Source organism: Lethenteron reissneri, chromosome 17 (assembly GCF_015708825.2).
Source record: "Lethenteron reissneri isolate LAM-NWPU_2019-01 chromosome 17, ASM1570882v1, whole genome shotgun sequence".
Classification (NCBI taxonomy): domain Eukaryota; kingdom Metazoa; phylum Chordata; class Hyperoartia; order Petromyzontiformes; family Petromyzontidae; genus Lethenteron; species Lethenteron reissneri.
The window spans coordinates 4,666,073-4,794,410 of record NC_083795.1 but is presented as its reverse complement, the minus strand read 5'-3'; the positions used below and the strand labels follow the sequence as shown (position 1 = coordinate 4,794,410).

Below are 128,338 nucleotides of genomic sequence, written 5' to 3'. Positions count from 1 at the left end.
AGGGGAGGGGGGTGGTGACGGCAGGAGTTGCATTCATCCCTGAAATAAATGATGAGAAACACGGAGCATCCGAGACCTAATGGGATGAACATGCCATCTCCTATCTGCACTTATCAGCGAAACATTCTTGGATAGGGGAAGAAACGCATTTTCAGACGATGTCGACGTTATTATCGTGATTTGTGTTGTTGTTCTTCTTGTTGTTGTTGTTTAACGGAGCTGATATGGGGTAGTGAAATGGTGCGCTGCTTGCGCGATGATGCGTCGCTTGGCATGTTGGTGTGTGCACACTTCATCCCCCACACCTTTGTCGCCGCGCACACATTCCCAATGTACCTCCTGCAGCACGATTTAATGCTGTACTGCAGCATTACCTCTGCTACAATTGCGAATGCTCTTGTAATGGGTTCGGTTGAGGCGCGCACTCAACTTGGAGGTGTAAAGGAGAGCCGACACAAGGTTGCAATGGGTTCTTCTTTTATTCCTTTCCTCCCATCCACAGCTGTCCCCAGCCGTCCCAATCTTGTTCCTGCCAACGACCCCCTCTTCCCGCCCATTCTCTCCCTTATATCTCGTGTCATTCAGACTCTGTCTACTCGACAGACCTGCTCTCCACCTGAAGACGGCTGCTTGCGTTGTGGCCGAAACGTCGTGAGAATTATTTTATTATGTTTTATTTTTATTATTTTATTATTTCCATTCTACGTGACTTTACCGAAAGAACCAAGAAGATGTACCCTACTAGTAATGGAAGAACTCCACGACTCCAGGAAGTGGCCCCAAAGCTTGCCATAACGTAAGAGACCGTGGTGATTTACAGCCAACGTCAGTTGAGCGTGGACAATGACACCTAAGCCGAAACATAATATATACAAATTAATGTTTAAAAAAATATATTTTTAATGTTCTATGATAGAATATAGTATCGTCATCAGTATTACATAAATATACCAAGTTTGCAGTCGATTCTACATTGGGAAGTGGGTAAAATTTCGTTACAAGATTTGAGGATACAAGAGACAGAGTGAGTTAATAGAAAGCGTGTAATAATAATAAGACAGATCTCGAAATGCAAAGGACGCCGGGGCCTGTGTGACACTTGGATGGGTGGCCACAGGCACTTCCCAGGTGTTGCCGATGTGAGACTGTGAGATGGCCATGAGATGTGCAAACGCTGTCACGCGAAACGTAACGTCAAGTCTTGGCATGTCATTCCGAAAGAGAAAAAGGTTTCAGATCCAAATTTTCATATTTAGGCCCAGTTTTCAGATTTGTCACATTCAGGCGAAAATGAGGCGAGCATCCCTCGTGCACTAGCTTAATTTATTATTTCACGCAGACATCAACGACGTTTGCAATTGGCAACTGTTTAATGTGTTCAATGCACATTGTAAATAAAATGTATTCCCTAAACCTCCAGAAATGCCGTTTATCTTTGAGTACATTGTGACAGGACCAACGCATTTGCAAAATAAATACTGTAATTGCATTTGTAGTGGCGGTACGCGCTGACAAAGGGGCGGCGTGTGTGTGAGCGCGGGGCGTGGCTACATCAAGAGTGGTGGTGTTGACACGCGCCGACAGTGATGGATCACGGGGCAGCGCGGAGTGCGTGGTTGTGCGCGCTGACACAAGGTGGGAAATAGGATCGTGGGCAGCACGCAGTGATTGGTCAACTGGGGTGGGTGCTCTCAGCGACGTCCGCATGGAGGACTATAAAGGGGGACGCGCGGGAGCACTCGGGGGGTTGATAACCAGTTGAAGATCGAAGACGGAGTTGAAGAGGTAGGGCCCTGAGAGCCCTAGTCCCGCTGTCCTTGTAAGGGCCGGGACCCTGTGCGGCTCGGAGGCGAGACTGTGGGACCCGTGGTCTGACGTCCATGTGGGACGAGACTGTGGGACCCAGAGTCGAGACGGACACCCCAGCCGGGTGGGTTCCGAGAAGCTACGGGGCGTAAGAGCCCGTGAGGGTGTAGCCAGGGGAACCCCGTGGGTTAGGCTGCAGTTAGCCACCCGTGTAATATAAGTTGGTGTTAATAAAGAGTGTGCTACCCGTAGAGTCGTCTCCCGCCAAGTTCATACACTACACATTGATGGAAAACATGACGGCACTAATTCTGATGTGCCATGGGTATGCCATTATAATTATACTCAGCAGCCTTATTACCAGCATGCATTTACACGAATGAGTGAATCATAAGTTGTGTGTAATATAAGGCAGTGTTCAATGCTTGGGACAACGAATAGTTAAAATCGTATATAAAGGTCTTGGCGTTAATGACAACAGTCATATCGTTTACATTTATAATCCAACAGCAAATGCCGTTGCATTTAATTCTGTTCTCAAAGTATTGTTTTTATTCATCAACCATTGCACTTTGTACACTATTTTGCTAAAAGCTTATGCAGATTAAGATAGAACGCCTTGAATGACCGTTTTAGCTGCATCATTCAGGTTTTTTTTTTTACTATACAGATTATATTATATATACTATGTATATTTAAATGTTAAATTACTTCCAAGCAACACTTTTTTTCAATAGAATAATCTATTTGCTAAAGTAGACTATTTAACTTGCACCTTCCTTATGCCATCATTTATTTATCCGATAAACGGATTGATTTTGAGATTCGCCTCTTCCAGAATTCACAGAAGAAAAGTGCAGCCAAGCACTCCTGGGACTTGGGTATGCTTAAGATTGACTGAATTTTATATCTGGAATTCACAGTGAGTGTAGCGATGGATGTAAAAAAAAAACATGAGGTTATAACTAAGCAGGGGACACTGACTGACTCACTAAAGCATTGATATGAGGAAATAAATAAAATGGAAAAAGACACGGGCTTCCTTTTGTAAAAACGCTATGAAAAACGAATTTTGTGTATTATTTCTTCTTGACATAAACAAGGCAATTTACTCTCCCTTTGCTTAAAGTCATGGTCCAAAGTTTCAGGTCCGAAGAGACAGACGAGTGGCTTTCAGCTAAAGGACATTGATAGAGTAGTTCAGGAGAACTTCAATCCCACCACACTCTGTCGAGAAAGCGTCGGCGGCGACCGTGATGGACGAGTCAGAGAAGCTGATGGAAGTTCCCGCTAGAACCCTTTTTGGGGAGAGACCACCAGTGTAGGCTCTGCCTTGTGTCCCACCCCAGTGAGATTATCGTTGGCGGGATAAGATTTGAACACCAGATCACAATGCCGCCGACACACGTGAAATCCTTACCAGGAGATTAATTATTTGGATTATATTTTCAACGAGCGTCTCCCTCCACCGTGCGTCATCATAACAACGTATCTCCAGATGTTCCTGAATTTCATTAAGAGCAGGCAGGCATCCGTGGAGGGTCTGTGAACAAACAATGCCGATGACCCAAAAATTCTCAACCGGAATATACAGGGGATTATTACGTGATGCGCTTGCCATTGGTTTTCTCGTGCTCACAAAAGTCGAATGGATAAAAAAAAACTATTGTACTATGGAGCAAAATGTTAACATTTAAATGACACTGAGAAAGGAACTGAATGGGAATATGTCAGTAGTTTGTATATTTATTTGAATTTTTTTATTGTATTTTCTATGGTTTATTATTGCAAATGTGTAGGTGACACAACACCATTAAAATGTAATTACCGAGAGTTCAAAACATCCTCACATTATTCGTTTTCACCATTCACAAGCACGGGACGCGCCTATAATTTCCCCTTTAAACCGCTTCTCCACCGGAGCCATGTTATGCATACACATAATGGGAAAATCATGTTTCCATGGTAAAATATGCTGTATAATTCTGTGCCTGAGAGGAATGTCACTATAATGTGGGGTAATAAAAAACATACTGTACACGTGGGAGAATGCACATGTAGGCATTGGTCACGTGCATTTTTTTAAATATGAATACATCCACGAAGAAAGATGGAGAAGCTTTACTCTTTGGTTCTTTCGGTAAAGTCACGTAGCTATAAAATAAAATGAATCCCGACGTTTCGGGCGCAACACAAGCGTCCGTCATCAGGTGGAAAAGCATTGTCTGCTGCTGAGGCAGACTGTTCTAAAAGGTTTGAAATGGGTGTAGCCCAAGGGTCATAAAGAAGTGGGCGGGGCTAGTGATGTTAATGTGAGAGATTAGCATGTTAATGTAAGAACGAACACTGCTACGCACTTGGCCACCCGTCTTCAATTCCTGACCGTGGCTACGTAAATGGTCGAATGATATCGAAACGAGATCTGGGACCCCCTCACCTTCACCAGTGCGGTGTAGTATCTCTCAACTCTCGTGACAAGCAGCGGTGTGGTGGAGGTCCTTCGTCCAGAAATCGATTGACAAAGGGCGGTCAAAGATTATAATTATTTATTCACGTAATGTGTGTATGTTGAACTTCTTTCACACCGTACGTAGCCAACCGTGCTCACAGGTGGGAAGAAACACAATTAAATATGCATTTCATTCATTTTCTGCATAGTAAGCTACTGCTACCAGTAGTTTTTTTTCCCACAGATCTAAATAAAACAATACTTTTGTAGCATTAACGGTGTTCAAAAACTGTTATATCGCTATTATGTTTGACATGAATTTAAATTATTATGCAGGTACTTACCTGTATGCAAATGAACCCATAATGTCATTTCTGCAATCCCTATCAAGTTTTTTTTTATCGTTGCATTGCCATTCGTGACTGTTTCAGGCTTCATCTGCTCGTGTTAATATTTGCTCCTTCCCATGGGTTACCGGAGTAGCACAGCTTTGTAATCAATAGCCATACTGAAATAACTTCTTCTTTTTACGTGTGACAATAAAATAATGTTTTGTTTTTTGATGGGCTTGTTGCAAGCATGCCAACAGCCCAGTGCTTCAGAGATGGGGTTGGTCAATCATCATGCGTAATATTTTAGAAATGCAGGAACATGGGAGCCTGGTCAGAGGCAGCAGAGCAAGTTGGTTGTTTATTAATGCGTGCATATTTTTTCAAGAGCTTTCCACTGCCTTTGAAGTGGAGGATATAGTGCCAAGCACAGCAATGCAATTTGTCTCCACTGACATACATCAAGGCTCGGCATATGAGGGGGTGACACGATTTTGCTTCACGAAAACAATGTGCCCATAATAGAGGGGGGGAGGGGAGGGGGTTGGGTTAGATCGCGTAAATATGAAATGTGTCGTTAAACCTGCCACCACCAATGTGAATGTTCAATGTGAATTTTCGGTAAAAAGAACAAGTAGCTATATACGTGTATTTCTATGGAAAAAAACACGTTTCATAAATAATACAATGTATACATTTTTAAAAGGATGTTTTGAGATCATCTTGTTTGTGGACTAAATTTAAAAATGATAAATCTGAAAAAAGTCCTGGGTTATCTGCTGAAATCTGGAGAAGACCTAAACGTGTGCTGTGAACGACTGATTTGAGGGGCAGGTTATGGAGGTCTTCTGTGTGGGGATTAGCCTTAGAGCACAGATCGAACGAGTTCAACAAGGACGTTTATTTTGTTCTCTGTATTGACCGACTCTTTGTACGCGTATATATATAAAGGCAAATCATATGAATATAAATATGTAAAGGACCAATGTTACCATGTTGTATTTGCAAAGTTTAAAGTTCACAGTCCATCATTCGCCACCTGCAGCCATTAAATTGCTTGAGGGCACGTCTCAGTCGGCATGGTTCCAGTGGTACAAAGGTGAAAACATCAAGTGGCCACTTATTCTCAATGTAAGTAAAATGTGAGTGCCCCAGTGGAATTACAACTGCAAATCGAAATAGGAAATTTTACAGCATGTCAGTTGCCCCCAGCAAAAATGCTGTTACACTCTGGCCTTAAACTATTATATACTTTTAGTTTTTTTCGGTAAAGTCACGTAGGTAAAAAATAAAATAAATGAAATGAAAACAACTAAATTAAATCACGACGTTTCGGAGGCAACACCAGCTTCCGTCTTCAGGTGGAACCGGAAGCTGGTGTTGCCTCCGAAACGTCGGAAGCTGGTGTTGCCTCCGAAACGTCGTGATTTAATTTAGTTGTTTTCATTTAGTTTTTTTTCTATTTTACCTACGTGACTTTACCGAAAAAACCAAAGAGTATAAATCCTTGCAGTCACGAAAGCTTCAAATCTAGAATTACTACTGCGATGTCACATCACATAGTCATAATTGCTCACCCACTGCTTATTTTACGCTACAATTAACCTAGTATTTAAATGTGGCTATATTCGTGAAAGTGTTCCATTTTCTTTAATAGATAGGTCATAAATGCAGCCATGTAGTGGCAGGTACGCCAGAGTCCTCTTGCTGCAGGTTAAAAAAAATGTTGGTACAATATGAGTCACCAGTGGTGGTTTATCCTCGTGTTCGTAAGAGGTTGAGACCTAGAGTGGAACACATGTTAGACAAAAGCAGTTCCTATTGGTACCCATTCTGCTTCGTTAGAGTTCCGCATACTTTTTTTTCTAACGTCATGATGCTGATAGCACAATTTAAATAAAATCACCATGTATATTTTAAAGCTCCACATTCATGTAAAGTCAAGCCAAGTGTATTTTTGTTTCTATACGTGACGCCTTTCTGGCACAAATCTGCCACTCAAAGCGCCATCACATTCATCCTCAACGCGAAATTAAACAAATTGTAAACAATGAGATAAAATATATTAAGAAGTATTTAGACGTTTTCGTTTACTGTTAAGTATTTTTGCACAATTGTCAACGCAGTACTATAACGGTGTTTAAAAAAGTGATAATGGAAATGTTGCATAAAAAAACGATAATCATCAACATCATCAGCCAAAATATCTCAACTAATGAATGAAGCCCTCCACAAAGCCCTCACCATCCCTCATGGCCCGGCAAGGCCCTCGCCATTCTTTGCATGAGCGAATGTCATCGCTGCATCTCCTTTGGCTGCCACTGCATGTCTCGGCTATTGGCCCTTGGTAAAATGCAGCCTTCTCACGATGTTTCCTGCCCAAACCCAATTACATTTCTGAATAGTCAATATGATGTCTCTAATTTGCATTCGTTTTTTGCTCAATGTGTTTCTATTTTTTTGTCTCCCACTAGAATTCCAAGCATGCACCTCTCCATACTTATTAACATACTTTTCAGATTGTGTTTCATGTTGTTGACAGTGTCCACGTTTCCAATATTATATATATTAATAAAAAAAACAAATAATGTTCACCAATTAAAAAAAAAGTTGCCATTTACATTTGATCTCCTCCGCGTGACATTTGAAACAATGAATACGTTTTTTTTTTATCCCATTGCCTCATTCCACCCAGCCATATAAATGGGTATTCCACAGTTAATCGATCAGCGTGTGGTTAGATGAAGTGTGAGAACTCGCATCTTTTCCTCGGCGTCCGGACCAGTGGCGGAAGAAGAGGGCACTTCATCTTCTTGGTTCTTTCGGTAAAGTCACGTAGAATGGAAATAATAAAATAATAAAACATAATAAAATAATTCTCACGACGTTTCGGGCACAACGCAAGCAGCCGTCCTCAGGGGAAGAACAGGTCTGTCGAGAAGACAGAGTCTGACATTTGCATTCAGACTCTGTCTTCTCGACAGACCTGTTCTTCACCTGAGGACGGATACTTGCGTTGTGGCCGAAACGTCGTGAGAATTATTGTATTACGTTTTATTTTTATTATTTAATTACTTCCCTTCTACGTGACTTTACCGAAAGAACCAAGAAGATGAATCCCTGCAGTCACGAAAGCTTTAAATCGACATTTAAGGGGCACTTGTCCTCTAAAGAGGATGTCTTGAGCTCACTCTAGTGGACACCCATTCCACCAACAGTGGCGTGAGCGATTAATTGCAGGCCTCTCCTTGTTTGCGTGAATTCATCAAATGTATGCGGGACTCAAGTTCAAGTTTCATTTATTAGGTGTAGCCCTACGAGCCATTCGGCTCTTGAATCGGGTGCAACCGCAACAAACAAAAAACAAAAACATGAACAAGAAAACATCTTAAAGTGAATATGTGACTAAGTGCAAACAGAAAATCCAAGAAAAGACAGCAAAATATTGCAGAAAAAACACCGTACACCAACGCTGTGTGCAAAAATCCCAGTGGGATGCAAGTCAAACGACAACTCAAATGACCGCACAGCATCGGCATACTATTTTTAGGGAGGGGTTCATATCAGCTTAACAGAATATATGGAACTAGCTTTACTACCCGGCTTCGCCCGGGTCTTGGATGCACCACGCCAGGCCGCCTTTGTCTCCCCAGTGGCGATGTTCATACGCCACACCAGTTACTCGTTTTGAGGCTGAGTCGACCTAGGGGAGGCCCAGGTCCGGTTCAAAAAAATCGTCCCCGGTGGTGGGCGTGAGTGGGAATCGAACTCGGGTCGCCGGGTTCGTAGCGTGGCGCGCTAATCACGACACTACAATGCGTTACGCTTCCGTTGTAGGATTTGTGTGAGGCGCGCCGATCCGCTGTAGGGTTTTAGTGAGGCGCGCCGATCCGTTGTAGGGTTTGTGTGAGGCGTGCCGATCTGTTGTAGGGTTTTAGTTAGGCGCGCCGATCCGTTGTAGGGTTTTAGTGAGGCGCGCCGATCCGTTGTAGGGTTTGTGTGAGGCGTGCCGATCTGTTGTAGGGTTTTAGTTAGGCGCGCCGATCCGTTGTAGGGTTTTAGTGAGGCGCGCCGATCCGTTGTAGGGTTTGTGTGAGGCGTGCCGATCCGTTGTAGGGTTTTAGTGAGGCGCGCCGATCCCCCGCGATACAATAATACTGTGTAATCGCTATAATTTTATTATTTACCGAGCCTATAATATTAATGTGACACATTGTGGTGGCGGGGGAGTGAAGAGGACGTGTAACTTTGATGAATTTACCTCAGAGTCGCGTGGTGGGTGTCGAGGCCTAGCACCGTGCAGAGCCTCCGGCCTCGCCTGATTTTCCCACCTGGTTGAGGCTTGGTACGGGTGCGGTCCCCCCCCCCCCCCCCCCGCTGCTACAATAATACTGTCTAATCGCTATAAATTAATAATCTACCGACCCTATAATAGTAATTGCACACATTGTGGTGGGGGGGGAGTGAAGAGGACGTGCAACTTTGATGAATTTACCTCAGAGTCGCGTGTTAATGCGTGCGCCTATTTTTAACGGGAATTAAAAATGGCGTCGACCCTGTGGCGAAGGCGTCGCTAGCCGTTGCCAGGGGCAACCGCCGTCCAATGAAAGCGGCGAAGGCGTCGCTACCCGTTGCCAGGGGCAACCGCCGTCCAATGAAAGTGCGTATGGTCCGGCGACACACAGACACACAGACAGACAGACAGATTCACGATTTTATATATATATAGATTACAATTAGATGTAATTCAATTCCGTTTAAACAGATTGAACAGTTTATATCAACATTTGTATCGTATATAATGAATTAACACTATATCCTCAAACGGCACATCCTGCATAAACCCCTATCAATGCATTCATATTATGCAGTCGCTTACATTTTTATTCAGTCAACATTTATCCAATGACGAATGGTGATGGCTCTCCATTGAATCGAGTTCGTCGAGGCCTCTGACAGCAAATGTTTACAATAATTTAAATTAACCTCTGTGTTGCACTGTGCTGACTGACTGCTAAAGGTGATAAACCGAACACCAAATGTGGCGTGAAAGCCGTGCTTGTTAAGGAAGGAAAATATCGGTCAATTTGCTGATTGAAAGCGAATAAATGCCAATTAGCGCTACTTTACCATTAAGCCCCTAATTCATATGCTATGTGGTCATTCGTATACATGAATGTGAATTACAATAATATCCATATGAAGGTTAACATTTTTAACCATCATATTCGTCTGTTAGTACTTTACTACGTAACATATGTGGTCCTCGCAAATTATTGTTATTTAATTATTAGACTTCCATCTTCTGTTAAATTAATAAAAAAAACAGGCTTGGATTTGCTCCTTCCAGATTTACGAATGTCATGTCGGAGAACGTCAATATGGAGCGAGCAGACATCGATGCTTTCCTTGCTGTGAAGGACAGAGCGCCTCATTTTACAATGCGCACACACTCACACTCTCACTCACTGAGGAACATTCATAATACCGGGGCCTCTTCTATTTAGAGGAGCATACAAAAAAAAACTCAACCTTTCAACCAAATGGGGGGGGGGGGGGGGGGAGTTTGTGCAATTGCATCATAAATAGATGGGACAGACACAAAGCATACTTTCAATCTGGGAATACAACTCCAGGTAAATGGTTTTATAGACGATGTTCCATCCATTCACTTTTGGATAGATATCTGCGATAATTGCACGACAATTTTCATTTTTTTGCGGCATTATTAAGTGCCCTCCTGGTGCAGATGTGATTGTTACACTGGTAATGTTGAAGAGATCATTTCCTTGCAGTTTTATTTTCATATTTGTCATTGCAATGTTATCATCTTCTTTATATATTCAATTGGTGCTGAATGCTATTCCGTATTATGCAATCGTCATCTGAATGTATTTATGAATGTTTTAATTATTAATTTATTAATGTCATGTTTTGGTTGAAAGTAGAATGTTCCTATGTTTTAGTAATGATGGCTTCATAAATGGTAGAGCAATGTAATTGTATCACAGCTTGTGGGTAACAAAGGCAGCTTGCATTGGAAACCGAACACCATCAGAGCCCGGGATGACAGTGACTTTTGGGAGCAGAAAAGGCCCCCCCTGTCTCGGCCTCTCTGTGCGCTGCGTTGCACCACTATCCGAGTAGTTAACCACGCATTCAATAAACCTTCAGAGCCAGAGTGAACATCCGACTCCAAACGTATTTAATGAATAGAGTGAGGTAAAACTGATGAATACTTGTGTAATGTGAGGATATATCCGGGTCGCTGACGGATCACAACTCGTCACGATGATTAGCTCTGCCGGTCCTGGTCCATAGCCAATGGGGGGAAGCCTAGGGGCGTGGCCCTGACGTAACGGAAAGGTGACAGCTGTTTGTAGAGGATTGGTTCTGCTGGCTTTAGCCACAGCCAATGGGGAAACGAGTCAGGGGCGTCGTCCCGGGAGCCTACGAGCGAGTCTGGAAGATTCCATAGAGGCTAACCAGGATTGGTGGAAAGGTACCACGTGACCCGGGAATTAAATAGGGGTGGAGACGAACAACACGTGGTCAGAACTGGAACGAACGGAGGGAGAGGCCAAGCGAGAGCGGTGGTCGAGGCTGCCACGTGGATGCGCGCGTCTCTCTCTCTCTCTATCCCTCTCACGCTGTCTGTCAGCAGCGTGAAGGAGTGTTGTGATGAAAGACAAATAAAGACCAGATTCCAGAAATCGCTTCCACGACCTTTATTACACTTTCAATATCGATACAATGAATGAACACAAGGGGCATCATAACATTGTCTTAGATAACATGAAACTCAACAATATGTCCTGGATGGACCAGGCACCTACATTAGCACTGAATAGCTACACAAGAGAATAAGCTACTGTGTTAAATAAGGTTACTTCGTGTAATCACCATACTGCAGCCCAAATGTACAATGCTGCACATAACACTGAACTGTGGATGAGACACTTATTTTTGCCTTGCTCTCAATAACGCATTAAAGTTACATGGGTACAAGTCTGGCTCGACGTATCCAACTACAAGTAACATTCACAATAATGCAAGTGGCAGGCTTCGTTGTTAACTAGGCCTCATCTTTATCGTAACAATTTAAAAGCATTACAGACAATTAATTCTTCTTAAAAGTCCCACAATGAACAGATGCACCTGTCTTCACTGAGACGCTATTTGTGCCTCCATTTTGTACTCTATGCAATGGCTGACACCCTGCCTCATGGCTTAGAGAATCTTAAATCGTAATTTCCTGGTCACGTGACCAAACTCAACACCATATAATCAACACCCCCATACCTGCCATGAGGCAGAACACCCCCCCCCCCCCCCGAATCCATTTCCACTACAAATACCAAGAGCGATAGGTTATTAAACGTGAAGGAAGCATTGTTTATTGGTGAAGCGGGAATATTTGAAGTCAATTTCCAGTTGACAGGTCTTCAGCATTCAAAAATGGGATTTCATGCATAACGATGCTAGCCATCCCAACACGAAATTAATAAATATGACGGAAATTGCCTCATGAATACTTTGTTCATTTACAGAAATATTGTGAGGAAGTTCCAGGAAATCTCATGAATACAGATATGATTTGATCATTAAATCAAGGCGCAATGCTTTTTTTCAATGGTTTTCTTTTTCATAACACTATGCTCCAACATTGAAATAACTTGTCTTTCCTTCAACTTGGGCCGTTGCTTCAACTGCAAGACTGGGTGATTGATCGGTGACCTCTGGAGTGTGGCTCCAGTGTACAGTGCTAACTATTACACCATAGTGGCATCACTTATTTGTGTTAATGGTAAATGTGTTTTCCTCTCTTTCTCCTTTTAGGCTGCAGTCAAATACTATCACAGTACCAATGTTTTATCATTGGTATTTTTGGCTTGCAGTAAACCTTTCATTAAGTGATTACCGCAGTGCGTATCCACAGTATATGTACGTGTACTTGCATGTGCATTGCAATCTCTACAGGGGACTTCGACCTCATGTTACAGCATTTGACATGAAGACGTATCTATACATATAGACTACTGGACATCTGTGCAAAAAAAAGCTTTACAGCTTATCGGATTCCTCCAATATAAATACAAATTCTGATGTAGTTTTATTGACTTAGCTCAAAATGACATCTAATTGTCTTCATTTAAAACTTGTACTCGATGGTACTTCTATGGAGACTGCATATATGTGTAATTACAACTGAAGATAAGAAGAGTTGTGGGACTATCGTGAATTTTTGAAGACCTGTGTGGGTCCTTGTGACTGACAGGTTCACTGATTCTGATTCGTGAATTCAAGGACTAACTCATCTATTGTACATTACTTTTACAGCTTTAGATTTCAAATACAGCATCATCAATCAAACGACTTAAAAAAAAAACATTTTCCTTTCTATTGGCCCATAACACAGGACGTATGCAATCACTCCTCAATCTGCCCAATTCGTGTTTTTGTAACGATTTAGCTGTACAATGTGTTTACTTATTTATTTTAAAAGCCCTGTTTTTTGTCAATGCTGCTTGCCCTGTACAGCGCATTGGGACAGGTGATGTATTTAGAAGCAATACACATTCTAAATGTTATTATCATTGTATTGACATATTCTTGGTCCAGCAACATATGCTGACAAGAGCGGGTGTGGCAACCTAACAGTTGGGAAAATTCGCAACGATTTCCATTATTAAGTTGGAAAAATTAGGTTGGGAGATGGCTCAGCAGTAGGAGCACTAAAGCCAACATTACTGAAGACCATGGCTTTGAGTCCGAGCTTCATCCACGTGTAATATAAACCGGATTCTCGAGTGTAATGAGTTGAACGTCCTCAACCCAGTCACCAGCGACTGCATTACTTTAAAAAAATATATCAGCCATCTATTGTCCATCTAATAAGGTCTGACCTGAATATTAGCAGGTAGGGACGTACTTTGGTGTCGTCCTTGATTCTGAGCTGACCTTTTGTCATCATCTCTCTGTTATCTGCAAGAAAAGTTATTTTCATCAACGCAAGTAATTGTGTATCAGAAACTCCCCTTTTTCATGCTGCTTCTGGAACAATCATTCATGCCCTCGTAACCTCCAGGCTTGATTATTGCAATTCCGTCTCATGGTGGTCTTCACCAGATCCATCATGTTTAGAAGGCTGCCCGCAAGAGTGTTTACTTACTCTGTACCCGTAAATTTGATCACCCCAAATCTTTGTTCCCTTAATTCGCTTTCTATTTAACATCGAATTAAGTTTGAGATCACACGTCATATTTACACAATTCTGCATGGAAAAGCAGCTGCTTATCTTTCCCCTCTCAATTCCACCTACACCCCTTCCCAACGAAGTTATTTGTTTATCAGACCTAGAGTTGCTCAGTGTACCTAAAATAAATTGCAAGACTTCGAGGTGGATGAGCGTTTTACATTTGCATCAGAATAAATTATTGGATTTTATTGAGTTTTTTTTTACCAAGCTTCATAACTTTACATATCACGCTCGAATGCATTGTATTATTATAAGGGTATTTTAGTAATGGGTGTAACTGCAGATGCATTTGAACAGACTGAAAGGACCAATGATGCAAGTTATTTATCACGTATGCTTTCACGACCAATATTATTCATAATACTGGTAGGAACCTCCTGGTTACACCAGCCCACAGGGGATTATTGTGTCCGTCCATCTGTCGTGAATCCAAAAATGGGAGGGGTGGGGCTAGGTGGAGAGGGGAGGGTGGGGAGGGGCTGGGTGGGGAGGGAGGGGCTGGGTGGGGAGGGGAGGGTGGGGAGGGGCTGGGTGGGGAGGGTGGGGAGGGGCTGGGTGGGGAGGGGAGGGTGCGGAGGGGCTCGGTGGGGAGGGTGGGGAGTGGCTGGGTGGGCAGGAGGGGGAGGAGCTGGGTGGGGAGGGGAGGGTGCGGAGGGGCTCGGTGGGGAGGGTGGGGAGTGGCTGGGTGGAGGGTGGGGAGGAGTGGGGCTGGGTGGGGAGGGGCTGGTCACCCCGTTTTGTTATTTGAGAATGGCAATTTATATTGTTTGTATTTCTAAAATTAATAAGATAGACACTGCAACCCCTTTCCTGCAATTGAAGTGCATGGCCATCGGCCTCATTATGTAACTATTTACGAGAGGAAGCAAACTGTAATATAAAATTTAATTAGCCATTAAATCCGTTAAACAATTCTGCAAATGAAGCCATGTTCTTTTGTAATCTGTGCCTAAGTCTACATTCTTTGATCAATGAATGTGCTGTCCAGTATACATAAATATGATTTTTCAGGTTGTTTGCACCAGATAACAAAATAATAAATGCAATTGCCTTTGGTCAAAGTATCAGTTCTTAACTTTTCATGATCATTATTTTTGCTAAAGGGTTATGAGTTTAAATTCTGGTCAGGTGTGGATCCAACCCAAAGTCCCTCTGGGATAAATTTCACGAGAACCACTATGTGAGAAGTCAATATTGCTTGCCCTGTGGAGACATTGGCCCCAGCCATGAAAATGTGAAATTTCTACTACGAGCTCAAAGCCATAATAAAACTACATAGCAAGGAATTACAATTGTGTATTTATCAAACATTTTATCAATTAAGTACTTTGTTTTGTGTAAATATAATGTTTTGCATGTCACTATATTATGAAAGTTTTATTGACAAATATGTTCGTGAATATTTTTCGTAACATTGTGAAAATTAAATGTTTGTCGCTTAGCATGTACATCGCCGTTTTTAAACTGTCATGTCTAGCGTCCAGCAGGAAAACTGCACCGTTGTGCCAATTTTACATCAAATAAATGTCACTCTTTTTGGTTTAGGCACATTCATATTCTATATTTGATTATTAAGTTGAGGTTTCCGAAAGCTCTCCAACCCGTACTTACCTGCATCTGTATCTCATCACATAGATCCTAATCCACCTTCAATAGCTTCCCTAGGTATGCACGCTACTCTGATGAGTTTTCCACCGATGTCCCTTCAACAGGTATGTTGAGCAACATAAACGTGTTAAGGGAAGAGTTTTAATCAGTGTGTATTACCTGCTGATGTCATTGCTATGTCTCCTCGGTGCACCGGTGCATTAGAAGCAGAGGTGGCAACAGCCTGGGGTGGGTTTTCATGCTTCAGTAAATGGATCGTAGCTGATTGTGGTGCTGAAATGGCACTTGAATAACGAGCCGCCGTTTTGGATAAGCTTGGCGATTATTATTTTTTAATTCTAATTCGTCATACTGAAAGCACGTTAACCTTTGGTAAGTGTAAGATAATCGCTTGGAGTGATCTTACATACAATGGATTTTTCATTTAGGTAATCCATACCCTCCGGATCGCTTGGATAACCCTTTTTTTCGCAACAATCGGCTCCCGTGGCCTTGAATTGTGCTCTTGGCTAAGACAACCCTAAGGCACCAGAAAGGCTCGGGGGTTGACAATGAAAGCAAAAAACTTATTGAATGACACGGCACAAGCTGTGCAGCACAACGATGACAACGTGATCGAGAACAATCAACGGGCCTCCGCCCGACTCACGAGGAAGGCATCCGCTAATGAAATATTGGTCAAGGATAAATATAATTTTTGTTTTCGCATTGTGCAAATGATATCCTTATCGGTTTTTTACACGATGTTAAGAACCTCTGCTGACACACAAAACGTTGCAACCGAGGCAAATACAGTGTACCTCCGCAGCACGATTTCCGAGCAGAATTTTTTGTTATGCAATGCAACACAAATATAGATTATTAGAACTCCACAGCACCCAACCAAGTTAGGGTGACTTTACCTCCTGGTTTTCTGGAGTGAAATATGAGCGTCTATAGACATCGGCATTCTTTGTGCATAGGTATGGGCAGGTGCTGAAATGAAAGCCAAGCGACCAGTCATAAACAGCACCGATTGACGTTGTTCTTAAATATAACAACCGCCATTCGTCACTAAGTGGCGGTGACATCACCACCGCGCTTGTGCCAGGCTATGTGCACTTTAAGGCCACGTGAAGTGTCGCACGCCCGCTGGCAGGAGGTCACGGGACAGACCCATGTGCCATGGGTTGACTGACTGAGATCACTGGCCGATGCACCATCTGTGCCCTCAACTATGCCAACTTAAATATGGGCATAATTTCACAATCGGAAATATAATGCAACATTTCTGATAGTTATTTCTGTGGTTATAGCTATGCCTCAGGCCAATGTATGTTGTTTAATGTGGATGGTGTTGCAAATGATAACTTTTCATACCCATAACGGTATCGTCCAATATTAAACAATTATAATTCAACAGCAGTTTGAACAGTACTTTGAAATGTTGGCATCGCGGACTTTGAGATGCACTTCAGCGGCCGTCTGGAACGCTCTTCCTTCCAATATTAGGAAGCCACTGGAGCTATGCACTTTTAAATATAGATTGAAAACCAATTTGTTTAGAACTGATTTGTGTGTTTAGTTTCTGATTAGCACACATCTGATTAGCACGGTTGGCTACGTACGGTTGGCTACGTACGGTGCGAAAGAAGTTCAACATTCATACATGCAAGTTTTTTTTTACCATATAAAATGTAAATCTTCAGTAATATTCAGCAGCACATGACAGACATGATCACACCTACACGTGGGGGCTTACTCAAATCTCCATGCGGTCTGTGTCGCCATGCTGCAGCGGACACGTGAAGGTTCATGGGGATGAGACTCGATTACCATAACAGCTTTATACCATACCAACAAGTGTGTGTGTGTGATTGGATACAGTCATATTTGCGAATGTATGATCATTACCTGTGTACCGATAGTTCAATGTTAAGGTGCTATTTTATTGAGTGTATTATCTTGGTGGTCTGGGACTGTTTTATTCTTGTTTTTTGCTGCCTTGCTCAATCTGGATAAATCGAACTAATGCATTGCTTATTTATAATTAGTGACTTGCTTACCATTGTGTCTATTTTGCACTCCTATCGTTTTTTAGTGTCATTTGCTATCGAATGCTGCCTCGTGTATCTAAGAGCAGAGAACAGAAAATCTGCCTTGATACCGGAATCATATCGCAGATCTATATGGTCCGCAAGACACCGCAGATGATTTCAATATTCCGCAAGTTTCTATTCGTTATGAATGTTGATGGTGCAGTAGCATCTTGATGCTTTAGTCGAGTACCCTTCTATTATTCGTTTGATATTTCCCGAACACAATGCTGTCTCGCGAATAGAATGGCAGATTCATGCATTGTGCACAACAACGATACATTTTAACTCGTTACTGTAAAGTCAAAAGGGCACACCACGTCTTAGAGTAGTACATATTAATCGTGGTGTTGCCAAGCATTGTTTTTTTAATGAGCTGTAATGCATCAGCAGTATTAATGTTTGCACATCATACAATATAAAAAAAACGCATTTTCTATCCTATAAAAAATAAGCATGTCTGTCTGTCTGTTCCGAATACAAATCCACACCGTTAAAGCTATCGGGGTTTTAAAAGGCAGGGTTGCCTTTTAAAACTGACATTGAAATCGCTGTCCAGTACTCGGTGGAGTACTTGGGCAGAGTCAACCAAGTTACTGTGGAGAAATGACACCCACATTAGAGAGGCCTTCGGTGGTGTGTGCAATGATGATAATGAGAAAAAAGATACTCGAATTGAGGCCTCTGGACTATGTGCTAAATTGGACACCTTAAAGATGCTGTTCATGGCACATTTCTGGGACGTCACACTTGCTACAAGCATGCACCTACAGAAAAGTGACATTGACGACTCTGTAGCAGCACAGATTTTGTCTTCGAATAGGGATTTTCTGGCAGGACAGCGAGACCAGTTTGAGGCTTTTGAAAGGGCGGCCTTAAATGTGACAGGTGTCTCTCAGTCATATGAGCACGATCTTCAGCGAAAGAGGAAACGCAAAACATTTGCAGACTAGAGCTCAGAGCCAGGTGTGACACTTGAGGGGAGGGAGAAATTCAAAATAGAAACATTTTATGTGGTCAGTGATAAGCTAGTGGCATGCCTTGAACATCGCTTGGACGCTTACAAGCGTTTGACCAGTCTCTTTGGAGTTCTCTTGATGTCAGATCGGGTGTCTAACAGTGATGTCATAGTGGAAAATGTAAATGCACTCTCCGCTGCATTTCCATCAGACCTGGACATGAACTTTGCCAACAAACTCATCCAATTCAAGTCTTTATGTCTGACTCTGAGGGTGAGAAGTGCCCAACTACGTTGCGTCAGACGTTGCAGGCACTTAATCTGCAGTCAGTTTTCCCCAATGTTTTCGTGGCACCTCGGATTTTTCTAACTTTTCCAGTGACAAACTGCCAGGGTGAGCGGAGATTTTCACTTTTAGGCAAAAAAAAATTAGCTGCGAGTAGCATGTGCCAAACACGTCTTAGCTCATTGTCACTTATGTCAATAGAGTCAGACCTTGTCAGACAGCTAGATTTTCACGATCTAGTGGATGATTTTGCGAGGAGGAAGGCAAGAAAGACACCAATATAGGAAAGCGAGGGGGGGGGGCTCCAAAAGACATGTGCCTAGGGGCCTCACGGGACCATGATCATTACAGACTAATTCAGACCTTGATAATTGTTTTTTTACCATTTTATCTGGCAACAAAACTGACACCTTTTTTTTTTACAAAAAGTAATGTTTGCATAGACCACAATACCTGCAGTCATAATGCAAACAAAAAACATAACTCTGATAATGTATGCACTGTCCTTGAAGTTGATTGGTCCACACCCGAGGCAGCTTTCCTTAGAGCCTAGTCTCACATGGTGTTGGACCAGATGACGCCAAAAGGCGCACGGGTGTGGACCAATCAACTTCAAGGACAGTGCATACATTATCAGAGTTATGTTTTTTGTTTGCATTATGACTGCAGGTATTGTGGTCTATGCAAACATGACTCCTTGTAAAAAAAACGTGTCAGTTTTGTTGCCAGATAAAAGGGTAAAAAAACAATTATCATATTTTTTACTGCCAAATGAGGTTCCAATGGTGTTAATTCAGACCTTATTTGTCACCCCGCGCCCTTATACATCTCAACGTCCATCCTACAAAGTCCCATCATAAGGGAGAAAAACAAACAAATATAATGGGGTTTTTTAGTCCGCATTGAAATGGCTGTTATTCCGTATAGACCTGAAAACTAAATTTCCCTGTACGAAAATACGGGGTTAAAGCCTATGGGTTGACACGGTCATGGACAATCTCCTGCGATTATATTCTTGGTTCTTTCGGTAAAGTCACGTAGAAGGGAAACAATAAAATAATAAAAATATAAAACAATAAAATTATCACGACGTTTCGACTGCAACACAAGCAATCATCATCAGGTGTGAAAAACACAGCAAGATATTTTGAAAAAAAAGCTTTAAATCAGAAATTTTCTCCTGCAAGTTCACACTATAAAAGTGTTGCTGTCTGGGGCGCGGGGCGGGGTGCAAATGAGCGTTGGTGACGTCACAATGCACATCGGCGCGATGACGTCACACAGCGTTGGGCAGGCATCGTGCGTGCGCGCTTCCAGCCCTGGGCGCGCATTGAGCTAAGACTTCATGTGACTTGAGTTGCTCTTTCACGGCTACTTTTACACGCGGAGATCCGTGACACCTCGACCGCAGCACCGGCGCGCGCGTGCGGCGCACGTGTTCGCTTGGAAATTTAATGAAAAGCGCTTCAAAAGATACCCAGTTTTGCGACTGCGGTATTCCAATGAATAATGTGCTTTAGAAGTGAACATCAAGGGGTGTATCGTTGTGCAGTGTTGACTTTCCAATTACAGCACCGCCATTTGGACGATAACAGCACTGCATTGTATTGTATTTCCAACACCTGTAGCGTATTCGGGGCATTCATAGCATAACGCGACAGACGACAGGACCAGAGGTAATTATAAACGCGGTTGTGAAAAAAGTCGCCGGCATTGAAGGATGTCCTCCCCCGCTGCCCCCCCCCCCTGCACCCCCCCCCCTGCACCCCCCCCCCCTGCACCCCCCCCCCTGCACCCCCCCCCCCCCAATAACCCCACCGTCCAGCAGCCGCGCGGTCCTTGTCACCATAACAACAGGCGCGCGGCTGCGCGACGTCACGTGGGTAGGCGCACGCGCACGGGCCCAGCACGCGGACGTCAAGCAGGTGGGGTGGAGGGGGGAGGGGGGCCCATGACAGCCCCTCCCCCCCCCAACCCACCCACCCAGAATATCGGAGGAGGAATCCGATGAGCTATAAAGCTCTTTTTTTTACAGATGTCCGGTAGGGGCACGGGGTCAGAACGTTACAACCACAAACAAGAGAAAGAGAGAGAGAGAAAGAAAAATAAACGATAGGAGTGCAAAGTATAGGAAAGGTAAACAAACCACTTAAACAAATAAAACGACACTGTTTTTATCTTACCAGGTAAAGATTAGCTTATTTTTCAGAAGCGATCCGGCATCACCGCCTCGACCCCCCTCGCGTACCCCCCCCCTCCCTCCCGGTCACCCTCACTCTGATTCACATCCCCCCCTCCCCACTTTGACGTGGTTTCGCAAACACGTCGCCACTTAATTAACGCCGCTACTTGATCTCCCCACACTTACGTCGCTGACAGTATCGTCCGTCCGTCCTCTCTCGTAATCCGTCGCCTCTCACAGCCTTCGCCTCCGCCCACTACTACCCTGCACCAGGGGCGGTTTCTTCATTAGGGCGATTGGGCGACGCACCACCAATGTCATTCAACCACAGAGTTACGCTCGCCATTACTGTGCCTCTGGATATAGTCCAATCAGCGTCATGTCACGTTCTGTGGAGTACCGCCTCTTTTTGGGCGATTTCACTCTGGCTGAGAATCGCCCAGAGTGTTCCCATAGACTTACATTCAAAGATGTTTTTTTTTGAACGGCGGGCGCTCCAATGCATTCTCTATGGCTTCCGGGAGGGCTCGCACTAACGTGCTTACGTCATCATACGTAAGCACGTTTCAGTCAACAATATTATTTGTCGCCACCTAGTGGAATCTTTAATAAAATAAACTGAGTAGATTGTAATAATAGTGAGTATAGAAACAAACAAGATGCATTGTAAGAGTCACTTTATTTGTAATTAATATTAAAGAAGTGAAGTTGCCTTTACATGCTTAAGCTGTTAATTTATCCATTGCATGGGTGGACCTTATCCTTATCAATCATCCAGACATTTGCCCCCCCTGAGAGATTTTGCAGGAGCCGCTGCTGCCCTGCACAACGCTTTGATTTTAACGTCGTTGGGATATTCGTTTCACTAGCACATTCTAGGAACGCATCCCAGACGTAAACCGGGGTATGGCTGTATTTTAGCAGTCACGTCCTGAACGTCACTTAATTGGCTTCAATGTGGATTGTGTTCGTTGTGGCAGCCGTCCAATTTCTGTACTGGCATAATTGTCTTTCCCTTATAGTAGTTGAATTTGATGTTGTCCAGAGATGAATCTTTAGCCGTTTTGGTGAACAATATATTTTTGAGTAGCTCTAACTACACCATTGGAACCTCCTTTGCCGGTAGCAAAATATGATAATTTGTTTTTTTACCCTTTTATCTGGCAAACAAAACTGACACCTTTTTTTACAAGGAGTCATGTTGGCATTGACCACAATACCTGCAGTCGGAATGCAAACAAAAACACAACTCTGAAAATGTAGTTTTGTTGCCAGATAAAATGGTAAAACAACAATTATCATAGCTCTAACTAGCTTCGTGCACCTATGGAAATATAAAACTATATATTGGCATTCGTGTTAATTAGCGTTTTTTTTAATCTATGTTAAGTAAATTAAGAGTGAAAATATTTATACATCGCAACGTGGAAAAAAATGTGAATTCTCCTTTGAGAAGCTGCGCAATTATCACATCCGATATAACAGTATACATATATACTGTCTGAAAATGTCAGACTAGATTTTTAAAATAGTCTAGTCTAATGGCATGCAAAGTGTTTTATTGAGTGTAGCTGCCTGCCAATGTCATAAAAAAATCGGTTCGAAGCATACAAGTGTAGTGGTGATACGCGCTGGGATTAGGGATCGTATGCCAGCGCGTAATGATTGGCTGTGTATGTGGTGACGCGCGCTGACGGTGGAGGATCAGGGGTCAGCGCGGGGTCGTGGGTTACGGGGTGCTGATTGGCTCTGTGCCGGTGACGCGCTGAGAGGGAGTGATCAGGTGACAGCGCGGTGTGATTGGTGGAGTAGTGTTAACACGCGCTGGGGGAAAACGGATCGTAGAGAGAGCGCGTCGTGATTGGTTAACTAAGGAGCGATGCTCACGTAGACGTCCGCATCAGCTCCGTCTCCCGTGAGCAGGGGCTATAAAAGGGGATGCACACAGGCGTAAGGGCAGTATGTAACCAGCGAAGAATGAAGACGGGGATCGAAGAGATAGGGCCCTGCGGTACCTAGTCCCGCTGTCCTAACGGGACCGGGACTCTGTGTAACCCAGAGGCGAGTGTATTGTATGTAGCCATAGGCATAGGGTCTACACGAGCCGAATGCATTGTGTGTAGCCAGAGGCATAGGGTCTACACGAGTCAAGTGTATTGTGTGTAGCCAGAGGCATAGAGTCTATACGAGTTAAGTGGAGTGTATAGTACAAAGAATAGAGACCACACGTGGTATTGTGACACGTCAAGATTTAATAAAAGTGTGTTACCCGTCAAGAAGTTCCTGCCGTCATTTCCAATACTTCACAAGTGATACGGAAAATGCATAAAAACACACTTTGTTTCACTCATCGGTAATATAATTGGTTTGCGGGGCAACATTTTCATTACGTTGTTTTTATATCGTCTACAGTATTTCTAGTGTACAATTTGATTTGATAACCATTTTAGAGTGCCAGCTGCCTTGCACTACAAGTACATTTTCTTCCCTGTTGGTTGTTGTGACCTGTGGTTAATGTGTTTGAATTGAAGCACTGGATCGGAATATTGGTTCAACCTCTCGGCTACTTTTCATGGACTTTTCTCAGTAAACATCAAACACAACATCAATTCTGTCACTCTGCGAACCACTCCGTGCAATATCAAAGACACGGCAGACTCTGCCACCTGTGAAAAAAATCCTACTGTGTCCTTTATTTATTTCTTTATTGAACCAAGCTCGTTCCCTCATCGATATACGCTGACGGTTCACGAATAACTGCTGTGGAGGAGGACACACATTCTTATTTAACCCTCTGGCAAGTGCTGATTTATTTGTCTCGCGTAGAGATCCATTGGCATTGGAGAGTGCCCATGGTACAGGTCCTCTAGGGTTTGCCGGCAACATATTTCACGTGTATCTGACTTCTCTGGGCAACAGTAATCATTCGCTGGCTTTTGAGCACCATCTCCTTTGCTTTAACAACGCCACTGGCTTTCTTATCGTTGACGTGGGCGAATATAAAAAAAAATGTCATTAATATAATAGCAGTAGGGTCGTTCGCCAAGCGATTCTCCTTGAATTTCTGGTTTGCTTCTATCCCATTAGCATTGAGGAGGTCATTGACAGCATCTGGAGTTGCCAGTGTGGCAGTGGACAAGTTCATCAATTCTGCTTTATCATAACTTGAGTGGATTCGCCCAGCTGTTCTCCATGATGTCTACCAACAACTGGACATCGGCTCACCTCTTTGGATCATTGCCAGTTGTATATCTGGATGATTCTGCAGGAATAGAGTTGCCTAGACCAACGATGTCCCTCAACATCCTGATATACATGCTTCTATACTCCGATAATTAAGTGGTACAGATACTCTTTGGTTCTTTCGGTAAAGTCACGTCTAAAGATAAAGTAATAAATAGAGAAATGTATTAAGTATTATTTATTTAATTTATTATTTTATCTTTATACGTGACTTTACCGAAAGAACCAAAGAGTAATTCCTGCAGTCACGAAAGCTCCAAACTTAAGATGGTACAGATACTCCTGGATTCAGACTGAATCCTTTTGTTCCGCCAGGTGTTTAAGTGTCTTTGATTTGCCATTTACTCAACTGTCTGATCTACTCTTCCAAATGGATTGTTTGAGCCAGGCTGCACTGAAAAGCCACCGTGCATTAAGTGTGCATGTACATCTGGGTGGGCAATGGGCAGCTGGGACATCTGTGTCTAGTAGTATGGGCAGATAGCGAACATAGTATATTCTTAGGTTTTCTCGGTAAAGTCACGTAGGTAAAAATTTAAATTAATAAAAGTAAAATAAAATAAAAATCACGACGTTTCGGAGGCAACACAAGCTTCCGTCTTCAGGTGGAACCGTCACAGCCACGACAGCTGTATTTTACTTTTATTAATTTTCAATTTTTACCTACGTGACTTTACCCGAAAAAACCTAAGAATATGAATCCTTGCAGTCACGAAAGCTTCAAATCTGGAACATAGTATAGTTTATATGCTCATTGGTTCTTTCGGTAAAGTCACGTCGAAAAATAATAATAGATCAAGACGTTTCGATCGCCACACAAGCAACCGTCTTCAGGTGGGACGGTTGGATTCCTGCCGTCACGAAAGCTTCAAAGTCACGTAGAAGGGAAGTTATAAAATAATAAAAATAAAACATAATAAAATAATTCTCACGACGTTTCGGCCACAACGCAAGCAGCCGTTCTTCATCTGAGGACGGCTGCTTGCGTTGTGGCCGAAACGTCGTGAGAATTCATCTTCTTGTTTCTTTCGGTAAAGTCACGTAGAAGGGAAGTAATAAAATAATAAAAATAAAACATAATAAAACAATTCTCACGACGTTTCGGCTACAACGCAAGCAGCCGTCCTCAGGTGAGGCTGCTTGCGTTGTAGCCGAAACGTCGTGAGAATTGTTTTATTATGTTTTATTTTTATTATTTTATTACTTCCCTTCTACGTGACTTTACCGAAAGAAACAAGAAGATGAATCCCTGCAGTCACGAAAGCTTTAAGTCGTGAGAATTATTTTATTATGTTTTATTTGTATTATTTTATTACTTCCCTTTTACGTGACTTTACCGAAAGAACCAAGAAGATGAATCCCTGCAGTCACGAAAGCTTTAAATCGAAATACAAGATAGTATAGTTTATCATATGCAAATCACCAGCTAATCATGGCACGGATAGAAGCAGGGGTTAGCATCCAATCCTCCCCTCTTGATGCCTCAAGTAGGTTCAGGAATACCTTCACCTTGATATAACATATGATATGCAGAATGCTGTGAGACTCTGTTCTCTACGGTATTTCAGGTACGTATCACACTGGTGGGGTGGGTGGGGGGCAAATGTTAATTCTGAAACAAGCACACGACTTCAGATATGAGCACAGTAGGCCTAGTTCCCAATGTGTGTGCTTATATGCATGTGCTGTTGTATATTGTAGTACGTTTTTACTGTAGAGGCATTACACACTTCCATGAATATAGTTCAAACGAACATAATTCACGATGAAGTATGCCGGACAGTGCGGGATTGTGAAAGTTGGGAGAGAGCCTAGAATCATAGGACAACCAAGGATGTTGACACATTTCCATCTTCTGACAACCACTGAGATCCACAGCCCCATGAGACAACTCGCGTTGTGCGCGGCAGTCACCCATCCACTCACTTGCCTTCTTGGCTTGCGAGATCTGATGAGACCGGGCCCATTTCCAGTGACTTGGTCGTAACAAGTCCAGCATGTATAGCGCTAACAAAAGAGCAAGGTTGAATGCTGTGCTCATGAAGATAGGTCACGTTTTTACAGTTCGTTAAGAATGAGCTTTAAAGAGTTCAAGCAAAAGAAGACCCCAGGGCCGGCCCAGGACCACGCGGCTGCTGCTGGCGGGATGTTGTCGCTCGTCTGGCCTGGGAACGCCTGGGAATTACCCAGGAAGAGCGAGAGTCTGTGTATAGTAGTGTATAGTGTAGTGTAGTATATAGTAGTGTATACTAGTGTATAGTAGTGTATAGTGTAGTAGTGTATAGTAGTGTATAGTAGTGTAGTGTATAGTAGTGTATAGTGTAGTGTATAATAGTGTATAGTGTAGTAGCAGTGTATAGTGTAGTGTATAGTGTAGTATTGTATAGTGTAGTAGCAGTGTATAGTAGTGTAGTGTATAGTAGTGTATAGTGTAGTGTATAGTAGTGTATAGTGTAGTGTATAGTAGTGTATAGTGTAGTGTATAGTAGTGTATAGTGTAGTAGCAGTGTATAGTAGTGTATAGTGTAGTAGTGTATAGTAGTGTATAGTGTAGTGTATAGTGTATAGTAGTGTATAGTGTAGTGTATAGTAGTGTATAGTGTAGTGTATAGTAGTGTATAGTGTAGTAGCAGTGTATAGTAGTGTATAGTGTAGTAGAGTATAGTAGTGTATAGTGTAGTTGAGTAACGTAGTGTAGTGTATAATAGTGTAGTAGTGTATAGTGTAGTAGTGTATAGTAGTGTATAGTGTAGTGTATAATAGTGTATAGTGTAGTAGTGTATAGTGTACTAGCAGTGTATAGTAGTGTATAGTGTAGTATTGTATAGTGTAGTAGCAGTGTATATTAGTGTATAGTAGTGTAGTGTATAGTAGTGTGTAGTGTAGTGTATAATAGTGTAGAGTGTAGTAGCAGTGTATAGTCGTGTAGTGTATAGTGTAGTGTATAATAGTGTATAGTGTAGTAGCAGTGTATCGTAGTGTATAGTGTAGTAGTGTATAGTGTAGTAGCAGTGTATAGTAGTGTATCGTGTAGTAATCTATAATAGTGTATAGTGGAGTAGTGTATAATAGTGTATATTGCAGTAGTGTATAGTAGTGTATAGTGAAGTAGTGTATAGTGTAGTAGTGTATAGTAGTGTATAGTGTAGTAGTGTATAATAGTGTATAGTGCAGTAGTGTATAATAGTGTATAGTAGTATATAGTGTAGTGTATAATAGTGTATAGTGTAGCAGTGCTGGAGTCTGTTGCCAGGCAAAGGGAGGTGTGGACCGCCACTACTCAACACGCTGCCGCCACGACCCTCACCAGGAGAAGCGGACTGGGACACGAACAAAAGAACGGACCGAATGGAGTGTTTAGATGTTAATTATAATTCTTTAGAGTTTCCAGAACAAAGCCACGTTGAAACACAGTTTACAAATGGAAATAAATCCAAAGCCATAAAAGACAATTCAATGTCCTAAAATAGGATTTTAAAAATACCTGGCAAAGCCTTGGCAATTCTGAGAACCCTATTAAGGCGGTGGCAACCACAATTCAGCGGATGCTGGAAGGTGGCGATGGTGGCACTGCATGTACATTTTGGAAATTATTCTGGGACATTGAATTTAAACTCAATTCCTCCCCATACAGGCAAGTGCTGTTGTGGATTATCTTCACTCGTCCGTGCACACATCGGTGTAAATTCTCACATCCACAATGCCACCCGCTATGTATTTTTCTTTCCTTACCAACGGGTTTGTGTGAAAGAGAGATACAAAACTGACACATTATTGTCAACAACAACTGGAATACGGGAATAATGATTAAAGCCCAAGTAGTGATGTACAGTAAATGGTTACTTATTGTGGAACAGAAAAGTTACAAATCAGCTTCAATTGGTAAATTTACATACTCTTTGTTTTTTTCGGTAAAGTCACGTAGTAACCACAACCGTGGTTGTGCTTTCGCTACGTTGTCCCCACCTGAAGAAGGACGCTTGTGTTGCGTCCGAAACGTCGTGATATTATTTAGTTGTTTTCATTTATTTTATTTTATTTTTTACCTACGTGACTTCACCGAAAAAACCAAAGACTATGAATCCATGCAGTCACGAAAGCTTCAAATCTGGCAAATTTACATTTACAACTGTCATCTTCTACAATGAGAGTTTGAAAAGGGTGCACAGAGAGGCAATAGCTGTTAGCGAGCACCTACTAAGGCCTGCATAGTGCATGAGAGGAGTAGTGTAAGCCAACATCAAGGTTCTCTGCAAGCCTCCTGGCTACCATCAAAGGTTTGTGCACAAAGCCATACAAATATACAAACACATACATAATTTCAACCGTGATGACGGTTACAAACTGAGTAATCATTGGAAAGATGTGATTAACCATGCAAAAAAGATTTAACTACACTTATTTGCCAATCTTATTTGACAGACAACTATTACAGTTTTACCATGTTTAGTGGTGGTATCCCTGCCACAGGTTGAGTCACAAACCGCACCTTTCCACAACAAGGGCTCAGCCTTTGTTATGCAGTCTATTCTTAGTCTTAAGCCTCACCTTACCATATTAATAATAAGTATGCGCCCCTTGCACCACGATCTTCTCCAACCATTATATAAACGGAGTGGTAGCTACTGCAATCTCTCATTTACTTGATACAGCTGTCGTGGCTGTGACGGTACCACCTGAAGACGGAAGCTTGTGTTGCCTCCGAAACGTCGTAATTTTTTATTTTTTATTTTATTTTACTTTTTAATGTTTTTTACCTACGTGACTTTATCCGAAAAAACCTAAGAATACCAACATCAACACCTGCCCGCCTTTGTCTCCCGAGTGCTGATATTTAGAGATCGTGGCAGTTACTCATTCATAGCGAGGTCATATTCGGGGAGGCACACGGTAGGTTCTGACACGACGGCTGCTTGTCACCGATGTTAGCGGTGATTGGGAATCGAACTCAGGTTGCCGAGGTTTGTAAAACGGTGCGATAATCACTGCCGGACGGCGCCCAAAATGCAGATTGTCCAAATTCAACAGCTCACATTTACACCAAACCTCTTGGCGAGCGTCAACTCTATGATACATGTTTAATTGAGGTAGATTTGAATGGGAATAAAAGCTGTTCTTTCACGTTACTCACAGGAGAACAAATTAATTTTGAACGAACGTGTTTAAATTTTCATAGTGTGTTTGAACACCACATTTGTATGCATGCCCAGTACAGGTTACTTTAAGATGTTAGTTTCAGCTGTTAATGTTATGGTTAACCAAACAGTTTACTTATCTTTGCAAGTAAACGTAAATGCTAAACGCTGTAGAATATATTTGCGGTACTGCATAGGCAATGTTAAATCTCTATTAAAACATAAATACTGTATTCTATTTTCATCGATAATGAAAATCTGGGGACACTTGCCAACATACACGATTGACTATGTAATACAAGAAAACATTATTAATATAGGTATAATTGCATTCAGGAAAAACTCATCAAAGCAAATGGTGTTAAACTAGAAAATCGTCAGGTGGAATTAGTGCAGAGGACACATTTACCGTGCACCATTGGAACCTTCTTTGCCAGTAGCAAAATATGATAATTGTTTTTTTACCCTTTTATCTGGCAACAAACATTACCGTGTTCCACGACTGCACATTTTCCAGTCTCTCCAAACCCAGTTTGTGTTTTGCCTGATTTTAAAATCAAGTACTGTAGAGTGCAGAGTGAAATGCATCCTCTGTATATTTGCAAATTACTACATGTCGTGATCATGAGAGATGTGGTGGTTTGGGGAGCCCTTCGTCCAGTAGTGGTTTGACCATGGCTAATGCTGGTGATGATTCATTGGTAAGCACCTGGTGTCAACAATAACACTCTTATGGATTCTTGAATTGGGCCCAAGGCACAATACTAAGCACTCAGACAGAGCAGTGGTTACGTTGCAGTTTTGATTGATGCTTACCGTCTCGAGAGATTTCATTTTAAGCCTCGAATTCCAGAAGCTCTTTCACCTATCAGTGAAAACTGTGACCTGAACAGAAAGTCGTGGTCGCTTTGGAAAACAATAAGCGAAGCTCCTGGATGAATTGCACAAGCAGCCAGCTACATAGAGCAAATGGGAGTGTCGTGAATTGTTCAACGTAACCCTCAGATTTCCCCCGCATGACGAATGATACGAATACATTTGCTGTAACTACTGTAGGAAGAATGACGGCGACCTTCTTGTTAATAATCATTGATAACATTTGTAATTCGTGCGATTCTTACAAAGCACGGCTATCGTGAAGATGCTTTGTTTAACAGGCGAGTAGTAGTATATGCCAGTTCAGAGCCAGTATCAAACCTCCTCCCCAAGAGCATTCATGCTGTTGCAATAGTCTGGTGAGGTTTACCCGTAACACGAAGAATAAACACATTTTCTGAAGACAAAGTATTGCTCTTTATGGATGTAAGTTGTCACGGTATGCATTATCAAACAGAGTAATTAAGCTATATGGAACATGCCAGCCATGGCAAGATTAGTCTTATCCATATTTTATGCACATTTGATATATTTTTGCTACGTCCTATTACATATTATTATGCAAAGTAATTTATAATAAATGTTTGAAATTCTATTTCATTGATGTCGTACGGTAGAAGAACCATTTTATGAATAATAGTTCATACTGAACATTGATTTTATGTTAAAATTACTGACTGCGTGTACCATATAATAAAACACGTGAGAAATTGCAGCAACTAATGAAATAAAATAAGAAACAATAACACTGCGCAGAGTAACTTGTTATTTGGGAGATATTGTTAAAAAAAAAACTTTGCAAACAACATATACCATAAGCGGCATTTGAGTTGCACACATAATGAAATCGGGAAGTTGAACAGAATTTGCGTTTCATGTAATTGTGACCAAGATTATCGACTCGTTGTTGTCCTGATTAATTAACACATTTAGGGATGCTTCTATGGTGTAATGGTTATCACACCGGAGTTGAAATGCAGAGGTCACCTGCTCAATTCTTCTGTGGGACATTTCTTCTTCTTTCGTATGGCTGATGTCGATGTTGAGCAACAGTTACAATTTCACATTCAGATGGTCAAGTCAGATAACCGCGCCAGGAGCATTGTAGTGAATCGCTGCCGTGTCTCCTTCGTATTCGTGGATCGGGCGTTGCGCCGTTATGTTGTGTGGTCTCTGGATGGACACAGTCACACACTGGAGGGTTTTGAATTTTCCACTTGTGCATCAAGTAGCCGCATCCGCCATGCTTTGTGCGGATGCGGTTTAGGGTGGACCGTGAGCGTCGTGGAAGATCAAACCCATGGATCTTATGCATTCGGTATTTCACAACAAGGTGTTTGTGACTATGAGACCTCCTTTACCAGTGGCAAAATATAGTGATAGGTTTTTACCCTTTCAATTGGTACCTATCATTATATTTTGCCACTGGTAAAGGAGGTCTCATAGTGTAAATGCTTACCCCGAGCTCTTAACACTCTGATAGTGCGCTGTTTTTAAGTTGTACGCCTTTTGGCATCATCTGGTCCAACACCAATGGAGACTAGGCTCTAAGAAAAACTGTCTCGGGTGTGGACCAATCAACTTCAAGGACAGTGCATATCATTATCAGAGTTGTTTATTTTTTGTTTGCATTTTGACTGCTTGTGTTGTGGTTATTGCAAACATGATGCCTTTTATAAAGGTGTCAGTTTTTGTACCATTTGAAAGGGTTAAAACCTATCACTATGTTTGTGAGTTCTTTAGAACTCCATTCAGCTCTCCAAGCTCCATCTGGGTCGAAGTGGCATTGTTGAAGGTTATGAGCACGAGTCCAAAGGGCCTTGAGTGGCTTCGAGCGATGACGAGGGACGTTACTCAGATCCTGATCAATGGGAAGGACGTTTCATCTGCGCGACAGTTGACACAATGGGTAAGTGTCTTGACTGCCCCCTCACTTCTGTCCACCCAGCAGTATTAATTGGTTCAACACAGTCGATCGGCAGATTTTGTGTGGTGAGGTGAAGTGTAGGTACTGTTTTTGTGGGTTGCTCTTAGGAATTAAGTATAAACTTAATAATTCTCATTGTCTCGGGGTATGTAATGTTTATATATGTACGGCGTATACATTATAATGCCTATACACGTTCTTAAGTTATAAATCTCACCATCAGGATAGAGAGAGCTATGGCTGCAGAGTTTGGTAGTACATGTTGTTGTTTACGTCGTTTATTGTGAAAATTCGGTCACAGTTCCTATGATCACTGTTTCATTGCTTTTATGGCTTTATTTTGGTGATTTTCGAAAGGTTTTTTGGTTTGGCCGTGTTTGTTTGTTGTAGTACAGAGTTAGACTGATGGCCTTAATCTAAGTTGTCTTGTGGTTGTTGTTGTTTGACTTGCATTCCACTGGGATATTTGCACAGGGTTGGTGTACGGTGATTTTTCTGCAATATTTTGCTGTCTTTTCTTGGATTTTCTGTTTGCACATAGTCACTTTAAGATGTTTTCTTGTTCATGTTTTTGTTTTTTGTTTGTTGCGGTTGCACCCGATTCAAGAGCCGAATGGCTCACAGGGCTATACCTAATAAATGAACTTTGAATTTTGAGAGCTGAGTAACAATACATGAACTAATAAAAGCACATAACACCAAATACACTTCTCATATATTTTTTGTGATAATGTCAAAATATCAACACGTATCTCTGAATAACATTTTGCACGACGCTTTTTGCAGCGATCCAACAATATATAACAATACTTGTGAGAGTTGAGAATTGTGACTGATGTTTTTCCCCACTCAATCTCCGATAAAAAATCCCTATTTTTAAGCCAAGTTTACAATAAAAATGTTATTTGACGCACAAAATGTGCTTGACTCTTAGGTTAAACACATATCTCGCGACAATGATTGCAACTCTTCTAACCTGAGGCTGAATAAAAAAAAAGCATATTACATTTCGGAATCTAGTTTCATGCACACAACGCATATTGTACGTCTTCGACATATAGAGCATTACTGTGTACAAATGAGAGGTAATTAAAACGGGACAGTCGATACGTAATGAAATGTAAACTATGAATCTGTGTGTGATGACTACGAATTGATTGGCATGTGTGATTCTACCTCGGATTTTCTCTATTTGACCCGTCCATAATGAAAACTGATCACACAAATTATATAATAGAAAATCAACAACACAAATGACAGAATGGAAAACCCGATAACAAATACGCAACAAGTGAATTATGTAATTTTCTTCATCAGCATGTTTAATTGGTTTACAAATTGCTTTCTCGGAAAAACTGAGAATTCACCGATGTTTGCTTCAGTGATAATGATCCCTAAATACAAGGTTAATATCCTACCATTATTTATCCTCATGCTGGAGTGTGTTGCACTGCATCGGTATTCGTAATCGTTCATTTCCAGAACTATTACTGATGGAATTATGGGCACTCTGATGGCTAACAATTGCATTCAGTCAGGTGTTGGACAGCGCGAACACCTACAATCATTCATTTCACGCCTGAGTCTGCATGCTGTATATCCATCAACTGTCAGGGTCATTTGCGGCAAATGCTCACAGCTTCACTGCTCACCATGTAACGTATTGATTGATATCAATTGAAGACCAAATACATAAATATATTTCATTTACAACGCCAAGCTCTGTGTCAATCTGCTGTACTGAAAAGCACAATTGGTCATGATACGTATGCAGAGGTTGTTCGGGGACAAGTCCAGGATTGAATGTAGGGGTCACGCGAAGGGCAATGCACCACGCCCAGAAGAGTAATTAAAGAAGGGCGCTGGTAAGAAAGGTGCGAAAAGGGGCATGGGGAGGAAAACCCCAAAAGATGCATTTTGGTGGGAGGGATACACACAGGAATGGGATATGAAGCAATTGAAATCGACGACAGGACAGTGTGTGTGCCTGCTTTATCGTCTGCCCTCCAAGTGTTCGTGTTGGTGTGGAACGGAAAAATAAAGTTCCCTTACCAGGACGACTCGTGTGGTCTCCCTTTCACAAAAAATAGACCAACCATAGCCGAAATGGGCACCTAGAGTTTAATAAACTGTATATCTAACGAAAATCAAAATATGGGTACATTTGTGCATTTATTTATTTTGACATTCATAGTATTTTGTCAGGTCAATCAATCTCAAATTGATTAAATTATCCTTTCAAGTGTTGCCATCTACTGGCAGTACCTTTCAGAGGGAGAATGAAAAATATTTTGGAGATATGATTCTTGTTAACGCAAGAAAGACTCACTGAGTCTCATGCCTATTTTTTCTGGAGAGTCCTACGAGGCTTTCACGGCAGGCGGCGAGGGTGGTAATTAAACAAATGTAACAATTTTTTTAAAACAAATTTGAACCGTGACGCCGGTACCCCAATGGCCTTGAGAATGACACCGCGTGACATATTTAACATCCACCGTGAAAGCAGACGCGGCGTATTTCGATGGTCAATACGCTCGTAGTTGTAGTAAACTAGGGTGGCCCCACTGGCATCAAACCTTGAACCCCTGCAACAGACAACAAACTCGCTCCCGCTTGGGCCACGTGACCGCCGCTGTGTCACGAGCAGTCTGGAAGACGTAGAGTGCATGCCACAAATGTTGCATGTGGAAAGCGATCTAAATCCTGACCAGTTTCTGTGCCAAACCTTGGGAGCTTCATCGCGAGCAGACTTCACCAAACTACCTCCAAAAGAAGTATTCAAGGTTCTTTCGGTAAAGTCATTCAGACGCTGTCTTTCCGACAGACCTGTTCTTCACCTGAGGACGGCTGCTTGCGTTGTGGCCGAAACGTCGTGAGAATTGTATTTTATTATGTTTTATTTTTATTATTTTATTATTTCCCTTCTACGTGACTTTACCGAAAGAACCAAGAAGATGAATCCTTGCAGTCACGAAAGCTTTAAATTGAAATAAAAGTATTCAAGGGTTTTCTATTCTGTCACTGAAGAGCAACCAGCACTCGTGATGGAACAGAGTCTTGGGGCAGCTGTACCATGGGCTCTGCATGAATAGGTTTCATCAAACGAATCATATCTTATTCAGGCAATCATGTTTAAAATGTCGATAAATATAATTTGGGATACGATACCTTAGAGTTTTGTTATTACAAAAAGTCATGAATATTTTTTTTTACAAATTTGACCTGAAAATAAATAAAAAACGAAATATATATTTATATTGTGAAATGATAAACATTCCATCTTACACATACTGTACATACATATTTATGAAACTTGAACACAAATATGATTTTTTTGGAGCCTCGTAAACTATCGCCCGATATAAAATGTGATTCTACCTTCTGAGAATAATATTGTCCATTATTTGTGTGCAAAACAATCCATAAAATGATCAGTCATATCACTGTTTACTGCCCTGCTTCGTACACAGCAGTCGTGTGGATTGCAACCACCTACCGGGGTGCACTGGTGCATATTGTCTTTCACCTACAGGTTTTTTTTTAAAGGAACAACAGGTAGGGTAATATGACAGAGTAGCCTTTTGCTTTTCTGCTGCATATCCCTCTGATGTGTTTTTGCGTTGTCACCACATGTTTTTCAGCATGGCATCCAACCTTTCACTCCACGGGCAGGGAAAGTTTTCAGGAACCGAAAACACATCAAAGAGCTACAGTATAGAGCAAGTCGACTTGATCAGACCACCTTGTTTCAGCTTTGAGCATCCACATGAGGGATAGCGATTCTGTGTATATATTCAGTTAGAAGACCGACCCCTGATGACCAGCCAATGCCAATTGAAGCTGCAAGGCATCATTTGGTAGTGGGAGCACATCTGTGCACTTCTTGACCTTAGAAAAAGCGCTAGCATCGCAAGTAAATTTTAATTCCCACATTGGCAAGGTTCTCCCCTGGGCCAATGGCATGTGGAAGTTCTGGATATATTGCGGAATGTCTCCCAGAAATAACTTACTGAACGACTATGGCGAAGCCTGTCAGGGCATGGAATTGCACGAGGCTGGCTTTGATGGGCTGTGACAAATCCGTGGCTATCTGGTGCACAGGATAGCACTTGCACTGCTTTGGCTGTCTCAGCCGCTATCCAGAATTATATTCCTTTGGTCGGCAAGGAAGCAGGAAAACATCAGTGTCCCTTGCAAGCAATCGGTATACTCCCACAGCACATCTTGACAGTCCGACATGCATGCAGTGTCAGCCTGATGTCAATTCATTGTGATTTGCATGAAAGCTGACATCAACAAATATTGGTGTTGTTATTATTGTTGCTGATAGGTAGAGCCCAGTATATGAAAGTTCTTGAAAAGTCAATTCATACATTTTTTCCTTGGCTGACCTTTTGGCTTGAAAATTACCTTAAAGACTAAACTCGAGGTGGTTATCCACCTAATCATTGTCATCCACTGTAAAATTGAATGAGCTTAAATGCCTTAAAAAAATGTTAAATCATTTCTTGGTATAATAAGACAAGTTAATGAAATCTGCATCACTTTCACGAGCATCTACAAATCATAATTTGCAAACAATGTATTTAAATCACACATTAACATGCATTTGCTCATGAGTAATTCATATTTGATGTATGACGAGTCAATTTGTTGTGTATATTGCGCCGCATGCATGTGTTTATTGAATCCATCTAACGTATTGATCTTTCATTATTTGAAAATGTCACTTTATATTCAGAAACTTGTGATAGTGCCACCAATCTTCTTTGTCGTGCGGCCGTTATTCGATTCAGAGCAACTATAATTTTACATTAAGGTGGTTGAGCCAGATAATTGCTTCAGGAGTAGCGCAGTGCATCACCGTGTATTTGTCATCCAGATAGTGATGATTCAACTATTTTGACAAGCCCACAGCTCTCTCTCTCTCTCACACACACACACAAACTCCCAGAGTTGCTCTTGCAATTTTAGTTCAACAAAACTATAACACAACCCAGGTTTGTAGAGATGTATTTCGAATTGAAACACACACCGGACCGGCTCAGGCACGTCTCGTGCAAGCACCATCTCAAGCGGACACAGTCCTTTACACATGACACTACTAATCACTTGGCTTTAAACCAGGGGTCGGGAACCTTTTTGACTGGGAGAGCCATGAAGCCAAATATTTCTAAATATATTTCATTGAGAGCCATATAGTATTTTTAACGTATAATACATTAAATATGTCTTACTTTTAATGCGACTTCTGGTCACGGGATCCGTGACCCGAGAAATTTTATCTTCAAAACTAATTTCTGTTTACTTTAAAATGACACAGTATTATTAAGCAATATCACAAGTATTTTAAAATCAGTTCCAAACTGATTTTTTATTATTATTATTTTTTTCAACTCAAAATTGTCTGGGAGCCATATTCCGTCACCAGAAGAGCCATATATGGCTCGCGAGCCATAGGTTCCCGACCGCTGCTTTAAACTCTGGTCGTGTAAGTCAGATTATTCTGCCAGTCGGGTACACACAGCTACGTCGTTCTCACTCGCACCCAGCAATACAGATCGCTTAGCGCCCAGTCACGCGGCTCTACTCTTCAAGGGTTCTTCTCAGCTTGTGTCCTCCTCCTGAACGTTATGCCCACGGCCCCAATATTAATCCCGTTGGGCTCTTTTATTTGCCGCATAGCGTCTCCCGCTAGCCAGAACTGGCTGGAGCCAGTCTTAATTAACACAGTGCAGATTGGCCTCTTAATCAATGGGGGGGGGGGGGGGGCATTGTTCAATTTAAATACGCGTGCAGGGTTCCGTCCTCCAGGTACATCAGAGCCCAACAGCATGACATCAAAAGTATACTGGAAGGCTCTGATTGGGGGCGGGGGGGGAGGTCTAACCAGCCTTCAATTAAATGTTGGTTGTCCCCACGCAGATTCTCAAATGCTGGATGGGGAATATGTCTTGAACATAGGAACCCTCCCACTGCCTGTAGCGGCAAGCCCCGCTTGCACGACGGCCCGAAAGTTTGTTTTATTAGTCCTGCTGTGTTGTGTTGGATAAGCGAATGGTTTGGTTGGGTGCAAGGAGGGTTGTGGGTGGCGGGTGTGGGTCGACAAAGGGGCCGTCCATAAATGATTTTATGGACGGACGATTTTTTACCCCCCCCCCCCCCTTCGTCACACGGCGTCACAAAAAGTCAGACCCCCCCTCAAATATGACGTCACAAAGCTCTGCCCCCCCCCCCAAATAAAACATGCTTCAAATCGCTTATTTAATGTGGCGCTGCACTCTGATGTTGTAGGAGGAAATATTTATTACAAAGTATAATTAAGTAGAACGTGATGTCTATATTTATTTAAAGTTGCGCATTTTGATGTGACGTCACATTTCTCAACCCCGCCCCCCCCCCATCGTCACACATCGTCACAAATGTCTGACTCCCCCCCGCCCCCTAGGTACGTGACGTCATTTATGGACGGCCCTAAAGAGCATCAACCATCATCACGCAAAATCCTCGCGGCAGTGGCTTTCGGCGAGCCATCGAACAAAAGCGGTGACCGCATCGCGCGCTCTTTCAGATGCTTGCTTCTGCGGCCGTCTGGAACGCTCTTCCTACCGATGTTGGGGAGCCACTGGGAGCTATGCACTTTAAAATCATCTCGATTGAAAACTCATTCCTTGAGAACTGCTTTTTGGTATTCTTAGGTTTTTTCGGTGAAGTAACGTAGGTAAAAAAATGAAAATTAATAACAGTAAAATAAAATACAAATAAAATAAAAATCACGACGTTTCGGAGGCAACACAAGCTTCCGTCTTCAGGTGGAACCGTCACAGCACGCTTGCTTTTTTTACTTGATACAGCAAGCGTGCTGTGACGGTTCCACCTGAAGACGGAAGCTTGTGTTGCCTCCGAAACGTCGTGATTTCTATTTTATTTTTTATTTTATTTTACTTTTATTAATTTAAATTTTTTACCTACGTGACTTTACCGAAAAAACCGAAAAATATGAATCCTTGCAGTCACGAAAGCTTCAAATCTAGAATTAATGCTTTTTGGTGTTCAGTGTTGCCCCCACACACATCCGATGAGTATGGTTGGCTACAAACGGTGCGACAGAGTTTCAACACACATGCATCGTGGGGTGATGTGGATTAGCGGGGTGGCCGGATAAAACCAACACAGGCATGATTCAATATAAATATCTCATTTTGGCTGTGCAAACATTTATCTAAGTGGAATGGGGGTGAAGAGAGCACAATGTGTTTGTTTTAATTGCTTCTTAAAGTGATTTGTTTACATGCCGACACGTTTACTATCACTAACCCCTGACAAGGAGACGTTCATGTGTTCAATCAGCATCCATGAAGATGTTTTATTAATGTTTTCGCAGGCACGGATAATTGAGAGTTAACTGTGAAGTTTGCATTCATTGTAATATGATTATACACAATGTAATATGATTATACACAATGTAATATGATTACACACAATGTAATATGATTATACACAATGTGATATGATTACACACAATGTAATATGATTATACACAATGTAATATGATTACACGATGTAATATGATTACACAAAATGTAATATGATTACTCACAATGTAATATGATTATACACAATTTAATATGATTACACAAAATGTTATATGATTATACACAATTTAATATGATTATACACAATTTAATATGATTATACACAATGTAATATGATTACACAAAATTTAATATGATTATACAAAATGTAATATGATTACACACAATGTAATATGATTACACACTGAAAGCATACATTGGTGGAAGGAAGATAGGGAACATATGAATGTTGGTGCTGAAGCAATCTACGTGAAGGATCAAGGCATTGGGTTTGGAGAGTGTAATTGAAGGAAGAGGAAAGGTAACGGGTGCGAAACCAATTTTACCAGGGGCATTGATGCATTTCAGACAAAGCCTGTTGTCATAGGAGGTCCTTATGGATGCGGGGAAAATCACAAGAAAAGCTTGGTGTATGATGAATAAACAGTTTTTTTTGTATAACAGTTTTTAAATTGTTTAGTTTAGGAGGAAGCAACAAGCACGGCATATGTGTGGCATGTGCATACAAACTACAATATATATGTGTGTTTGTGCATGTGCAGAGTATATGCTACATTTACGAGGTACATGTGGAGTGGTCCCAAGTCTTTAGGTTTGACCTTGGGGTTGAAAGGGTTCAACATTCACTTGCCAATACAATCACAGTGGTAGTCTCACAAGATAAAGTGCCCTTATTACTAAAACCAAACGGTCACAGTGTCGTGGTGTGCTCACGTGTTTTCCACTATCCCATTTAAACGGGGTTTTTTTTGTTACACAGATTGTATTGATTCTACACATTTCAACTATAAGGTCATGTGGACCTTTATTACATTCAATTCATCAAACACTGTATTGGTATAAAAAAAATCAAGTGATCATATTAAATATTACACTTCCCTTAAAAATAATCATTTTTAAGGCGCACCCTTTCCATTACCAGTTTGCTTATTGCGTGCGAGATTTGATTTGCACATGAACGCTCTGCGTGTCATTTTTCACCGTCAGATTTCGGTGAACTCATTTAAAACGAATGCACGTCATGCTGGTAAATTGGCACACGTAAAATTACATTTAATTACAGAAACAATCTATTTCAACCCACGTTGCCTCAATGCAATATCGCAGAAGATGGAATATTACGAAACACGCACACTGTACTGTGATGCGCATGTTGCAGTGTATTGTCAATCCAATGCTGCATGAGGGTCATGGGTTTTGTTTGACCATACTTCACCATGCTGGTCAGTGCGAGTTGGTGAAAGTGGCAAGCATTGATGTGGGGGGAATAGAAGTACATAGGTAAAAATAAATATGTGAAAAAACAACTAAATTAAATCACGACGTTTCGGAGGCAACACTAGCTTCCGTCTTCAGGAAGCTTGTGTTACCTACGTGACTTTACCGAAAAAACCAAAGAGTATGAATCCTTGCAGTCACAAAAACTTCAAAGCTAGAAATAGAAGTACAGTTCAGTAGATTTTGATACATTGCCGTATGCTGTCTACAACGTATACCCCGCAGCCTATGACATCTGTTATTCATAGTATGATCCATCCAAGCACTTATCTGGGCCCAAACCCACTTAGGTTCTGAACGTTGACATGGTCGGGTGCATTTCGGACTAAATATGGTGTGATATAATGTGCACAAGAATATATTGTACACTACTGTTTATAGATGATATCATCCTTCTTTTAAATAACTGTAACTTACATCGGGATTTCTGGGGCACTGTTAAAATGTATACAACAACAAAAAATCGTGCGAATATCTCCACTAATTTTTATACCAAAACCACAGCATATTATAGAGCGCTGTCTTTTTTACACTACGAAAATACACCATGCACAATTCAAGCGCCAACTGTAATGCTCCCACCATAATGGGTTCAATTTAGAATTCAAGCTGTGCAAGACAGTCCATTTAGCCATCCCTCCCGTGTGGGAATAAATACATTTGAAAAAGTCTTCTAGCTATATATATAAACCTTTCATTACATTTACCATTTTGAGATGGAATAAACATTATGCAACGATTTAAAACACATTCTGCAGCTGACTAAGAATGATTGATAACATAATAAAGAGTCCCCAATTTTTGTAAGTGCAATATTTACGTGTTTTAAGTGAATTTAGAGATCCCGATGGGGGGTAAAAATCAAGACTAAGATTATTAACCTCATGTACTACTCTCAAGGCTTCAGATGGGCTCAATGCAGGAACATCCGATTTGAGTGATAGCCAGTGCATAAGGGGGAAGGTATGGGTCCATGACTCCCAATTAGTGGAGCTTGGCGACATTAGCCGAGTTCACTTTACGGACGTTGCCATAAAGTTGTGAAGACCTCCATCGATTTTCAAATGACCCCAACCTCAACCGTCCACTCAGCCGACCGCTTTTCATAACAGAGCGGTGGTCACCCTCAGCACGGGTTTTTTGTTAGTTAGGGTTACATGCACTCCTCTACTTAAGAACGAGTTAGGGTTCCAGAGCTCTGTTCGTAAGTCGATTCCAAACATGTTCCATGGCATATACACTACAACACGGGGAATGTCTTTAAACGTTGTATAATCTCCTGTAGATGTAGATGCCACTGGTTATTCATGTTCTGCAGGTGTATATGCCACCACCCCCATCAATTGCGCGGTGGTTGAACTTACGACTCTCGGTCTGAACATGCAACTGGACATATGGACAGGCTTGTTCGTATCTCTGAAAGTTCGTAAGTCGAATGTTCGTTTTGGAGAGGAGTCCATGTACTTTCTTGCCTAATGTCATAGCATTTAGAAAGCCGAGAAGAATGGAGTACGGAAGGGAATGCAGATTGAGGCCTACCATCAAGGTGGACCCTGAAACTCGCCTAGTTTTCCTACCGGTTAATCTGTCGTCAGCCCAGCTTAAGATATGTAGGCCGTCGATTGCGCTTTTTTTTTCAAATGTACATTGGTTTGCATTTTTTAACACACCATACTATGTGACACCGATTATCTTTCATGGTTCTTTTAATGAATGTACGATATTGGCTCAAGTATCGATGTCGCATGGTTGATTATGTCACCCAGTACTACTTTTTACTTCCAACAATGCATGAAAAGAAGAAAATGTAACAGTAACATTTGAGCCAATGGTCCTTCATAGCACATACATAGATCGTCCAGAGATAGACAAAATAAGGCTTGGAGACTGCACTGAACACCATTCTTAAGGCTTTTAGCATATTTATTAATATTGCCTAAATATGTAAGAACATTGGCTTAAGAGGATGTTTTAGTGGCATTTACAGCAGGATGTTTTGCTATTCAAGTGTTTACTAATTCAAGACTGTATATTAGACAGTTTTAGATCTGAGTTTGAGTTTTTAGCAGGCAGACTGAATTCAGTATTGTGAAGCCACACTTAATGACTGGCAAATACTGTCCTCTTCATTTGAAATGCATTCTCACTTGTGGCATGCAATCTAAACCGGTAGAAATGTTCAATAGAGGAAGCTAGAAATGCTCTGCAGGCAGTACATCCTTCTGTAGAAAATACTCCTGAAGCATTATAATTCCCCCGACACAATAAATAGGTGGCTCTTGCTCATGGCATGATGTAAAACCAGAAATTGACTGTTGATCAGTCTCTGAGAATTGCTCACGTTATTTTTTTTACAAAACCAGGGCCATTGTGCCCAATAATGGAAAAATTTGGTAATGCCTATTCACCAATGGGGGCAGAGATGTGTACAAAAATTGTCAAATACATTCCTCTCGATTTAAAACTAAATAAAATGTATTACACTGTGTATTTTCTTTTAGTGCAGGTTATGGCACACATACTGTTATGTCTCAATGTTTTTTTTTCTTTCTGGCTGCTCCAAAAAATAGTTTTGAGCCCTAAAAGTGACCTGTTGGAATCGATATGGCAAAAAGGAATATGCTAAGCAGATGACATTGGGTTTTTAGGGTAATGAAAAAGATACATGTCCACATCAATTTCTGCGGAAAGGTGCTTTGAACCTTTTTCCTTATGGAATTCAAATCCAAAATGCACATATAATAGTGTGCGTTTAAATAGCGCTACATACTGTACATTTGGCATGATGTAAAACACTGTAATTTATATTTTATAGATTTATTACAATGTTTTAGGTCATGATAATATATATTATGATGTTAAACATTGCGATGAATAGCTTTTAAATGTGTGTAGATATCTATACATTTGACTATTTCTTTCACTGTCTCTGGATTTTTATGACCTATCTCCATGGACAATGAATTTTTACAATTGTAATACACAATTTACTTGCTAAATAGATATAGAAATCCAGCCATTTGTCCAACACATCAATGTGTAACACAACAACAATGGTATTCCATGAATAGTATTACTGTATCTTAATCACATCTGAAGCAGTACATCAAGAGAGTACTGCAGAGACCCTTTGATGTGAGATTTGTTCTGCCTGAAGCATCATTACACACTCTTAGACAGCCACACACATTGGAATGTGGATCTCTAAATATATATCTTTATTTGCTTCAGCCAAATGGTCACCTCATAAAATGTATCTTCTGCTTAAGCCGCCGCCTTGTGGTGATATTTTTGGCTTGCTATAGATTCAGCGGTGAAAAACAGAAAAATGGTGATGTATTTTTATTGATCGCTGTTGCTACAGTAAGTGCAGGGCCAAAGATCCAAAATACCAAGAGGCCAGCAACAAGCAGCACTATTGAATGAACACGGTTACAAGATATCCGGAAAACAATTAAGGGTGGAAATACCAAGATCGAAGTACAGTATATATACTTTCAAAAGTTTGAATTATAACAAAAGGAGGCAAAAGCAACTGCCAAATGTAAAGCCATTGGAGTATCCATTAAAATTATATTTCGGTGTACCGTACTCTCTGAAATGCTGAACCTATGATGCTAATTTTAGATGGCTACATCTCTACCTGACATTGCCTCTTCGTCACGTGATGTGTCACACGTAACTTTACGTGGGTGAAATACTACTGTGATATACAACTAGTTTACATCACAAAACAGGTCATCGAAATACTTTACTGTTATTGTTTTTGTTATATGGGAAAGAGGAACTGTGCAGTAAATTCTGTAAATGAATCATATGTATTTATATTGAACTTCTTTCACACCGTACGCAACCAACCATGCTCAAAAGTTAGAATTATGCATGCGTATTATTATGCATGTTGTTGTGTATGTACCCCCTTTTTATTTATTTTTAATATTATTTTTTTAAAGAATTATTCTGCCAACATAGATAATACCGTTTTTTTTTAATAGACGCGGCCACGTGGGAAAGAACACGCCCCCACACTTCCACAGAGGCCCCCACACTACCACAGATGTGCGCACACCTCATTTCAAAGGAAAGAGGACATGAAAGGGGGGGCAATAAGGTAATAAAAACTCCCCTAAATTCACACAAGAGGAACAAGGGAGGGGGGGAATGGCAGGCGGGGGGTTGCAGGGCCAGACACGGAGGAAGAGATAATTATATTCTTAACAAAGAAACAGCATTGACGACAAAAAGCACAGATGGGTCTTTGAACCATGTTAAATACACAAGTTACCAACTTAACCATAAAGATTAAGCAAACAGTATCCATCCTCACTCCAATTGAAAACCAGACGACAGTCTGCACCAGAATCGCGACCCATCATTGTTAATTAAATACTGACATTATTTACCTTTAAAGAATATCTACACGGCCGGGCCGAAGCATCAAAGAATAATTATGGCATCTATTTCGCTCCAAAACAAAATTCCTAGCCGGGATATCAGATCAAATAATCACAAGAAGTCAAATAATAAGTACGGAATTAAAGTAGAAGATAAATCAAGGGCGGAGAAGGCTCTCAAAATTAACCAAACACAACACCCATGGGAAGCGAGCAACACGGCCGCCTTTGTCTTTCCGAGAGGATCTCCACACACAGGCACCAAGCCAGGAAATGACACCCATAAAGGTTGGGGCAAGGGCTCAAAGGAAATTAACACACGCCTTCGAATAAATAAGCGCATGCGCCGGGTGCTCCCACCGTGGAAACAACCGCCTTTGTCTCCCCAAAACACGGACAGCAAAAATTGCACACGCGAGAAAATAACATTTCCATGAGAGATCGGGTCACGATGAAACATCGTGAACACGGTTTCGGCATAACTGTGCAGATGGAACAAAGCAGCAAATAAGTTGCATTTCAACTTCCAAACCAAAACAACTTAAGCTGTGTGAGACAAAATATATGATCCCCGAGCAAGGGAGAGAATAATTAAGCTCGCTTAACGCGTAGGTTTTCGCGACAAATATTATTCAGTAACAAAACATGGATTCGAATGTTTTTTTTATATATAACTCGACGCGAATCATCGGTCTGGCTAATGAATAACTTCGGAGGCGCCGACACGAGGCCCCCACCCCCACCCCTTTCTTCCAGAACGACACAGCTGTGTCTTCAAAGCTAATAAACACACGGACAAACACGCAAGCGAAACACACGGACGGACACACACACAACGAACACAGATGGTTCAGCCCACAGGAGGGTTTTATGACAGCCTTTGAACAACTCGGGAAACTGAGTGGAATTTCCAGATATAAACCGAAGAAAAATCCATTCAAACAGATCTCGTCCGGGCTTCGGCTCCAACACAGATCTCGTCCGGGCTTCGGCTCCAACACAGATCTCGTCCGGACTTCGGCTCCAACACAGATCTCGTCCGGACTTCGGCTCCAACACAGATCGTCCGGCTAAGGCCCGACCAGAGATCATCCGGGCCACGAGGGCCACCTCGTCGCCAGGGCTTTGGCTCCACCAGCAGATCGCCAGGGCTCTGAGCCAATCTCGTCTCCGGGCTAAGGCCCATCAGAGATATCCAGGGCAAGCCGAGGTCTGCACCACCTGAGAAGAATCGCTACCCTGAGTCGCAGAGTTGCGAGTGAAGCCAACAAAGACGCCAACGTCCACCCTGCCACGAACGAAGCATCGCTCCTCGTCAGAATGACGACCAGCGAACAACCCGCAGGAAAGGCGGAGATCGCTGAACGAGCGCCAACGTGCGCCACCTTGCGCCACCGTGCGCCACCTTGCGCCACCGTGCGCCACCTTGCGCCACCGTGCGCCACCGTGCGCCACCGTGCGCCACCGCGCGCCACCGAGCAACAACGAGCGACACCTTGCGCCACCGTGCGCCACCTTGCGCCACCGTGCGCCACCTTGCGCCACCGTGCGCCACCGTGCGCCACCGTGCGCCACCTTGCGCCACCGTGCGCCACCGTGCGCCACCGTGCGCCACCGCGCGCCACCGAGCAACAACGAGCGACACCTTGCGCCACCGTGCGCCACCGAGCGACAACGAGCGACACCCAGATCGACCAGCATCAACCAAAACCGACTCTCATCCCGCCGTGGAGAAAAAGAGTCAAAGTCTTCAGAACGATCGCCGCCGCTCACCTCACAGCGGAGAAAGTCTCAGCTGCCGCTCGCACAGACAGCAGAGAGGTCGTATCACTCCCCACATACAGATTCAAGGAGACAGAGGAAATCTTGTCAAACCAGTTTCCTTTGTCCCAGAGTCTCGCCGAAGAGTTAATTAAAACAGAGCCAGATTCGTTCTCGCGCCCACACGCCCTCACCCACCATTGTATCAAACATTCCGTTAAGAGGACTTTTATACTTGCCGATGAATCTATTGACATATACTTTCGCCTCTTGGGTATAATAAGTGCTATATTACCGCCATAGGAAGTGTGTCATGCTTGTTTTCAAACTCGACCAGTCGCCGATTGTGATCGATACATGGGCGAACTAATGAGATGCCTGGTAGGAAAAGTAGAGGTTACAATTGATAGAAGTGTTTTTAGTCATTCAGTTCGTTAAATGCATAAGTGTTTATTCATTCATTTTAGTCAAATGCATAAGAGTTTGGTTATTCATATTAGTCAATGCATAATATCGCAAATGCATAAGAATTGTAGTTATTCAATTTAGCCAAATGCATAAGAGTTTTCGTTATTCATATTGCATAATTGCATAATTTCGCAACTGCATAAGTTTTGTCGTTCATATTAGTTAATTGCATAATCTTGCCCATGAATTATTGACGCATGTTTGACCTGCATGATAGAATGTCGCGTGCTTGTTAGAATAAAATTGTTATCACAGAAGCATATTGAGTGTTCTTTCCAAGTCCATGCAAAACCATCTTATTCATAAGAGCTGTATCCTACGATGAGATATGAAAATGGAGACCTAAAATATTATAACACACACTAGGATAATCGGTAAACGTTTAATTGATGATAATCGTGTTATCCTGATTGATAACTCTGGATAAACGAAACTAAGCAAATTATCATAACTGCACACATTAACATAATCGCAAGCCTCCGCATAAATTACTACGATTATCTCCGTGATTATCATAATTTATGCATATAATCACATGCATTATCATAATTTATGCGTAGTAATACACACATTAACATAATTAATGCGATTTGCGCATTTTTCGGAAAATTATTACTTTTTATAATTTTCATCAAAATTTCATAATTCCGACACATACAACAATGTTTAGCGACCAATTAGAAAAGGATTTAAAAACAAGTATACTAGGAAATGCGTGCAGAGTAGAGAGTTAAGGTAGGGCTAAGGGGACAAATGTTGCAAGAAGTATATGACAGGGAGGAGAAACCTGGCACCAAGAGGGGTTTGGAGGAGAGTTGGGGAAGGACAAAGTGGACAAGAGAATCGGGGATGCAGCGGAGATGGAAAATGTAGAGCGAGACGTGGGGAATAGAATAGAGGGATTATTTGGTCACCCTCAACGACAAAGACTAAGGTCCCCCATATAGCCTTCACAGACTGTTGGGGCAAGTGCTGTTAGCGAGGGGGTGGGTGGCCACCACCACGCCCGGCCGCCTTTGTCTCCCCGGTGGTGATGTTTACATACTGCACCAGGTTGCTCATTTTGAGGCTGAGCCGACCTAGGGGATGCCCAGGACCGGTTCAAATAATCGTCACTGAGTGTTGGCCGTGAGCGGGAATCGAACTCGAGTCGCTGGGTTAGTAGCGCAGTGCGCTAACAACTGTACTACCGCTCACCCACTCACACGTACACACAGGACATAGGCATTCAAGTTCAAGTTCATTGATTAGGTGTAGCCCTGTGAACCATTCGGCTCTTGAATCAGGTGCAACCGCAACAAACATAAAACAAAAACATGAACACAAAAACATCTTAAAGTGAATATGTGACTGAGTGCAAACAGAAAATCCAAGAAAATACGGCAAAATATTGCAGAAAAAAAATACCGTACACCAACGCTGTGTGCAAAAATCCCAGTGGTATGCAAGTCAAACAACCAACAACAACCACAAGACAACTTAGGCATGGTTGTTGTTGTTGTTTTATTCAAGTGTTAATGCTACAAGATGAAATATACGTGAATCCGTTCTATACAACAAGCTCCCCCGCCTGGTTGTAACACACACTTTATTTTTAGAATCGTGGTTTGAATCCTGGCTGTAACAAAAATTACTGCCCCAGGTGTGTGAATGTCAAGAAGGTCAGGCGAGGTCGGAGTGTGGCTGGGTCTGGGGGTTTGGGGAGTTGGGGGGGGGGTCCCTGGAAATTATTCCATGAAGATAAAAGCCCCGGCAATTAGTCACGCACTGCACTTGTGCTTTGCAACGCAAGGCGGTGCACCCCACCACAGATACATTGGGCATACGAGCAGTGCTGCAGTCATTTATCATTCTACCCCATCTGCAATGCTGTCGATGATCTCTGATATTGCAAATAATCAGATGTTGTGGATTAAAGGAGTTGTCTTTCTCTCCAAGTAATTGTAGCTTTCAAATTGCTGATCCGCGTGATGTGATCTCTGCCATTCATTACGGATAATATGGACGAGAGCTCCACTCTCCATGCAAATACCTACAATAATCACCCAGGAATGTCTGTCCTTAACGCTCGTGACGTCACTCCACATCGACCAGCCCCCCTCATTAATAATCATGAGCAGGTGACATCACTCCACATCGAACAGCCCCCCTCATTAATAATCATGAGCAGGTGACGTCACTCCACATCGACCAGCCCCCCTCATTAATAATCATTGTCAGGTCACGTCCTCCAAATGGACCCCCCCCCCCATTCATAATAATAATCAGCGGCTGACGTCACTCCACATGGGGGGCCGAGGCGCCTCCTCCCCCCCTCCTCGGCGTCAACTCACAACCCTCACTACAAAGGTAGAACCCGCACGTCACGTGGTCTCCGTAACGCTGAGACATAGAAGTAAAAGAGACGTCTTGATGAACAAGGGATTAAAACATTTAAATTGAATAGGTCTGTGTCACCGCGCCCTTACAAATTGCACACGCATTCATGCAATGAATATATCACGTCGTGGTCTGCTTTTCGCTTGCAAGTTTCAGATTTACTGAAATACACCCGTCTTTGGACGGGCAAAAAGCTCGTATATCCAGAGCCATGGGTATAAATAAAGATGATGATTTTTGTTTGTTTTCAGCTCTTAAGAGGATAATACCCCAGTAAGTTTATGGCATGGAAAATAAAGGTTTTTATGGGACATGTTTTAATTGATTTAATTGAATACAGCACGTATTGTGTTCTGTAATTCCAGTTGTGGTGTGACGTTAAATTAATTCCACTGTTTGCTGCTATTGAGAATACTGTAATGTGCTGTGGTTGCAGTGCTATTTATACGGTCTGTCGACTCTGCAACAGATGGTCACATGAACTTCGTGCTGCTCAATCCACAGTAACCTTTTGTTACACCATGTGTGTGTGTGGCCGTATCTGCATTCTCTAAAATGACGTAGGCAGCGGTTGGTCAGCTCACTGAGCACTTGACGAGAAAATCATTTTTGGTGTGTCACGTAATTATGACAATTATATGACGGACAAGCTACATAAGCATATCACAGTGGTGTGAATGCATTAAGGTAATAATACATTGATCACAATTAACATTGATCGTGTTATTAGAATTATGATCTGTTACGTGTTTTTAATGGTCTGAGTTTGATTTTCGTTATATCTATTATTGTAATGAATCTGGGGGCACTTGCGTTATTTGGGGCCCTACGCTCTTGCTTTGCAGTGGCAGCACTGGGCAAAATCAAAGAAAGGAAAGCACTTTAAATTACATATACTAGAAGTTTAAACAAGAACATTGTTTTCCATTCAATGGAATTGCGAGTACATCACAAATACATTTGTACGAATAAAATTCACAGAACTGCACAGTGTTGTTGAAAAAAATACGTGTTCGAGAGCTGGCATGCAGTTATTGTACCATTCATATCAGATGGCCTTGAAATGTAAGTCTCAGCGAAACAGGATTCCATTCCTAACATTCAACTGTTGAAACGGTTTTTTGAAACTTTGACGTAAAACACGCGAATACAATCTTGCAAGCTGAAACTATGTTAGATGATTGCATGCAACTTTTTTTTCTACGAAACTTGTCAATCCACTGCTGGATGAAAGGCTCCCCACACCAGCGTGGGTTTAAAAAGGTGGCGGGTAGTGGGGAGGGCACAAGTTACGATATCACTCACCACTGTTTAAGCCATGGCTAGGAATCAAACTCAGGTTGTTTAACATTGGAAGTGCTCAATCTGCGTGCACCATACTGGAATGTTGAACGTATCATTTTTTTAACGTTTTTGTTACAAAAATCATATTAATCGTGATATGACCAACCCGTCAACAGGAAGTGCAGGCTCTGGTTAAAGTGGTCATAGCTTCACAAAGTAATAATTCGCATATTTGTGAAGAATTTGAGTAAGATATGAAATAGGTAGAAAATAAGACTTATTCACAGCAACAGTTGGCCGAATTGCTCGTACAGCATTGAAGGAATGCGGCCGAAAATAAGCATTCCCAGAAGACAACGTGGTCAATAAGGTAAAAAAAAACTACTTTTATTTATTTTACGTGGAGAGATTATTATGGGACAGGGAATTGTCAACGTATGTATGATTTTATTAGATCAAAGTAGCTGAGGATAAATTATTTTACAATTGCCTTTTTACTCAGTGCCAATTGGAAAATACAGTGACCATAAACATTGAGTGCAGACCTTGTTGTAGTTTTTTACATCTCAATAGGGATGTAAATGCACTGCTAGAAGAGGGCCTTCGCAAGCCATGCAGGTCATGGGGGTTATTTTACTTCACCACTCTGGTTCGTGTGAATTGATGATAGTGGGGAGTGTAGTCATGGGGACAGAGTATAGCAATGAATGTTGCTGCACCGCTTTCTCTGCTGCCCACCATGCAGCCTAACAGCCTATGACAATCTGATGTGTGTATGAAGGTCACCCATCTAAGCAACATCCAGATTTAAGCCCGCTTAATTACCTTCAAAGAGCTTATGAAATCGGGGAATATTAGGTGATTTGGCCATAGGCAGTACAATACTCTATATAGGCACGTAAAAAGAGGATTATATTCTAGATTTGAAGCTTTCGTGACTGCAAGGATTCATATTCTTAGGTTTTTTCAGTAAAGTCATGTAGGCGTGTGTTGCCTCTGAAACGTCGTGATTTTTATTTTATTTTTATTTAACTTTTATTAATAAAAAAAATTACCTACATGACTTTACCGAAAAAACCTAAGAATAAGAGGATTCTATGTAAAACTGCATTGTGGTAAATTGCGAAACCTAAATGTTCAGGACCTCTGCTCTTCAGTACAATACATTGAGAATGAGTTATGACCTAACTTAAGGGTAGGTTCTTATAGTTTCTTATTGACGTCCGGGTAACGTGAGACATGTCCGAAAGTGTCTCATTTCGGACGAGACATCGTGTTGTGTACTGCAGGTCACGTGATTTTGATGGTGTGATTATGCTAAACATGGAGTCAATACAGTAGTTAATACTGGTAGGAACCTCCTGGTTACACCAGCCCACAGGGGATTATTGTGTCCGTCCGTCGTGCAGGGAGGGGCTGGGTGGGGAGGGTGGGGCTGGGTGGGGAGGGTGGGACTGGGTGGGGGGTGGGAGGAGTTGCGCTGGGGCTGGGCTGGGTTGGGAAGGGCTGGTCACCCCGTGATGCCCTTATAAAACTCAACGTTTAACCTACTCACGCCGGCTTGTGCCAGCCCTCACAGTCCGGCATATTTGCGGAATACACCACGCTGCCATTGACCCTGGCCATTGACAGCAACCCAACGTTCCTACCAGCTCCCTCCGCAGGAATGTGTTCCAATTTAGGAGTTTCAGGAGAGACCAAATGTGTATGTAAGACTGTAATGGAAGATTTTAAAAAATGTTATTGCTTGGGCTTCAGATGCACAGCACTATAGAGCTGTGAATGCCAGGCATAGCTGGAATATATTTCATTTGATTTGTAACACCAACTGGTGTAGCAGTATAAGTGAGAAAAAAACTCTAAGATCTCTAATGTTTGAATGCTCTATGATGTTCGGCATAAAATCCAGGTCATGCTAAAAATATAGACACTAAGATGAATTGTAATAAATACGTCTGTTCGAAAGGGAGTAGCAGCATAAGTGAAAAAAATGCTAGGGCTCTATTGTTTGAATTATCTTTATTATTGTTGGCATAAATTGCAGGTCATACTACAAATATAGACACTAAGATGAATTAGAATAAATATCTCTGTTCAAAAAAGGCATCTAAATCGACGGTCATCTTGGAAAAAGAACGGACGTCTTTGATTTTTTTTGGCGACGAACGCGTTTGTCTTATTAAGAGACCCACTCCGAAACTGCGTGCCGATTTGGTAATTGTCTCGCCATGTGAACACTTACTACGGTATCTGCTCCACTAAAACGAAGTGGACATTGGCAGCACCCTTTATTAGGTGGGGTGATGGAGTGAGTAGCAGGCAAGGGAAGGCACGAAGCGGTCTTCTCGTGTGCTGTAAATTTTCTGCTGTGGATGGTGTGTTGAATTACAGGACCATAAGAGATGGAGAAGGCGTTATGGAGACCTTAATCCAGCTGATGAAGGCTGTGTATGGCTGCTCCTGGTGATGATGATACAAGCAGAGGACAGCCTTGTCAATATTTGTGCTACTTGTCATCTTTATAGTTTTTTTCTGGAGCACTAGCATTTAATGCACTCACGAATTGCCAGCTATTAATATTGACCTTCTGTATGTACCGTGGTGCAGTAGTGACGCACGTTGGACGATTTGGGGGTCCCACGTAGTTGTGAGTCATTCGCAACACGTCGCTGAGACCTAAGTGACATTTAAATTGTTCACACCAGTTTTGTTTACAGTATTTTTGATGTTTTTTCTGCATGTTATATACGACATCACGTGTTTTTTTATACTTTGGTTATGTGCAGTATTATATCTAGCAGGTTTTTTTCACATTTTGTATTGTTAATCTAGGTATTACGGTAAGAGAAAACGCCCTAAAATGATATAATACTGTACACTACAGTATAGTGGTGTTTTAGAATAACACTTTTGTAATCGTCTCAGCTGCCGAATCAATATTTTTCATGAGGCATTAATAAGTACGTCTGTGATGTTAAAAAAATAGAATTTTTACAAACTAGATCAATGAAATGTACCGTTAGAAATGTTACCGTGAATTACTTTGTTAAAGAAAAGCATGTTTTTTATGCCTGGCACATCAATACGGTGCCGTGGAAAAGTAATACTATCATACAAATGACAATATATGAGAAAACAAGTTTTGCTGGCTGGCTGGTGCGCGGACGGGCAAAGTGCGCGGCGGTGACAAGGGAGTTCACACGAGTCGCCCTGGTCATAAAACGCAATTGTTCCAGTGACTGTCAAAAACAAAAAGACAAATATCCCCCGTATAGCCTTAACAGACTGTTGAGGAAAGTGCTGTTAGCGAGCACCTATGAAGACCAAAACAGCACACGAGGGGGTGGGTGGCCAGCACTACGCCCGGCCGCCTTTGTCTCCCCAGTTTTTACACACCACACCAGGTACTCATTTGAGGCTGAGTCGACCTAGGGGAGGCCCAGGACCGGTGCAGATAATCGTCACCGATGTTGGCCAGTGAGCGGGAATCGAACTCGGGTCGCCGAATTTGGACGATTTTTGACCCCCCCCCTCGTCACACGGCGTCACAAAAAGTCATACCCCCCCTCAAATATGACGTCACAAAGCTCTGCTCCCCCCCCCCCCCCGAAAAAAAAACATGCTTCAAATCGCTTTAAACTATTGTCATTGTAGTGCGTATTTAATATGCCGCTGCACTCTGATGTTGTAGGAGAAAACATTTATTAAAAAGTCTATTTAATTAAGTAAAACGTGTTGTCTATATTTATTTAAAGTTGCGCATTTTGATGTTACGTCACATTTCTCACCTCCCCCCCCCCCCTCGTCACACATCGTCACAAATGTCTGACCCCCCCCCCCCCCTAGATGCGTGACGTCATTTATGGACGGCCCCCTATATAATTTTTCGTGCCTTCGTTACCGCTGTGTTATTTCGTTCATTGTTTATAGTGGGTATTTATGGTCCCCCTTTTCTCCCCACCTAACCTCAGCTTGACCCCGCACCGCTTTGGCATCGTTTTAACAAACACAAAACACTATGGGAACCTCATTTGCTAGTAAAAATATGATAATTGGTTGTTTACCCTTCTATCTGGCAACAAAACCAAAGAATAAAACTGACACCTTTTTACAAGGAGTCATGTTTGCATAGACCGCAATACCTGCAGTCATAATACAAACAAAATAACATAACTCTGATAATGTGCACTGTCCTTGAAGTTGAGTGTGGACCAATCAACTTCAAGGACAGTGCACATTATCAGAGTTATGTTCTTTTGTTTGTATTATGACTGCAGGTATTGCGGTCTATGCAAACATGACTCCTTGTAAAAAGGTTTTGTTGCCAGATAGAAGGGTAAACAACCAATTATCAAACACAAACACGTTCTGGCTGGGTGGCTTGGAGAGACGGACGGTCACGTGGACGTGCTGGCCTGCTCGTTGTCACGAGACCAAAATAAAGCGAAACTCCCGAGTATACGTGGGCGGATTGTCCGGATTGCAATCCACCCAACACGCTCATTTGTGTCTTTCGACCCTTGTACCCCCTCGAGTCTCAATTAGGAGCAATCTCACCCATGACGGCCGGTGACTCAGCGCCTACGGCAAACGCCCCTCCAAAAAACATCAACAAACCCGAAAGTGAGAAACGATGGAAACGCATGCCACCGTCTGCGTCTTCACGCCCATTCTGCATAGGTCAACAATATGTTAGGGCCAAATGTACACATGCCGTCTACGTGCACATCACCGGCTGTGATCAGAGATATGGGCACTCACAAATTCAAGGGAACACACGTCACAGAGGACGCAAGCATTGAGAGACGCGTGCTTGGAGTCGCACCGAGAGAAAAGGAATAGAGTGCATAGATGAAAGAGCTCATGCAGGTCAAGGACATAATGTTAACTTTTGATTTAAAGCTTTCGTGAGTGCAGGGATTCATATTCTTGGTTCTTTCGGTAAAGTCACGTAGAAGGGAAATAATAAAATAATAGAAATATAAAACAATAAAAAATTTCGATTTAAAGCTTTCGTGACTGCAGGGATTCATCTTCTTGGTTCTTTCTGTAAAGTCACGTAGAAGGGAAGTAATAAAATAATAAAAAAAACATAAAAAAAAAATAATTCTCTTTATTATATTTTATTTTTATTATTTTATTACTTCCCTTCTACGTGACTTTACCGAAAGAACCAAGAAGAATAAAACATTCTCACGACGTTTCGACTGCAACACAAGCAATCATCATCAGGTGTGAAATCCCTTCTACGTGACTTTACCGAAAGAATATAATGTTAACTGTTACGAAAAGCAATTGGGCCCGGGCAGGATGCTTCACTCGAAGGCATTCACTCTTTTTCAGAAGGTGGCCGCTTTCGCCAATACTAAATCTTCAGTACGAAAGGGCCGCCACACGTTTGAAAGCATTGGGGGGATTTGACAGCAGCACGATGATGATGATGTGGGGGGGGGGGGGTGTTCACTTGTCTATTGTGGGGGGCCGTACATCAGGGGCCGCACTAAAGGTCACCGGGGGCCGCCAGTGGCCCACGGGCCCTGCAACAGAGGTCGCAACCGGGTACCCGATACCCGTACCCTACCCGATACCCGGCTACCCGTACCCGGCCGGGTACGGGTACGGGTAGCCGTTTGCGACCCTGGTGCGGCCGGGTACGGGTACGGGTAGGCCGTGAGTCACTGGTGAGTCACCGTTTGTCACTCATTTCGGGTAGGGTACGGGTACGGGTCCCCGGCCGGGTACGGGTACGGGTACCCGGCCGGGTACGGGTACGGGTACCCGGCCGAGTACGGGTACCCATTTGCGACCCTGGTGCGGCCGGGTACGGATACGGGTAAGGAATCAAAACCCGTTTGCGACCTCTGCCTTGCAATGAAGAACACCGTTCTCAGGGATGATGGCAAGTGGTGAAAATTAATGTAAAAAAAAGAGGACGTTCAGCAAGGAGATAGAGCGATGAAATCAGCTGGTATGCAGAAGCTAAATCAAACATTTGCTTGTGAAATGCCGATAGCTTGGGGAGGTCTTCATCCGGCGGTGGATAGAGCATGGCTGATGATGATGATGCCTAGCCTTGACTGAACGTCATTTGTGCTAAATGCCAGCGAACCAGCTATTCTCGAACATCGTTAGAATTTACACCACTAATGACGGATTCTGGAAATTGAAGTGCTTGCGATGCTGTGCTGCATAATGACGCGTCGGGGCGGGGAGCAGTGTGACGTCAATCACACGTCACTGAGAAAAATGCTCTTAACTCAGCATACGCATGTTTTAAATTGAAAACTCATTTCTTTAGAACTGCTTTTTGTGTTTTGTTCGTTGGCCTTCCCCCACCCCCTGCACCTCCGATTATCACGGTCGGCTCCATACATTCAATTTCATTTACTGTATTTCAATGCATTTATAACTTAAAAAATCGATCACATCTCTTTTTTTATGAATACAGTAGATGTTCATTGCATTGTGAATTACGTTAACATTTCGCAGTATTGGCAACACGTATTGGATTGAGAATAGTAAGTGTAATTATATTTTCAGCATACCACCTTTATAATATGAATAATAATAACAGTCCCGCTTGAGTATCAAGGTTTGTCATGAAGGAGCCAGCATACCTGCCTGGCACGTGTGCTCGTTCGAATGTACATTTACTCATTGCAAGTGTTGTCAGAGGTTGCTCATACTTGGTTGCTGTCTGGGAATGATGGAGACGCCAACACCTGCACCTTCCTCTACCAATATGGGATTTCCAATCAGCCCCAATGGTAGAGATCAATAACCACTATTCAATTAGAATTTAACGAAGTATTTTTTGTACTGCATGAATGTAATGCAGGTAGATAGTTGTAGATTTTTTTTACGTTTCAGATTATATTGTTGTGATTAAGGTTGTTTTTATTTCAAGCATATGTAACTTGTGATGTTTAATGTGGTCTAATGTCGCTATGTTTGATTCTGGACATATGTTTGATTTACGCCACTATATTTAATACACTTAAATATATCCTCAATTGCCGACAAGTTAATAGCTCATTCAAAATGTCGACAATTGACAATATATTGAATACTTTTAAATATATTTTCAAAAATACAGTAATGAAACACAGCAACCATTAGCATGTGCTTGCTGTCTGTGGTCTGTGCCCGCCAGACTGCTATGCAACCAGAAAATACATAACAACTGCTGGTTTTATATACTGTCGATTGACACGTCACAATCAGTTGAAAATCCACAAACATATTTAAACGCAGCATATTTATTCGAGGTTTAATACTTGATTTGATGGTTTAATTTGGATAATTGATGCATTAAGTACGTTTTTAAAAATGTCGATAATATCATTGTGGGAATATTCAATACGTTCATTAAATAGTCAGAAATCAAACGTTTATCAATAATAAAAATTAGCTACAAATATCATGCTATAGAATTGGGCTTTCTCGGGAAATAAATGTCTGAATTACGACATCTCTTTTCCACTCACTCATACTTCGTCTTCATTTGACCATACCAAATTATCATGGTCTGAATGACTAACATTACATCTCACTGCATCGTTAATATCATTATTTTCCACGATCGCTGTGCATTACCAACTACATCATTCCATTCTGTCATCGTTTTGTAAGCTATGCCAAGCAGCTTGTGTGAAGGAGCTCTGTAAATATAAAGAAGATTAAATGCCATGGGGTCAATCCATACTCTTGGTGTGTGTAAAGATGTTTTTGCATTACCGGTAACCGTGTGTAAAAACCGGTTACCGTTACACATTATGAATGCCAAACGTATAGTGGCGACCAGAGGTTGCTGAATATCTATTCCATCTCCGGGCGCGGCAGTTTAAAGAATGGCCAGGTTTATTAAATCTGTCCAGCCAGTAATATCTTAGGGGTACACCACAGTCGAGCAAAATGTCGCGGTAAGGTGGGGGGGGGGGGGTAAAGTGTGAATACGGCCAACTCTTTAAACTCTTCTGTTCAGCATGGAAGAGTAGGCCAAATACTCTCTGGAGCTCACTGGAGCGGAGGCCCTTTCACCAGCAGGGGCGTGAGTGAGCAAAAATAGATATGCAATACTACTTTTGCCATTGATTTCGCGACTGTGATGGTTTTCTGGGAAAGGACGTCAGCACAATAACTGTTGTTTACCACAAAAGTAGTATTGCATATCTATTTGAGTGTATGAACATATAGAAGTGAACCCTCTAGAATCGGTGTCTTGTGACTCCCAATTAACTAACGCTTTTTTTCTCCCATTGCATATTAATTTCGGTTTTAAATAAACGTTATTTTGGAAATATTAAGTTTTAGAGGATTAAATGTGGTGGGGGGGGGGGGGGGTCACAATACATCCGGACCGCCCTGTACAATGCAGTGTTGTTTGTACAATATTCGAGTTAATAGGTCAGATGCAGTTTAAAGCGGATGACATTTAGAAACAGTGCGTATATCGAAAGGTCAATCTGTGGAAATTATATAGTTAAAAACAAAACAATAATCCATCGACTGCTCCGGAAAGCATGCGCCCTTCGTCAGATAACATAAACGAGAATCTAAAATCCAACAAAATCGATCCATTCGTACCGTTACACGCAATAATCGATTCTAATGTGTTCGACAAACACGCGGATCGATTAAAACACCCCGAGCGTGACGTCATTACCGAAAGCAACCCGAAAGTAGGGGACAGAGAGAGGTGGGGGCAGGGGGGGTGCGGGGGGGGGGGAACCCGCACGGAAGTAGGCGTGGCCTGACTCTGCGAAAGCATCAAACAGCCAATAGAAAAGCCGCATAATATGAGGGATCGCGGGGGGGGGGGGGTCGGCGTTTGACCAATCAGCGGACGTTCCGGATTTCTTTTGACGGCGACCAATCAGAGAGCGGCGTCTTCTTCGTGCATCGTCCGCATTGTCCACGCGCCCGCTCTGTCGCCCACCCGCACTCGCGTTGATGTTGCCGAGGGGTGGACGCGCGGTTGACTATCGTAGGAAGGGGTTTTTGTTTTAGTTTTCATATTAAGTCGAGAGTGTGTGTGTGTGGGTGCAAGTCGTATTTCGTAATTGTTGAGTTAAATCGCTGGTTTTGTTTTTGTCCGACATGAGTTTGACCCGTCAGGAGGCGTACGCGGTGCTGGGCCTACCCAATGGTGAGTTGTGATCGCGTGTACACGAGAAACGACTCGACGCTATTTGTTTTTAACACGTACTAGGGCTTTCGCGACCAATTTAAACCATAGTTAAGGTCGTTTTGCGTTTGTTTGGGTGAGATCGCGTAGCTATAAACGTGTCGTTTAACCCGCCAACCAACACAGCCAACGAGTAAAGAGTTTGTGTCACGTAAGCGTGACAATTAGTGACTACTTGAGCACACCCGGTGTGTAAACGTGTACAATTCGAGTGCTCTGCCACGATGTTTCTCTGGTGCTTGTGTCCACACATTGCACGGCATGGTTTGCGTGCGTGCACGCGTGCGTGTACACGTGTTCTAGGCCAAACAATTCAAAACGAGTAAATTAATCGGTATAGTTATAGATTTGAAGCTTTCGTGACTGCAAGGAATCCTATTCTTAGGTTTTTTCGGTAAAGTCACGTAGGTAAAACATCAAAATTAATGAAAATAAAACAAAAAATCACGACGTTTCGGAGGCAACACATGATGACGAAGACTTGTGTTGCCTCCGAAACGTCGTGATTTTTTGTTTTATTTTATTTTCATTACTTTTGATGTTTTACCTACGTGACTTTACCGAAAAAACCTAAGAATATAATCGGTATCGATTTTTGGGTTACGCCACCTATGTAATGATCTGCCCAAATATGTATTCACGCGATGTATTATTTCGATAGTTTAGCTGCAATTAATTTACACGTAAGCCACTTTGTTGGGCTATTATTTGTGGCCAGATCGCTTCCGAAAAATAAGCTAAAAGCTCTGTTAGCTTTGCCTGGTAAGATACAAAAAAAAATGTTATTTTTATATATAGTTTAAAGTGCTTTGTTTACATTTCCTGTACAATACTTTGCACTCTTATCGTGTTTGTGTGGTGTTTCTTGTTGCGTTCTGACCCGCACCTACTGGACATCTTTGAAAAAATATCTTCATAGCTCATCGGATTCCTCCAGTATATAAATATTCTGATTGTGTACGTTATACTTCTTTCGCACCGTACGTAGTCAAGCGTGCTTATCAGACATGGCCAAAGAAAATTACATTACACTTTACAATCTTAACTTGTTTGGCAATAACGGTGGGGAGGGTCATAACATCAGAAAAGTTACCAGATCATTGTGACCTAACCCAAACATGTATTATGATGATTAATAACATGTTCTCGCGAAAAACTATGACGTAGTGTATAATATTAACACAAGCAATCTCAATGTGTATACAAATACACTTGACATAAGCACACGTGCTTGTTTAAAACCATACAACTCGTAGGCATTGAAGACGCCGGTTTTAAACCATGCCACATACACTACAGACAACGCATTGTTGGGCATTTTCGGTGCACTGTGTCAATACATGTCACTGTTAACCGGCACTAGGACAACCCATTTGGCAATCCACTGCTGGATGATCATGATTACCCCCCCATGTTTATTTGTCTATGATTCATCAGGTTGGAGATTGCAGCTTGTTTACCTAAGGACACTATCCAGGCTCAGCTCCGCTGACATTCCGATATTTGGGAAAATCGACTATTTGGTCATCGGCCACTGAGAAACGAGGCCACTTTAGTATCTAAATGTATACATTCACAACATCACAACATCACAACAATACATGGCCGTGTAAACTAATTGAAGAGTCCCCATCACTGACCTACGCACTTGCTATAAAGGCACTAGGTAATGCCAAACACAGGATATATATGCCAGTTCAAAGAATACACTTTGATATTCACTAAGATTTTAAAAATACACAACGCTGTACTACAGTACGCAAACACACTACACACGTAATACCGTACTCTAGAATATAAAATACCTTTTAAAGACAAATTGGAACGGTTACTGCAAGTTTGGGTAAATACTGTCGAATGTAAAACTAAAATGCTGTCAACTTTAAAACGCATACAAAGGGGGGAAATTGGTATACAGTATATAGGAAGTATTGTATATGAATTGGTGAAACACTCGTGTATGTATAGTGTACATACTGTATACGTATTACGTATGGTTGTGTGTGTGTACCACAAAGTCCTGGGGGTGAATTCCTGAGCCACTCATGTTTTTCGAGCGAGTTGGTTATCACTTGGCAACTTGCGGTTATTCTACTTTATTTGTTTAATATACAGACACACGCTTCACTTGAATAAGCGACTGCAATATCTCATTCGACTCTTGCCATCATCGTGATCATAATGCCGTTTTTCAAATGATTGCCTCAATCTGGCTTGGGGTTTCCTACAGTATACATACAATTGGTACCTTGCACACATCATTGATATGCGGTGCATTTTCTGGAGGACTTTGCTGTTTTTTCCAGCATTTTTCTGTTTGCGCATAGTCACTTTAATGTTTCTTGTTTTTGCTTGTTGCGGTTGCACCCGATTCAAGAACCGAATTGCTCACAGGGCTATACCTAATAAATGAAACTGAAAGTATTATTGGGATGAACAAAACGAAAAACGTGTTGACTGGTAACTAGCAGCAGTGAGAGGCTTTGCATGAATCAATGCTGCCGAATTGCCGACCTATCTTGTGCTACGGAGTCCCAGCTTGACGCAAAATTATATATACTACGCGTTTCAATTTCGACGTTATTTTGATCATTATATTCTTAATAATGATGCGAATACTTATTGACCTTTTAATGGAGATTCATTAGAAGATTTTAGCTGCGAAAGTTGGTATAAGCGTAATTGATTTTGAACAGTTGATGTCCTGGAGAATGCAATGCATGATATTGTTTTTAATGAAAAGAATGGGTTTGATTAACACTACTGTTGTTAATATGTACTTTATGCTGTTGTTTACTCATCTTGCATGGTACAGTGAAGGCGTCATATTCTTAGGTGTTTTCGGTAAAGTCACGTAGGTAAAACATCAAAATTTATAAAAATTATAAAATAAAATAAAGATCACGACGTTTCGGAGGCAACACCGAAACGTCGTGATCTTTATTTTATTTTATTATTTTATTAATTTTGATGTTTTACCTACGTGACTTTACCGAAAACACCTAAGAATATGATTCCTTGCAGTCACGAAAGCTTCAAGTCTAGAAACAGTGAAGGCGTTTATAAAAAATTATTGTTTTATGTATTTTTACCATCGTTAATGGACTGAACGGCATCACTTTAAGCACAGTGTTAACAGCTGGTCATAACGTTTAGGTTGGTAAAGCGTTATTGTTGGCCACGTATTTAATGGAAACTTGTTTTTATTTACAGGAGCACCTGAAGCAGAAATTAAATGTGCATACAAGAAGCTTGCTCTGGAATGGCATCCAGATAAGAATAATAACAGTGAAGCTGCTACCATTGTGAGTGGCAGGGAGTGTTTGGTATATTTTATTTTAATGTGGTGGCACATATGATCGTATTATTATACGTTTTCTTATGATCACTCATGCCTGCTGAAATACAATTGATCAGCATTGTACTGTTTTTAAATATCAGCATAGTTGTAATATTTGTGCATTTTGAGCATTGTACATTGATACATGGGTTGTTCAAATACCACATCACGTAGTAATGCACCAGCAAGGCTGTTTACTTGAGAGAACATTGATTTTGCACAGATCGCTATTCCCTGGGGTCCAAGTCCAGAAGCACTTAATGAATCTTGAAACTGATGTTAATCTGGGTAAAGAGAACACTTTTTGTAAGTCAAATTTAATCGTGGAGTTGAGACAACTACGCATCCTAATGTAAGGCGTGATCAAGGCTAATATTAATAACATTGAGAGCCTAAATATACTTGCCTCCACCGCAAACCGGCTGAAGTACACAGCTGAAAGTTATGCCAGCCGTGTTGCATGGATGACCATGCCGGCCATGTTGCATGGGGTTTTCTTGGCAGCTGATTGGCTGGTGCAGTTGGTGTGTTGTCATAATCCCGGGGAAACCACTCCACTGCCTTACAGCATTGAAATTGGCCGAGTACTTCAACATTTTATTAGAATTTTAATCCGTTTTCTTTTACGTGAGAGCTGTCGGATGTTGTTACAATCACAGGCTGCCAAGCCCATGACACACTTGACAGGCTTTTCCGTTGTTCAATCCCCCAATTTGTGAAGTATATACTTTCTAGCTGAAGACAACGTGAAATAATAATGCACATATCGCTTCGTCGAGGGTTTCAGCCTCTGTCATAACTTGAATTTCCTTTTGTACAATGCAGAAATTTCAGCAAGTTACGGGAGCATACCAACTTCTTACTGCAGAGAAAAATGAGGCTCACATGAGCTTGGTAAGCCACCAATAAAATGAATATAAATGTGTAATGCACACTTATACTACAATATCATATTTTTTGAAAATGTGTTGTGGTTGATCAGTCAATTTTATTGTCTCGTTTCATTTTGTACCTTTTTCAGGATGAAATGCTGGATTTATTCAACATGATGTTTTTTGGTGCCGGGGGTGGATTCCCATTTTATCGTCCGCGTTTTGGTGAGTAAACAAACAAACAAAATCATGTACACTACCAGGTGAATAATGATTATGTTTTTCTCTTAATAATCTAATGACCCTACATGCGAAGCATCTTTTGATAAATTGATGTTCTGTGCCAAGGGCCAGATGAACCTCTGATAAAATAAACATTTCATCCTCCTTAAAATGTTAAGAACAATACATACTAATGTATACATTTTATGATAAAACTATGTTATTGTTATTTCATAAACTACATATATGGATATTTGAATAGACTATGTTTTGTTGTTTGTTACCAATTTTATTTTCTTAAGTAAGTCTTAGTGCAGTGGTAGGTTACCTGAATACAAAAAAATTAACCCGTAAAAACAAAGTTTTTCACTATAAATCCTTTATATGCGTGGCGGCTAGAGTCCTCTCGTCCTCTGGCTTGAGATGGCTGCCACCTATGGGTCAGATGATTGCCTGCCACCATTAAGCAATTGGTAATTAAATATAATTATTTTTTTCCTAAAAAGTGTAACATTTTGGGAAAAAAATTTCACGAATATAAATTGTCACGCACAACGAGTCTGTGCAAAATGTCAGCTCGATTGGATCACGGGAAGTGGGTTAAAAAACGACCAAAAGATTTGCATGGTCGTAAGCGTGCAAGCAAGTGAACTTAATATAAAGGATTTTAAAAAAAAACAACAAGGGATTTCATTGACAGTGGGTGCACAAGCACAGATTGAAAAAACCTCTTTGTAAAAAAATATTCAAGTTTACAAACACTTGTGGTTTCTTTGTGGTTGTGTTTGAGTTCCATTCACACAGGAGGCATTTGAAGTCTTAAGATGCATGAGATTTGCTGGAAGTTTGTAGAAATGCTTTCCAGTGTACATAATTAAAAATATGTTTTCCCCTCACTTTTAGATACATGTATGCTGTTTTAGGACCTTGTCACCTACAACCAGTGGCCAAATATTTTTGAGTTTGAACATTTGAATTCCCATAGAATGAAGTCTTTCAAATGTAATGCCTGGTAACTTCTAGGCAGGATACTTCATATGAATTACATGCGAATCTCAACGGGTTGGCGTACCTGTGACTGTATACCACATGCTGTATTAATTTTGTCTCAACATTTTACCACCACCAATCCCACTCTTTACAGTATTCATCAATGGAGATAGAGACGAGTTTTACTCATCGGATGACAGCGATATGGAATATCTGTTTAACCCAAGCAGGGGTTATCGTGAACCCAACGCCTATCCCCGCCAGGGCGGCCGTGACCCTTACCATCGCACGCATGCCAGCAGCACCACCTCCACATCTCACATGGGCAAGACCACGTACAACACCATCACAGTCGAGGTACGTAGCTAACGTCGCAATATTTATGTTTTTTTTATGTGTGCGATAATGGTTTTGTAATGCATGATTAATAATATATTCTGAAATCATTGCCTGCAATGGAGAAACTTCACAACATAATTGTATGAAGCCCTCTTATGTGATTTTCATCTAAACCTTGATTTGGTGTAAAACCATTTCGACGCAAACAATTTGTAGCTATGTGATTACTATGAAGGTGATTTTTTTTTTGTGAAAATTGTCTGCTGTTTACTTACAGGAAGCAAATAAAAATGCAGCAGATCTTATACAGGAAGAGCAAAATGCTAAAAAGAAGACCGAGAAACGTAAATCTAAAAAGCAGGTTTGTTTTGCAGAATTATCACGAACCATATACTCTTAGGTGTCCTTACTTTATGCAATGTAAAAGTGTGTTTATATCATTGCAAAGTTTGTTTTCAAAGGTCTGGCATGGTAACATCAAAACAGCTGGATCTCCAGCCACTTAATTCAAACGCTTACCACCGTTGATTTAGGAGCAAAGCAACGTGTACAACCTCGCTTGCCGTGACAACAAATGGATCTTTATTGAAGAACTTAATGAAATAACTTCTACTCTTTCTTACTCGTAATTTCTGTCGACTGCAAGGCGATAAGTGGATCTTATTAGTGGCTAAAAAGCCGACTTGGAATGGTTGTATTCTGACGTTTGTTAAGGCTCTATTTGCTTTGGGAAAGTTTTTTTGCTTTCCATCTTAAATTGTGTGTACCTCCTGGTTCAATTTGGGTCCCATGTTTAAAACTAATTGTCAAACCAGATAAGACCAATACATACATAAAACATTCTCTGCAAATAACTCCAACCTGAAATACAGTTGTGTTATGGACAGAGTATATTTCCTTTGTCATCAGCTTTAATACATAACAGTAAATGTCGTCCACTATCTGAGTAAATAATAACAACACATGAGGACTTTTCTATACTCCATTATATATTTTACTTAACTATATTTATAACTCAACATTTTTTCCCCCGTAAATGGTGCATGTTATTTTTTACAAATATGTATTAAATGTTATTCATAAAGGATATTTTTGATTCTACATAATTGTTTGGAAAAATAAATGTCATGCATTTACTGAAGTGTTGATGCTTTCTTTGATGTTTTTGTTTAAGCTTTACTGTTTATATATAATTTAGCTGTAATTAAAACACAAGTGTTTGAAGCTTGCCTTGCCTTTTACAATTATATGAATGGGTGCTGTTATTTTTCATGTTAAAAATGATCTACTGTCCACAGAGGCGAAAGGAAAGAAAACAGCAAGAAAGAGTAGTTAAAGAACGCCATACAAATCCAGAAGATGATAAAGAGGTGTGTTTGTCTAATGTAATTACAGCTGATTGGAGTTGATATGATACGCAGTTTTTTTTCTCGATGTTGCCATTGGTGTCTTTAAATCCTTTATATTAAGTTCGCTTGCTTGCTTGCGTGCTTGCGTGCTTGCTTGCTTACGACCGTCCAAACCTTTCGGTCGTTTTTTAACCCACTTCCCGTGATCCAATCGAGCTGACATTTTGCACACAGACTCGTTGTGCGAGACAATTAATGTTCGTGAAAAAAAAATCCAAAATTGCGCACTGTTTAGGGAAAACTAATTAAATATTTAATTACCAATTGTTTAATACTGCAGACAATCATCTGACCCATAGGTGGCAGCCATCTCAAGCCAGAGGACGAGAGGACTCTAGCCGCCACGCATATAAAGGATTTAGAGTGAAAAACTTCGTTTTTACGGGTTATACTTATTACCACAATGTCCTGGGGTCAGTTTCCATACCGCCCTTAAGCACAGAAATCAGGTTAAGGCACAGGTGCCGAGAAATGTCACCGCTGCTGAAAGTGATTTATTGGATGCATTGTGATGTCTATTCATTTACTCCACTTAAATCTGATTAATTCAGAACTTCATGAAGCTACACAGTATATTATGGTTTAATACGTGTTTATAATGCCTATATAAGTGGTATTTGCAATGAACATAACCAATATACATACTAATAGTGTACTGTTCATGCAAGAGGCTTTTTAGTCTACCATGTTATCTAATTATCCTTGCTATTTGCTAATTTGAGCAACTGCTTGTCAGTATTTATCAATAACGTTAAGAGGGGACACGTAGGCTTTGAAGTTGGAAACCTGACCTCTTTCTTATATGGCCTTGGAGACCAGTAGGCAACTGCATATTTGGGGTTGGTGATACAACATTTCGGCATTGTGTGTATTTTGAGCCGTTCTGTGCACGTTTCATGTGGGCGTTAAAATGCACTTGTGGGCATATTAGGTGCGTTCCATTCCTTTCATATTTTGGTGAGATAAAAAAACAATGTGGCTCGTCGAAAGGCCCCAACCTCATCTTTGTGCTGGTTGCAACACAATTTATTTGTGTTACTTTTTTGCACCATAAAAAATGGGACCCCCCCCCCCCACACTTGTCGTACGTGGGGTTGAAGTTAATTGGATTGATCCAGCAGTAATTCACTCCAATCGCTCAACCACTGGTGGTCATTTGGCCTCATCGCTCTTCTATCGCTATTACCATGGTTCCCGTGAACGTCACTCATTGATTCCTCCTGCCCATGTTGAACACTCGCTTTCGTCTCAATCGTTGTTTTAAATAATAAAAAACAATGTTTTTGGTGATTTCTAATGGCGGTTCTCTTCCTTGCTTCCCCAAAGCATCAATCCTGAGTCGTATTATCCGTCTTGTGTTTCAGAGTGTGTGTTTTGATAATTCAAGTGAAAATGAAGAAGAAACAGAAGTAGCTGCTGAAAGCAAAACTGTGAATAAGGAACCCATTAAAAAACCTGGACCTCTTACAATGGACTCTAAGAAAGCGGCAGGAGCTGATGATGCCCTCAAAGGGAGGACCGTAACTAAAGCTAGTAATAAAGAAAATACGAGTCCACCCGCGTTCTCGGGCACCAAAGACCACAACGCAGGTGCTGCTTCATATTCAGAGACTCACGATAACAAGAGTGTTAGCATTGACGTGAAGTCGAATGGACATGCCAAACAGGCGAAAGCAAAGGATGCACCTTCGCATAGGGAGCCTGTACATTCATACACACGCCCTGCTTCGGAGAAGATTCGTGGCAACGGCTACGTGAACGGTGCCGAGAAGGAGTCTTCGGATTCTGAAGACGTAAGTACAGCACCCGCTTACTTTTTACCCTCCTTTTGTATTGTATAACAAGTAGTACACGGCAAAGTCACGTAGGTTAAAAATTAATAAAAATAAAATTAAAAATAAAAATCACGACGTTTCGGAGGCAACACAAGCTTCCGTCTTCAGGTGGAACCGTCACAGCAAGATAGCTGTATCACTTGATACAGCTATCACTTGATACAGCAATCGTGCTGTGACGGTCCCACCTGAAGACGGAAGCTTGTGTTGCCTCCGAAACGTCGTGATTTTATTTTACTTTTATTAATTTTAATTTTTTTACCTACGTGACTTTACCGAAAAAAACCTAAGAATATGAATCCTTGCAGTCACGAAAGCTTCAAATCTAGAAGTAGTACACTATTGACTTGAACATTTTATTACGCTGTTCCACTGGCTTGTCTTGAAATATTGTACTGCCAACATATATGGATGTATCTTGAATCGTATAGGTTGTTTTCTAATGAATATTACACTGATAACTTGTGTAAATAACGGTTATTTTAAATATGATTTAAAGCATTCAGTCCTGTAATTAACACTGGGTATGAAACGACTCATTGGTTCAGATCATTCCCAATGCCCTTGTGTGAGAATAATGTTTCTAATTTATGCAAATTGTATGCTATTGTTACTTTCAGGGGTATTGGAGCAAATGGTGACAAATTAAACTATAAAAATAAGTCAAGTAAGCCTTGAATTGCAGCTCCAAATTGTGAAAATCAAATCTCTCTGGCTTTGAGGAATGGTGGAGGTCAATTGTTATGTGCCTAATTATTCATTGCACACCTTGGTAAAATGGTTGAGAATCGAGGACGTTGGATATATAGAGGGTACTGTGTCCTCAGAATAATGAGCAGATGTATTTACATATAACGATTTATTGGGGGGGGGGGCCCCCTTGTGTTTGTTGGAAAAAAGTTGGAAATTTGGAATTCCGATGCTCAATGTAAAGGCACGCAACGGCATTGCAGACTTTGTGAGCTCCATTTCGACATCGCACAAACATGTGCTAGGCAGTCCCAGTTTCGGACTGTACAGGATATTATTGTATTCTTACACTTGTTCTCCCAGCAAAGCCTCGCTGAGTCTCATACTCTTCGAGAGGGTCGTGCAAGGAGGGCACGCTGTTGCTACGTATTATCCAAATTATGCAATTTGCAGAATTATTCGGCATTGGTATGTTTGGCCAATGCCAGTTACGTTGTTTACTTTCAATTATGGGACGAAATCGGCAAAGCTGGAAAAATCCCATGCAGAATACGGCGAGAACACAAACTCCAAACAGAAAGGAGCCCCTAATGTTGGGACTTGCACTCGGTGTTCTTGCTGTGCGGCTCAAGTTATAGCTTTGCACCACTGCTGTAGCATTTGACTATGCATTTCACAATTACCTTGTGATTTTTGAGTTGCTTCATGTGGACGTGGGGGGTGGGGGTTACCAATCTTCATAATATGCAAGTGTGTATCCAGGAGAGGTGGGTTTATCAACTTAACATTTTTATTCCTTACAATATTGGGGGCTACAGATTCCCACGTGTTAGTTTGATAACCTGCGGTCTAAAACACTTGTTTCCATTAAAATTTGTATTTTGATAGCATCTGCATGCAACCGCATCTCAAGACAAGACAGAACACTGCGACATGTGCCTTTAGGGGAAAGGAGAAATCTATTAGGGAGAGAAAGAGGCAGCCACACATTCGCAGATATAAAAAGGAAGGTTTTGAGGCTGAATTTGAATCGAGATTGTTGCAAGAAGGTAGTTCTATACCAGTGAAGCAGAGGAAAGAGAGTGACTTGACTGAGCAAAGGTGGACGAGGGTTGTAAGCGGAAAGTCTTGGTTGTAAAATCAGAGTGCATGAAGGGGTATAAGGTGAGATGAAATGATAAGAGGTAGTCGAGGGTGAGTCCATAGACCATAAGTGTGATCTTGAAGTTAATTTGGGATCAGTTTGGGAGACAATGGGTGGGATCAGTATTAGGGTGGTGTGGTTATATATACATGTGTAGAGGTGATTGTCACTCACCATTCCACAGCCGTGCAGTACCACTGATTGTCAATAGGGGGCAGCGCGTTACCTCGCCAGGGCAAATGACGTGGGGGTCACACAGAGGGCAACGGCGGATCCCAGTAACGGATCCTGAGACACATTCTTTCGGGCCCTGGGTGGGGGGAACAGGGGGAATGACGTCACCTTCCAGGTTGGCCCAGAGAGTTCTAGAAAGAGGGCGTGGCCAGGGCGGCGCAAGCCCAGAACCGGTATATAAGCCAGAGCGCTCGGAGCTCTGGCTCGGTTATTTACATGTCGAAGACTGAAGCCTGGGCTGAAGAATAGGACCCTGGACCCCAAGTTCTAGAGTCCTTCAAAGGGCTGGAGCTCAGGCCAGTGGTCAGGGGAGAATAGGTCCCTGGTAGAGAGGACCCTGGACCCAAGCTCTCTTCAGTCCTTCTAAGGGCTGTAGAGCTCGGTGAGGCCAGTGGTCAGGACCCACGGACCAGGAGGGTCAGGTCAGATAGCTCTCCGCTAGGTCCCAGCCGGAGGACGATAGGTTAACGGGTGACCAGTGTTAGGTCCCGCAGAGTCCGGAGGCCATACCTCCCCAGGTATCGGGTAAGGGGACCCGTTATACCCCTTGTGTGTGTTAAGGACCGTGTCGAGAAAAGACAATAAATACAGTGTTGCCTCGAAGAAGTTTATTCGTCAATAATTACAACACTACACATGTGTGGATGAGATGTCTGCCATTTGGTCGAGTGTTTTTACATGGCTTCTGCCTATTGTTTTGCTATCCACACTGATGTCAAATGATCTCATGTCATATATAAAGTGATATGTTCATTTACAATCAGGAAATTTGCTTAACTTCGTTAAATCTTTGCCCAGTACTTTGAGCTGTATCATTGTTTCCCCACGTGGAAATGTGTTGAGTGAACATTTTTTTCTAAATAAATGCTTCAGTCTGGTCAATATGAACTGGAGAAAGTTGCTACCAATCCAAGATGAGACTACATTAAGGCACAATGTGTATGTGGCAGCCAGTTTGAGTTGATGGACTCTGTGGCAGTTACAGCTGGGTGTCATCAGCATAGAAGTGACGTTCAACCTTAAAACTAAAAGATTTTGCCAAGTGGAAGAAAAAATATATTACGAGGTGATTTGGACGGAGGTGATCTAGGGATTGAAAACAAGAGGTTAATGAGATGGTGGCCTCTAAAGATGACAGGTGAAAGTGAGGAGATTGCGTTGACATAGGAATGACTGGGATATGAGATGCATTTTGGCTGGAAGTTGGCCAAGATGGAATTGGACAGATGGATGTTTAAATCCCCATTAATTGTGTAGAGAAGGGAGAGACCTAGGTTTGAGGTGGGATGGATGACCGTTGGAAATTGGAGGTAGGTTGGAAATGAAGGAAATAAATTAAAATAAGTTAATGTTTTGGGAATTTACGGAGGGAATTTAACATTACACTTTGACAACATAATTTTCTGATCAAATGTGTTTGGATGAGCAGAGCTTGAATGAAGTGTATGAAATGTGGTCTTTTTCAGGAACCTGAGTGGGATATGGGTAGTGCCTTTTTTGCCAAGGTTGCAAGCAAACAACAGCCAAAGCATACCAAAGTGGACAAAAAAGTGAAAAGCAAGGAAAAGCCAGTCCCAGTTAAAGAAGAAAAGCCTACAAAGGTAAAGATTAAGTCATGCTTATTTTAAAATAATCACACTCCCAAGGTGTCAGACATTTGTACTCTAAGCGTATGAAGAAAATCTTTTTTTTAGAACATTTCGATTGTCACCATGCCACATCCAATTACACTGCATGTGATTTGGCCGGTGTTGTTTTCCACTTGCTCTTTCTGTTAATGAAATGTGCTTCTTAATCTAATCTCATGCGTAATGCAATTTCATCTGTTTTTGTCATCTCAAACGCACTGCACTAACTCCACTGCTTGCTCTCTCTCCGTAGGTTCCCGCCAATGTTGTACCCCAGAAACCAAGTCCTGACGAGTTAGCTCAATGGAGTGTACAGTTTGCAGGTAAGGTTAATCTCTCAAGTCAGTTTTGTACTGGGTTTTTTTAAGTCCAGGAAAAAGCTTGTAATGTGACATTCTTTCACAACGCTTGTAAATGCTATTAAATAATCGAACCAGCACAGGCTTTATCTAACATTGGAATCACTCATGGCATATAACAAGAATTATCTAGAAAGAGATTAAATGATTAATTGGCTTCATTCTTTGAAAATAATATCGTGCAACTTGCATACAACGTTAAACATTATTTACATATTATACGCAGGATGCCCCTTTCCCATTCCGAGACATCTGCAAGTTGCAAGCAGTTCGCATTAATTTTATTTAGAGAGGCGTAGCGCTGTTCTTTTTAAAGACACTATACTCGCCGCGACACGACCGCATTATGATAGATGGTGCCAAACTATATTCCTCATGCCTTCTCGCATGGCCTTGTAGGAGCCTCGATAAGTCTAGAGGTCGAAAGACATACTGCAATGGGAAAGGGTTCAATTGCATTTATTGTGTCCATTAACACACACACACTGTAATCCATATTTATTTTGTGTTCAGCCAAGTGGTCTGCACATAAATGTGTCCGTTGAACTGTTTTTCAAATCTTAACTTCTTGCAACTTCGTCTTGTTCCAAAACAGTGCAAGGTAATGAGTTGGCAAGTAAACAGAGTTATGCAGAAGCCATTGAGAAGTTTACTGAAGCAATTAAGTTATATCCGCAAGATTTTCGGTAAGTCAACTCCCTTTGTGTAACTTGACATTTTTGCAAGCTAAATTTGAATACTAATATTATACAGCCAATTTGAGTTGATAGGAAGTAACTTGGCAGTTCAACGTTGTGTGTGACAGGCAATAATGTATTCTAAAGGCAAAATGTTGCGTGATAAAGTTGTTCATTATCTTAAGTTCTCAAGAAGAGAAACACTGCCAATCACAACTGGTGTAGCTAAGGCAGCAAATGATTTCTGTTGTGTTTTTTCTAATTAGATGTTTGCCAATTCTTAACCACATGTTTAGATCATCCTTGATGAAAGACGTCTCAGAAATACTCATTTAGTATATGGCTACACAGTGATCATAGGCACATTTTTGTAAAATGTAGCTCCTCAGTTTCTCATCGTTTATGATTTAGATGGTCTGTCATTTTGATTAAATTTATAATCTGTGTCATTATTAACCAGGTATTTTGGGAATCGATCCTATTGTTTTGAGCGTCTTGGAAAGTACAATGATGCCTTGATGGATGCGGAGTTAGCTATAAATATAAACCCAATATGGGCACGAGGATACTTTAGAAAAGCGCGGGCTTGCATTGGATTGAAGGTAAGGTTACTTTTATTAATTTTAATGTTTTACCTACGTGACTTTACCGAAAAAACCTAAGAATATAAGGTTGCTGTGTTTGCAATCTTTGACATTTCACGTGCAATTTGCATTATACCGTTCACTGGCTTTTATGATAAAGGACTATTTTGATATTTTTTGCATTAAAATTACCTTGATTTTATAAATGCCACTGCAACATGTAACTTTTGTAAATGCAGCAATGCAATAATGGATAAATGCATCGTGTACGACTTTTGCTCTTGTAAATGTCACCACCCATTATTTCCATTCCACACCACACCACAATGTCCATCTGATTTCCTCAGTTCGGACCTTGACCTATCCTTTTGAAAGGGAACTTGATGTAAATGACCATTTTTATTATAAGCAGCACCCTGATAAAACATTTTTTTACCTATTGCCAAATGGTCCAATTTTCAAGTTCAGTTTAACACGTAGGCTTTCGCGACCAATATTATTCATAATCAACGTTTTTGGGTTTAGATCGCGTTATTTATAAATGTGTCGTAACCCTCCACCACCCGACACGGCCAATCAGTTAAAAAGTGTCACGTTGACAAAATACAATTAGTTCACTGCTTTAGCCCACCGGTGTGTTGAAGCGTGAAACCACAACAATACTCAAATTGTAAATTGTTGTGGTTTCACGCTTCAACACACCGATGGGCTAAAGCAGTGAACTAATTGTATTTTGTCAACGTGACACTTTCAAGTTCAGATTTCGAATTAAGCATTGCCAGCAGATTTGATGCCCAGAACCATCACGGCATGTAATAATACAATGATTGGTCAATCTATCACATACAGTGGCGAGAACAAGTTTGAACCCCAATGATAATTAAGGAAATTAAATAGTTTTACCATAATCAACGTTTTTGGGTTTAGATCGCGTTTATTTATAAATGTGTCGTAACCCTCCACCACCCGACACGGCCAATCAGTAAAAATGTGTCACGTTGACAAAGACAAATAGTTCACTGCTTTAGCCCACTAAAGCAACATTTACAATTGTAAATGTTGTGGCTTCAACACACCGGTGGGCTAAAGCAGTGAACTATTTGTCTTTGTCAACGTGACACATTTTTACTGATTGGCCGTGTCGGGTGGTGGAGGGTTACGACACATTTATAAATAAACGCGATCTAAACCCAAAAACGTTGATTATGAATAACATTGGTCGCGAAAGCCTACGTGTTAAACTGAGTTTTACCATGATAGTCGTCTCAATTCAAACCCGGTATTTTATTAAATATACAATAGGGTTTATCTTAACAAATTCCATGTCTTCTCAAACGAAATGATGTTTGAATTAAACAAATAATGAGTAATTAAGGTTCAGGGTATGTGAAAAAGTAAGAACCCCTGGTATCGGCTCAATTAATGGAATTATAATCAGGTGTTTAAATAATTAGGTTGATCTTCAGGGGTTAGTTTTTTGGATACCCCACCCAATATAAAGATCAAAACGTTGAGTTTGGTCTTCACCATACAGGTGAGTGTGGAAACAAGTAATGCCACGATCAAAATAAATCTTGAGGAAATAGTTAATGCACATCAGTCTGGAAAGGGTTAGAAAACCATTTCTAAGGATTTGGGGCTCATCCAATACACTGTCAGTCAACAAATGGAGAGTTCATGATTCAACCATCAGAACAAGACTGAACAAGAATGGTGTTCATGGAAGGATAGCAAGGAGAAAACCACTGCTCTTCAAAACGAACATTGCCCATCTGAAGTTTGCCAAAGAACGCATAGATGATCCACAAGACTTCTGGAACAATGTTCTCTGGACAGACGACTCAAGGCAGAACGTTTTGGCCTCAATGAGAAAGTTATGTTTGGTCAAACCAAACACTGCTTTCGAATAGAGAACCTCATCCCAACTATCAAGCGTGGTGGTGGTGGGAATGTGATGGTCTGGGGAGCTGCTTTTGTCGCCTCAGGACCTGGACAGGTTGCCATCATTGACACAACCATGAATTCTGCATTGTATCAGAAGACTCCAGAGGAGAATGGCAGGACCATCCGTCCGTGAGCTGAAGCCGACTCAAAAGTGTGTCTTGCAGCAAGACCGTGATCCTTAACATGCAAGCACATCTCCAAAAGAATGGCTGCAGAAGAAGAAATTCCAAGTTTTACAATGGCCTAGTCAAAATCCAGACCTCTAAACCCCATCGAAATGTTGTGGCAGGACTTGAAGCGAGCTGTCCGTGGAGTTCTGTAAGGAGGAATGGGTAAAAATTCCTCAAATCAGATATGAGAGGACTGACCAACGGTTCCATGAAACACTTAGTTGCAGTGATTTCTGCTCAAGGGGGTGTCACCAGTTGCTGAATCTAAAGTTTCACATAATTTTTCACACATGGTTATTGAACAGAATAATTTGAGGATAAATAAATGTTGAAAGAGATTCGCGTTTTATGTTTCATTAATTTAATCGGGTTATCTTTATTATTACGACTTAGATTAAGATCTAATAACATTTTAGGCTTGAATTATGTAAAATATGAAAATCCGAAGGGGGTTCACACTTTTTCTCGACACTGCAGAAAAATGGTCTTTGGAGTATTAGTCTTTGTTAAAAATGTCCGTTTCTATTACTCATTACATATGGAATGATTCACTCCCCCACCATTATATGAATCGTCAGCAATAGGTGTTACAATTCAAGGATAAAATTACTTTATTTCTCCTTGGGATTTTCTCAAGTTCTGTCTTGTACTGTGTGCATTCCAATAAGTCCAACACGAACATTGTATATAATTTGCATAAATCTATTATTTTGTGCATGCATTTATTTAATTGTTACATGCCTACGAACCTTCCATTGCGCATGTAAGCTTCTGACTAAAGCATGTGGTGTGTTTGTTAATTTTACAGCATTATAGAGAGGCAGAAAGTGCATTATGTCAGGTGATTACTTTAGATATGTCTGAAGATGCTAAGCAAGAGCTGATGAACGTGCGAACACTCCGTCTTATGGTAAGCTACTGCACCAGTGTCATACAGTGTGTGCATATTGGAGTTTTTTTTAGTTCAGGCATAAGCGAATGGATTCGGACAATTTTTCATAGGATAATTAAGTGCATACGTAATGTATTCATACAGAGTGATTTTTCACAGCTGATGAAGTAGGGTGGAACTTTAATGAATATATATATAGTATTGCTGCCCTTCAACCTTGAGTTAAGTGAACATTTTCGCCTCATGTCAAATTCATTATAGCTTTCAGTGCCATTTGCCATCTCGCAAGCGTGGAATGAATAGCTTAGCGCTGTAATTTATGAAAACCGGTTTAAGTTGAAAGCACATCTAAGTTTTCTGATGTTTCTTTCTGTGCTCTTGTAGGAGATGGGCTTTCCACAACAGCAGTCGGAGGCTGCAATCTGGGAGTATGACACGGTGGATGCTGCTTTAGAGGCACTGCTTCGAAAAACAGGTGCATATTCCAAAGCTTTTTTTTTTTAATCCCGTATTTGTTGCCATAATTGTCCTAATTCCTATGGTAAGCTTTGCTTAGTGTGGATGCTTGATGTGGATTGATTCTACAGCTCTGCACGGCGATCTCGCCACGGTAGCGAGATGTTAACTACCTCGCCTGGTATACAGGAGGTCGTGGGTTCGATCCCATCCTGACGGCTGTATATTTGGAGTTTGCATGCTCTCTCCATGGTCGAGTGCATTTTACTCCAGATCCTCTGGTTTTTCCCTTCACATTTAGAAGCATGTGTTTTTAGAGTAATTTCTATAAATTTCCACAAGCCCCACTTCATTGAGCTATGATCTGTGGCCAGTTCTCATCTGGAAAAGATTTATAGCTCAATGGGCCTTACCTGATAACATTGAAAGTTTGGTATAGATTTTAGCAGCAGCCATAACACCTAGTCAATTCACAAACTCGGAGCTTATGTAATCGCCAATACACTGACTTTTACTGATTTCGGTCTGCTCTAATTGTATGCAAGCATTTTCGATATGCTCTAAATGTATGCAAGCATCACTGACTGCAATGGATACGTTTGTTTTGGATTCCATTGTGTTAAATCACAAATATGTAATATATTTTAGTTGTAGACACTAATTCTTCACTAATTGAGAAATATAAACCTATACACCGTTCAAAAGTAATGCAATGCTAACACATGTTAAAGCTATACAATCTAGGTGCTTGGTTATACCCAGCACGTTATGGGCAAGGGTTTGTAGATTGCCTATTTGTGAATCTCCCCAACCTTTTGAGCAGTGCGTGTGACGACGAGCTGGATAGAGATTTTTTTTCACGAACTTGCGTTCACTTTTGTGTGATTTTTTTTTTCCCTCACATTGGCCTCCTTTTCACAGCTACTCCCAATTATCTTAGCACATGTGTAAACACTCCAGTAATTGGCCATGGCATCCTCAATGTATCGGCATTGTAAAAAACAATTTTCTTAACTCAGCCAAGCTTTCCTGGATAAAACCTGTATCCTTATTTTCCTGGATAGAACATGTATTCTTACTTGCCTGGATAAAACATGTGTTCTTACTTGCCTGTACTTGGTGGTAAACCGAAGTTTGTAACCATTTTGGAACAGTAAAGCCAACTGGTGTTTATTCTCGAGCTTATCAAAAGAATTTTAAGCATTTGTAATTGAGAACACCTGATCCTGTATCTCAACTCTACTCCTGTTTCAGGTGCCTTGCCAAAATCCGGTGTGGGCAACATGGGGATACAGAATCATAAACTACCAAGTACTCGACCAAGTAAGTAAACCTGTAACTAATACATCAGGGTATTTTTTTTTATTGTGTTCGTAAATGTATTATATCATATTAGAAAATTGTAAATCCATTTCAATAAATGAGCCTCTTACATTAGAAATGTTTGTATGGGAACATGCGAATGGCAAAATGCATTCGAAATTGCCAGCTTATACCCATGAACTTGCATTGTAATGCCCAAACTAATTGCACCGATATAAGGTGAAACGTGCATTTCATTCTTTAAAAGTAAATAGTTTTTTTTGGTATTTTGTTGCCGATCTTGCTCCGCAAAGTACAATCTTGGACAGCTGTGGTACATTTATAGAAATTGGTGTCGGAGTATTAGGAGTTTTTGTGAAAGCAAATTACATTTTCTTAGGCAGATTTATGGACTCTATCCCAGGTACAGCAAGTAGTTTATGGACACCCTTAATTAAACTGGTAACTTTTTATTGTAGGCTATTGGAAAGTTCGATGCAGCATACACAATAAAGCAGTGGAAGATGTTAGGTTAAGAGATGTTTATTTTTTCATGTAAATGTCATGCATTTAATTTAGATCCCATACCACATAAATAGCATGAATGCTCACTTTAATTGTGGGATGTGGTTTGTAATTGAGAATTATCTTATAGCTGCTTAACATTAATTCAAGTAACATTAAATTGATACATTATGACTTACATCTGTTAAACAAAGAATGCCATCCTCTCCTTGGCAATTGACAAATCATTAAACCCAGTTGGAGCGTTATGCGATAACAGTACCTTTTATACCCATCCATGTAACTTTCAATGTTGGCTCTTCCCAAATTGTAGTTTTAAAGGTCCCCATCAGCACCCACACACTTTGTTTTACAAGTGGACCATTCATAATATGGGTTTTTTTTTTGGTTAGATCGCATAAATATAAATGTCGTTAAACACGCCACCACCCGACACAGCCAATTAGTAAGGTTTGTCACGTAAATAGAACATGCCATTTCGTTACTAGCATCATCAGGTTGGCATATTCTGTTTACGTGACAAACCCTACTAAATGGCTGGTGGTGGCGGGTTTAACGGCACATTTATATTTATGCGATATAACCCAAAAAACATGTGTGCATGATATTGGTCGTGAGAGCCGACGTGTTAAACTAAGTGAACCATTATTTAAAAAGCCATCCTATTTGTGTGTGCTCACGCACATGTTGTGCATTTACACAACCTGTAGATGTCACCGTACAGAGAACCCAAGACTCAAATGGTGCTTTGGGCAATTCTTCAGTGCCTCCACCTCCTCCGTGAGTAACGCACCGTTGCCGTGTCACTTGAATCCCTAGCTTAATGTCATGTTTTTGCATCTAATGATGTTACTGGTAAACTTGCAAAACAATATGCGTGCACTTGAGAGATTTTCTAGATGTTAAGATCCATAATACAAAGGTGGCATTTTTGCATATAAAAAATGAAAATAATGCACTTGTGAGCATGATGGGTATGTTATTCAAGGACTTTTTACCGTTTTATTTGTCAGTCTGCAGTTTAAAACAATGTTAATTTATTTTATTCTCAGGTATAGCATCGTCTCTTTATGGGTGGGAAACTTGACTTCTGCTGTTACTGAAGACATGCTTCAAACGCTGTTTAAGCCGTAAGTATTTATTTGTGGGTATACGGTGCATTACTATTCCAAACATCGAAGTATTGACTGCATTGACAATACATATTCTCAAATATGTGCACACTTGCGAGAAAATGTGCTGGAATAATTTGCGATTATATTCCCATTGGACTCCTGTGGAGCAGTGGTTTTATGATGATTTGCTACATCAGTTTTTGTCCCCTAAACAGCCAGTTACAATGTGCATGGTACCCAGCTTTTGTGTACTCCCCATGTCATCTGTGGTCACTGACTTACACATGTTCAGAAACATTAGGATGAGCACCAATTTGTCCACGCCACTGTATTGCTGCATTGCTTGTAATGAATTTTATGCAGGTTTCGATAATTTAATGTTTTTTTAATATATATCGACTAAATATTAATGTTTTAAAATATAAATCTATTTTGGAGTGCTTTCGGTTAAATCTAAAATGTGTTTCGAACAATATAGCAGGACCCAAGATGCATTGTATACAGTGACAAAGACAATCCAAATTGTATTGAATTGTCTTTATATACAATAACGACTTTGCGTGCTCAATTGGTAGTGTACTGCACTGTGGCGAGTTTTCTGCTTGTTTGACCCGATTTATTTGTGAATCGGACAGATTTGGACAGATCCACAGCTTCCGAATGCTGCTGGACAGAAAGTGTGCGTTTGTGAACTACACAACCAAGGAGGCCGCTGACAGAGCTTTGTGGTCCTTACAGGTGAGTTTATAAATGACAAGGGAAGTGTGTGTCTCCATGGCATCTGCGGTCACTGTGCCTCTGTTAACATACAGAATTGTTGTTTTTCAATCAATGTGTACAGCGTTTGTGTTCCATGACACCGTATTGTAAATGTTGTGGCTTGGCTCTCACACCGTACTAGTGACGAATTGGCACGTTCTGTTTACATGACAACCCTTACTAGTTGGCTGTGTCGGGTGGTGGCGGGTTTAACGACACATTTGTATATTTATGCGATCTAACCCAAAAAACCTCTTGTGGTCACAGGATTTAGTTTACATCTCGCCACCGTGGCGCCTGGTATACTGGAGGTCGCGGGTTCGATCCCGACCCTGACGCCTGTATATTTGGAGTGTGCATGTCCTCTCTCCCCTCCGAATTCAGAAACATTTGTTTAGATTATTTGGCTACTGTAAATTTCCACATCAGCCACTTCATTGAGCTATCATTTGTAGCCAGGTCGCTTCTCAATAAGAGCTACATAGCTCAGTGGGCCTTACCTGGTAAAAAAAAAAGTTTATAACATACATATCTTCTTGGTTCTTTCGGTAAAGTCACGTAGAATAGAAATAATAATACTCGACAGACCTGCTCTCCACCTGAGGACGGCTGCTTGCGTTGTGGCCGAAACGTCGTGAGAATTATTTTATTATGTTTTATTTTTATTATTTTATTATTTCCCTTCTACGTGACTTTACCGAAAGAACCAAGAAGATGAATCCCTGCAGTCACGAAAGCTTTAAATCGAAATATATATATATTTTTGCTCGTTCGCTCCCCCCCAGTTGAGCGCATGTCAGATGTCTGTGTAACAACCAAGTCTCTGCGTGGAACAAACTGTCCCGTGTGGTTTTATGTATGGAAATCTGGAGCTGCTCACATGATAGTAAATGTATTTTTCATGTCACGGCCTTTACACCCGGGGTAGCTTGGAGTGCTTTATACACGATGAGTGGCTTTCACCATGTAAAAGTAATAACGTAATACATTAAATTTTAACATTTTCCACAGGTCTTTGGGCTACAGCATTAGTCACCCACTTGAACGTGTGTTAAGTGACAAACATGTTTGCCCATGTAATAGTGTTTTTCGTATTATCTGCATCCTGTGAAGAAATTCATTTCTAATTGGAACTCTGGCAGCGAGCATTCTACTACCATGCTGTGTTGGAGAAGGGGTCCAGAAGTTGGTGTCTCAGAACTGTCAAACCCAAATTTAAATTCTCAATCTTGATTTGAAGCTTTCGTGACTGCAGGAAACCATACTCTCTGGTTCTTTCGGTAAAGTCACGTAGGTAGAAAAATAAATAAAATAAAACACGACGTTTCGGTCGCAACACAAGCGGCCGTCCTCGGGTGAGAAACATTTTAATTCTCAGCCTGACGTAAGCTAAATTGCGTGAATTTGTATTCTTGTACAAACTTTGACCGAGCCGAAACCATCCACTTGCTACACTTTAACACAATATATTAATTGGATGGCTTCCGGGATTCTAACCCTAGATCTCAGGCAAGGTACGTGCTCATTGCACTGACCATTGAGGGGCAGCAAGACACTCCGGATGGAGAACCTTTTTGTGGAGACCTTGTATTTTTGTCCTTGATATGCATGCATTCATGTGTGTGTGTGTCTCCCTTGTGTCCTCGACAGGGATACCAAGTCGCAAACACAAACCTGCTCATCCGCTTCCAGAGTGCCTCCACAAAGAGCGTCGCCGCCGCCCTTTCAGCAGCCTTCAGCAGTGCCACCAGGATCCAAAAACGGCTTCACCAAAATGCAAAGCAAAGGTGGGTTTCACTAAACTCCACGCATTATGGTGAGAAGTTCAATCTGGTCTCTGCCGCATTATTATGCAAGTACATGTCGATGTGGGAAGAATGAAGCCCTGCTGGCGTGTAGTTTGAGCAAATAATTTGGTCTGCAGGAATATTTAAAAGCTATGGCGGTTGATCCTAATGATCCACACATTCCTTTTCACCCCACCCAGTGCTAGCAGGGCTGTTCACTTAACTTGGTATTTATTGTCCTTAGCGCTATTTACCAACATGACACTCATCACACACTTGCATTCTATATATTACCAAACACACTTTTATAAATATTATGCAAGCACTGCTTTGATTGATCATTGCAATTGTTGATTTGTCTCTTCCCAGGTGAGAAGAAGGCAACGTTTACCAGCCTGTCTTCTTGAATGGACTTGAAATCCACCCTGGATGGAGGGCCTCCACTGTGTTGTTCCATAATATCGTTTGCATTGAATATACCAGCATTATGAAGCATTCTGGTTTAATTTTGAAGCTGATAATGACGTGAAGGGCAAACGTTTTGCCTGGTGTCGCATATCAATGATTCCAGGAAATTGACCCTTGTCGAGAATTTACACATCTATAAATGACAATCATTTAATTGCCTACGTTAGATGGCCGACTCGATTTGAATTTGTGCAACGCTTAAACAAAACCTTAGTTATTTAAGAACTTAAATTGCAAGCCTCCAATATAAGAATAACTTTTTTATAATGAAGTTTGTCGTTAATCTGACGTGTAACTTGCCTCTGGTCAGGTTTCATGCCATTTTGCATTTGTTACCAATTATGTTTATGATGCTTTGGGCTCATACGTTTGTAGAATGCCTTAATTTTAATAACTACTTTTATTCAACACTTTTCTAGGCTTCATCTTGTTCCGTTATATTACATGGTAAACTAAAGCCTACATCAGCCAAGTACTTGCAACAAAAGTATTTGATCACGATGTAACACTTGGCATTTTATAATTGATCCTAACCAACTCCCAAGTCTAAAATATGATATTCATAACTGGTATATGTTAACTCCAACTTTATTTTGCAGCTTACTATATTGACCGGCTAAGTATAAAAAAACATTTACCTGCACACGCACTTGTCATCAAGGTTCTGCCATTTTTTTAAAGTCAAGTGGTAGGCCCAAAAGTTATCCTGATGATGTTGACAGCAAATACAAACGTTTAAATCGGATATCTTCATAGATGGCAGCAATAAGATTAAGCTGAGGTTAACAAAACTTAAGACATAGGTCGGTAGCAGTTTAGTTTAGAAAAAGATTACAATTGTTGCTTATTTCAATGCAGTTATATTTTTCCTGTAGGCACCACCAGTCTGCCTTTCGAAGATGTGCAGCAATTCCACCAATTGCTGTAAAACCACCAATGTGGATAAGATGCCCACAATTAGTTTGAGTATGGGAGTATTAACTTTTTTGACTGTCAAATAAATATTAATTTAAATCATTGTGGTTTTTGGTGACTTTATTGGCCTTAATCGAGAAATAGGAGTTTTGGTCAATTCCTATTTTTATTAAATGCTTAACCTGGATTTCAAACCAAACAATTATGCCTTCTCAGCTCTGCTAAAATAATTCCATCTCAGAATCTACCGAGGATGCTGTTGTGAAGCTGCTCCACATTACAGCTATCAAAATAAATGTTCTTAAACCACTTAAACTCGCGTGGGTAACCCGTTTTTCTAAGCCATACACAATGTATGCCTTGGACTTTCATTAGTTTTTTTATCTGTAGTTTAGTTTGCTCTTTATGTGTTTAATAAAGCCTACAGATGTGCAGTAAACATCAGCATAATATACATTTTCATTTAATCAGCACTAGTCGGGCAGGACTGTTTAGATGAACAATTTTCACGTCCTAAATAACGAAATTAGTCTTATTTTTTCACGGATTAAGAAGCCGAGATAATAACGTTTCCTGCAGCTACACAGCTGAAATTGCCCCCTTGCAGATTCAGAACATTTGCAATTACTACCAGTGTTTAAGATTTTTATTTTACATGTAGCTATCTTCTTAATGTGCTCTGCCTTGGACGTGTTTTAAGCCTTGCCTAGAGGGGGTTAAAACAAGTGGTGTAATTCCCAGTCCAAGGCCCGCGTGCGCACATTGAGAGAGCGGTGTGGATACGATTTAAAGATGATGCTGGAGCGCCACCAGGGGGAACTGCATATTCTAAGCCAGTTTAACCAAGTGGAGGAATTGCAGCTGGAATCCAACGACATGGCCCAACTTTACATTGTCAACGATAGCCGCTCGCTTGCAGACCACACAACAAGCGGTGATATAACGTGGATTGCAAACGTAGTTTGAAAAGGCATTGGGATGGGTATTTAGCACTGCAATTGGCTAAGCCCCTTTTAAACGTTGACATTCCACTGAAATTACATGGACCGGTGTTGGTTCGTGGTGAATATATTAGGGAGGTATTTTTTAAGTGCTTTATATAAAATGTCGTTCTTGCAAATCTGTTGAGTGACTGACAGGTGGGAATTTATATTTATTATTTTGGCTATGCCAGCTCCTGAACCTTTTTTTAGAATTTGACATGTAGTATTTTGCAAATGTCACATTTTTCTTGCGTTGTTTGCTATCGGTTTTAAAGTTTGAACGAGAACTCTATTTAATGTTCAGCTGAATTGTTGTTGATTAGAACGTTTTAAGTTAAATGCTAAAAGTTCTCGATTGAAATTTTGTAATCTTTTGTAATGAACGTTACGTTAATACCTGCCACTTTCAATGACATCAATAATTGTAAATACAAACCTCTTAGTATCTTTGATAATAAATCTTATTTGAAACTTTGCATTCCGATGTAGTATGTCACTCCACTTATACTGGTAGGAACCTCCTGGTTACACCAGCCCACGGGATTATTCTGTCCGTCCGTCGTGCATCCAAAAATGGGTGGGGAGGGGCTGGGTTGGGTGGGGTGGGGAGGGGCTGTGTGCTTGGAATTTCCACAAAGGCCATTGAGTATTTCGTGTTTGATGGTCCGCATTGGCTGGTGGGTGTAAACTGTTTACGCGCGAATGGCAGCATTTAAACAATATCCGCTCGTGCTGTCGCTGCAAATATGTTTTTCTATTGGCGATTAAACTGTTTAAACAACAACAACAAAAGTACATTTGAAAAATTCGTCTGGCTGATAAAATCCACGGCACTCGACTTCAGTAAACACGTGTTGGGTCAGCCTCACTCGCACGAGTCTCAATATTCGTGACATTGCGGTGACGCTACAGCACTACATCTTTTTTTTACACACATAAAATGCATTGTCTCTGTGTGTGGCCGAAACTTGCGAAAGATTTGGCTCGCATACCGTGGGGTAAAATGTAAAAAAAGTACCGAGGTACCACGCCATAAGCCCCGTGCTGAGCCAGCGCTATTCCGATTTCGCGTCCGTCACCTTTAAAGTAGTTTAATTAGCGATTCAGTGCTGTTTTCGGTTATTAATTTCTTACACACCGCGTGCTCGACCCTACCAACTCACACGCGTTCGGTGGGGGGGAGAGGGAAATTCTCTTTCGTTTGGACACTGCGCAACACAGATTTATAACTACCTTCAAACATTTATTACCATGACTGTTTACTCGTTACGAATTTACTTTTATTGGTTAGATTTAATGACAGGGATGAACCAATGTTTATGAAGAATAGCCTTTTTAAATCCTTTATATTAAGTTCGCTTGCTTGCTTAGGACCGTGCAAATCTTTCGGTCGTTTTTTAACCCACTTCCCGTGATCCAATCGACCTGACATTTTGCACACAGACTCGTTGTGCGTGACAATGCATTTTCGTGAAATTTTTTTTCAAAAATTCTACACTGTTTAGGGAAAAATAAATATTTAATTACCAATTGTTTAATGCTGCCAGACAATCATCTGACCCATAGGTAGCAGCCATCTCAAGCCAGAGGACGAGAGGACTCTAGCCGCCCCGATGCCACGCATATAAAGGATTTATAGTGAAAAACTTTGTTTTTACGGGATAATTTTTATGTACTCTTGAGGCATAAGCAGCCACGCAATATCACTTACTGCACAGGGGGAAACCAATAAATATACTCAATTACGTCTTCATTCTGTCATATTTACACTTGCTCCCTCAATAAGGGGATTGAGCAGTGACGCTATGTCAATTACGCTTGATTGGTGCGCATCTGCTCATAGTTACAGGTAGGTTTGGTTCATTTTATATTCGTTGACTTTCATTCATTTGCCGCTCTTGCTCGCGGCAAATGTTTGCACCAAAACACCCTCGCAGTCGCTCCTAATTACTTTCGCTAAAGTCTATTATTATTTGCAAACTTATTTAGTCTATATAAAAGTTAGAGTGTGCGTGTGTACGTCCATGTGTGCGTGTGAGTCCATATATGTGTGTGCGTTGTGTCTGTGCGAGTCCGTGTGTGTGTACGTCCATGTGTGTGTGCGGTGTGTTTAAGTCGATGTGTGTGTGTCAGTCGGTGTGTGTGTGGAAGTCCATGTGTGTGTCTTAGTCGATGTGTGTGTGTAAGTCCATATGTGTGTGCGTAGTTCCATGCGCGTGTTAGTCTATGTATGTGTGTATTTAAGTCGATGTGTGTGTGGGTCCATGTGTGTCAGTCGATGTGTGTGTGTGTGTGTACGTCGATATGTGTGTGTGTGAGTCGATATGTGTTTGTGTGTGTAGGTCCATGTGTGTGTGACTATGCATGTGTGTGTTTAAGTTTATGTGTGTGTGTAAGTGGATGTGTGTGTGTGTGAGTCGCTGTGTGTCTGTACGTCGATATGTGGTGTGTGTGTAAGTCCATATTTTGTGTGTGTGTATAGGTCTATGTGTGTGTGTAGGTCTATGTGTGTGTTACTCTATGTATGTGTGTGTGAGTCGATGTGTGTAAGTCTATGTGTGAGTGTGAGTCGATGTGTTTGTGTAACTCCATGTGTGTATGTCTAAAGTCGATGTCTGTGTGTTCCTGCATGTGTGTGTGTAAGTAGATGTGTGTGTGTGTCTTTTTCGAACCGGGCAACGCCGGGTACTTTCCCGCTAGTCATTATATAATTATTCCATTACTCAACGAATAGGACCTTGGTTTAATGGCATTTGTGCAATAAACGCAAACGCATCCCAATCTGAGCGATTCGTAAACTACGCAGCACAATATGGGCCCCACCCCTGTTCGATGTCTGTTGTTCTCTCGTCTTTGTGTTCCACGGATCTCGAGCCGGTGTATTCTCCACGTCTGTGCGCGTTCCCCTGTCGCGAAAACGAAAGAGGCAGCTGCATGGATGACGATAGGACGCTTTTGTGCACAGGAATGTTCAGACTGCCCCAATCCAGGCGGAGTCTGGAACAAAATACCGGACATTTCGTGGTGGTAACGTATCATCATCATCATCACCACCACTACCACCACCATCATCGGGAGAGTAAAGCAAACTCCGCAGAAGCAGCAAGCGGTTCTCAAGGCCCGTTAAGTGAGCGTGAGAGAAGAAGTGGGGGGGGGGGGGGAGAGAGCGATAGGAATTTTGGAACGGGTTTCTCGCACGTACACACACTCACTCATCCACGCACTAACTCATCCACGCACGCACGCACACACACGAGCCTCCACGTAGCAATAAGCGCAGTCAGCATTGCCCGAAAGTCGCCGAGTTGAGTTCAAGACTGCTGCTGCAGCTGCTGCTGATATAAGAGAAAGTAAGAGGAGGAAAGTAAGTAACTTTTGACCAAGGTAGTTCTTTGTTGATTGATGTATGGTCGCTTATTGCGTATGCAGTGTGTGCAAGCCGTACATCGGATGTGTCATCTGAAACGTTTAATGTTACATTTGACATGCTTAATTTGTGCTTTGTGCTCGTTTCGTATGTCCCATGATTTAAAATATATATATAGAAAAGTAAAAAAGAAACCTTGTACTCGTGTTAAAAAAAATGTATTATGCCGAAGCTCCATTGGTGATGATGTGTATCCAGTAGCCGTGTTCTTTAAAGTAATTTCTAAAGTGTTCGTTGTCAGTGTCAGTCCATCGGCAGTTCGAGTGTGGTGGAGTATGGGAGTATCAGGACGGTCTAAACAACCAAGCGTGCGTGGAAGAGTAGACCAATACACCCTCTCTAAGTAGAGGCCCCTTCAGACAGCAGTTAGCATGAACAATTTATTGCAGTCTAAGCTCATGGTGTTACTGCATTAGCATTGAGCGGAAATGCCTCTGGCGTTTAAAGAGCAATGCTTGCGGGGAGAGCGCGCACTTCGTATTCAGCTCCGGGCAAATGGTGCAAATTCAGTGGCAGAGCAGCATTCTGTGAAAAGATCAGTCGCACTGATGTCATGTCTAGACCTGTCCATGTGGGGGTCTGGTTATATGAGGCTTCTGGGGCTACCGTTTTGGGCCATTGAGGGTGAATGGGTTTGTTCCCACATCGTTATCGTAAATGTAGTTTCTCCCAATCACCCACGCTACTGAAATCGAAACCGTTCGCCCAAATTTAACATCTCGTGCCCCCACCCCCTCGACTCTTATTTCCGAGTACGTGCGGAAAGTAACGCATTGTTTTAGTTGTTGTTGACTGGCAGTGAAGTTATGTATCAACAATAACCTTTACAGCGTGAATGAAGAAGACCCTTTATGTTAATGTATTGATTCTTCTCCAATTGATTTTTTTACAATGATAATTAATTTATGTTTTCGCTGTCCTTTAATATCAATGTAAATGATGCTTAAATGGCAATACGTGTAATGCTGACAGTGACTTAAATAAAACAAATGTAAAATTATCTTTTAGAAATTTTTTTTCACATTTAGTGACTTGCTCCTATAGTTTTGTTTTTTAAATTGTTCGCTGTTGTAACTTGCTGACCGACCCACCCATACTGGGCATTTGTGAAAAAGAGCTTCACCATTGTATTCCTCCTCCAGTTTAAATACAGATTGTCTGATTCGCTTCTGCATGATTTTGAATGAAAATACCATCAACAGAAAAGCCACCCAAGGATGAAGCTCCCGCTCATCACCCTGCCACTCCTCCTGTTCGTCGTCCACTTGTGCCTCGCTCATGAACCCCTGCGGAGGAGAAGGCAGGGGAGACAGAACGGCAGGGTAATCCGACAAATCCAGCGGCCCAGGCAGTCTTCCCAGGCCAGGCAACCCTCGCAGGCTGGACAACCGAGAAAACCCGAGGAGCCGGCCAACGGCGGATACAAGCTGCGTCTTGCCGGCTACCCACGCAAACCGTTTGAAGGCCGCGTGGAGGTGTTCCACCAGGGCGAGTGGGGCACGGTGTGCGATGACGACTTCTCCATGGAGGCGGCCAACGTGGTGTGCCAGGAGGCGGGATTCATCGGGGCCAACGGCTGGGCGCACAGCGCAAAGTACGGCCGAGGAATAGGTACGCATTTCAAGCCCTGTCACAAAGTGCCTTGTGGAGAATTGGACTTCGTGACTGCGTTGCGCTTCAGGCCCATGCTGGTTAATTTGTTCCCAAAATAGTTGCTCATATCAGTGGCGTGCCAGGTATAAGCAAACTAAGCAAAAAAACGTGGACCTCGAAATAGGTCGCGAATGCCTACGTGTTAAATTCCTATCATCGTTTTAATTTCTAACCTCTTAAATATTCTCTCTCTCTCTTCTATCTCATATAAATGCATATTCTGTCTTCTACTTATCTCTCACGAATACATCTCTCTCCTATACTATATTATATATTTTGTATCTCATACGAAACACATCTCTCTCACTTATTACCTACAGTTAACCTGAGTGCATCTGTCTTCTAACATTCTCTCCCTTCTATCCCATCGGAATGCATCCAGTCTCCCATCTGTCTATCTCTGAAGTTTTTATGTATCTCTGTTGCACATCTGTATATGTATCCTGCCATCTCTCTCACATCTTGTGTCAATACATCTCTCCTCCTTGAACTCATATCCCGTCTGAATGCTTCTACATCCATGCTATCTCAGTATTTTACCACGACATCTGTATCTTATTTCTCTCAACTCCATCCTATTTGGATTTTCATCTCACACTATCTCTGTTTATCGCTTACACCTTTCATCTCACTGCATCTATATTTTTTGCCTACATTTATCTCACCTCAAGACTTATGTATCTCTTGACTGTGTGTCTCGCTCAGTCATATCACCAGGAGGACAAACTTTCAAGTGAAGACCCAAAATTATGGGCATGCACCACCACTGACCGCTAACGCTTTTTCTATGATGATATATAAGCAGCAAAATATTGAAAATTAGCCTCACCACTGCGAGGCTATTGTGACCTGCAGTGGTGTGTTTTAGTAGTAACGGTGCTTAATATTTTGATATTGTCATTAGAAAATGTCACGCAGTCAGGATAATAAATCATCGCTCTTGATAGATGCCGTGTGATATATAGTCCCCAGATATACAAATATATTAATCTTGTCACAATCATCAATCACCATGAGCTCATTACACCCCCAAATGGATGTTCAAAGGCCATCATTACATCCTAATCGATTCGTACCTGCCACCGTTAATTTGCAGAATCTATATCCAGGTCAGACCAAGGCAGATGCACATATTTCAAGAAAATGTTAACTTGTAACAGGTATTATTTTTGTGGCCAACATTATCCATCTGCCCTGAAAATATTTTTATTCCTAAACTTCTATATATTTTTTTTATACATATACTGCACCCAGACAAACAGCATCGATGTGGAAACAGAACAACAAGAAGGTGAGAGGCATTGACATCCAGAAGGATTACGAGAGAGTTTATAGTGAGTGTTTGGTTGTGTAAGGACAGACTGCGGGAACCCCCAATAACGTTTAAGTCGAGGATAATATATAAGCCGGGCAGTGGTTGGTGTGCACCAGTCGTCTAGCATTGTGGAGGCTTAGGTTGACGGTTGGCTCAAATGTTGCGCAAAGTCCCTTCCCATAGGGGCATTAAGGTGTCATACCCTGGCTCTCCAGGAGAAGGCAGTAGAGCAAGTGAACTAATTTGCCATCTGTTTCCATCTGTATGGAGTGTTGCCGCCTTGCACACGTGGGAGTTTTTTTCCCAGGTGCTCCGGTTTCCTCCCATGTGTGTAGTGTAAATACTCATCATAAGTGGTTGAAAACATCTTAGACTAAAACCCCAATGCAGAACCCTCCTGAGAAAGAGTCCTACGATTTAGTGTGCCTTCCTGGATAAATAAGTAAATTATTCTTAAATCAACACTTGTTTTCAGTTTCCACTCATTGAAACTGCAAGTTGAGTTGACTTTTATGTTCAGGTCAGATCACTGAGCCAGCGTTGCTGAGATCCTACCGTTGAAAAAGTCTCATCTCTCGTGTCATTCTCGAACACGCACGGAGGGGGGGGGGCGCTCTGTGCTTTGTGACATTTCTGATTTCCGAAGTGACGGATTCCTTCGTCTCGTGACGCGACTTTTGGTCGTGTAATTTTAGAGAGAAAAAAAAAGTTGGGGGGGGTGGAGGGTGGAAATTAAAGGAGCACCGTCTGATAGTGAAGCCGCGGGATGCAGCGGTGTGGTGCGTTGAAGCCGTGTTGTTGTCTGGCCCGTGCGCTCGCGACGTGAACGCTCCCCAGGGAGGATCTGGCTGGACAACGTGCACTGTCGTGGAAGCGAGCAGAGCCTGGCGGAGTGCGTCTCGCGCGGCTGGGGCGTCAGCGACTGCAACCACGACGAGGACGTGGGTGTCGTTTGCAAGGAAACGCGCCTCAAGGGCAGCCCGGAGTTTAACGTCATCGAGGTGCCCGTCGGAGGTTTTTCTTTTCTTTGTCGGTGCCTTCATTAATGTCACGTTTTAGGTCCACATGTCTTTGGACTCCTGTAATAGTGGGCCTTTGACTAAATCATCTGCAATGTGCCCGATCTACTCACATCTTGCAAGTTGAGCAGCCTGGACAGCGCTGGTTGGAAGACCACCATGCCTAACAGGTGTTATAGACTGTGGGGCTACGTTGCGGGTCAGAAGAGGACAAGCGTAGCAAAATCCATTGTTGCACTGTGCTTCTATGTCCTCGCGTCTAACCTCACCGCCTTCACCAACTCGCACTTACCAGAACGGTGAAGTATAGTTGACTAACCCTCGCGAACTGCACTGCAAGAGGAGGCCCACATCCAGCAGTGGATTAACGACAAAAGGGCTGTACTTGACTCATAGTGAATGTACGTGAGATGAGAAGAGTATGTATGATGATGATGAATATTGTTTTGTGCTAGTGTATGTTTTTGGTACGTAATATGCCATGGATGATTTTCCATGTCACAGCGCATAAGCGTTCGTGATTGGAACGAGATTTGCGAGCATTAGAAAAATATGTTGTTGATTCGCAAGTAGAATTAAATAGGATGAAGGGGGGGGGGGAACGTTTGCACATGTGTAAGAGTTTTAGAAATGGACTCTTTGGAAACGCCGCATCAGATGTTTTGTTAAATCAGATTTAGAGAGTGGTTTCACCTCCCATTAAGTACAACAGACAAGTTACATCATGGGATCTTCTTTGCCAGTACCAAAATATACTAGAAGGGTTTTTCCCCTTTTTTCTGGCAAACTGACACCTTTTGCAAGGAATCATGCTTACATTAACCACAATACCTGCAGTCAAATGCAAACAAAAAACAATACTCTGATAATTTATGCATTGTCTTTGAAACTGATTGGTCCACACCAGAGACAGCTTTCTTTGGAGCCTAGTCTCATATGGTGTTCGACCAGATGACGCCAAAACACCATATGAGACAAGGCTCCAAAGAAAGCTGTCTCTGGTGTGGACCAATCAGTTTCAAAGACAATGCATAAATTATCAGAGTATTGTTTTTTGTTTGCATTTGACTGCAGGTATTGTGGTTAATGTAAGCATGATTCCTTGCAAAAGGTGTCAGTTTTGTTGCTAGAAAAAAGGGGGAAAACCCTATTAGTATAAAAGACAAGTTATCAATACATAAATGTTCATGATCTACGCAGTGTGATGTAACCAGGGTGTCAGGGTGGCAGAGTGGTAACACGTATGTCTTACAGCAAGAACGGCCTGGGCTCCCGACTCGAGTGCCTTTCTGTGTGGAGTTTGCATGTCCCACCCCTGTCCTGTATGGGTTTCCTCCCAGTGTGAAAAAAACCCCATTGTAACAGGTATTACCTAAATATATCACGATGCAAAAAAATCACCTACAAATGACTCAATTGGGATTACTCATAGTAACATCGCCCTGACTTATGAATACTTGACAGGACCCTCCCAAAAAGAGTCCTGATACTTGGTAAACAAACTTAATAAACACAATATCTCAGCTTTTCAACAAAATTCCGGTGAAGATGAGTCAAAAGTACAATTCAGATTTCACGTCTTTGAGGGACTGCAATACTTCCATTACATGTGTTCGCTTCTCTGTGGCGACCATCTGCTTAAGCTCAGGCTAGCTTGGCCTGGGTTATTGTGGCCTTACGTCTGGCTCAGCCTGTGTTTACACTCGGGGCTGCTAAGGCTACTTGTGTGTCCTGTGAAAACAGACCGTGGCCAATCCAAGGCTCCCTGTCTGCTCCGTTTACCGGCACTGTGCTATCCGTCTGGGCAGCGAAGCCACAAGCGTGCCAAATACTCGTATGGCGGCGGTGGCAGCCTGTCGTGTGTTCCCACGTGCCAATCCTCCTCTGCTGAGTCTGAAATTGGTGCCCCTCCAGTGTGTGCGTATGTGTGCTCCTCTTTGAATGGTGGGGAGCGATAGTTTAGTGGTTAGCGCACTGCGCTACGAGATTGATTCCCTACTCTTTGGTTCGGTAAAGTCACGTAGGTAAAAAAATAAAATAAATTGGTGCTACGTGACTTTACCGAAAGAACCAAAGAGTATGGATTCGTGCAGTCACGAAAGTTTAAAATCAAGATTGAGATTGATTCCCACTCACGACCAATAACTGTGACGAATATTTTAACCGGTTCTTGGCCTCTCTTAGGTCGACTCAGCCATAGATTATTTGGCTGTTATATAAATCTCCACATGATAAGCCACATTGTTGAGCTATCATTTGTGGCCAGGTGCATTCTTAAAAAGAAGATAATATTTTAGTGAGATGTACCTGGTAAAATAAAACATGGTTCGAGTTTAGTTCAAATAAGTACCTGGCGTGGTGTGTAACCACCAGCACTGGGGAGACAAAGGTGGCTAGGGGTGGTGTTGGCCACGTGCCACCCCCTGTGTCGTGCAGGCCTTAATAGGTGCTACTCTGCAACAGTGTTTGCCCCAACAGTCTAAAGGCTATACAGGCCATCTTTGTCTATGGTCAACTTTGAGAGATTTGCAAATCGATCATGTACGCTGTATGTGCCGCACATTTGTACAATATCTGAATGTTTGTGTAATTTTGACTAATTGCTTGAAGCAGCCCCGCCTTCTAAATTATTATATTTGGGTGGGAAAATGTATGTAAGCACCATCATTTGCAGTTGTAATGGCTGCATACACAAACGCAGTGATCTACTGTTGTATCCGTCTTCTAAATGTTAAGTTTCATTTTATGATACACAAACACGATCTGCAATAGTTGGAGGGTGATGGACAATATCCAAATGTAGTTACAACTGAGCAATGTGCGTCACAGCCTTTCTCCCTACACAGGACCTTACACCTCTGGAGTTAGAGCTATGCAGGACCTATGATAGACAAAACAGATGATAGTATTACTCATTGTATTGATTATTTCCATTTTCTTAGGTTTTTTCGGTAAAGTCACGTAGGTAAAAAAAAAATTTTACTTTTAATAATTTTAATTTTTTACCTACGTGACTTTACCGAAAAAACCTAAGAATATGAATCCTTGCAGTCACGAAAGCTTCAAATCTAGAATTATTTCCATTTTTTTAAGTTTAACATTTACTGCTTCGTGCTCTCTCGCTGAAGTTTCGTAAGCCCCCATTTTATAAAATCGCACGTGACGATAAGCCACTTCGTTGAGCTTTCATTTGTGACCAGGTCGCTTCTGAAAGAGAACTATATAGCTCAGTGGGCCTTACCTGCTAATAAAAGAAAAGTTCACAGTTAGTCGTAGAAGGTTGCGCTGCAGTGCTAGTACGACGTAGCAGCTTGTGCGTCTCAATACCATTTGGCCAATCGCTTCGGCGTGAGCTAACGCATCGTGGACACGCACGCACGCACTACCCCGGCCACTGACTGCACGTCGCTGTGCCGACTGCTGGAGAATTGGCGGCTGCGGTTCTACCAACTGTACGCAAGATACATTTTTTTTGGTCTGGCAGACTTCCACCGCTCTCTCTCTCAACGGTATGTCACTTAGCTCTCTCTCCGTGAAAGCCACGTGTCTCGGTTGAGGCCGTTTCGTTCGTAAGGTGGACGTGCAAGCGACTGCAGCATCGGTGTGTCGTCTGTACACGGAGCCAGCAAAGAGAAATTTACAAAAAAAAAAACCTTACAGGTGTTTAGAGTTGCCCCCTCCCTCCCCTCCAGGTATGCCTAATGGAGGTTGTTTAAACATCGGCGCTATGCCAAAGCATTCTTCCCAACATCATCTGCAAAGAGTTGCATGGCTTAAAAAAGTATGAGCTGATCTGCACCAGCTGTAGTTCAATGCAAGATTTGACGCGATGAAGCACGCGTCTGATAAAACACATAAACCCGCGTAGAGAAAGTACAGGGCACTTGCCTGCAATCATATGTTGTGCCTACAAGTATGCTGTACTTTATCATATATATGAAATATATAATTATATAAATACATTTGAAACATGTAATAACATAATGCAATGTATAGCTAAGATCAGGGCAAATCTATGATTAAAACGCGTGACTTAATACATTCATTTACAGCCCCTTGTTTCCATCCACTGCTGGATGAAGGCCTCCTCACACTGTCAGTCATGGGTGTTTCTGACTGCACGTGGCCACACGAGCCAGAACCGGGAGCGACGTCGAACTTAAGTGGCCAGGGTCATCGCGCAGTGCGTAGTAAAGCCACTGCACCGCCACTGACCTCCCAACGTATCCCACGGAAGCACAAAAAAACGCACAGCGTATGGAATGAAATGCGACGGCTCCATTCAGGCAGGCACGACGCTCTTTTGGGTTTAAAGTCTCTGTTCAGGGCTACGTCAATCCCATACGTTTGAAGACGACACGCACGCAAAGGTCTCCACGGCGCCCGAGATGTTAGTGACTTTCGTTTAATTTGTGCCATCACTGTCACGTGTTTGAAGCGAAACTATCGTGTACACAATAGACACATGTATAGAGCAGAAGCTGGCAATGCTTGTGCACACATTGCATAAGCATCGTTCTGGTATATGCAACACCGAATAATCATTTATCGTTTTTTTTATACAGAATAATTTATGCAACTACATCGCAACAACGCTGCACAATCTGTGAACACGGAGGCGCACGTATCAAGGTGTTTTCAATGAATGAGTGTTTTGTACACGTGGGAGGAAATTGTAAGACAAGGAGAAAACCCAATCTGTGCGAGGGGGAAGCAACACCATCCCATACGTCTGTTGCAGGTGGAGGTCAGTCTAGCTAAGATCAGGGAAAATCTATGATTTAAACGTATGACAACTTCTCCGTTTCACTGTGCCGCCTTCTCCTGGCAAGCCAGGATATACATAATATAGGGTTTTGGGTCAGATCGCGTTATTATAAATGTGCCACATTTATAAATTTATAATTTTTTAATTTATAATTTATGAATAACGCAATCTGACCCAACAACCTATATTATGAATAATATTGGTCGCCAAAGCCTACGTGTTAAGCCAGGATATGTCAGCTCGACGCCGCCGGTTAATCGAGTCCTACAACATTTGTGCGATCCACCAAGCCCTCACCTCCACCGTGCTGGATTATCGTCTCGTCCTACCGCTGCCCAGCGCCCTTGCGTTCCACGAGTGCGGGAGGAATTAAAGCCCGCAGTGTTCTCATATCCCGCTGATTCAAGCACCCTTGGGATGTAAGCACACCTGGCATTGCTCCCAACCGGTGTGCTTCTATTATGTCCTGCGTCTAGTGAATATGTAAATTGGTTTTGCTTCTTCCAGGTCAATTAATTTAGCAACTGTGTTCAGTAGGTGAAATTATACCCTTTTGTATATACTTTGTGGCGATTGTAGGAGCAGCTCCTTGCGGCACCAGCAGTCACGTGAACCTATTACGCACGACATATACGAATCTAGAAATGTCCATTCCTATCCACAATATGTGATGCGTGTATTGTGAGCTTGAGTAGTTAGCCTATTGGTTTAGGTGGAAAAGATAGCATGAATAATAACCACAATGTGGTTTCAAGGACATTTGCAACTTCAGTATTCCCTCGTTATTCACGAACTTTCTATACGCGAATGGCATCTGGAACTCTACATGACTGCATCGAGAGAGAGAGAAAGTGATGCGAGAGAATGTTACGCGATAAATTGATGAGTTTCAGTGAAAAGAGAAAAAGTGGTGAGATCAATTGATGAGAGACAAAGTGATGGGAGAGAGGAATGAGATAAAGTGATGATATAAATACGTGTTGTTATGATCATGTTCATGTATGTAATAGCTTATTTAAGTATTTATTTAAGGCAATTCATTTAAAACATGTTTCCGTAGGCCAGTATCATTATCCGTGAAATGTGCCATTCACAAATATCTCTGGCACGTATCCCTCGCGAATAACGAGGGCATTCTGTACTGTACGGTCAATTTTATTTTCCATCGTGGGAGTTCAGATGAGGCTTTGGACTCTTTCTCTATCATTTCCTGTCCAGGTGTCCCATCAACGTGTGTGCCTTTTGTCACGTTCGACGACATTGTCAGCACACTGTGACCCGCTCGCTGTTGTCCAGAGCTGTCCGCCGTGCAATTTAATTTGAGAGCAGGTCTCCATAACTCGTTCTCTCTCGGTGGCGATATTACCTTTGACGTAAGTCTTCTATTTTTGACACCGTATGTGTGCGTGCGCCTTTAAATTGAGACGAGTGGTCAAATGCGCTGTCTTATTCGCTTGTTGCAATCATGACGCAAATTGTTGATGTCTTTTTTTTATATATATAACAAACAAAAAGTTGAAATTACTTGGCAGTGTGCCACAATGAGGTGTCTACAGGAAGTGTAGGTGACAAAAATTGGAAAGCGCGGCACTATTTTACAACACTTGACTTGTAAAAAATGTCACGAAATATGGATAGTTTTGTTGCCTTCCATAGCCTGCGCCTTGTGAATGAGAATTCATCGGCTCACTATATAGTAGTCATTATATAGTGTCGTGTATACCCAGTTACCTAATGTTAATATTCTTGGTTCTTCTTGGTTCTTTCGGTAAAGTCACATAGAAGGGAAAATACGTAACTTTACCGAAAGAACCAAGAAGATGAATCCCTGCAGTCACGAAAGCTTTAAATCGAAATTCTTGGTTCTTTCGGTAAAGTCACGTAGAAGGGAAATAATAATAATAAAATAATATAAAACAATAAAAATTCTCACGACGTTTCGATTGCAACACAAGCAATCAACATCAGGTGTGAAATCCACAGAAATTAAAACAAATTCAAAATGTTTCTAATTTTCTTTCTGTGGATTTCACACCTGTGTAGAAAGCAGTTCTGAATCACGTGTGCCGGAGGGGGGGGGGGGTACAGGTCTAATATAAAGACAACTACTGTGTAGCGTAAACATCCTTAAAACCTGGGCATCTTGCATGTACACACTTTTAACATTGTACTCTCAAATCGCTTTGGCCTCCCCTTGCACCATGAAACGGAGGAATGTGGGCTACATGTCCTGTTGCCATCCACTCACTCTGAGCGATTCAGTGAGAAGTGAACTCCCATTATCAGATCGTGCCCCCCTTTTTGTGTCATCCTATCGAGATCGCCCCCAAACCTGACCCTTGCGGCATTGCCCGTCACGGTGAGCAGTTTCTCGGCGAGGATAAATCTACACGGAGGTGGTGAGAGTGCAGCCACTGGCCCCAGGCCACTGCCCAACCTCCCAGAGACTTGATGAATGGGCGGAAAAGACCGTCCCACGAGACTATCCAAGCCACTGCAAGAACTTTGTTAGAAAGGGCTGCTTCATAAGCACTGCTGTTGTTTGACCCCCTTAGCAGCTTGTACTTTCGCACACATCCCCCAGGATTACCCAACGATCATTTAACAAACCGATGGGTTTTTCCCTTTACGTAATGTCGGATTTTAGTTTCCTGTCGTAAAAAAAGTCAATATGCTGTGACGGTCGGATGGATGTTTTTATATTTTAAGGAGGCAAAGAGCGATATAACAACAAAAACGCAGCTGAATGTTTTCATTACAACTGCACGTATCAGCATCTTAATGAATGGTTTTCCAGAAGGCCCAGAGAGAGAGAGAGCGGCATTTATACAGAAATAAAGATATTTAGCAAACAACATTCTTCTTAATTCAATCCAGACTCCCAAAGCTTGTAAACTCATGCACACCTTTTTCTTAGGATTAAGCAATTTTGATGAATATGTCTTAAGATTTACTGCTTGTGCTGCTTTGTGCAATACATTTTTTCCACAGTACAAATACATATCCAGTAAGAGTCAAAAAATTCCATGGAATATGCCACTGCTTCATAATGCAGGCATCTGTACGTAATTAGATGCGGTGAGCTGAGGTTATTATATTATTAGTCTGTACCCTATGCTTGGCAGCAGTCGAAAAATGTGAATTTTTGGGCCACACTTGAAAGCATAGTTTTTGTGCTGATAACACTACTTTATCTTAATAATTTAGGTTCCGCTATTTTCTGCTGTCTCTATCCAGACTGAAGGTACACTAACAAAATAATGATTGCATACTTGCATATTAACCCGTTCCAATTATTTTGTCGTACATGTACATCATCCGTTTTTCTTCCGATTCCTTTCTGATGACGTATGTGAAAAACTGAAATAAAATAACTATCAGTACTGAGGCTCCCACAAGGCCATGCGGGTGGGCGTGTAGCACAGTTTGGCACCAGCTATCATAGTGTGGTCGTGTCGCTATGGTTCTCTGCGGTGAGTGCAATGTCTTTAAAAACAATGGCGCTACGCCTCTCTAAATAAAATAAACGCTAACCGCTTGCGCGTTCCAAAATTCAGCAGTGAACGGGACCCACCGTGCAACTTGCAGACATCTCGGAACGGGAAAGGGCTAGCAGCCTTATTACCGCTAGATGTCTCTAAAGTAAATCAATACAGGAGTAATAATGCACCACGCAATGCAATGTAAGGATGCTACCATGGTATAATGGCTTGCACACTTCACTTGAAACAATGGCCAGGTATCTTAAATCCCCCCCCAACCCCCTCGCTTCTGTTCACGCATCAGCTGGTCGACCGGCAGGTCATATGTGGTGGGGTCAAGTGTGGGTACTCAGAGGTCTTCAAAAGCAATCTGGCCACATGGCAGTCGGCCAAATACTCCTTAAAGTGCCCTCTAGAGCTCATCTCGTGCGGAGGCCCTTCCACCAGCAGTTGCTGAGCAAGCAATTGCAGGGCTGCACCTTTACAATTAATAAAAGTAAATCTATATGCAGCTGCCATTATAAGATTCTGCATAAATAGGGGGTAAAAAATTGCACACCTGGAGAGTTTGATTTTGAGTGTGGATTTTTTGCAGATTGTTTTCCAGCAGGGAAATGTGGGATATTATGTAACCATTTTGGAGTGCTCCGCTTAAGACGACTGCCACCTTACTCGGTCACTTTCACGAGTGCCACACACATCGGCAAGCTTCTAAGCAATCTCACTTTCATTACTCTGTTATTTCATCATTTGTTTCCATCAACAATATTGTCTCGCAAACACATTACCTCTGATGAATACATCTGCTGCACTATTAAACTAAAAGCCACTACACGATTCCAGCAAACATTTATTCAAAATGCATTTTGCTGGGACTATTCTTGCACTGTATTCCTTCATACATGCCTTAAAAAATAACAGTCAGCACACATTTCATTTTTTTCGCATTATTATTTCTTTTACATTTCATTTTTGTAAACGAGGTTGTCTCTTTTCAGTGAAGTGGAGGGGATGCGTCACACCCGCACTCGTGCCTGACCCGGTGCAGTTTAGCACTTCTACTGTGGCTACTGGCAAGGTGGATCACCGTTTTTTTGGTGGAAGTCACGTGGTCACACAAAAAAAACCATTGTGTCACAGCAGAAGAATGCAGGCAGCAGACTCGGTTGTGTAGCCAAGAACCCACGAACTGCTTGATCCAAACTCAGAGCTGCCTGGAAACATCAACAGCTCTCCGATGCACTCTCGTTGATTGTGTTCCAGAGAATTGTTCTTTTTAAATGACCCAGTGCAGTGTCCCTCGTTTCTCATTTAATTCCAATCGCGATGCGTTCACGTGTCACCACACCCGTTCACGTGTCACCAAACCCGGTCAAGGAAAATCTAACACGAATCTTCAACACAGGGAGTATACCGCAGTTGGCACGGACCCTGGCGCAGGGAATGGAGTGCGGCGCTTACGTGGAGCTCGGTGCAGTTGCACCGCCTGCACACTCGATAGCTACCGCCGCTGGGTCAGGAAATGAAGCACGGCATTTGTTGCCAAAAGCAAAAGGTCTCCGATGTGTTTTAGGGGTTATACTCGCATTCTGTCCGACATTTCACCCTATGCGCTGGGGAAACTTTCGTGAAACATCTTTCCGACCGAACAATGCGCGGTACAACCCAAAAACATATCGGTGACCTATGCAGCAAAACCGTGAAAACCTACGTAGCCAAAAGCGAATATTTATCATTTAGGTAATAACCAGGTGGCTCAGCAGGAGATTGAGCTGCTTGCATTTAAATCCTACTGGAGGATTGACTCGGCTAATCATCCCTCCAAGCTTCGATTAGATGACTACCACTTTGCTGGAAAGTCAACAGCAATTTTTCTCTGGATTGGCTCGCCCCTGCCATAGAAAAGTTGAATTTGGCTCGGGGCTGTCGGTGTTTCACGAGAACAGCCTCGATACTCATTTGAACAAAAAAATCACTTTTGACTTTTATGAACGAATGAATGAATCGACTGAGCTCCCCCATGTCACCCTGCCCGTCTGCAGACCGTGCACGACAACCGCTTGGAGGATGTGCGCCTCCGCCCCATCCTCCCGGCTGCCAAGAAGCGGTTACCCGTGACGGAGGGCGTCGTGGAGGTCCGCTACATGGGCTCATGGCGCCACGTGTGCGACGAAAACTGGACCCCGCGTAACAGCCGCGTCATCTGCGGCATGATGGGATTCCCTGCCGAACGCAAAGTCAACCGCGTGCTCTACAGGTCGGTAACGGGGGGGGTGGTGGACGTGATGGAGATCGGCCACAGCTGTTATCGGCTGAAGAATGGGCAGCCACTCGAGTATACGACTGCACGCACAGCGCCGCTGACAATCCACCGCTGGATTGAGGGCCTCCCCGTGCCGTGTGGGTCGCGGGGGTTATTTAGGAGTGCTTCACGCCACGCTGGTCGGTGCCGGTTAGTGAAGGCGGAGGGTGCAGACGTAGCAGTACAGAATTGCAGAAAAAAACTATTTATGTTGTTGCCACTTGATTCATTTATGAAAAATAACCATACAAACATATTTAATTCTCTAAGCCGGAGAACGTTTGCATATTCTGTACCTCCCTATAATTGAGTGAAAATGTCCTAAAATGGTCGTCTTTGAAGTCTAAATCGGAACTCGAAGCTCGGTGAAATGTGGGTCACGAGGAATGTTCAATTACGGCTTGGAGAGGGAAACTAAACCCGACAAAAGAGGTATGGATGTGGCTTGGGGAATGCGTGGCATGCTCCAGAAAGTCGTGCCATCCTGTTTGCTGTCATTTGACGGCTGCCTGTGGCTTGGCCAGACAGAGCCGAGGGCGTGCAGGCAGTCACAGGGCAGCCCCGTGTCTTCCACACAGCCACCCTTTATTTATTTATTATTACCCAGCGGAAACCCGCTCTAGAATCGGCAGTTGTCGTGACATGCTCGGCGAGTTCAACTAAATCACGTGCAGGTGCTGCTGAATAGAAGTTATCAGAGCTTGTTCTAAAAAAAGAAACTGACCATTTTGTGTTCCTTTTATAAACCAAGGCAACCACCGTGTTACATGTTAAACCGCACCTCCAAGCGCACAAATGCTAATCTAGTATAAAAGATGTGCAGGTGCGTTACACTTCACAATCATCCTCAATCCACCAATAGATGAAGGCCTCGTCACGCCACGTTGGTCATGGCATTTTTCAATGACCATACTTCACGCCGGTTGGTGAAGGGGTGGGTGGGTGTCGGAGCGCTCGGTCGTGTCTGATGTCGCTTGACACCGATGGCCAGAAATTGAACTCTGGTTAGCCGGTTTATAGTGTCGCATGCTAACCACTGTGACACCACTCCACCCGGTAAGTGTATTAGTGTAAAATAATAAAAATAAAAAATAATAAAATAATTCTCACGACGTTTCGGCCACAACGCAAGCAGCTGGTCTTCACCTGAGGACGGCTGCTTGCGTTGTGGCCGAAACGTCGTGAGAATTATTATATTATGTTTTATTTTTATTATTTTATTATTTCCCTTCTACGTGACTTTACCGAAAGAACCAAGAAGATGACTCCCTGCAGTCACGAAAGCTGTAAATCGAAATGTATTAGTATAGCTATATTATTGTGCCTGACATGGACAGCAAAATACAACTCACGTTATCAGCTGTGAATTATCACAGATGACCAGTCTCCAATGTTCATTGAATAGTGAACAACTTTTTAAAAAAATTCTGCTATTATTTTGTTAAGTTCATTGATTTAAATATGATTTTCAAAATATCGACTATCGCTGCTAATTCGTGAAGAAGCGAGAGAAATATAACTACATTCGTGTTAGTTATGGAATTTTCTATTTTCCATAGAGAGCCACTTCTGGCATAATTTTTTTTGTACTTCAAGTGCCAATTTGTAATTGGATGTAATCCGTCTTGTGCGGCTCTTTACACAGTAGCGTCCTGATTGCAATTTCATTAGATTCATGACATTTATGTTATTGCACAGTCGTCTCCTGATTTTGACTGTAATTATATCTAATAGATCACAGGTAATTTATTTCGACTTAAAACTCATTCACTGCAGCATAGTTGCAATTATTTAACAGCATGTAAAGGATATGTACATTTTGATCCCATTCATTAGTATGATTAGTTTTATCAAAATGACTTTTTACAATTTCCCCCCAATTTTCAAAAAAATATTTTAAATCAATAAACTACCCATATTAAAAAAAAATTTTGAATTCCAAACCCCGTATATGCGACACTTTATATATCTTTACTTTTACCTATTACATCGTATCGCTGAGACAAACAACCTCATTTCGAGTTCTTACAGGCAGAGAGGAAGCCACCACAACTCCCAGTGTGACCCAAAAACAATAAATACCGTGGGAACAAAAGTTATCCACTCGGGAGAAATGATCTCTTATTTCTCTGGCAAATTCCCCGCCACCACACAATAGGGCATCGGCTTGCCGTTGCCAATCGCTTAATTTTTTACATATGACCGAAATTCAGAGTTATAATTTGTCTTTTAAAACTTGTATTACTTGACAAGTCGTCATTAGCAGTCGTGAACAAATATTCTTAGGTTTTTGCGGTACTTTACCGAAAAAACCTAAGAATATGAATCCTTACAGTCACGAAAGCTTCAAATCTAGAAGTCGTGAACAATCCACAGCTGGTTGAAGTCCTCCCCAAGTCACCACCATCTTTCACAATGTCACGGTGTAATACGGCAGTGCTTAGGGGCACTCTTAAGTATACACCAACGACTGACCGCACTTCAAAGATAAAGCTACATTATGAAAACAAACAGCAAACCAAGACCTGCTGCTTACTGCTCGGTGCCCGATGGAAACAGTTTGAAATGACGCACACGTGTGTGCAAAAATGCACAGAAGCCTTCCTGTTTTTGTGTTTTCATGGGTCTCGTGTGAACTGCGTATGTATGTATGTATGTTGAACTTCTTTTGCACCATACGTAGCCAACCGTGCTAATCACAGGACGGTGATAGCATGATTAGCTTTTCGTAAAAAGTGCTGAAGAGCAAAGTGCTTAATCACAAGATGATTTCGGCAAAGCAGCACTCGATACTCGATACGGAATCAGTTTCGACTGAGGAATAAATTCGAATTAATAGCTTTCGTCCGTTTGTTAATCAAATGCAGGACAAAGGCTCCCCTACGCTTTCGGTCACGGGGTTTATTTGACAAGACGTTACGACACGAGTGACAGTGTGGGTTGGTGAAGGGGGTTTTGGGCCTTGCGTCAGATAGGAATTGAACTCGTGAGATGGAGTTCATAGCGCATTGCACGAACAACTGTGCCACTGCTCCACTGTGGCGAAAGAATAAATGATTGATGATGGCGGTGGTGGCGGTGGTCAGATGATGATACAGTTGGTATAGATGATACCATCGGCAATATGAGTTTCAATCCAGCGCAATATCTTGTACACAGCTAACCTGTTGAGACGCAACATGCGGTTGACACGTGACAACAGGGAGCTTCACTGTTCTACCCTTGTCTCTCCAGCGATCTCTTTCAGGCTGAGACAAACTTGAATTTGACCAACGAGGTCAACCCAAAGGAGAAGAGGTAGAGCCGCCCAGGCTGCTTGTTGGAAGCTTTGCCAAACCAGCTTTGCTTTTAGACGAAAATGTTACATCTTGCCAATCGCAGCAATAAAGTCACAATAATTCAGTGCATAAATCAGACGTGATGTTGGAACGTGGAGTCTTGGCATCACAGATGGTGGCCTGAAAATGTCAAATTTTACACGTGATTTATGCAGAAACTGACCTAACATTTATGGATGCTATCTTCGCAGCTACTTGCAGCCTCGGAGTTGTGGTATGCAGGGTGTACAGTCAGGCATATCAGAGCTCTTGTGAGGTCTAATTAACATGACCCAAACACATGTTTGGTATTCAAGGTTAAGATGTCACGACGGTTGGATAAAATGATGTAATACTCTTTGGGGAAATCAACCACGGTGGCCCTTTGGAATATTCATCCCCACCTTAGGAATGTGGAATTTCTACCACTGGCTCGGGGTTCGAAATAGGAGATGATCGGCAATTGATCATGCTCGATCGAGCCACCAATTGTTCGTTTTAATAGCTATTTACAATATGGTCCGTTTGAGAAAATTAGGCATTTAAACGAGTGATGAACGTGGTTTAATTGCAATGATTTCGCATTCTAGCAAATGCAGTTGTACAATAATCGAACCGATAATGTCCACGTTCCCCTAAGTGGCACCCCATCATGCTCGTCAAAGAGCAATTGCCGTTTAAATTGACCCACGATCATTGGCTCCAGTATATCAGGCAGTGTTGAAGCAAGAGCCTATGGCAATGGGACGTGGTCATTTAGCGAGGCTTCAGTAGAATGTGTACATAAAAGGAAGCATTTGACACCAGAGTGAAGCCTTTGCATCTCTATATCAGCCCCACGAGAGAGAGAGAGAGAGGCAATGTGCGGGGGTGTGATTGATTCTAGATTGCCAGGTCATCCAAATGTCACTGCATACTTTCTCTGCCTGCTTGGTGATTTATATATATGTATACAGCTTAAAAAATTCTGCTCATGTGCCATCAGCACTTCATTCCTGCCCTTACAGGCGTTTGAGTAAATAATTCAGCCATCCCTAGACAATTGTGCTATCGGTTGCTTAACACTAGCTATGCTGATCTTTGCTTATGGCGATTTTGTCTCTGTAATATGCTCCTAATCTTATTGCCACCCTGTTAAATTACACGATTTTAAGCATTGTCACTGAAATGAGTGAATCGCTTGGCTTCCCTGAATATACACTCGCTTACTCACACACGCTCAGAGGAAATACAGCACTCTTCACAAGGCAATTTTTGTGTTCATCCCAAGGGAATGAATAGACCGTTTAAGTAATGGCACAAAGTCACAGCGGTTTTTATATAAGAACATTTCACAGAGCATTGTCTGATTTAGATTTTTATTTTTTATTTTTTCTCTCCTCGCGCTCGCGCACGCGCGCCCGTCCCGACTGCAGGCATTTCTCTGAGCGGCAGCAGGAGAGGCCGAGTTTCCTAGTGCACTCCCTCAACTGCACGGGCACCGAGTCGCACATCACCGCGTGCCAACACGACCTCCTACCGCTGGGCGCCAAGGCCCACAACAGCTGCCTTGCTGGGATGCCGGCCATCGTGAGCTGCGTGCCAGGCCCTGCCTTCTCGCCCGGTGTCGCCTTCAAGAAGATCTTCAAGGCGGAGGTGCGCAAAGGGGCAGACCTGCTGCCCTCCCACAGATGTCAAGGAATTTGTGTTCAAACTTGTTTGTTTCTTCAGATGTTATCCCGATGGTGCTTTCGACGTCGTGACAGGAGACATAATTAAACAATTAAGATTGCTCACAGAGCAGTTGCACCGCCTTTTGTGTTCGAGAAGAGCTGACAGAAGTGGATATCACTGAGCTGCCTCTGAGGTGGCGGCACGTCTCCACTTGCTCTGCCGCGAGAGAGCACTGTCTGTCACTTGACAGAAATGTTGAACTCTCAGAGCTGGGATTTATACAAATTAAGTGCAGGGTATCACGGGATGGGATTTGTTCCTTCGTGCAGTCATTAGTGACGGGCTGAGGCCATCAACTCGCTGCACTTGATGATCCAGATTAATTACAGGAAACTGCCTGGATTTGAATCCAGGATCAGTGCCGGTTCAGTGCTGTTGACCTCTGAGCCACCCGGCCACCTAAATGTAAGTGGCTTGGATTCCCTACCATGGCTAACATCAGTGGGAAGAGATATCGAAATAGGTCCCGGGCCTTCCCTATTCAGACTCAGCCTTAAATTCCTGAAATCATCAACTAGTGCTGTGTATAAACGTCAGCGATGGGGAGACAAAGGTGGTCGGGCGTGGTTCTGGCCACACCACGCCGTTGTGCGTCGCACCAACCTTGGCAGGTGCTCGCTCAGAGCCCTTGGTCCAACGGTTTGTTGAGTGCCACACAGGAGATGTTTGTCGTTTGCAGGTCCCGATGGTGCGCTTGAAGGGCGGGGCGATGACGGGTGAAGGCCGAGTGGAGGTGCAGCGCGGTGGAGAGTGGGGGACCGTTTGCGACCAGCGCTGGAACGTCGTGTCGGCGAGCGTCGTGTGTCGCGAGCTCGGCTTCGGCAGTGCCAAAGAGGCCCTCATGAGTGGCCGCATGGGTCAAGGTGGGAGAGAACACGAGCGGCCCGTGAACTTACTAAGATGCGTGGAATCGTCAACTAAAGTCAATTGTTGTGCTGAGGATACGTGCATCGAATTGTATGCGTAAGAATCAATGATGGTTTTGTGCAAATGCGGTGCGAATGATAATTTCGGCCAATGGAACAAATGAAACGGATCAAAGTAAACGGACGGGGCTAATGAGACAACACAGATGTGACCACTACAATGGGTATAAACAATACAACCAAGACAATCTATATGAGGCAGTAAGAATTACACAATGTAAACGAGATAGTTTATGTTAGACATGTAGTGCATTGAGAAGTTATAAAAAAAAATCTTTTTTTTTTTACAAATTTCCAATGGAATTGTGCTAAAAGTATTTCAACAGCGTGGGGCTGCCAAGTACATATTACATGGTTCATAGTTCTGGCAAGCGTTATGTAACATATCTTTAAAACCCTTACTCATTGCATTTTACGATTTAACCCTAAACAGTAGGTCAAACACAAGTGTCAGCTTTGACCAGACCAGCAGGGAGTGGAAAAAACTATTCCTATTCAAGTCATCCTCTCAAGTTTGCACATGCAACATCTGTGTTAAATGAGTGGTGTGCACGTGTTTGTGCGCGCGCGTGCCCTTGGTGTGCATCTCCATGTGGGTAATGGTAGTGTAGCGGTTAGCGCACTGCACTACGAGGTCAATTCCCTCTCATGGCCAACACCAGTGATGATTATCTGAACTGGTCCTGGGTCTCCCCTGTGTAAACATCGCCACTGGGGAGACAAAGGCGGCCGGGCGTGGTGCTGGCCACCCACCCCCCTCGTGTGCCGTGCCAGCCTGCATAGGTGCTACTCGCTAACAGCATTTGCCTTAACAGTCTGTTTACATTTCGATTTAAAGCTTTCGTGACTGCAGGGATTCGTCTTATTGGTTCTTTCGGTAAAGTCACGTAGAATGGAAATAATAAAATAATAAAAATAAAACATAATAAAATAATTCTCACGACGTTTCGGCCACAACGCAAGCAGCCGTCCTCAGGTGAAGAACAGGTCTGTCGAGAAGACAGAGTCTGTTTACAAGCTGTATGGGGGGATCTTTGTCTTTTGTCTTTGTTTGTCTCCATGCACGTGCACGTCACAGAAACTTGTACAGAGCACATGAGCGTGCCACGTGCCACGCTGTGCAGCACACGCACTCTGCTGGCGTCCGTGATTCCCGACACGTAGAGCCACTCGCCGCTGCTTGAGCTTGAACGTCCGCCACATCTGGATCGTGTATCGCCAATGTGTCGGCCGCCTGCGCCGTTGTGTGCCGCTAATATGCGCTAACTTCAACTCTCACCATTGGTACCTCATTTGGCAGTAAAAAATATGATAATTGTTTTTCTACCCTTTTTTCTGGCAACAAAACTGACACCTTTTTTACGAGGAGTCATGTTTGCGTAGACCACAATACCTGCAGTCATAATGCAAACAAAAAACATAACTCTGATAATGTATGCACTGTCCTTGAAGTTGATTGGTCCACACCTGAGACAGCTTTCCTTAGAGCCTTGTCTCACATGGGTTGAACCAGATGACTGGTGTGGACCAATCAACTTCAAGGACAGTGCATACATTATCAGAGTTGTGGTTTTTTTTTGCATTATGACTGCAGGTATTGTGGTCTATGCAAATATGACTCCTCGTAAAAAAGGTGTCAGTTTTTTTGCCAGATAGAAGGGTAAAAATACATTTATCAACTTCAACTCTGTTGTGAGTTGCCGCGATCGATGTTGCCGATGTCTCCATCGCAGCCATGGGTCCCATCCACATGGCGATGGTGCAGTGCACGGGACAGGAGAGGAGCATCTTCGACTGCCCGCATGGGAACGCCTCGGACCACGGCTGCGGGCACCACGAGGACGCGGCGGTTCGCTGTCACGTGCCCGCCATGGGCTTCGAAAAGCGGGTAAATGCTCGCAAATGAACAGCAGCCGTGTGTGGACAGGGCACCGGTCCGACTGCTCTATTCGTGTCAGAATCCAAGCAGTGCACAAAAAGGTTCCACAGTTCACGGGTGAATGTGAACCCTTCGGCTTTTGGGAGTAGAAATGTCGAAATATATATCAGCTGTTGATATATCAGAAATCCTCAAGATGTATGCATCGGTGCAATCAGGAATAACGTTTCAACGGAGCACTTGGGACACTGCCCGAAAGGAGCAGACGATATTTACTAAGACCAGAACTAGCTTCCTTCAAATATTTTCCTCATTATTTGTGAAAGAGTTTTACCTTCTAAAATTAACACGCCATTTACCCGACTTAAACAAAACGTTAGTTTTCAATCTTAAAAAAAAAAAACACTGCATTCGTACAGAATTTCACGTCGGCTCGCGGAGTTTTCACCGGGCGTTTAGTGTCGCTATCCCACAATGCGTCGGTGTCGCCCCTGGGAACGGCGGCAGCTTCTAACGGCACGCTCTCGCACCGCTCGCGCGATGTCGAACGCGCCACCAGATCCGCCTGCAGGGCGGCCGCAACCGCTTTGAGGGCCGCGTGGAGGTGCTCATGGACGGGGGCCCCAACGGGACGCTTCACTGGGGCACGGTGTGCAGCGAGGGCTGGGGGATGCTCGAAGCGTCCGTAGCTTGCCGCCAGCTCGGCCTGGGCTATGCCAGCATGTACTTGCAGGTAAGCCCACCCCCCCCTCCCCCCCCCCGCGAGGAAGGGACGTGCCCAGGGAACGCGGCGAGATGGAAGCAGCGAGCAATTGACTCGAGCCGATCCGCCAACGAAAAATACCTGTGGGCCGTAGGGTCGACGTAATGCCAAATGACTTCATGCTAACAGCGACAGGTTATGATTGTTCTGAAAATACAGGTTGTTTTCATTGTCAGATTTGAAAATGTGAAAACTGAAACATTCCATCGCTCGGTGGGAAGTCACGACACCCGAGGGGGTGGGTAAAAAAGGGAACGATTCAAACCCACGACGTTCACGTGTTATTCATGGCTTAACCCCACGGCAACAAGTCCTGCATGTACAAGACGATGATTTATTCCAGCTCAACATCTGCGCCATCACCTCAGCCCTACTGCTCATCAGCTTCCACCTCCCCCCCTCCTTTTCCACCCCTCCTCTCTATGGAGGGGAGAGGATGACCTCCTTAATGCAAGCCTCCATTGGGAATTACTTGTCCATATTGTTAGGTTTTTTTCCGTAAAGTGATGTAGGTGAAAATTTTAAATTAATAAAAGTAAAATATTTGTTATTTTACTTTTATTAATTTTATTTTTTATTTTACTTTTATTAATTTTAATTTTTATCACCTACGTGACTTTACCGAAAAAACCTAAGAATATGAATCCTTGCAGTCACGAAAGCTTCTAATCTAGAATTACTTGTTCACTATATTTGCTCGGCTCGCTGTGTCTTTTTATCTGCGCTCGCCTGATGAGGTGTATAAGCCTTGTGGCGTAGGGGATTGACAGCCGTGCTGTATGAAATATGCCGCACGCGTACATTGTCTCTTTCATTGCAGATCGTTGTGGTGCAATGGGTACAATGTTGTACAAATGGTCGATTGCAGTTACAGGACATGTTAATTCAATTAGGTTTTTTTTAAATTATATTATAGTTTTAAAGAACCTTTTGGAACACCAGTTGCTGTCGATTAGCGTGAGTGGCCTGTATGACTGTAGGCCGTACATATGAAATATATGAAATATGTACGGCCTATGAAACTAAACAAACGGAAAAAATCTACTCCAGAGAGCAGTTCTAACGTAAATAAATGTGTGCTATGGAATTGATAATGACTTCAAAGGCTTTTCGAGCACTAACACAAGTCATGTGTGGAGCGGAGTTTAAACCATCGGACTCATTTTTAGGGCTCTGAATGATTGAAGGTTCTTTGAGCACCGATAAACAATGGTTTGGAGCTCTGATAGTGAACGCACTGCTGGTATACAGTTGTTCATGTGTCTATGAAGCCAAGATCTGAGAATATCATTGGAGAATTTAACGGAAGCCAGCAGCATTGACCGCAAAGCCACGTTATATTTTATGTTTTCAAACGCGCACGTGCGGTGCAAAATAAAATGTATTATTTTATATTTGATCATGCTTGTATAATATGTCTGAAGAGGACATATAATACGTTCCTATTATGATATATAATGTCATTATTATATATAATATGTCTTAAGAGGACATATATTATATTTTACAAGTGATGTTCCAGGCCCTATTATTTCTATGCTAATCTATACAATCAATGCAGTACAGCATTTGCAATGTTTATCATGCTAAATAAAATGTTAATTATTGTTGGAGGGACAAAAGTGGAATATGGCAGAATCGGATATATAACTACAAACAGTTATGGCAAATAGATATGATTCAAAATAATGAAATCAAGCAAATAAGTCCTTTTGGGAAATGGATTTGATAATGAAAAGCAACACACCAGGGTGCCTAATAACGTTTACAATCGTTGTGCATACTTCCAGCGGTAACATTTAGATCAGAAACATCGACTCTGATAAAGAAAATGGAACAACATCTGAAATGTGTTTGCTAGGGAAGCGTGGACAAATTCGCGTCGTGAATCACAACCGACTGACATTCACCGGAAAACAAACACGAATCGGAGGCATCACATTGTTCTTTTTAAAAAAATAAGTGTCTTTGGGAAGGACACATTGCCAGAAGCGATAATGCTTGATGGATGGCACCGGTGATGGAACCCCAGCCAGAGGAGAGAATGCACCCACGAGGGTGACCTCTACACTGACGGAACGATGAGATGAGATCAGTTCGTGTGCAGGAGTGAGATGGATTGTGGGATCGCGTTACTGTGAGGGATGGTGACAACGTGGAGAGGCCTTCATCCAACAGAGGGTAGACAATGGCTGAGGATAATCATGCATCATGGATGACATCGTCTGAATTCGACTTTGTTGACCAATGCACAACACGTGCAAGCTTTCATAACATTCACATTGAATCAGTCGTACCATGTGTGCACGGCACTGTGTAGCACTTGTGGCTATTGTGATCCAGACACTAGTTCGACAATGTTTCCAACAATTATGATGCTGAACAGACTTTTATAGAATTCAGGGGGACATCGTTTTGTATTGCCACTCGTTATTCAACTGTGATTAGATACTCAATCAGCCAATGCTGGTTTCAGTCTCCAAGGCTACTAATGCACTTGGTGACAGAGCAGTTATTATGTTGCTTCATAAGCTACATTATATAATCCTGCTGAAGTTCAAATGACACCATTTCATTCAATGATTCCGGCTTTGTATTGCAAAGTAATAATTCGGTGTCTTAGACGATAAAAAAAACCTCCACTTTGTTTTGCAACGCCTCTTCCTTTCAGCGACTGAATTCTGCAGCGAATGTAACTTTCACGCCACATTAAATTACACCCCCCCCCCCCCACACAATTCACGCCGACACTCTGCACCCATCCCAAAACCGCCGCGTGGTCAATATTAATGAATCGCCTTGCACATCCCCCCCCCTCAACCCCGCTTCTCATTTCCCTTCACCCCCGCTGTAGGAGACGTGGTACTTTGAGGGCAGCCCCCTCCACGACCAGGTGCTGATGAGCGGAGTGAAATGCGTGGGCTCCGAGATGTCACTGCAGCACTGCCGCCACCACGGCGCCGACATCGCCTGCCGGAAGGGCGGCGCCAGGAACGCGGCCGGCATCATCTGCTCAGAGAGTAAATGAATGGCTCGCACGCTCACACCCGGCGGGCTCCCTCTCTCTCTCTCTCCGCCGACACTTTTGCGAGTGAAGCGCACGCGGTTGCTCTATTAGGGGTCGTTACTCCGCCTCTATGCAATGGTGCGCACTCGACGATGTCAACTCTCGCGTTGTCTTGTGCGAGGAGAATGAGGGACATTCACACATTCTTCGTCGTCACCGTCATCAATGTCATCATCGTCTTCATTGTCATCATCGTCATCATCATTGTCGTCATCATCATTGTCATCATTATCATCGTAATCATTGTCTTCATTGTCATTATCGTCATCATCATCGTCATCATTATCATCGTAATCATCGTCTTCATTGTCATCATCGTCATCATCGTCATCATCATCGTCATCATTATCATCATCATCGTAATCAGTGTCTTCATTGTCATCATCGTCTTCATTGTGCGTGTCGCCCGTGCGTGCAGTGGCGCCGGACTTGGTGCTGAACGCGCCACTGGTGCAGGTGTCCTCGTACCTGGAGGACCGGCCGCTGCACCTGCTCTACTGCGCCGCCGAGGAGGACTGCCTGGCCCAGAGCGCACGCAACATGCACTGGCCGTACGGGCAGCGCCGCCTGCTCCGTTTCTCGTCGGAGATCCACAACCTGGGCCGTGCGGACTTCCGCCCCAAGGCTGGACGGCACTCGTGGGTGTGGCACGAGTGCCATCGGTGAGCCGCAGCCACTACCGCCGCTGGCTCTCCTGCATCGCTGCGGCGGCCCTCTGCTCGGTCGCCAGGTCTCCCGTGTCAAAAGAGGCTTTTTGTCTGTTAATATGAAGGTGTGAGAATAGGTTTCCCCCTTTTTTTCTGGCAACAAAACAGCTGCGTTAAGATGTTAAAACACAAAACTGAGACCTTTTACAAGGAATCATGTCTGCATTAACCACACTTCTTGTGGTCAGAATGCAAACAAACACGGTACTCTGATTGGTCCACACCAGAGACAGCTTTCTTTTGAGCCTCGTCTCAAAACAGTGTTAGACCAGAGGACGCCAAAAGGCGTGATTGTCTTTGTCATTTTTCTCGCTCCCAATATCGAACTCGACTCCACTGTCTCCATGTCCTTTCCCCCCTGCACTTTTCCTCTACGTCCGTTGCCGATATATGGCTCTCCACATCTTCCATAGCTACGTCACATGTCTCTTCTGTATGTCTGCTGTGCTGCGCTCCTTTCCAAGCAGAAGCCTTCACGTAATTCAATGTGCTGAAGGTGAGGGTTCAAACTTTAGTTCGAGTGTCAAGTCCCATCCAAACGACACGACTAACTTACTATCTGTAGAAAAGCGCAGCCTCACACCACTTCTAGAACAAACCCGTGATAAAGTATACCCCTTCCGTGCAATCCTGATTCTGCTGCCCGCAGCAACACAGCTCCATACCGAATAAAAACCCAGGGCCGACCACCGGATGATGAGTTTGTGGCGATGCCGCTGCGTAATTGTCTGGTGCATTCTCTCAACAACCCCCCCTCCCCATCTTCATAATAAAATTCTGTTTTATTTTTATTATTTTATTACTTCCCTTCTACGTGACTTTACCGAAAGAACCAAAAAGATGAATTCCTGCAGTCACGAAAGCTTTAAATAAAAAAAAACCCCTCCCACTGACTGACTTGTAACGGGTTGTGTTGTCGCCTTCTCGCAGCCACTACCACAGCATGGAGGTGTTCACCCACTATGACATTCTGAGTACAAACGGCACCAAGGTTGCAGAGGGGCACAAGGCCAGCTTCTGTTTGGAGGATACCGACTGCCAAGAAGGTGCACCTTTATTAACGCTACCCCTATCCCCTCCCTTTGATGCTGCTAATCCTGCATAATGCACGGGCATAATGACTTTAAACCCCTCGCCAAACCTCCTACGCATTTCACAAGTAGTACTAATCGCATATCTGCATTTCACATAAATATGCTAAATTTCTCTTGATATTCAAATTATTTTGTCAAGGCGCTCTTCGCCCCTCCATCCCAGCTTAAATAGTCGCTCCAAGCCTGGGGCTTGTCATTCAGACTCTGTCTCCTCGACAGACCTGTTCTCCACCTGAGGACGTCTGCTTGCATTGTGGCCGAAACGTAGTGAGAATTATTTTATTATGTTTTATTTATTTAATTTTATTATTTCCATTCTACGTGACTTTACCGAAAGAACCAAGAAGAAGGTGCACCACCCTACACTGCACGGATCCCAGCCTCCCCGCTCGGTTGAACGTGAATACGATATCTAGTATCTGAGTGTGTGGACAAAATTAGTTACGTTGTTTTGTATTCATGTTGTTTTGCTTAAATGGGTCATGCCTCGAATTAATATGGATGTTTAAATGCGACCTTCTCAAAGCCTCTTTCCACTCGAACAGATGGTTTATGCATTGCTGCTGAATTTTTTTAATTTTAAAAGCGGTTTTATTCTATTAATATCATTGTATATTTTTTGGTTTATTGAGTCAATTTAAATGTATTTAGTTTTGTACTCATTCAATATACAAAAAAAATGTTGGCACCACTTTACTTTGACGCCATTTGCATGAGCGACGTACTGTAAAGAAGTTGATACCTCAAAGCTCAATCAAAAAAAACATTTCTATTTTTTGTTCCATAACCAAACCTTACCACGTCGCACTATAAACGATACATGCGTCTGCGTTGATCATGACGAAATGATCATAATTTAAAATAATTATCAAAGTACCCAAGCTGTCATAATGCAGGGTGTACATTTATTATGTTGTCATATCCAAATAAAACCTGCACTCATTCCTTAAAGGGAAAAACTATACCAAAGGCGACACTTTGGGCAATGTTACTTGTGGTGTTTGCATCATTGCCAATGCATTATCACCAAATAATTTGTCTAATTTAGTTAGTGGTTTGAGCCCGATCAACAAAACTACGTAGGCGGCTGCGTGAAGATCTTATCACACGCATTTGATCTCTTTAGAAACATCCGCATGTCCACAATGGCAATCATCGACGGACACGAGTTCGAGATTTTAGAGCTCGAGATATTTACCACCATCTCGGCCGTGATTATATCCAAAGCTTCTCTTGTGCACTGCCGCAGCGTCTCGGTTTGAGAGCAGAAGAAAAGAAACACGAAACGCGTGTAAAGGAATACGGTGCGAACATTTTAATAATAATAGTTAAATTTATAACGCGCGCAAATTTGCGGACGTAGTGGCCGCAACTCAGAGGCGTGGAACCAAGCTCAGAGTGGTGCAGCTCAAACTGCCGTGCAATTAAAAGCGCTCTCAGGATGAATTGTCGCCCTCCATGAAAGACCGCGCAACCAAAAATAGACCCCAACGCCTTGAGCGATTGCGTGTGACTGCCGCCACCTGCAGGAGGACAGAAGGTGTACGAGTGTGCCAACTTTGGTGAGCAAGGCATCACGGTGAACTGCCACGACACCTACCGGCACGACATCGACTGTCAGTGGGTGGATGTCACCGACCTCAAGCCTGGAAACTACATTTTCCAGGTACACGCACCCCGAGAGGGAACATCCTGCCCCGTACACGCGCAGCCTGGGCAACATCCGTGTACGCACCCAGCACCTGCACGTGCACTGCCGCACTTGTGTTTTCATCCGACACATACAAACCAAAAAAAAACACTGCATACCCCCCCCCCCCCACATCCCCATAAGCCTTTTAACAGACTACATCTTGACTTAAAGCTTTCGTGACTGTAGAAATTCATATTATTTGGGTCTTTCGGTAAAATCACCTAGATAGGTTCAAAGAAAATAACAAAGAAGTAACAAAAACTACGACGTTTCTATCACACCACAAGCGATCGTCATCAGGATGACGATCGCTTGTGGTGTGATCAAAACGTCGTAAGTCGTCACGTAGATCGGTTCAAAGAAATAACAAACCCTACGACGTTTCGATCACACCACAAGCGATCGTTATCGATCACACCACAAGCGATCGTCATCAGGATGACAATCGCTTGTGTTGTGATCGAAACGTCGTAGGGTTTTGTTATTTCTTTGAACCGATCTACGTGACGACTTTACCGAAAGACCCAAAGAATACGTTGAACAGACTCTTGGGGCAGGTGCTGCTAACGAGCACCGATTCGGCCCAGCACGGCACGACGAGGAGGTGAGTGGCGAGCGCCGCGTCTGTCCCCCTTTGTCTCCCCGAACGCTGATGTGTTTATAAACCATTCGATGCTGAGTCGACCTAGGGGAGGACCGGGACCAGTCCAGATATTCGCCACCGATGTTGGCCGTGAGGGGGACTCTAACCCGTGTCGCTGGGTTCGTAGTGCAGTGCGCTAACCACTAAACTACCATTCCCCACCTACGCCTATAACCTACATGGACATGCACATATGCTCCCAATGCCTACATGAGTGTGTATATCTTTTTTGCATGGGTGTTGTTTTTCCCTTTCATGCAAAATGTGTACCTTTGCACCAGGTACATGCATACATACATGAATTCCTCCCAGGCCTCATTTTGTAAATCAGACGTTGATATCTCAATGGAAACTCACTTGGTTTAAATAAGGTTCATTGATCTACCCTGTTGTCCATATGCCGTATAAATGTGTGCCACGTGTAATTTAAAACTCGGCGCTGCCAGTGCCACACAATTGGTGTGAAATCAAAACTGGCCGCTCACTCGAAAATGATCGATTTCCGTTCCACTTTGACATTCAGCACGGTACTGACAATCAGGCGCTGTTGCGCCGTCCGAACAAATGTTGAATACTATGGCTCGTGATTTATAGATTGTTTCCACACCACCACCACCATCAGCAGCAGCAGCAGCTGTGGTCTATCCACTGCTAGATGAAGGCCTCCCCGCACGTTGTAGCCAGCCCTCTTGGTGCGAACACCGTGACAGTAATAAAACTGGGCACAGTCACCATTGTATAGGTAAGTTGTGTATCAGATAACTGATGACAATTGACTTATACCAACGCTTCAGTGTCACTCCAACAAAACAACCAAACACGTAGATTTACAAGCGATTAAAGAGATTCAAGTGAGGGGAAAACATTGCAGTGTTATTTGATTCCGGATCGAGTACAGCAGAAGAAATCTATGGGGAGTATCACGTCTGGCCTTCAAATTGGCTTTTTAACTTTAAAAAAATCGTGTTTTAATTATGAAAGTGATTCATATTTGAATGCATCGCATATGAACGTACGTGCGACTCACATGCAAGATCTTCTTGGTTCTTTCGGTAAAGTCACGTAGAATGGAAATAATAAAATAATAAAAATTTAACATAATAAAATCATTCTCAGAATTATTATTTTATTTCTGAGAATTATTTTATTATTTTTTATTTTTATTATTTTATTATTTCCATTCTACGTGACTTTACCGAAAGAACCAAGAAGAAGCTTTAAATCGAAATCACATGCAAGATGTTGACTGCGGTAGCATTTCGGTCTGAGGATTCGCCGTGGAGTTGCCATGGTGATGTGTGTATGACACCATTCCCAAAAGACATCACAGTCTAAAGTCAACCCACCTTTATTTCTGCTGCCACGCGGATGCCCGGAGTGTTACGCAGAGGAGGCACTCTGTTGGCAGGCTGATGGAGTGACATGTGCATCTGGGCCAGTTGCGGATATTAAACCCTTCAATTGCCAAACCTCTATTGTGGCAAAGCACACGCACGAGTCGTCGTGCGCACAATTCCCGTGCACCGAGCGACAGTGAATAATGCACGGGCATAAGTAGTACTAATCACATACCTGTATTTCCCATATCCCCTCCCTTGGATGCTGCTAATCCTGCATAATGCACGGGCATAAGTAGTACTAATCACATACCTGCATTTCCCATATCCCCTCCCTTTGATGCTGCTAATCCTGCATAATGCACGGACATAAGTAGTACTAATCACATACCTGCATTTGCCATAAATATGCTAAATTCCTCTTGATATGCAAATTATTTTGTCAAGGCGCCCTTTCCCCCCCCCCCTTCCAACCCAGCTTATATATATGCTCCAAGCACGTGTGCTGTTTCATTCAGACGCTGTCGCCTCGACAGACCTGGTTTCACCTGAGGACGGCTGCTTGCGTTGTGGCCGAAACGTCGTGAGAATTATTTTATTATGTTTTTTAAATTATGTTATTATTTTCCTTCTACGTGACTTTACCGAAAGAACCAAGAAGATGAATCCCTGCAGTCACGAAAGCTTTAAATCGAAAAATCTCAGAGCATTGTACCGTCCATGCTTAGAACTACCCCGAGAGACGGAAAGAGGAGGACATGGCCAGGAGAACATATGCAAGTCGGAGACATCACATTTTCGGCCATAAAAAAAAAAGTTACTAAACTCTGGGCAGGACACGTCGCCATAAAGGATAATGGCATTTGGTTGATAGGCAATGGAGCGGCAGCCAAATGCTCACGATCAGAATCTGTATTCATCCTGGAGAAATCCGATCAGCTATGAAGCTCTTTCCACAGATGACCAGTATAATGGAGGGACCGTGCCTGGGAGGACGTCCATCGCAGAGGTGGAGCGATGAGATCGGCCCGTGTGGAGGAGCTCGATGGAGTGTTGTAAACAAATCTTGATAGATGGTGATGGCTTGGGGATGACTTCGCCCAGCAGTGGATCGATCAAGGCTGATGATGATGAATGTTTATCTTCGCTGTAGGAATGGGCTTTAGTTGGGTTTTTTTTAAACCAAACTTCTAAAACCCCAGTCCTTGTGCCCGCTTTGAGCTACGTTTTATTTTCGTATTTGTGTCAGATGCGTGCCATTGTACCGTGGCGATTTGTGTTTGCATTCCAAATTTGTGTTTGTATGCCAAATTTTGGCCGTAGTGTGCCGAGCCGTGTTTTTCTTTTAAGTTGTCGCGTTAAAGAAAGAAACGGAGACATCTCATTTTCGCCCACTAGGTGGACTGGCAGCAGCGTGCAAAGAATTGTCACAACCAAAGGCGTTGGCATTCAGAGGCCCTCTCTTTATTGCGCAACCCCTTTTGAAAACCTGTTAATTCTGCTTTTTTGTGCCAAGCGCGTGATAGAGTGGCGTAACGACTGTGAATTGTTAGCTCAGGGGGGTGCGGCAGTCGGTCAGATGAGCCCACAGTGTTATGATTTGCCTCGCACGGTGGCACCACGGCTATTATATACCGGCGGCTCCTCTTGCCTAATCACATCGTGACATACGTTTTCTTTTCTTCTCCCACACTGTTGCTGAGCACATATCTCGTGGTGGCTGTCAAGGGGGCCCCAACTTGGAGCTTTGGCACCCCCTGCTCCCACGCTCGTTACGCTACTGACGTGATAGCTGGTGCAACAGCGTGTGTGCCGTATTCAGGGAACAGCCATCATTATACTGGTAGGAACCACCTGGTTCCACCAGGGGATTATTGTGTCCGTCCGTCGTGCATCCAAAAATGGCAGGGGTGGGGCTGGGTGGAGAGGGGAGGGTGGGGCTGGGTGGGGAGGGGAGGGTGGGGAGGGGCTGGGTGAGGAGGGTGAGGCTGGGTGGGGGGTGGGAGGGGTGGGGCTGGGTGGGGAGGGGCTGGTCACCCCGTGGTGCCCTTATGAAACTCAACCTACTCACGCCGACTTATGCCCGCACTCACAGTCGGGCATATTTGCGGAATACACCACGCCGCCGTTGACCCTGGCCATTGACCAAGCAACCCAACGTTCCTACCAGCTCCCTCCGCAGGAATGTGTTTTGTAAGTTACGTGACTGCCCGATGCCGTAGAGGGCGAGAACCAATTTATGTAAGAAACGGTTGAGGGTTTTGCCGGGTCTTCTTTCTAAAAGGGGCTTTGTGCGTTGTTCAGGGTGCTTCAAAAATGTTCAACACTTCTGAGAATTTGCAACAAAACCACAAGAAATGTGCCTCCGGGCTCTGGAGACCACCTGGAGAAGATTCCAGGCCACGTGTTGACAATGATGACGAACAAGTGGAGACTCTATGACTTTTTGAAGCTATTAACATGACATTTGTTGTCATGTTACAGTGAATTATCCCTTCTTTTCACATTGAAAACGATAGTCGCATGTAAGTGTTAACAATTTTGTGAAGCACCCTGTATTTCTTCTTGTTGGCAGGTTGTTCTTAACCCCAACTACGAAGTGGCCGAGACGGACTTCACCAACAATGCAATGAAGTGCAACTGCAAGTATGACGGGCACAGGATATGGATGTACAACTGTCATGTCGGTGGGTCCCCACGCATTTTCACTTTGGTCATACTTACGACACCGATTACAGTACGCTGACGTCCGATGGCTGTTTACTGAGATTTAAAAGAATGAATTAATACGTCCAGCCATGGCAAAAAACATCTTTAAAGCAAACAATATCATGGGACCTTTTTTGGCAGTATCAACGTGTAAATATAAGAATAGATTTTACCCTTTCTGGCAATAAAACAGGTGTTAAGATTAATCTTCTTGGTTCTTTCGATAAAGTCACGTAGAAGGGAAATAATAAAAGAAGGTTTAATATGATTTTATTATTTTATTTTATTTTTTTATTTTATTATGTTTTATTTCATTATTTTTTATTTCCCTTCTACGTGACTTTACCGAAAGAGCCAAGAAGATGAATCCCTGCAGTCACGAAAGCTTTAAATCAGAAAAAAAAGGTGTTAAGATGTTCGAACACCAAATAGATACCCTTTGCAATTAATCAAGTCTGCATTAACCACACGTACTTGTGGTGAACATGCAAACAAACATGCTCTGATAATTATACAATGTCTTTGAGACTCCTTGGTCTACACCAGAGATGGCCTTCTTTAGGGCCTAGTCACACCAGTGTCAGGCCAGAGAATGCCAAAAGATGATGGTGATTTTAATGATTGTGATAATTATTATAATAAAGATACATCATTGTCACAAGTACAACTGAGAACCCGTTCTTGCAAGCCTGAGTGAGCATAGCACGAGATCAAATTCGGTTTGTGTGCGTATGCACACAAGCCGAATTTAACATTAAACAAGTTTGTCGTAATATATTAAATGCATTACCTCACTTGCAGCAGATTCTTACAATCAAAATGACGTCAAACTGTCTTGATGTACATGTTATTGTTTCTAAATTTAAGCACAACAAAAAACCCAGCTGGAAAAATTACTGGTACAACTTAAGAACACTAGACAAGCAAGCCACATATGCTAAGTAGGCATAGACATCATGAAATCGCGATCGATGTTACTGCAGATTCCGGGCTACTGAAAAACGTGGTTTTACAACGCGTCACACATTTGGTTATAAAAAAAAACAGTGAAAAACACCATAGAAAATAAAGCCAGAGCGCTAATTCTATGATAATTATTCAGATATCAAGGCTCTTACAGTATACCTCGTTTCTACTGTGCAACCGAGCCATACCAAAGCAGCCAGATGGGGCTCCAGAGGTGGCAGGTTTGTTTTTTCTACTGTAGAGCCCAAGCCGTGCCAATGACGTCACACGCTATAAACGAGAGTCGTGTACGACGCAGTGACGTACAGGGCTATGTCCTCATATGAATTACATGACATGCAAATCGACGTGTCATTAGCCCCTCCCCTGGCCCTGCTTGGCCCCAAGCCAGATGCGGTTATCTTGTGAGGTTAGCGTGTCACGGTTTGGTTCTGACTCGGCATGGAAAGTAGCCAGTGGAAAACCACCTGTACCACGAGGGCCCGGTGATGGCTCAGCCTGCATGTGCCTGTGGAAATAGGACATTTGCCAGCATACCAAAGCAGTTATAACCACACAGGTACGCATAATGGTGATGGTAAACAAAGCTTTATTTGGGTCATGATGATTGTGATGAAGGTCATTGTGATGATGGTGTGAAATGTCTGTCGGCAGGTGACGCTTTCAGCGACGAAGTGGAGAAGATCTTTGAGAATTACCCGGGCCAGTTGAACAACCTCATTAGCTCATTTTAAAGAGCCAGTCTTGATGGATGCCTCACAGGCCCAGGGACACACAATGCATACTCTTGGGATTTTCACATGAGACTATAAGGGCATGAGACTTTAAGGGATTATCCAATTTACTGAAGAACTTGGCCATTCCAACAGTATTCAGGCAATGACATAGTAAATAAAACCTTACTATGATAATGAAAACACTAGTATTTAAAACTTGTAATCTCAGATGGGTTTAAATCCACCTTATTTCCACTACCCAATGAAGTGGTGCAGATTTTATTTTTTGTCTTTAATCGGTATTTTACGATGTTTTTTATGTTTAACACTACAATTTGAAGACATGAAAAATTATGGACCAGCGTAAGGTAAAAAGTCAATGACGTACAGGTACTTTTGATCGCAAGGGATTTTCAAAATAAATCAATTAAATGTGTTGCGATGGAACATTTACGGCACACTTGAGTCATAGACAAAAAAAATCCTGACATCACAAATATACTCGCGTGTGACTGGCCCGCAGCCTACCACGACCCTTTGCAAGGTGAGAGTTGTACATTCCTGAAGACACAGGCCTTGTTTTAATCGGTGCTGTACTGGTCAAAGCACCAAGGGATAGTCCAGTTCCACAATGAGTTACTAAAATATGGTGCTGTCTTCGTTCCATTCCAATATGGAGCGACAGAAAAATTAGATGACGCTACGCCACAGCCGAAGGTAAAGTGCAGGAACAAGTCAGCATGTTTACAGTGACATAGCGCATCGAGATTGAATGATGCAACAATTCATCATTTAATATTGATTCTTAAGCTCAAGATGTGTGTCGAATTGCACGCGTACGAATGTTGTAGGACTCATGTTTTGCAATGGGTTCACGTGACCCTTACAGCCACTGGTGGCTGTTACGTTCACCACAATGATTAGAAAAGAATTGAGTTGTAACTCTCAACGTGACAACTGAGCAGTGCCCTCGGAAAAACTTGAAGACCCAAACAATTGAATTACTTAAACGCGAGGCTTTTGTTGAGTGTCGGCAGGTTAAATGGATGAAAAAGGTGATTTAGGTTTCCAACACCTTTGGGGAGATCATTCACTAAACTAGAAGTGGATTATCGTCTTCCCATGAATTGAGCGTGGGTTATCTCAACAGCATATAAATTGAGGAGCAAAATTGAGCACTCCTCAATTGGTGAATCATACCTCTTGATACCTCGTGCCTTACAAAATTGTAATGGAACCACAGGACAAATGTGTCATGTCATACGACTAAGGTTTACAGTCAATGCTGTACTAAGCGTAAGCCTTGGAATAACTCATATGCGTGGAACATTAAGCAAGGTATTGCAACCATTATCTGGCGAATTATCCGTTTAAAGGTGCACCTGATTTATATGATATAGTATTAAAATCCAATGTGTTTGTATTATCAATTGGATGTGTTCTTTCACAGTAATATTTCAAAACGTTAACGGCATTGTAGGCCCTTTGTTCATGACGCTGGAGTGCAACAAATATGATTTTTTTTAATCCTGTCGCTTCACGAATTATAAACTGCAGCTGTCTCACTTGGCACATGGACTGCGGCTGTGAAGCTGCTCCATTCTCTGCTCAAGCTTGAAATACAGCGTTGTAATGCCTTGAGTGTCTTGACGATTTTGAGCACATGGCAGTGCACAGTATTGACGACCATTTGGTGTTAAAAGTTGAGCTTGTTTTTCTACATACAATGTATTTAAAATACCAAAACTCGTGTAGTTTTTGTGTTTGTCTTTTGAAACAGTGCAAGGGCTGCATGTTTGTGTTATATCTCCAAAGTGTTACAATTGTTCTTATTTTAATGTGTTCAGCATCATGTCTAAAATTATTATTTACATTTTTAAATGACATTACTACAACAGAGTTACACAAATATATAGCAGAATTGTTGAATCATCCTTTATATAAAAAAACAAGTTTAGTATGTTGAATCACATGAAAGCTGAATTGGAAAATTATGTTTGGCAAAACATTTGCATTGCTTTGGAGTTAATACCAGGGCTTGATATCAACTGGATCTGTCTCAGGCTATTTCACTGGGTCGAGGCACAGAAGATTGTGAGCTTGGAGGTCCAGGAAAATATTCCTGGACAATTTTTCGATGTAAAGCTTTCGTGACTGCAGGGATTCATCTTCTTGGTTCTTTCGGTAAAGTCACGTAGAATGGAAATAATAAAATAATAAAAATAAAACATAATAAAATAATTCTCACGACGTTTCGGCCACAACGCAAGCAGCCGTCCTCAGGTGGAGAACAGGTCTGTCGAGAAGACAGAGTCTGAATGGTTTCAGACTCTGTCTTCTCGACAGACCTGTTCTCGAGAAGACAGAGTCTGAATGGTTTCAGACTCTGTCTTCTCGACAGACCTGTTCTCGAGAAGACAGAGTCTGAATGGTTTCAGACTCTGTCTTCTCGACAGACCTGTTCTCCACCTGAGGACGGCTGCTTGCGTTGTGGCCGAAACGTCGTGAGAATTATTTTATTGTTTTATTTTTATTATTTTATTCTTTCCATTCTACGTGACTTTACCGAAAGAACCAAGAAGATGAATTCCTGGATAAATTAAGCCCTGGCTGAAATCATGAGTATTTACCATTTCACTAAAACATTATTAAGAGACTGCATTCGCAGTCGTTCACAAGCACAAGCCAAAACCTACATATACTGTATTAATAATTCATACTGCC

At 42.3% G+C, this 128,338-nt stretch overlaps 2 protein-coding genes across 3 annotated transcripts; both read left to right on the top strand.

The window, feature by feature from the left end:
• The first annotated feature begins 60,185 nt into the window (after positions 1–60,185).
• On the top strand, positions 60,186–86,594 carry LOC133343354 (dnaJ homolog subfamily C member 21-like). The gene is made up of 20 exons (XM_061552891.1): positions 60,186–60,440; positions 63,693–63,784; positions 64,645–64,713; positions 64,841–64,916; positions 66,058–66,260; positions 66,520–66,603; positions 67,541–67,612; positions 69,016–69,444; positions 73,021–73,155; positions 73,436–73,505; positions 74,137–74,227; positions 74,679–74,820; positions 77,725–77,826; positions 78,193–78,283; positions 79,519–79,587; positions 80,802–80,871; positions 81,144–81,221; positions 81,842–81,944; positions 83,616–83,752; positions 84,122–86,594. The coding sequence occupies exons 1-20, from the start codon at positions 60,392–60,394 to the stop codon at positions 84,123–84,125; spliced, it is 2,166 nt and encodes a 721-aa protein (XP_061408875.1). The 5' UTR covers positions 60,186–60,391; the 3' UTR covers positions 84,126–86,594.
• Positions 86,595–89,168: 2,574 nt separating this feature from the next.
• Positions 89,169–127,867, top strand: LOC133343353 (lysyl oxidase homolog 3A-like). 2 transcript variants are annotated; one of them, XM_061552887.1, is made up of 15 exons: positions 89,169–89,482; positions 90,748–91,156; positions 93,351–93,514; positions 103,825–104,039; positions 107,319–107,381; positions 108,817–109,036; positions 109,794–109,977; positions 111,774–111,928; positions 112,479–112,652; positions 115,537–115,702; positions 116,168–116,411; positions 117,387–117,502; positions 119,080–119,216; positions 123,799–123,910; positions 125,553–127,867. In XM_061552887.1, the coding sequence occupies exons 2-15, from the start codon at positions 90,763–90,765 to the stop codon at positions 125,630–125,632; spliced, it is 2,424 nt and encodes an 807-aa protein (XP_061408871.1). In that variant the 5' UTR covers positions 89,169–89,482; positions 90,748–90,762; the 3' UTR covers positions 125,633–127,867. The 2 variants fall into 2 exon arrangements, with proteins under 2 accessions (XP_061408871.1, XP_061408872.1); XM_061552888.1 differs by lacking the exon at positions 107,319–107,381.
• The last annotated feature ends 471 nt before the right edge of the window (positions 127,868–128,338 follow it).

Coding starts and splice junctions, on each gene's coding strand:
- LOC133343353 (XM_061552887.1), top strand. CDS start 90,763: ATGAAGCTCCCGCTCATCACCCTGCCACTCCTCCTGTTCGTCGTCCAC. Junction 116,412..117,386: donor GTGTGGCACGAGTGCCATCG/GTGAGCCGCAGC, acceptor GCCTTCTCGCAG/CCACTACCACAGCATGGAGG. Junction 119,217..123,798: donor CTGGAAACTACATTTTCCAG/GTACACGCACCC, acceptor TCTTGTTGGCAG/GTTGTTCTTAACCCCAACTA.
- LOC133343354 (XM_061552891.1), top strand. CDS start 60,392: ATGAGTTTGACCCGTCAGGAGGCGTACGCGGTGCTGGGCCTACCCAAT. Junction 64,917..66,057: donor ATTTTATCGTCCGCGTTTTG/GTGAGTAAACAA, acceptor CACTCTTTACAG/TATTCATCAATGGAGATAGA. Junction 67,613..69,015: donor ATCCAGAAGATGATAAAGAG/GTGTGTTTGTCT, acceptor CTTGTGTTTCAG/AGTGTGTGTTTTGATAATTC.